At 45.3% G+C, this 144,179-nt stretch overlaps 1 protein-coding gene across 1 annotated transcript; it reads right to left on the reverse strand.

Moving 5' to 3' along the window:
• Positions 1-1,532: 1,532 nt before the first annotated feature.
• On the reverse strand, positions 1,533-70,172 carry LOC121859581 (netrin-1-like). Its single transcript, XM_042356518.1, has 7 exons — positions 70,124-70,172; positions 68,728-68,916; positions 24,266-24,415; positions 21,902-21,940; positions 7,982-8,062; positions 7,706-7,880; positions 1,533-7,483 (listed from the first exon to the last, which is right to left on the reverse strand). The coding sequence occupies exons 1-7, from the start codon at positions 70,170-70,172 to the stop codon at positions 7,327-7,329; spliced, it is 840 nt and encodes a 279-aa protein (XP_042212452.1). The 3' UTR covers positions 1,533-7,326.
• Positions 70,173-144,179: the final 74,007 nt, after the last annotated feature.

Consider the following 144,179-nt stretch of genomic DNA (forward strand, 5'->3'; position numbering starts at 1 on the left):
TGTGATAAATTTCCGTTTTCTATGTAATCTGCTTTTGGAAAATATGTTAATATCTCCCAAAAGTCGTTAATCTACTTCCACAAAAGTCAATCTGCTTTCGAAAAGTAGATATCTGCTTTCGGAAAGTAGATAATAACTTTCGGAAGTAGATATTTCCCATTTTCTATGATACAATTTCCGTTTTTCTATGATAAGTGAATAATAACTTTCAGAAAAGTATAAATATTTCTACATTTTCTGTGATACAAATTTCCGTTTTCTATGATAATCTGCTTTGGAAAATATGTTAATATCTCCCAAAAAGTCTGTTAATCTCTTTCCACAAAAGTCGAAAATCTACTTTCCCAAAAGTAGATAATCTACTTTCAGAAGTAGATAACCAACTTTCGGAAGTAGATAATTCCCATTTTCTATGATACAAATTTTCCGTTTTTCTGTAAATAAATAGATAACAAACTTTAGAAATATTATTTCACATTTTCTGTGATACCAAATTTCCCCCGTTTTTCTATGTGATAAGTAGATAACAACTTTCCAAAGTGTAATATTTCATTTTCTTAATGATACAAAATTTCCCGTTTTCTATGCTAATCTACTTTGGAAAATATGTTATCTCAAAGATGTTAATCTGCTTCCTACAAAAATTAGAAATCTACTTTTCCCGAAAATTAGTTATCCGCTTTCGATAGATAACCAACTTTCGGAAAGTAGATATTTCCCATTTTTTCTATGATACAAATTTCCCGTTTTCTATGATAAGTAGATAACCAACTTTCCCCAGAAAGATATAATATTTCATTTTCTGTGATACAAAATTCCCGTTTTCTATGATAATCTACTTTGGAGAAGAAAATATGGCTAATATCTCCCAAGTCGTTAATCTACTTTTACAAAAGTCGTTAACATTAAAAAGTCGAAAATTTATTTCGAGTAGATAATCTTTTCGGAAAGTGATAAACTCCCAGAAAGTAGATATATTTCACATTTTCTGTGATACAAATTTCCCGTTTTCTATGATAATCTACTTTGGAAAACATGTTAAACTTAACCGGCATTACATCCGTCTTTAATATTTTGTGACAGGCAATCATAAGCATACTCTTCTGCAGTTGATTTAGGCCGATTGTTTATTGGTTGGTTTATGTTATGTTACTCCAAGGCACATCTCGATAAATTTGCATTAGTTTCTGGCAACGTAAAACATAAATGATAAACGCCGGCCCTCACCAGCCAGTGAATAAAGTTAAAGGAAGCGTTTATATTTTCGAATGTGACTTCAGTATAAATAACTGCTGTAAACTTTTATACTTTTGTATATTGTTTAGTTTACCAAATTTAACTTTTTCATGTTAATTTAAAGATTAACTTAGTGTTTCATTTCAGAATGCATTATCCCTTTGATTCAGATTGCATTATCCCATTTTACTATGATCTATATAATTACTCATTGCAGTAAATCAGGTGAAACAAGATTATGGAGTTGAATGTTTTCATAATCTCTAATGTGTAGTGGTAAGAATAAAACACGACCATCCTATTACGAATACATTTATTTGATATAATGAATCATCTGTGGTACACGTGGCACATGTAAATATAAAATAGAAATAGACGTCAGCAAATATGTACAGAGCGCCGTGGCGACACCGACAACATGACTGGTGCTTCAGGGGGGCACAGCGGGCACCAGTACTCCCACACTCACTCCCACGCTACTCTTGTCTACACTTTATATATGGCATACAACTGCCAATGTCTAAGCTTAACTCCACGAGTAAGATAATATAGTACTTAGTCTATTCTCATCCCCTCATACCTTTGTGGAGCAGTAAGCCACCTCAAGCTTTTTCATTCAATACATAATTTAGCTTGTGTTTAGTCATTCGTATTTCCCTGTCAGCATTGTGTTACCCAGTTTATACATTTTACGTTCAAGATACTTCTAGAAACACTTCATTATTTCTTCACCTTATAATAAGAAAATACTTACAATGCAAAATGTTTTGATAATTTAATGGAAGTGTAGGCTTATAGTTGGTTCTAGCTGGGTGGAAGTGTGGGAGTAAGGCAGCAGCTGCGTCCCCCCGCTGATATGCAGGACTGTCACACGCGGCGCGGCAGCCCACCACGCACTACACCGCATGAACTTTTCATCTTGGCATAACAGATATCACTTACGGAGTCGGAGCATTTCAATGACGGTTTTTCAGGTTAAATAATGAATTTTACAGTGCTGCGATGTAATGCGTGAAATTCGCCGCCAAGTTTGCGTTGTGAACCAGGGCTGCTGTTCATCCACACATACAATAGCCTCAGTGCGGGAGAATAGAACACACAGTTTTCACAATAGCCTCCACTTAGAAATCTCATTTGGATTACATGCACGACCCAGGCCTGACGACAGCAATAAGAGGTTCAAATTTATTTTGGTATTCTTAGAAAATTAATTGAAGCGATACGTTTTCAATATAAGAGTGAAGAAACTTCTTGGGGTTGCTGCTGTCGTCTTCAGTTCACAACACAAACTGCTGGAAACATTTAAGTCCGTATTCAGACGATGCCCTCACAGTGCATGTCCCTCCTGCCCGCACTCTATGCAATCATGGCAATTTTGGTCATTCATTCGAATAATGACACATTACTGTACAGCGACTTGGAACAATACTTTTGTGGCACACCCTGTATACCAAAATCAATTTATAGTCAATATGTCAATATACATTCACTATACAATTAACCTGGCAACAAGATCTCACAACAGTCCTGCTCAAAGCCACCACAGTCTTTATGAAAGGCCTGTATAAGGTTAGTGAGGTGAGTGCGGGCTTGAGGTGTATGCCTCGCCAGTGTGGTGGAACTTGTCCAGAATACACCACTTAATCCCTAGTTTACTGTCGAGAGATTGTTTGGCACAACATAAAAACCATATTATGCAGGAGTGATTTTTACACATACAGAAATATGCAAATATACATCAGTCTTAAAAATAAACTGTACAGTGACAAAAATAAAGATATGCGTCTCATGGACAAAGAGTTTAAGAGCTACACGATTTTCAAGGTACGAGACTCGGGTGTTGGGCGGCTCACTGAACCACAGTGAGGGAGTTAAGTGGTTTGGCTGAAGGATTGTTACTAAACATAACTGGATCTGGTTGTGTTTACAACTTGTCAGCCAATCTCACCAAATTGAAATACTCGCCCCTTTGATTTACAGAGCATCTTTAAACATGGGGTTGGATAAGACTTAAGATTCTTATTTTTTCCATGCCAAAGTGTTAAGTGTGGGCGAGTGACGATCAAGTTACATCACTGTGTCAGAAGGCCTAACACTCGAGTCTCTAAGTGCCCACTGCGGTGAGAGGTCAGCATCAAAACCAATATATACGCCTGTCAACACCTTAAGTAATTGCTAATTTGAACATCAATTACATAAAATTTTAAATAAAAACGCGTTACAACATACTGAATTCATCTACAGTGGAAAAATCCATACACACTATTTGATTGCATTTCATCTGAGGTATAAATTAAATTATCGTAGTGAAGTTCACAACATTATCAAATTCTATCTCTTGAGGAGGATAACATGTACAGTTTACACGTCATCATAGTGAGTGTGATTATCTGCGTGCACAACTTCTAACACCGTAACTTGGTTTTTTTATACAATGAAGCTTAACTCTGCAAACTTCTCAAATTAATACTTTTTCTTCATTGGCCACGCCAAGATATATTGACACCTTCCTTTTGTTATTATCTACCCAAGTATACTGACAAAGTGATGTTTATGTAAAGTGAGGACGTGGCATTAAGAAATACAAAAAAAAAAAAGTGAGTATTGGTGGGTATAATGTGCTCTACAGTATTTGTTACTACTTGGCGCGGGAGAGCTTATATGGTACTGTTCCAAGCCTTCCAATCTCTCTACAGGACCACACCTGTAGACGCTCCTCTCAAGTTCTGAAGCGTACTAGGTAGGCAGAACTATTTGTGATTTAGTCTGTGAAGATGTTGTCAATTGAGGCGTCTAGCGTAGGAATGACGAACCCACCAAATCATAGTTTTGAGTAAACGCATATCAAAGTTTTAGAACTGTAAAATCACACAGCGCCATGGAATATTGATAGAATTGCTTCAGTTATGTTCTATATTGATAATTTTTGTGTGTAGGTGTGCATAATACAATGACAAGCCTGTTTACTCAAAACTATGATTTGGCGAGTTCGTCATTCCTACGCTTGACGCCTCAATTGAGACTGTACAGAACATAAGTTAACCTTTGCTTCCGTAAACTAGGTTTTTTATTTATCTGGATAGTAGTAACGTTCGCAATGGCATCAAAAACTATAGTACACATATGCTTCAAATGTAAAGTTCAGAAACTGTACTGGAGTGATCCCCCTGGCTATGAGGTTGCAGAGCGTTGTCTTGTCGTACCCGTGGCTGTAGTGGACTTTTACATCAGAATTACAGACCTGCGGAACTAAGAAACTTATGATCATTTTCATTATCCTCGTTCGGATGTTTACAAGGTTTAATCTGTTGGTATAATATGAAAGGAGAAGCACGGTTAAAAAATATGAAAGTATCAGTTGACAGCGCTGTGCCATTCGGTTCACTGCCTCGCCTCTATGAACTGTATACTATAGCCTCGACCACTCGCCCATCTTGTAAGTTACTAATCTATCACCTCTGTATGAGAAGTTTCACACTCGGCAACATAAGTAATCTTATATGACAAGACAGTAGAGGCACCCAGTTACCGTCCTTGTATGTTTCGAAGTGCTGGCCGAACACTGCCCGCTTTCCCCCTCACTCAAGCCACATTATCAAGTCTTTCAGGTAGAAATTTTATATTCGTTTGTTAACCTATTAAAATGAGTATTTTAATATTTACTGTAATTCTGTAAGTATGTCTTGTTCGGTGTTTATTTGCTGGAATTATTATTTTGACAATTTCTAGACGAGTGAAACATCCTTAACCGAGTAACTCACCTCGCTAAATTCTTGAACGTTTCAATAAATAATGCTACCGACAATGTAGCTCCTGTAGCTAGTTCTACCTCCAGCCTAATTTTAGCCAAGTCTTCTATATATATTTCTCTTGAGGCTAAACGTGAGAGGTAGGACGAATATGACGCCAAGATTTAGTAGAAGAGTGAGTGAGGTAAATGTATCTGGAACAAGTAAGTAATGAGAGCTGGTAAATGTAACTTGTTTTAGAATGCCTGTTGCTTGATCCTCCTCCATCACCGTTCTTTATGACATACACCATTCATATCTTGTCCTTCTTTTACTAATTGATGTGTAGATAGTTAATAATACGCGTGTTATCAAAATATTATAATCGTGCTGGACCAGTGGGAGTTGTCTTGCCGTCTCCACCAAGAAAATATGTTAAGATGAACTGCTGTGTTAATATTCACTTTAGGATCAAACGCAGCCTACATTCTTCCGCTCGGTTATTGCATGTGCAAGTGACACGTTAATATGCAGTATGTCTGACATTCAAACGAATTATCAGCATTCTTCCATGTTGAGCTTTTTTGCGTTCTACTGATTATAAGTGAGAGCAAAGGTGTGCTGAAGAACTAGACAGATAATTCCTAAAATATCACCATAATATTATTTGCCTCTAATGCTCTAAGTTCAACATAATTAGTCATTACCTCTTATAGTTATATACCATTGCCAGACACACACACATAGTGACTGAAACATTAGGCTATAAATGAGGAATTTTAATTACACAAATGAGTTTGTACATGAAATAAATTTGAAGGTGGTAATGAGGCGACGCACCACACAGTGACCTTGACGTACCACCACCACTTACACCTCTCATTACCACTGCTCTATTACCCCTGTGCTCAGCTAGAGACAACGAGAAAATACTTTGATTCCACAACAGTTCGTTCAGATAACCAGTACGATGTAAAACAAGGTATTCGTCGACGTGGTAATAGCCTTCAGAAGGTGTAAGATGCACATGGTGAGAGTGTTGGTGCTGTGTGTGAGGTGAGGTGCGTTTCCTCAGTACATGGCAAAATCCTTGTTGTATCCTTAAAGCAGGAGAGGTGTGTGTTAAGTACCCACACAGACGGCAACATGTACAGCGTTACTTCAACATTCTACAATATTCCGCTGTCAGTCCTGGACATAGCCGCCAACATCCTGGCTGGAAAACGTTTTCCCATTAAAACATTAATTAAGTTATGGTGCTGGACCCATTTTGTTTTTTTTATTCACAAGCAGAAAATCACTAACGACGGATATTTTACCACATAAACTTTCTTTAGAGAAAATAAAAAGAAACTTATGACTCACTCTCCCCTCCCTTCCCTTGTCCAGGGCTGACTCAACAGAACATAAGAGTGGTAGTGTTGCCGCTCGAAACACCAGATGAGAAGGATCGAAACATTTATTTCCTAAGAAATCGGTGTGCAGATCCCGCCCAAAATCGTTCACAAACGGCCCTAGTCAAATTAGGAACTTGTGTGACGGGTGAGGTGGCTCCCGTCAAGCTGTCAACCAAACACCCCCGCGTCCGGGGCGCCGTTGTCAACACACGCCCCACCAAACACTCAGTGCCACCAACTGGGCGCTTATTGGCTGGGTAAAGTCCGTCCGTACACTGAGAACCAATGAATGACATGTTCCTCCATTTACTCCAGCTGTGGCGCGTCTTGGTGCTTTCAGTCCGGGAGTGTGTTGACTTAACTAAATCTAACTGGATATATACTTTTCAGTTAATATGAACACGATTCATTTAATGAACACACATAAATGTGATCGTTATGTACACTATTGAAAACGTACACTGTAAGAGAGCATAAAGCAGTATAATTATAATGGCTAAATTGCCATTAAGAATTCGAACAAATATTAGTCTGACATTGGTGAACATTGATACAACGCATCAACTCGTCGGCAGCCCAGACGCTGCTCTATTCTACGTGTTAAGCTAAGAGAGTGATATGCTGCAGAGCCCATCTTAGTGCTAATATTCAGACTCCAGGGCTCGGCTTTACAGCTTTTAAACATTACAATTGATTTTCCATAAAGTACGGACATTTTACAACCCCGAAGACTATGGCTACACTGAGATGCTTCCCGCGTCCGTCCCCACACTCGTGTCGTACCCGCTTAACTTTACCACTTCATCCCACTTTCTCTTGTCAAACCATTGTACTTATTCGCATTTTTACTTTTGCATAATAAACAATGGGCCTGACTGCACATTTTCCCATTTTCCTCTTCCTTAGGAAAAGGAAGTTTGAGCCACGAGCCTCGTCTGTGCCGGGAGTGGCAAAGGGCGGCCCGCTCAGTACCTCGACGGCCGACACTTCTTGGAGGCCTTCTTGAGGAAGCGACGCATGCGCGCCTGCTTGTTGTTGCGCCAGCGGATGACGATGGACTGGCGATTGATGACTAAACCTGGACGCTGCTTCCTCTCCTTCCTTCCCAGAAGCAGGTACTCGCTAGAAAAGATGTATTTATGAGTTGTACTCATAAGTTAAGCTTGAAATCATATTGGCCATTACCTAACTCATTAACCAAACTCAGTAACACGGTAAATTATTAAATATTTTTATACTTTTTAAATCTTGGGTAGTGCATTATGTGGAAATTGTGTGGGTGTACGGGGCAACTAGCAAACGTAGCAGTAGCAGCCAACCTTCCTCACTCCCAGTAATACTCACTTGCCCATCCTTATGTCTGGACACTTGCAGGTGAGGTCCTCGTTCCTCACCCACAGCTGGTCCCCGCCTCGCCGCACTCGGTCTGCCCGGGTCCTCTTGAACACGTTCGTCACTTGTATGTCGAACCTGGTGTACTCGCCGAGCACCTCTTTGTTGATCACTCGCGCCACCAGTGCTGCAGACGTCACACAAGCATTATTATCTTGCAACATCTGAGATTCACTCTAATTATCACACAAACACCACTCCATTCCACCCCACTCTGATAACACTCACCATAATCTCTGCGGCAGTATTTCTTGATTTTGAGGCGTCGCTTATTGACTCTGCATTTCCCACACGATGGCTGAGCGTAACCTGCAGGGGAGGAGAGGAATACAATGTTAGTACTGTACCTCGTGTGTCACATCAACTCTAGTACGTCAGTCATCTCACTGCATACTCGTACATGAATACACAGATAAAATTATACAGAGTTATTAATAGTAATATTCAAACAGCACCATGAATATCTTATCGAACTTAACATTTGTATAATAGATTAGTTATGACAGTAAACGAAGTCCTCTATGAAACAGCAAATTCAACCATATATGAACTAATTTCTATAAGTTGTAGGAGAAAAAATTAGCCCTTATTTGGATAACACGGCAGTTGCGTATTGTTTTAACATCACTACCCATCATACATTTATTATTATCTTATTTGTGTAATGGAAGTACATCAGTCGAGTTGTATTATTATTACTGTGAATGAGAGATAGGGCCGGGTTGTGCTAGTAGCAATAAAACAATGAACGTATGTTTTAACAGACTCCTTAATATTATTCGCACATATAGTAATTATATACTAGAGCCTCGCACCTTAATGTATAGGCACAAGCACGCTCTCTGATTTTAATTAATATTGTTTGAATTATGGATCGTAGTATGGAAAAACTTAAAACTGGGAATGTAAGCGACGTGTCTTGGGTGAGTTGAACAGAGGTGTGAGTAGTGATCTTTCTCTCCCTCCCGCCCTGGTTCCCTCCACCACTATCTCTACTGTATTGTTGGTAGAAATTTATTCTAGTCTGAGATAGAAACAAGTTGAGATTCGAGCAGCGTGCAGGAGTGTGTGGTCTAGCCCTGGCCAGGCACAAGCCCCTGGGTGTATCTCATGCTCTCTCCTTAAAAACATTCCGGAGTGGTAATACTGTGGAGTCATTTAGGATTAATGGCAGCAGCAGTGTCCGTGAAGAAGTGCCCACGGCCAGCGACGAGTAATGAGGCGCGGCAGGGCTGTGTTCTTGACAAGTGGCCAGGATAGTGACACGCGAGCCTCAGCCTCACCATCATACCGGTATACACAATACTCCGGGTTGGGGACCTGGCACACCTACAACTAATTAACCGTGCATGGGTTTAGTACATTTATATTGGGTGTGAGTGTATGTGATGAACAAACGTACACATGCGTGTAACCAAACGTGTACTGGAAACACCATAGAGGATACAACAGCGACCAAGAATGGTAGTTGTTGCCAAAGGTGTATCCTACAGATCTTACAGACGGCCACCAGCCTGCCTCAGGCTCCCACGTCTTGTGGACATTTATCTCCCACGCTCAGCCTTTCTTCCCGCTACCACTACTACTTGTCTGCCAGCCGTTAATACTCGCTCTTATGGAGCGACGAGACCCTTCTCCTGCGATGTCGTGGATACTTGAATAAGCTCACTGTATTAACTTTCCCTTATGACTTGTTTTGAAGGTGGTGGTGAGGCAGGGGACGTGGTCACATGAAAAGGGTGGGGGCTTAGAGGACAGCTAGACCATCATGTGAACGTGCCTGCAGGAGGTTGCCAGAGCTGACCCACACCTGACGCCCGCTACACTATGGGGGTATGGACGGGAAAGCGCCTGTATCCGGTTGTCCGTCTGACTACTTCCCTCCACCAATCGCACAACTGGAACTAATACCCAGCCAAACAGATTTGGAAGTCTTCTTCCTCATACCATAGAAGTGTCAATGGAGGCTTATATAAGCGTGTCATTACCAAGTGACGATGGACGTTGGTGCTGTTGATTGTTTTTGTGCTGGTGGAGGTGATGGTGGTGATGATGGTGAGTCACAAACACTCTTGCCTCCACAAAGACTTTCTGGTTCACTGAGGATTTTACAGTTGAGAGCAAAATTCCTTCGATACTTGACAATATCTACATGTAAGTCATATGTGAGTGGTTTATTACCGAGTGGACGCTACTTTTCTTTACAGATTCATTAGATTAATACAAAAAAATCATACAGAAAAGTATGAGTAAAGATGCCAAATATTACCACAAGTGATTAGTGAAATTTTTTTTTTAGTTGGGTGGACCTTTTTATTGAGTGTACATTCTTATTTAATCAGGTGTACTTTCTTCTTTAAGTGTGTACTTTCATATCAAATGAGGTGTATTTTCTTATTTAGTCAGGTGTACTTATTAGCTATTGTAGGTGTAACTTCTTACTTAATTAGGTGTACTTTGTGTTACTTAATCAGATGTACTCCTATTTAATCAGTTGTACATTCTTGTTAATAGGAGTACTTACTTTATTATCTAATCAGAATTACTTTACAAAAAAACACATTTTCTTTTTTATAATCTTATCTAAATTGATTTGGTATAGTTACTTATTAAATTTTGTTTGTGTTTATTACTATTATTATTATATTCAATACGTTTTCCATATTTTTGGGTATAAACTCCCCAACCCAAACACAATACAGTATCTGTCCACACTGAGTGAAACATTATGGGACCACGGATGATAGATATTGGGACATGCATTTACTTTGGTATATAGTTTAACATAAGCGTACCAACCTTCTAGGGGCATCAAGAGCATTTCGTAAGTCATCAGGCCCATCCTAGCATATACGTACTTTTTTTAGATACTGTACACAAGCTCTGGTTTACAAACACAAGTACCTAAGCACACACACACCCTTCTTTCCTGTTCCCCTCACTGGCCACGCCCACTTATTAATTAACTGCCAATCATATGGGCGAGACACCTGTAGGCCACACCCCTCCCCCCGTAATATTGATGGCGTCCATGTCTGTGTGTTTCTTGAATGTGTGTGTGTGTGTGTGTGTGTTATGGGAGTGTACATGTGTTTTCTGGTGTATGTATGTGTGAATTATACTGTGGAACATAATTCTAACGCTCATTTTTCCCCTCTCCGGACCTACAAGAGAACACACTTAAGCAGAGATGGCGGTTAATGACACCGAAATCGTACAAAGGTTCTGCCCTAAATTGTTGCCTTCTCATAAGTTCAGTTAAGGGGAAAATAAATGAGTTTGGGGGGAATTATGATACAAGAGCAAAGGAGGCTAGCCGATACCACCACCTACCCTCCTCTTCCTTCTTCTGCTGCTCCTCCTCCGACTCCTTATTTTCACTCTTCCAGACATTTTATTCACTTATTCTCATTATCTGTCTCATAACTCCTGCCTCCCAGCACACTTCACTCGAGGCAGGCGTGATGTTGGGAAGAATTACGGCGATTACCGGCATAATTTTTCTCCTTCATTTAATCTTATATAAAATGTTGTAACACAAACTTATGCGGCAGGCTTCTTTAAAACTTATTTTAAATTAATTAACAAGAGTAATTCTAAGTCACAGAGAAAAGGAAAAATAAATATTTTGTGGTCTAAACATCTTATAGCACCGTGCCTGCTATCATTTTCCCGCGCAAACCATAATTTTTTCCAAAATATGAACTTAAGGGAGCAGGTAAACGACGCGGGGTCATCATTGTCGTGTTCATAAATAAACCGACTAGTATCACTGAAGCAGTTGGAGGTCCTGCAGGGTGTAACTAAAGCGACCACGTCTGTTGTTCACTGCACGGGGTAACAGTCCCCTCATATTTTATATCGACGTGTGGTATAATTCATGTGTGTGTGTGCACGGTTAAATGCACACACAATATATATATATATATATATATATATATATATATATATATATATATATATATATATATATATATATATATATATATATATATATATATATATAGTGTATGTGTGTGCGTGTAGGTGTAGACGTGGGTGCAGACATAATATATTAGCAATACTTGAAATATTTCCGCCGGTCTCAAAAAAAAAACACCATCTTGACGTTGCCTATCTACCCCCCTCACAATACACCCTCATAATCCATACCCCCCATCAACCACGCCGTCCACTGTCATCCTCTTAGCCAATGGTAGGACTCGGTTACTTCATTATTCCGCCCACACTAACCTGCAGAGATAATGCTCCACCCACCACAATCCTCATGGCCAATGACAGGTCAAGGCTGCGTTATTACCTCGCCCATATAAACTTTACCGACCAATTGTGGGTTTCTACGGTACGTCACCGTCATATTAACCCTAATTGTATTATCTACTTGCAGGGGGAGGAGAAGAAGGAAAGAAAGGGGGCAAGGTGAAGTAGAAGAAAAGGGAAGAATGAAAAAGTAAGAAGGAAGGAAAGAAAAGGAGAAATAGGAAGGTGTAAGGAAGAGGTGGAGTATGTTGTATCAGTTATCCGCCTCGCTGTTGTGTCTCCCTCCCTCACACAACATAGGGATCACGATGACACCCTCCTCACGGTGGAGATGGTGGCAAAGAAACTGATAAGTGATGACGGTGGTTATGGTGAAGGGTAGTGCTGGTGATGTGATGAGGAAGCTAATAAGAGATGATGATGGTGGTTGTGAAGGGTGGTGCTGGTGATGTGATGAGGAAGCTATTAAGAGATGATGATGGTGGTTGTGAAGGGTGGTGCTGGTGATGTGATGAGGAAGCTAATAAGAGATGATGATGGTGGTTGTGAAGGGTGGTGCTGGTGATGTGATGAGGAAGCTAATAAGAGATGATGATGGTGGTTGTGAAGGGTGGTGCTGGTGATGTGGTGAGGAAGCTATTAAGAGATGATGATGGTGGTTGTGAAGGGTGGTGCTGGTGATGTGATGAGGAAGCTAATAAGAGATGATGATGGTGGTTGTGAAGGGTGGTGCTGGTGATGTGGTGAGGAAGCTAATAAGAGATGATGATGGTGGTTGTGAAGGGTGGTGCTGGTGATGATGATGATGTGATGAGGAAGCTATTAAGAGATGATGATGGTGGTTGTGAAGGGTGGTGCTGGTGATGTGATGAGGAAGCTATTAGGAATGATGATGGTGGTTGTGAAGGGTGGTGCTGGTGATGTGGTGAGGAAGCTATTAAGAGATGATGATGGTGGTTGTGAAGGGTGGTGCTGGTGATGTGATGAGGAAGCTAATAAGAGATGATGATGGTGGTTGTGAAGGGTGGTGCTGGTGATACAGGTAGCGATATATATATATATATATATATATATATATATATATATATATATATATATATATATATATATATATAAATCACTGTAGGTGCGCGTGATCTAGGTATATGCAAACACAAGGAAAGAGAAACACGAAGTTCCCAAGCGCTTTCGTGTAATTCATCTTCAGGGTGAGATTCAGACTAGTCTTATCACCCTGAAAATTACAAAAGGCTACCATGTTTTTCATTATTATCGCTATATATATATATATATATATATATATATATATATATATATATATATATATATATATATAATATATATATATATATATATATATATATATATATATATATATATATATATATATATATATATATATATATATATATATATATATATGTGTGTGTGTGTGTGTGTGTGTTTGTTAAATGAAACCAAAGGATGAGATCAGTAATTTACATTAGAAAACTAATATGATATCACCATTTTGTTCCATATGTACTGCAGTCTGTTTTGCCAGTCAGTTTTTAATAAAATGGTTACATTTCACTTTTTTTCCATAAAAAGATTTACAAAAAATATACCAAGTCTTAGTCTACTTATTCTAATAAATCTTGTTTGTTTTTTTGTGTGTAGGAAAAATCTTCACTATTTGGAAGCATAAGTATACCAAGGTATACTTTTTAAGAAGACATAACAATTACTACTTGTACACTGAACTTGAAACATGAAGGAGTACCGTATATGATCCTCTTGTGATGAACTGATCAACTTGGATACACCCACATGATAACTTCTGTATAACTAATTTATGCTCATAATAGCCTATGTAATTGATGCCTGTATGAGAGTCTATGTATACTTACCATTAAATGACATCCAAGTGCCACCTCCTCTTCTTCCACCCCTCCCGTTCACCTGCAACTCTTTTTCATTCCTCCCTCTCCTTCCAACCCTCCCTCTCTCCATCCACCCCTCCCCTCAGCCCCACCCCTCCCTCTCCGTCCACTCCCTCCCTCCCTCCTTTCCACCCCCATCCCTCCCTCTCTCTTTTCACCTCCTTCATCTCTCTCCCTCCACCGTCACCTTCCATTCCCCGTCTCTCTTTCCACCTCCTTCCCTTCGCCTTCCAACCCTCTTCTCCGTCCACGTCCTCCCTCTTTTTCCACCCCTCCCTCCTTACATCCCTCCCTTCTCTCCTTCTACCCCTCCCTCTCTCCTACAAGTCCTTTCTCTCTCCATCCACCCCCTCTCCTCCCTCCTTCAACTTTTCTCCTTCCACCACCACCTCCTCTCTTTCGCTGTTACTTCTCTCCTTCCTGCTCTCCTTCCCTCCCCCCCCTCCTCCTCCTCCTCCTCTCCCTCCACCCTTCTCCTCCTTCCACCTTTCCCTCTCTCTCTCTCTTCCTCTTTCCTCCTCCTATAATAAAGATCCGTTTTATGATGAGTAATTTCCGTTTTCTTTGATGCAAGTAGTTTCCCGTTTTCTTTAATTCAAGTATTTTAGCACTTTCGTTGATGTAAGTAGTTTCCCATTTTCTTGGATGCGAGTAGTAGTTACTGTTTTCAATGATGCAAGTAGTTTCCCATTTGATGCAAGTAGCAGAGAAAATGGGGAACTACTTACATCAAAGAAAACGCTAAACTGCTTGCATCAAGAAATGGGAGTTCATAGTAAATGGAAAATGTTCACATAGAGAAAATGGGAATCTACTCGCATCATAGAAAATGAAACTATTAGCATCATAGAAAATGGGAAACTACTAGCATCATAGAAAATGGGAAACTACTATCATCATTGAAAATGGGAAACTACTAGCCATCATAGAAAATGGGAAACTACTTGCATCATAGAAAATGGGAAACTACTTGCATCATAGAAAATGAACTACTAGCATCATAGAAAATGGGAAATACTTATTATAGAAAATGCGACATTTTTATCAAAGAAAATGGTAGGAGTGTGTGGACATGGAGTGGAAGAAGGTGTGGAGAGTGAGAAGCTGGATGGCACGGAGGTTAAAGGTGTGGAGTGGAAGGTGGAGGAAGGAGGGTGTGGAGTTAGAGGGTGGATGGTGTGAGTGGAGGGTATGAAGATGGTGGGTGAGGAGGTGGAAGGTGTTGAGATGGTGGGATGAGTGTGTGGAGGTGGAGATGAAGGGTGTGGAGGTGGCATGTTTGGATGTTGAGGGTTATGGGTGTTGAGAACGAGGGTGGGCCGTGGAGGGCAGTGGGATGTGGAGGTGGGGTGCAGGGGTGGTGTGGAGGTGAGGTGGGGGTGTGAGATGCAGGCGAGGGTGGGATGTGGAGGGGTGGGGGTGTGGAGGTGGGGTGTGGTGGATGCAGTGGGGTGTGGAGGCGAGGTGGGGTGGTTGAGGGCAGGGGATGTGGAGGTGGGTGTGGAGAGTGCGGGGTGGGGTGTGGAGGTGCAGGGTGGGGGTGTGGAGGTGCGAGGTGGGGTGGAGGTGCGAGGGTGGGGTGTGGAAGAGTGCGAGGTGGGGTGTGGAGAGTGCGAGGGTGGGGTGTGGAGAGTGCGAGGGGTGGGTGTGGGGAGGTGTGGGGTGGGGTGTGGAGGTGTGGGGTGGGTGGAGAGGTGCGGGGTGGGGTGGTTGAGGTGGGGTGGTTGAGGGCAGGGTGGGGAGAGCCGTGGAGGTGCGGGTGGGGTGTGGGGGAGGTGCAGGGTGGGGTGGAGGTGCAGGGTGGGGTGTGGAGGAGTGCAGGGTGGGGTGTGGAGGGGGTGCAGGGGGTGGGGTGTGGAAGGGTGCAGGGTGGGGTGGAGAGGGGAGTGCGAGGGTGGGGTGGAGAGTGCAGGGTGGGGTGTGGAGGTGCAGGTGGGTGTGGAGAGTGCGAGGTGGGGTGTGGAGGTGTGGTGGGGTGTGGAGGAGTGTGAGGCGGGGTGTGTGGAGGTGTGGTGGGGTGTGTGGGGTGGGGTGGTTGAGGGCGGGTGCAATTATGACGGTGGATTGATGCATGCAGTGGTGGTTGTGGGGGATGCAGGTAGTGATGGTGGAGGTTGTGGGGTGATGCAGGTGGTGGTGGTGGTTGGGTGATGCAGGTAGTGGTTTTGGGGTGATGTAGATGTTGGTGGTTGTGGGGTGATGTAGGTAGCGGTGGTGGGGGTTGTGTGGGGATGTAGGTAGTGGTGGTGGTGGTAGTAGTCGTGAGCAGATGCAGGTAGTGCTGGTTCTGGGGTGATGCAGGTAGTGGTGATGTTTGGTTGTTGGGTGATACAGTAATGGTTGTGGTGGATAAGAGGATGCTGGTAGTTAGACAAACAGATGGTGGAGACCAGGAGGACACAGACAGACGGTAGAGACCAGGGAGGACACAGACAGACGGTAGAGACCAGGGAGGAAACAGATGGTGTAGGCCAGGGAGGTAGGGTGGGATGCCATAAAGACTGGAGGCGTGTATGGACCTCCACAAAGACCAATCTGGCGGGGCTGGTAACACCCCCTAAAGAAACGACGGACAAAAGCATTCCATTTGAAACTGCCTGAGTGTGAACACCCCTCCCTTCTTCTACCCCCCCCCTCCTCCCACCCCTGCCTTATCCCCGGGCGGATCTGTAATAGACACCAATGGCGATTTAGTGATGTTAAATGCATAGTTCCACGACACGCACACATTATTCCTATGTCACTATCGGCAGTAGCATTATGTGGGCGATGAGTTGTGTCTCCGTAAGTATATGCCAAGACCTCTAGCCAAATCATAAGTTAACATCTATAAACTTTTTTGTGTGTGTAATATGACTTAAGGTGATCCACCATGGTTCCTCTGCCACCGCCATACTTTGCCTTATATGGGTAAAGGCATCTCCTGCTGGTCTCTGCCTCCCACACACACATAATAATATCCTCCTCTTCTCCCAGGAACCCAATACACACCTACAAGGACTCTGACCTTCCTCTACCAGTTCTCCATCCTATGTCTGTTTCGACTTACACAAATCCTTACACGGTTACACCCCCCTCATATCTACCCATACACACCTTGCCTCTCCTCATCTGTTCCCATTATACATATACCGTCCTCTACATCCCGCCCAGTAATTCAGCTGCGTCTCCCTACTACCTTGTACACCTTTCCTACATATATACCTGAATCCTCACCACATGTCTTTCTCCTCCCTACACAGATATTTTATGCCCGGACCTACTACGCTCTATCTTACACGTACACTGCCACACAACTTGAAGTAAGAACTAAGTTCAGCTATTACTGGAAGCGTAAAGAATTTTAATTTACAGATTACTGACTTACCTATAAAGGAGCATTAGTGAACCTGGTAACTTACTCCCAAGTAGGCCCTAGGACTGCTATGCTTCCCTCAGTTATCCAAGGTAATGTCCTTCCCTCCTACCTTGGACGCACGCTACTATTCCTCCCACTCCCTCTCTCGCACACACAAACACTTTCCTCCTCCTATCATCACACACCTGTAGTTACACAAATATCCTCCCCCACCCACATAGCCTTCCACAAATCGCCCCTCTCTCTACTTTCATACACCCAACCTCTCTCTCTCTCTCTCTCTCTCTCTCTCTCAAGAAAATTTACAAGACCAGCTCCCCCAGTTATATATCTGTAGTTAATCTATGTGCTCATTCCATATTTCTTATATTTTTTGAACAGAAAGCTTTTACAATATTAACTTTCATCATCTTTTTTATATTCTCAGTCGTTTTGCTGCCATTTTATCTCAATAAACCGTTCATTATTATAATTATTATTACAGTATTATAATAAATTTTATCTTTCTCACACATACGCGGTTAACACCTTGTCTAACAACACAGCTGTCCTTCCTCTGATCAGAACTAGTTTTATGGCATATTGTATAAAGTGACGCGGAAGGTACTTTTTCACACCCCAAAATCTATTATAAGTGGAGTGTCCTCATAAGTGTTAAAAAGCGACCCAAATACGTCTATGGACAACCAAGCTCGTCTACACAGATGTTAAAGTGTCCCAAACAGGTCTACACATGCCGTATGTTGAGTCGTCCCAGCCTATGTTAACGAGTTGATCTAAGCCTCTAACCCAGCATGTGCATCCTAATGCGCAAAGACTATTATAACAAGTGCATGTATGTCCTAAGCATAAAGGCATTCCGCCAAGTATAAGGACGTCACCTCTGGTATAAACACGGTCCAGCAGGAGTAAGTGCGTTCTAGTAGGTGAAAGGATACCTTAACAGGTATAAGTGCATCCCAGCAGGTGTTTAAACATTCTAGAAAATGTTTAGGCTTCCCAAAAGGTGCATGTACGGAGTTATAGGGCGTCCCAGTCAATGTAAGGACGTTCTAATTTACGGAAAGAGTCCCGGACAACTTTGTGCCTAAATGCGTTCCAGCAGGAGCAGGTGTAAATGGCGTTGTGATGGGCGCATGCGTTAGTGTGTCCCTGGTGGTTGGGGTAATCCATGCCCCGTCAGGCCGCAGTGTTTAGCACCTGGAGAAGGTTGGGAGTGATATAAAGTAATTTATAGCCATAAAGTGTGGCGTGTTGCCATAGCCCCTCCCCCCCTTCTCTCCTATTCCTTAAACTTCCTCCCCTCCTACACCCACTTTTCTCCCACCCCTTACTTCCTTTCCCTCCTAAGCCCTTCCCCTTTCTCACACCTCCATCTCCCTCACGCTCCCTTCCACTACTTCCCTCTCGCCAATTTCTCCTCCTGAAACACCCATTCCCTCTTCTCCCCTAATTTGTCCACCTCCCCTTCCCTCCTATTTCCCTTCTTTGTCCTCCAAACACACATAAACACCAAAATCCTGTTGCTAATCTCTCTCTCTCTCTCTCAAACATTCGTATAAGCTCGTACATAACAACAAACCCACTTCCCGCCTGCCCCTCCCTCTCCCCCACTAATGTATACCAACAACACACTCCCTCTCATTTGTTCTCGCCACCTCCCTGACCCCACCAACTTCCCTCTTAACACGGATGCCGAAAACAAACATGTGACTCGTCTCTTTTACCAAGTTATGGGTACGAGGAGGGTATATGAGATACATGTTGTCAGGTGAAGGTGAGGACAGGTGCACGGTAGCGATCTTTAGTTCGTTCGTGGGGTCGCCAGTTAATGATCCTTGGTTCATGGGGTCATAAGTTAACGACCCTTAGTTCATGGCACCACAATTTAGTGGTTCTTACTTTTAAGGTTGGCAAATTACAGTAGTGTAGTCACATTTCAATGATAACTTAATTACAGATATAATCCACGAGGTTACAAGGCGGGGTGACCACATGTTCAGCACGTCTCAGGGTGGGATACTAGGAGGTCATGAGTTCAAGGGCTGGCATGATGCCGACACTCAGGGTGCTTGGCGGAGGCGGAGCTGGGAGTCGACGTCAGCGGGTGGGCATACATAAGCAGGAAACACCAGTCATGGCATAGTTATCCTTGTCTTCAGTATTCGTAAATTAACGAGGCTGTGGTCACCGCCAGATCCTGAGCTCCTAATACTGTTTTTCCCGGTACTGGCGACAAAGAGTCTACGTTGCTCATCTTACTTGAGTCCTCTGATACTACTAAACATGATTCACTTCACATTTCGAAATTTTTCTCTGACTAAATATACCCATGAATATTTCTTTGCCGTTTTCTTTAATAATCCTCATTTATTATAATTGTATTTTCTCTCTCGTATTATTTCATTTATCACCGCAGTTACGAAGTCCTCGTCAGGATATTGTTGAGATTAATGGGTGGATAATTTACATATCAGGGAGGATGATACAGCAGCTCACAGTGACGGTGTGGGTGACGACACCAGTTGTAAGTGGACGTCTCAACTTAGCTGACTGGCAAGGCTTCAGGGAGTCTGGTACAATGAGCCGGCTGGGAGGTCTGTCCTAGGAGATATTACAAATATTGCCTGACTTATCTATATATAAGTGAAACACACACACACACACACACACACACACACACACACACACACACACACACACACACACACACACACACACACACACACACACACACACACACACACACACACACACCTATCTTAGGCACGATAATGTGAACAGCTTATCCCTGTGTGTGTATCAGTAAAGCTAGGTGAGTGGGTGCAACTCGTAGGAAGGGTGGGTGTACTAATCGTAGGAAGGGTGGGTGCTAAGCTCGTAGGAAGGGTGGGTGCCCTAGCTCATAGGAAGGGAGGGTGTACTAGTTCGTAGGAAGGGTGGTGTCTAGCTCTGTAGGAAGGGTGGGTGTTCTAGCTTCAGTGAAGGGTGGGTGCCCTAGCTCATAGGAGGTGGGTGCCCTAGCTCATAGGAAGGGTGGTGCCCCAGCTCATGAAGGGTGGGTGTCCTAGCTCATAGGAAGAGTGGGAGACTTATCTTAAAAAGTGGGCTGGGTATCCTAGCCCTCAGATGAGTGGTGTCCTCGCCCCTAGCTCATGAAAAGTGGGTGTCCTAGCTCATAGGAAGGTGCCTAATGCCTAGCTCATAAGGGTGGGTGGGTGGGTGTCTTAGCCTAACCACCTAGCCTCAGTGGGTGTCGTAGCCAGGCAAGGTCGAGCACGGACCCAGCTGGCCCCTGGGACCGACCTGTACACACTTGAGGCTGACATCTCCACCATGTCCTGCATACATAAGTACTCTTCCATCTCTGCCTGCTCCTCCTCCCATCTCTCTCCCTTCCCTCTCATCCCCTCTTTCCATGTCTCATCTCTTTTTCATTCCTCCTTTTCCTTGTCTCACCTCTTTTCCCGTCCCTCTCACTCCCCTTTTGCTTTCGCCTCTTTTTCCCTCGCACTCGTTTCTCCCTTTCTTTGTCTCACCTCTTTTTCCTCCCTTTCCTTGTCTCAACTCTTTTCCTCCCTCTCATCCCTTTCCCTTATCTCGCTTCTTTCTCCGTCTATAACTTCTTTTTCTTCCCAATATTTTTATCACTTTTCCTCTCCCTCTCTTGTTTCCCCATTCTATCTCCACTTTCCCACCCTTCTCTCCTTCCTCGTATTCTGCCCTTCCTCTCTCTCTCTTCCTTCTCCTCCTTCCTTTTCCCTCTTCTTTCTGTTCATCCTCTGTCCCACCAATTTCATTTCCCCATCTTCTCCCTGTCACTATGCCACCGCTTCCTCTCCTTTCCGCCCTCGCCTGGCTAAATTTTTCGCAGACACCTCATTTACCTGAACATTACAGGGTGTGGGTGAAGGGTGGGTTGGGGGATTAGAATGGCGGAGAACTTGTTGGCTTGATGGCAGTAACTTTGTCCATTGTTGGTAGTGTATGGGGGTCAGGTATGCTAGCCAGGTAATAAAATAATAACAATATAAACACAATAAGTGATGAATCTACTTATAACACCTGTCTCAGCCTATGAATACCAATCCTTAATGACTGACTGATTGACTAACTTAAACGATGAGAGATTATTTCTTCTGGGCAGCAGCTCGTGATGTACTGACTGACCGTGTGTGTGCTGTTGCCTAGTACACTAATTACCTAATAGATATCCCTAGTTTTGGCTACTAACTTAATCCATCACAATACACAACAGTGATTTTCGTGTTATCGGTGAGTTTCATTCGTGTTATCACCAAAACTATGGATAATAAACAGCACTCATCTGCCACCCTTTCACCTTCAAGATAAGATACCTGAACTTAACCTTCGCATGTGAGGTTTTGTGTTGACGTGAGACCATAAACGGTGGAGTATACTGTATTATATACCCGCACTAACTTAACTTACCATTGTTCATATTCTTAAAAAATTATTGGTATTATTCTAGTTGAAAATCTAGTTTGTAGCGTAAAGTTGATCGAAGGATATTCATTATATACTAAAACTGGGATGAACGGAGTGAAGGTAAACAAGAAGGCAGGGCTGGGTGCAGTCTATACTTACTGTGGGCAGCTGGTCTAATAGTCGAAGGGTCAGGCACTTCTGGAAGCAGGAAACAATGACCAGGTTAATATTAAGGAGTTTTAATGTAATGTATCGAAACCCCGCCATACCTTAACTTCAACCCGAGTGTTCAATAATACAAGTTTCAGTCTATCTCACTGTTAACAACAAGCCTTATTTTAAGTGGATGTTAAATAACTGAATGTTAAACTTAACCCTCAGTCCATGTGAGTGTTAAACATCTCACCCATATGTCTAAAGTATTAAGATCAAAATTCCATGTACTGTGTAGCACCTTTTACTTGCCGATACAATTTCTCTGGGTGAAAACATCGTATTGTTTTACTCAGTCACCCTATTCAGATATTCGTTTTTTTATAAAAAAATCTGATGTTTTGCAGCGAAAATTGGAAAAGCCTGGGGTTTCATATTCTCAAAATCTCATGAATACCATTCCTTTTAATGTCCTGAATTCCTGATTCATATTCTGTGGCTGAAGACATTATCCTTTAACTTAATACAGCAGCACTTTTTACATACTGATACAATTTATTAGGGTAAATATATCATACTCATTGATTGTCACCCTAACCACAATTTTTTTACAAAATAATCCTATGTTTTACCAGGAAAATAAGAATCTTTCTGACGTTTTAGATTAAAAACAAAATTAAATTGAACTTTTTCATGTGCCCATTCACCTGGAAAAAAAAGAGTGTTAATTGAGTTAGTCTCTTAATCGCAGTTTACAACGAGTAAGTTAGGAAAGTTATTACGACGTTTTGCTTGGGAAAATCGCTAATATTTGCGGTTTTAGGCCACAGTATTTTGAAAATCTCACCAAAAGCTTACTTTTACACGCTGATTCACATTCTGTGGGTAAAAATATCCTCTTCCTTTATTTTAGTCCTCGTAATCACATTTTCTGTGAGAAAAATTCCGAGATTTTGCCAAGACAAATTACCATTTTCTTGAGTTTTGACATTAATCTCATAGACAACACTTTCTTACACGCCCATTTGATTTACCTAGCTGAAAATATATTACTTTTACATGGTCGCCCAAATCACAATTTATTATAGAGGAATTTTTTTTTATAAAAATTCTGACGAATAGCTAAGGAAGCTTTGCCAACTAAATTGAGGTTTCGTATTAAACAACTCAAACATTGATCTAAAAGTGTTGAATAAGCGAAGGCTCAGTCAAAGTAATTGTTAACTAACTCCAGTCATTCACACACTCTTGGCTCAGACAGTTAATTATCCTGTACCTCATTTAGCCAGACCGTCCAGGATTTGTAACATAATTTACAAGATATATTCACATCTAATTTTCATACTGTCCTGTGTATGAATAATCCCAGGGCCAATACCTTCCACTCACACTATCATGACTTGTCTTAACTATGATTACAGGACATTGAATAAATTGACAAAGCAAGTACCTCAACATTCTTGTGGGCTTCGTGATCACTAAACAGCACTGACTACACACTAACACACCACACACGCGATCATAACCTTGTTACATTTGCATAATGACATTCCTACTGCAAGTTGAACACGGCCAAGACCTGCCCCGCGACCCCTAATGGTCTGCCCGCCATAATGGAGTGTATACGAGTCAATGTGTTGATATAGTCGTAGAGAATCCCCCCCCCCCCCCGCTTCCTCCACTCTGGGTATGAATATGGAGTGGTATTTGTGGTCTCCTACCCGATCCTACTTGCTTTAGTCCCGCCTCACACCACAGTCCTGTCCTTGACCTTCCAGGCAGAAGTCATTACCAACCTCTCCTGTACCAGCCACCATCATGATTCTCCCTCAGCGGTGCTAATGCAGTCCCAACTAACTACATTCACCAGTGTTTTATTAAGTAATTATTATTTTAGCATATCTACTACTTCAAGGATTTTCCCGACTTAGTTTCTTCTTATAGTCTTAAGGCCTTCTAAACATATAAAAGAAAGTGGTATTATGGTGGCGATTATTTGTGGCTAAATTTCTTTACATACAGAAGAGGGACGATTGTCTGTAGACCAATAATACTGCGTGCACGATCCTCCAACTGTGGTAATAACAAGGCGAGCGAGTAAAGGATGGAGGGAGTAACTTCACCACAGTCTGACACGGGATGTGAACTCCTGCTAAATGAAGGTAGAGGAAAGGTGTGGTGGGTGGCATTCTACGGCCTCCACCACACAACATCCACACCTCACACCGGCAGAGGTAAATTAATGAAAGAAAAAGAAAGGTAATGAACAGGAGATTCTTCCCTTTTCTATACTCTTGTCTCTCCCTACCCCCTCTCCTCTACCCTCCCTTTCCCCACTCCGCCGTGGGCAACAAGCAATGGGTCACTTACTGATGCAGGGAGCGATGGGTGAGCGGCTCTGTTGATAACCCTTGTCACAACGGTTGCATATGGTGCCAGTGACGCCGTCCTTACATGGGCATTGACCCGTCGTCTGGTTGCACGTCTTCCCCGAGGCGCCCACCGGATGACAGTCACACGCTGTAAAGACAAACTGATTAGAAACCCTGTAACGAGAGATGTGGTGTAATGAATGCTAAACACTATTGAGGACAGTCATCATAGATCATCATAACCACATAACACTATCATCATCACACTACCATTAATATATAATCATCACCGCTGGTACCAACCACACTGACACCAGCTCCTACCTCCACCTACTGTATATTGAAATTTTGAAGAAAAAATGCAAATTTTTTGCGTCAGCTGTGTTTTCTTAAAAAACACGCATTTTCTTGGAATTGAAATTAACTTAGCTACTTTAGTACATCACATCCAGAATAACAGAAAAATCCTAAAATTCTCATTCGAAAAATGACAATGATTGTGAACAAATCACATTTCGACAGTTTCAAGTGAGAAAAGTTGATACAAGAGACTGTAGGAGAGCCACGCCCCTAAAATATATCACCATAATCATCCTTCCCTAACTTGTAATATATAGTCATAAGGAAGAGGTTTTGTTTCGTTCTATTAAGTGGAGGGGCGGGGGTTTTGGAGCATGGCGACTGCTTAGACTTGGTTATGTGAGAGCAGAACTGGTCCCACACTCCAGTCACCCAGAGGTAGACGTAATTGGTCTGCGTTACCTGCCGTAGTAAACAAAATGAACGATTTGTGTGGACACTGTCTTACACCCCCACTACCTTCCTGACCACCCTCCACCACTACTACTTTGCTGTCACTCGGAATCGAGTATGGCGATCATCCAGCTATGATACAATGATATGAGTTATTATGATGTCTTCTAGGTTGGTGAGTTCTGAGGTGACTAAAGAGGCCTATACGGGACTGACTACCCACCTACCTGACCACCCTCCTCTACTACACAGCTTGACCGACTCCCTACTGCCAGCTACACAGCTACACTCCCCCCATCAGCTCCGATACGTCGAAGTTGGCTGCTAGTGTCAAAAATTCAAATTTCACGAAACAACAGCTGGCTGACGTGATTATGGAAGTCCAACAGACTCTTATACAGGACATCATACAACAAATGAATAAGGAGACCATCGGGAACTAGAGGAAGCTGACCGGCGTCTCACTGGCCAGCTAAGTGATGTTAGAAGCAGCTTAGAATTCTCGCAAGAGGAAATAAGTGACTTAAAAGCAAAAATGTACGTTGACGCTAAAGAGAACCGAACACTCAGGACCCAAGTTCAACAGCTGAGTGAGGAGAATTCAAAGCTTAAAACAAAACTAATGACAACAGCAGACCGGGTGGATTATGTGGACGACATAGGGCGACGAAACAACCTCAGGTTTGCCGGAGACCCCGAAGATCTCCACGAGAACTGGGAGTCATCCCGGCGCAAAATATCACGCCTGCTGAATGAACATATTAAACTTCCTGAAATAAAGTTTTACCGTGTTCAACGCGTCGGGAACCAAACTCCTCCCGCCCCGCGATAAAAAAATTTTCATCCTCCTCTGACCGTGACAGTGTTTTATCAACGCAGTAAACTAAAAGGCACCACTATCTTCGTCAACGAGGACCTATGCCAGGTACGACTAAAGCCAGCCTACAGCAAATGGACCAGTTTAAAGAAGTCAGGAAACAGGTGACGGTCAGTCATAAAACCCTTGTTGTGGAGGACTCTTGGGCAAATGGAAACCCCCCCCCCCCGCTGTAGTACCAACCCCCAAAGCCCCTCGAGAACCCCCCCACAGAGGGGAACCAGCCGCTGCCATCCACATCCTGGCTATCACCTGTGAGCGCCCCCCCCCAGCCAACTCCCTATTACACGTCCACCCCTCTGCACTGGAAACCAGCGGCCCTCAAACCAAGAGACAGGCGCACCTCCCACTCAAAATAACCCACCCCAACAGTACTAGTCATCTCTTAATTCTGTTGGTTTTAGCACCGTGAGTATGCCATCCCCCCCCACTACTATAACTTTCGATCTTCACACCTGTGACTGAATTTTTGCTGTTCCTTAATCAGTACCATTTACACTCTACACTGACTATGCTAGTGTCGTTCCCTTAGATGTACTAGATCGTATGTGTTACACCCCCTTCACCCATGGTGTCGACACAATTCTTCCCCATATTGACCCTGATGCCTTTCTACAAAACTCACTGGGTTACACCAACCCCAATTGTACCTATTGCTTTCCTGACTCTCCCGAGTTTAGTTATTGTCTTCTTCCACTTCTATTCCCCTTCACTTAGATACCTTTCTAGATCAGTGTATATCTTCTATTGCCCACAAATTTGATGTACTTGGGTTCTGTGAGACCAAACTCACTATCGATACTGAACATTTGTATAACATTCCTAATTATAATAGAAACTGCGTCAATACGTTACGACACAGTGGTGGTGTCGCACGATATGTTGATATCAAGTATAACACTTCTGTAAGAGATGATTTAAAGGTTCAGGGAGCATCTGGCTCTTCAAAAACACAATCCCTGGTTACTGCGGACAATGACCTACGGAAAAACTGATCACAAAAACGAACATTTGTTAAATTGAAAACGTTAAAATTCGAGGATATTAACACCTACTGCTGTGCCCTATTTGTTTAGAAATCTGTCAATCACTTGCTTGACAACAATTATTTCCAGTTCCGGAATAATCAGAGATACAACTTAAGGCTCCCAGAGCTCCTCTCCCAGGCCTCCATAAAATATCACGGTGTGAAGGTGCCAAGCAACTTACCCCCATCCATCCGCGCAAAGACCACGCTCCCTTCCTTTAAATCGTCTCTTAAAAAGTATCAATTGTCTAATTATTAATATTTTTTGTAATACCTACCTTATATAGCTGCTTTTATTGTACCACCAAAACCGTATTATCAGAAATTATCATGTAGATGGATAGAAATTACCATTGCCATAAATATATTTGCCAACTAGACATAATCCTGACAGCTCTGTCCTCTTGTTCCACCTCAATACAACCGATGTTGTACTGCTTTCTCCCTTATCATCTTTATGTTTTTCAATTCCACTGTAAATTATGTATATACTTATAATATAAATGAAAAAACAAATAAATAAATAAAGAAAAAATAATAAATAAATATCTTGGAGATAACCATGGTAACATTATGAGATGTTCTTATTACCATCATGTTACTAAATGTTACATAATACTTCCTTGAGATAAAAGTATAGTATATATCAGGTGCCTACAAGAGAGCTCCAGCCATGTTAATATTATGATTTTTAAATCGACTCTGGATCTGTGTTCTGTCTAAATAAACTGTTTCAATATCAATACCACCTACCTGACCATCCACCACCACCTACCTGACCACCCCCTCTACCACCACCTACCTGACCATCCACCACCACCCACCTGACCACCCCCCCTACCACCAACACCTACCTGACCCCCCTCCACCATCCATCACCACCCACCACCCTCTCTCCACCACTCACCACCCACCTACCTGACCTCTACCACCCACCTACCTACCTGACCACCCTCCCTACGACCACCTACCTACCTGACCAACCTCCTCTACCACCACCTACCTACCTGACCCTCTACCACCTCACCACCCACCTGACCTCCTCAACAACCACCCACCTGGACCTCTCTCTACCACCACCCACCTGACCCTCTACCACCACCTCCTGACCACCTCCACCACCACCTACTGACCACCTCCACCTTCACCTACCTGACCCCCCTCTCTCACCACCTACCTGACCCCCCCTCCACCACCACCACCCACCTACCTGACCACCCTCTTCTACCACCACATACCTGACCCCCCTCCACCACCCACCTGACCACCTCCCTACCACCACCTGCCTGACCCCCCTTCACCACCACCACCCACCTACCTGACCCTCCACCATCCATCACCACCTACCTGACCATCCACCACTACCTACCTGACCACCCTCCTCTACCACCACCTACCTACCTGACCCTCCCTCCACCACCAACACCTACCTGACCACCCACCACCACGACCAGCCAACCTAACCACATCGGGTGCCCTGAAACGGACATTTATCATCACCTATAGATGGGAGAGGAGTAAATACCTGACCGTGAGTGAGATTTAAGACTGAAAACACAACACGAGGCAGACCCTTGAGGTGCGTGAGTTGCCTTCATATCATTACTTTCCATCCACTATACCTTCATTAATATAAACTAAAATGTTACGTAATGCAGATTCGTCCTCAGTGAAATCGAATGCTGGGCGAGTAAGGGATCGTGTATGTTGATGGTGAGCGTGTTTAGGTCTACAACACCTACAGAGACCAATGGGTGTGAGTCAATGGAGGGGCAGCTGAACCCTTTTCCTTTCGCGGTCACCTTTTTTTCTTTTTTATCCAGGTAGAACGAGGCAAGTCTTTGTTAGGATCCGTTATATTGGCCTCAGTCTCGTTTGGTATTACTCTCAATATAAGTTATACTAACGATACTTTATTTTTTTTTTTCCTAGTTTAACCTTAGGTACACTCCGATCAGATATGCTAAAGTGGTTGTTGAAATATTCGTCCAGTCATATAGATCGAGACGTCCTTAATACTGGGAAGTGAACTCGAGGTTGGGGGGAGGGTGTGTGTGTGTGTGTGCATCCATCAGCTGAGACATGTAAACAAACCATCCTCCACGGCACGACAAATTGGCGAACTCTTCTCTTATCTTAACCCTTTCTTCCGGGTTCCATTATCTTGTCTCCTCCCACAGCGGCCAGACATATGACTTTGTTTTGTTTCTTCCCAACACTTACTGTCATTCTCATCATGTTAGAACTCGGAAGTACCTTTATTTAGCACGTTTCCATACCTGGTGGACCCGATGGAAAAACCTCAAAGATATAAAGTATTGAAATATTTTTACTTGAACTTAATAACTTAATTATCAATAAATTATAATAAAAATAATAAGAACAAAGTTAACAAAAATATTAGATTTTCTTTATTGCTTAACTATGAATGTTGTATTTATAAATGATCCACCAATCTCAATAACTGTAAGTGTACAGTGGTGGTTGTCATATTTAGTTACAAATTTATACGACTATGGTGGCTATCTTGGGCTAGCCTTCGTCAAATCCACTTTGTACACCTGAACTCTGTACATTGTTTGTTTATCTGACTTGCCTATAAACATGATGAGCCAATGTGAACTTATATGACGATTGTACTTAATAGAGAATTCTATTTACTCCTCTTCATTCAAGTCCCTGTTTCAATTTTGGGAGGCCACTGAAGTGTTTACGAGGTTACCAATAAAGGTGGACAGATCAGCCGCCGGGACACAATAAGGGCCAAATACCTAGTGAAAATTTATGACAGAAAATGGCGATTAACAAGCTCGTGTGAGTTTTTGTTTGGTTGGAATCTATTGCTATTTGTTTGAGCTAGCTATTCACTCGTCCGGCTCCAGGAAGGCAATAATGGAATAAAGTGAAAAATATGAAACATTCATTCAATGTTTATTTCCACCAACAGTACATCAGCTATACCTGCTTGAGGGTATAGTACATCAGCTATACCTGCTTGAGGGTATAGTACATCAGCTATACCGTACCTGCACCACCTACAAACACCCTCCTAAACATGGCCTTATTTTTACAAGCCATACAAACAGAATAGTAATGCTAGCAACAGTACAATATATGAAGGATCGTAGCATCAGGCGTCAGTGTGGAGGTGCGTGTGTGAATGTGAGGCGTGACCAGGGGGCAGGGTTGGGCTGTGCCAGACGACATACCGTCCCACGGGTGGTACTGTCACAACACCGACGTCCAACACCTTTTCCCGCATTTCCATTACTCCCCAGATGCACCTTTCTAGGACCTCCACTACTCCAAGCCGTCACAAACCAAGTTTAACCACAAGATGGCCCCGAGACACCTTGAGATATAAGCAAGGCGAGCGGGTCATTATGTTATGTTAAGAGGCTACGTGAGCTTCGCCAACAAGAGGGATCTCAGCAGAGCGAGGAACTTAACAATAAAAGAAATGGTACGATATCCATCAGTGACGGTCACAGGTGATCGGCACATACGTTACCCGCTGATGAGGCGAATACAAAGAGAGCTTGGGTGGCGGTGGTAGCGACCTTGGCGGATAGTTAAGGCTAACACTAACCACAACAATGATAACTGATAGTTAAGGCCAGCAATAGCCACAACAAATACCCTAGATGTCAACTGTGTTGGGACTAGTAGTGACCCTTAGCCATCATATGATAACTAAGGGTCACTACTAGCCCCAACACAGATCACTTCTTGGGGAGGGGATAGTTAAAAGGCCAGCACTACCCACAGCAAATACCTCACTTAATCCACCAGCGTGCTGTCATCACCCACCGATACACCCTAACCCGACTCGACACACACACACTCACCAAGTGCTCCCACACCCAGCCCAGCCACACGTTTCAGTCACCACAACTCTCTAAGTAACTAAACCTATATTATATTAACTTTTCGTAATTGAATGTAAATAATGTTAAATGAACAAAATATGAAACTTGTAGCACAGATGCTAATAATACCACAGATGTTAATAATACCATTGATGACTGAGAGACGAAAAGAAGGTGAGGAACAGCACAGGGGTGAGGGTGTAACAGCACAGGGGTGAGGGTGTAACAGCACAGGGGTGAGGGTGTAACAGCACAGGGGTGAGGGTGTAACAGCACAGGGGTGAGGGTGTAACAGCACAGGGGTGAGGGTGTAAGAACACAGGGTGAGGTGTAACCTTTGCAGGGGTGAGAAGATTAACTAACAACACCACAGGGGTGAAGGTGTCTTAACCACAGCACAGGGGTGAAGGTGTAACAACACAGGGGGTGAGGTGTGGCTGCTTTACAGGAGTGAGGTGTAGAACACACACTGGAACAATGAGCAGACGGCCCCCACCTGGATATACCTAATAATGACGTCATACATTACGACCACTGTCTCTCACACTTCCCTACTACTACCTAACACTGCTGTACTACTACTACTACTACTACTACTACACCTTTATCTCTCACCTTCCCCACTACTGCTGCTGCTGCTATTAATTTTATTATTACCTGCCCTTTAAATCGTTGAGTCATACACCTGAAATGTAGTCATTATATGGTTTGTGTTTAGATGAGACAGTTATCTAAAAAGTGTTGGGATGTGTATGACTGGCAATTTACAAGGAGTTTTTACCCTCTTATAAGGTGTGCGGCGGCCAAGTGAATATAGCCCCTGCCGTTTCTCCCTATTAGGTCGCAGATTTTACCCTGGGTCCCTCCCAGTTTGCCGAGCCTTTAGTGTGTTACCTATCTTTACAGTTGGGGGGTGAAGACGGTCGAGTGCAGTGTTGGTTACGTTACCTCCTTGTGTACTAAAAGCTGCATCCACACTTTACCACTTTTTATTAAGAGTATTTTTTTTTTAAGATATTGTAAGTGAAAGTTGGATTCACTCCCACACGACACAGTACAGAGGAAGACTGTCTCTTTCTCTTGTGTCTTCCCGCTTCTGTTAGTCTTGCAACACTTAACATTTTACTTTACTTGGCTAATGAGACTACTGGTCGACTCTGTACGTAAAAATGTATTCTAAGAAACAAAACAAAATAAAATCCTTACCAAAGCAGTTAGTATAAATAATTGTACGAATTGCAACTTTTTGACACCAGAACCTGAATCAGCGACTTGAACAGTAACTTTGATGAAACTCTGAGCAAAGTAAAAAAAAATAAAATAACAAAAAGACTTTAGATTTTTCAAGGCTTAACTCTTTTTTTTCTAGGAAGGATGGGAAACTTTTTTTTTGTCTAGAATTGGTAATTAACGAGCTGAAATTTTTTAGGAGTTCAGTTCAAACTTGTGGGGGCAAAACGCAGGAATTTAAACTTCGAGAAAATGTGTAAATAAAAGCCGAGGTAAAGGAACTGTATAAATAACTTGGTAATTAATGTAGATGACATAACATGACAACATGTGTAGAAGGTAAGCTGAAGGGATAGTTTGTAGCTTAGTTGATTCTTTGTTCTGTAACTGATAATTACTTGAGACATTTCTGTTGTGTTGTTGGGACACTGCTCACTGGTGCACAGGACAGAGACGGTCTTGTCAGTGCCCACTGAGGACTGCCCCAGTGTGAGTGTAACGCCCTTACTAATATTTCATAATTAACCAACTCTAAGAAAGGTTCTCACCCCCCATTAGACCTCTAAAAGCTGACCCCCCTGGTCTCTCTCTCCATACCACCTCTGTTGTTTTCTCCGCCTACTCTCTCTCCTAAATAAAATTTTGAGGCATGTCAACTCCTCCTACTCTCAAACTGCAGGATAGTAATATATATATATATATATATATATATATATATAAGCAAGCCTCAAAGGTTCGACGTGAGCATCATCGGTGTCTTGGCAAATCTCAAATCTGTCACGGAACACTTCTCAAGCAACTCTCAAGTATTTTAGAAGCTGTCGCGATAATATGGTTCCACAGATCTTACAACTCTGTAATTAGTGTCTTGTAAACCTCAAGTTTTACAAAGTCGCACATAAGTCTAATGTTATTAACTGCAGTGATGGTGTTGCCCCGGTCTGCTGCCACCACTACATGTCCAATCTAGCGTTTTGGCGAGAGCTCATCAAGGTAAGCCCGAACGATGTTCGTAGCGTGACACGGATCATCATGTTGAAAGACGGCAGTGTTGAGGATATCATCTTTAGGAAGGTGAGGGTTTAGACACAAGCGGAAGCGTATTAAGATAAAGTGACCAAGTTACCTTACAGTAAGTTCTACCCCAAAACGCTTCAGACCTAATGACGTTTACGTCAAATCTTATACCTAAGCTCGATAATAAAAATATATCTTTAATTATAAAATCACATTTGCATCTCGAGACCATTCTTTAAATAATTAGTCACTTCTGAACCACCCTGTATGTCTTAAGAATAATGTTTTGTATTGTAACATTTTGTTTTAAAGTTACAAATAAACATCTGTGAAAAACTTACTGTTAAATTTAATATCTAATCATAACTTAACAAGGATTTTTACCCATTCTCCTATAGATAATGGGCATTTAATATTTTAATACGATCTGTCATTATCAATATTTACTACCACATGTATTTACCTAATTTCATATATCTTAAGTTATCTTTATAGAAAAAATACACACATGTTTTTAAATGATAATCCCCAGTGTTCCAGCCACCTTGACCACAGCACTAGATCACCTCCACACTTCACCTGTCAACACCTGCACCCACACATTATCAACACCCTGACCACTAATTAAGGTACGCGCCCGCCAGATTATCCCCTGGACGCTGTAATTACTATATTCTCACACTTGATTATGACACAGTCGCTTGAACATACACGACGGCTTCTGGTCATCCGCTCAAGTGTCACTATACGTCATTGTCTTGATCAGCCTGTCATAATTCCTGCAGTGTGTGTGTGTGTGTGTTCATTCGAGAATTTCTGACAATAATTATATCTTTATAATATTACGTTTCCTTCCCGTGTGGTTAATCAAGTCTCTCTCTCTCTCTCTCTCTCTCTCTCTCTCTCTCTCTCTCTCCTTTTTGTCACCTTAACCACGAAATTCCATCTCGAGAAGACGAAGAAAAATTACTGTTTTTGCTGCAACGTGAGACGGGAAAGAGCTCATCCGTCCCCTGGCAGGAGGAAAATTATTGTCCTGGGAGGCGCTGGAGGTTTGTTCTTCGTGGGAGAGGTGCTGGAAGTTTGTTCTTTTGTTCTTCTTGGAAGAGGTGCTGGGGGCTTGTTCTTCTTAAGTGCTGGAGGTTTGTTCTTGAGAGGTGCTGGAGGTTTGTTCTTCTTGGGAGAGGTGCTGGAGGTTTGTTCTTCTTGGGAGAGGCATGGGGCTTGTTCTTCTTAAGTGCTGGAGGTTTGTTCTCTTGGAGAGGTGCTGGGGTTTGTTCTTCTTGGGGAGAGGTGTTGATATTTGTCTCTTCTGTGGGAGAGGTGCTGAGGTTTGTCTTCCGGGGAGAGGTGCTGGAGGTTTGTTCTTCTTGGGAGAGGTGTTGAGGTTTGTTCTTTGGGAGAGGTGCTGGAGGTTTGTTCTTTCTTGGGAGAGGAAAAGGAGTGTCAATTTCTTGGAGAGGTGCTGGAGGTTTGTTCTTATGTGCTGGAGGTTTGTTCTTGAGTGAGGTGCCGGAGGTCTGTTCTTCTTGGGAGAGGTGCTGGAGGTTTGTTCTTCTTGGAGAGGTGCTGGAGGTTTGTTCTTATGTGCTGGAGGTTTGTTCTTGAGTGAGGTGCCGGAGGTCTGTTCTTCTTGGGAGAGGTGCTGGAGGTTTGTTCTTCTTGGAGAGGTGTTGGAGGTTTGTCTTTCTTTGGGGAGAGGTGCTGGAGGTCAGCCCTCTTGGAGAGGTATGTGCTGAGGTTTGTTCTTCTTGGAGAGGTGCTGGATAGTTTGTTCCTCTTGGGAGAGGGTGCTGGAGGCTTCTGTCTTTCTCTTGGGAGAGGTGTTGAGGTTTGTTCTCTTGGGAGAGGCAAAAGTTGAGGTTTGTCTTTCCTTGGGAGAGGTGCTGGAGGTTTGTTCTTTCTTTTGGAGAGGTGCTGGAGGTTTGTTCTTCTTGGGGAGTAAAAGGAAGTTTGTTCTTCTTGGAGAGGTGCTGGAGGTTTGTTCTTCTTGGAGAGGTGCTGAGGCTGAATTTTCACAGGTGCTGGAGGTTTGTTTTTCACAGAGTGTGCTGAGAGGCTTGTTCTTCTTCAGAGGTGCTGGAGGTTTGTTCTTTCTTCAGAGGTGCTGCTGGAGGTTTGTTCTTCTTGGGGAGGTAAAGGGAAGTTTGTTCTTCTGGAGAGGTGCCAGTTTGTTCTTGGAGAGGTGCTGAGTTTTGTTTTTCAGAGGTGCTGGAGGTTTGCTCTTTTGGGAGGTGCTGAAGTTTGTTCTTTCTTGGAGAAAGGAGGTTTGTTCTTCTTGGAGAGGTGCTGGAGGTTTGTTCTTCTTGGAGAGGTGCTGGAAGTTTGTTCTTCTTGGAGAGGTGCTGGAAGTTTGTTCTTCTTGGAGAGGTGCTGGAAGTTTGTTCTTCTTGGACAGGTGCTGGAAGTTTGTTCTTCTTGGAGAGGTGCTGGAAGTTTGTTCTTCTTGGACAGGTGCTGGAGGTTTGTTCTTCTTGGAGAGGTATTGGAGGTTTGTTAAGGACGCTGAGGGTCTTAGGGGGAGGTGCTACAGGTTGTTCTTCCAAGGGCGTTTTTCTTTTCTGGAGGAGTTGTTATATATCCCAGGGGGAGGTTCTGCGGATATTGGGAGGAGCTAGAGGCTGTCCAACAGGGGGGAAGGGTGTGTCATTCCTGCCGGTAATTAGCCCGTCAAAAGTTAGATGATACCATTACCTGCGCTGAGGGTGGATCAGATTAAACACTTTGAGGGGCGCTAACTCTGCTGTCCCCAAGACTCCTCCTCCTATGACCCTCCTAAACACCTCCCAAGACTCCTCCACGACCTCCTCTATACACCTCCCTAAGACTCCTCCCACGACCCTCCTATACACTCTCAAGACTCTCTCCCACGACCCCTCCTTTATATTACCTCCCCAAGACTTCTCTCCATGAATTTCCTATACACCTCCCCAAGACTTCTCCATGACCCTCCTCATGGGCTAATCTCCCCAAGACTCCTCCCCACGACCCCTTCCCTCTATACACCTCCCTACATCTTCCCTATACACCTCCAGACTCTCTCCTCCCACGACCCTCCTCTATACACTCCCAAGACTCCTTCCCATGACCCCTCCTCTATACACCTCCTGGAAGACTCCATCCCACGACCTCCTCTATAGACCTCCCCAAGACTCTTCCCATGACCCTCCTCTATAGCACCTCCCAAGACTCCCTCCTGTTAGACCCCTCTATACACTCCTGCCAAGACCTCCCACTATTCTCCTCTATACACACCTCCCAAGACCTCCTCCCTATGACCCTCCCCATACACCTCCCCCTGGGACCTCCCTCCCATGACCCCTCCCTATACACCTCTCCTCAAGACTCCCTCCCTATGACCCCCTCTATACACCTCCCCAAGACCTCTCTCCCCATGACCCCTCTACACCTCCCCAAGACTCCTCCTGCGACCCCTCTATACACTCTCAAGACTCCTCCCATGACCCCTCCTCATACACCTCCCCAAGACTCCCTCCCACGACCCCTCCCTTTCCATACACCTCTCAAGACTCCCTCCCACGACCCTCCTCTATACACCTCCCCAAAACTCCCTCCCACGACCCCTCCTCTGTACACCTCCCCAAGACTCCATCCCACGCACCCAAACTTTCTCTTCTCCGTGCTTATCTCCAGTCGCCCCTCTCCCCACACACGTCTCTCTAGCTCTTCCCTCTCTCCCCCACCAGTCCCTTCTCCCCACACGTCTCTCCATCTCCCTCCTCCCACACATATTCCAGTTACACTAAATACAAATTGGAATAATCAATCTCAATGTCATCCACCATACAGGTAAACCTATCAAAATATAATGATCAACTTTACTCTATGGCCAGGGAGGGAAGGAGGGTACAGTGTATATTCCTACCTGATACTATTGTGTGTTCAGGACGGCTGTGTCGAGGTATAAAAATTCGACCCTTTTACTTGTATATTCGTCTCTGGTTCTGTCAAGCTGAAGAATCGACTTTTAAGTAATAAAGAGAAATTGGAGTGGGTGTGTGTGTGTGTGTGTGTGTGTGTGTGTGTGTGTGTGTGTGTGTGTACTTGTGTAATCTTTAAAAGTGGAGGGAATGCTTTTTTCTCGCTCTGCATTCACCCCTCAATGTTAAGCTTGTTCATTCACACACACACACACACACACACACACACACACACACACACACACACACAAGATCCCTCAACCTATCTCTCGCATTAGACAAAAATATAAATTCCCACAAAATCCGGTTAGCCTCAGATTGGATTTTCCTCTTGACAATGGAAACGAACCTGCTTTAGTGGGGGAAAACTTCTTCAATAACAACGGCAAAAGATAACACGGTGCCATTTTTTTTACACGGTGAGTAGCTGTAGAGGAGGGGGAAGGAGGGGGACAGAGGTGAGATAGATACAGACAAGGGTAGGTTGAATAACAAGAGGAAATTAAGTTTAGGAGAGCGAGGGGAGAAGGAGGTGGAATGGAGGAGACGGAGAAGGTTGGGGTAACAGGAGATGGAGGAAGGGGGGAGATAGAAAGATAAGAAAACTAGTAGAAAGGGGTTTGAATGGGTTGATGTAGGGTGATTAGACAGACGGAGAGGAGGTGATGAGGAGGTGGGAAAGGGGGGGTGGGGGGAGGAGATGTGAAGAACTGAACAAAAAGACATTGGAGAAGTGCAGGTGGAGGAGTAGGTGAAGGAGGAAGGAGAGAAAAAAAAGAGGTGAGACAAAACTAGGAAGGCGGGCACGTTGGGATTAGTTCAAACAGCAGTAATAAAAGTCTTAATTGTCACTTACGAGGAGGTGGAGTATATCCTGGTGATTTCCTTTCTAAATGCAAATTGGCGCGCGATACAGCCAGGGGGCGCGGGCTAATACCTTTACTTAGCCCCGCCAGCCAACATTTTCTCCCCGCGGTCGCTTGTACTTCTTGCACGCACCCGGCAACATTTTTCACTCGCCGCGTAATATTCTGTTTACATTTCATCTATCTCTAATACTGTTCCGAGGCGAGATTTTCTGCTACAGCCACCCCATCGTGCATCTTCAGGCTAAGGGTAAAGCGCTCTTAGGTAGAGAGATCTTGGGTGTAAAATGTGTGGTGAGAACATCTTGTGCCTTCATTTGCACGACGGTGTAGGCGAGAAGGCTGTTGTAATCTCCGTTACTGCTGTTCCTCTTGCTGTTAATTCTGTTAAAACCGGTAGGGATGGTGATTCAGTACAAGGTGTTGACTTACATGTAGGTGTCATTATCGTAGCAACTGTAATGGTTCTCTACCTCATTGTAACTATAAAAACCCGACGCTCTACAGGATGTGGTAATGTATCCGCCAGCGGTGTTTGACGATAATGTACATTCAGCCGCCGGAGCAGCACCAGCAGCCCCGGGGCACACCAAAATACCCCACTGCCATCAACTATCATGCACTAACCTTATCATTTAGCGAGATGGAATGATCCTACAGACTCGACCCCACGCTCATCACCTCTCCCACACGGCACACGTTTTTACCTGCTGGATATCCACCAAACCACGTTGATACACCGAGCGTGTCTGTGCGTGTGTCTGCCTTTATTGGTGTTGTACTTGAGGGACGCCTTGAGCTATTGTCTTTAATCTCAAAGGTTTGTTTACGGCCTACAATTGAGGACTTCTTCTGGACGAATTATGATTGGATAGCCTTTCATCCTCTCACTGTTTCTTTTTTATATCTCTAATCTTAAGCTGCAGGATGATATACACCTGACGAGCAACACACCTGTCTACTTACCTTACACATTAAACGTAATAAGACTAACAATTCAATAAGACAGGTGTGAATAATGCTAGTTATAAAGTTACAGGTGAAAAAAAAAAAAAAACAATACTCATATGTTCAGGAAGGAATTAATGGTCCATGATAAGAATGTTGGTATGAGTGACGGTGAGGGCAGGTGGTGGAGCATCAGGCACGTCACGACTCAGATGTGGTCGAGTGTCATCAGTTCACTTATATCCTCGGTGATCACAATGTAATTAACGGACCCAAAACAAAGAACTACAGTACAGTTTGTCGCTGGTCAACCTCAGGAGCCTAAAGGTGAACTAATTATCAATGACGAAAATAATAGGTAAAAAAAAAAGCCCTGGTACCGTCATATAGGGCCTCGTCTATGTTGGTCACAAACCTCCAAAAGCTACATCAACACCTCGTAGAGAGAACACTTCAAATTATATTAAGGCTACAAGGAGAATCAACAGACAGACGGACGGACAGAAGGGGAAGGTGATTACTGTATAGTCTCACGTTTATGCAAGGCCTTAATGATACAAATTTGATCTCTTAGATCAGGGGTTCTCAAGCAGGGGGGAATTTCCCCCCTCAGGTTTTCAGGGGGAACTGATACTAATATGGGAAAAAATAAAGGATTTTCAGTATTATATGCATATTATTTGGAATGCACTTTTTGAGGCAGACAATCTTGGAAAGGAGGGGGGAATGACATTCTGACATATGGTGAAAGGGGTGCATGGGGCAAACAAGGTTGAGAACCACTGTCTTAGATAAATAAGTTAAGAAATTTGCATTTAACCTTCACTGTTATACTAAGTACAATCAAAAAAGCAGCAAATCGCTCATAGCTACAACAAATTCCTCTTCTTCAACCTTCATAGTCCCGCCGCCTCCACACTCACCTGGAGCTAAAGAGGTGTGTGAGGATTATATCAATGTAATTTTCTGTGAAGCTTCAGGACAAGCAACACTAGTGAGCCAACACCCGCCTGGGGACCGTCTGGCACCACTACCAGTCAACACCAATGTTTACCTCCACAAATACTCTCTCCGCTGTCACCAAACTTTCACTACATCAAATTATGTTTACGAAGTGAGATACTTATTTGACACCTAAGGTGATAAAATTCTTTTACCATCTAGATTCACGTGTTATTGAAGAAGAAAAAGGGGGGGGGGGATATCATATAATTTTTTAAGACCTCATGATTGCCTTCAGACGTACACAGGCGGACCACACCTCACTCATCTCGCCGTTCCTCAATTCCTCAAGCTATCAACGACAGAGTCATCAGGGCCGTCCCAGAAGCATAGCTCTCCGAAGATGATGAATCTGGCAGACGGGTAAATATGTCTAGACCATCCATCAGGGGAGAGGCGCGAGTGGCGGGAAAACACATGGCTGACACACGACCCGCCACTAACGTAGCCCAAGCTTCCTCTAAGTTGACACAACACAACCGATGTGATGGTCTCCCTTAGCGACGTCTGGGAGCCACACAAGTATTGCAACACACATGATGACTGATACTGAACAGATGATCATTACTTTTACGGCCTCTTACCCAAGATGATGTGACGCCAGCTTCTCCCCAACATGGCGACACAACTAATGCGATTATTGAAATTCCTAAGAGACGTCTGGGAGCCACTGAAGTAAATAAAAGTTTTATCTTGTGCCGCTGACAGTGTTATATAACTCCGGTAGTGAGACGCGGAAGTTTTCAGTCAGAAGAAGGAAGTGTGTCGGTGGTGATGCTAATACACATGTGACCGCTAGTCCCTCCTCCTGACCTCTACCCCTTTTGAAGTCAAGGAAGGCGTGTTTATTTGTCTTACCTTTTAAGGCTCGTGTGTGTGTGTGTGTGTGTGTGTGTGTGTGTGTGTGTGTGTGTGTGTCGGCGGCGTCCGTGTTTATGACACCAGACCCAGACGTGGTGTGTTTGACGTACAACTAATCACCTGCCTTTACAGACATATAGCTCGATAGATACTATGCGTCTCTGATTCTGTTTTACATCTAGTGTCTTAAAAGTCACTGGAATGTTTTAATTAGACTCACTTAACTTAACAACAAGATGTACACAAACACATGAGTAAAACAACAACTCTAAGAAAAGAATTAAACATCATTTCCCAAGGTTCACTCTCACCACAACTCAAAAATACACTAATGATGGGCGACTGAATCCCTCAGATTTTCCGGGTCTCGGGAGCACTGAGGCAAGACCATCTTTTTTTTCTTCTTTTTTTATTCCAGGAGTAACAAACAACCTGCCAGATACCACCGGCTGGAGCGCGGGTTATGCTTAATTCTGTTTTTTAGTTCCTACTTTCCACTCCTTCCTAAAAACTGTTAATGGCCTAACAAAAAACATACCGAAATTTGGCATAGATTCAGAATAGGATTTAGTTTATTGTATGGATATCATGGGGCCAAATTACCGTGAATTTCCCCCCATAACATGATAAAAGCAACACATCTCGTTACAGTAAAGTCTCCTTGTGATATAGACGCCATTTTCATCTAACCCTATAGCACTTTGGAGGTAATCGAGTCGGTTTACAGTATTTTTACATCAAGGAAGAAACATTAAACTTGGTTAAATTTGAGAATCCGGGTCATGTGATAAGGTAAATTACTCTTTTCATTCTCTTCTGTCCGGTTGAGGAATTTCGGGTCCAATTTGTCCATTAGTTCATCACAGTCTTTGAAGTCTGTGTAGTTGACGGACAAATACACAAACATAAGGGAAGAACAGCGTGGATGACTGACATATACATATTCCTGTACTCTTTAAAACACACACACACACACACACGCACACACGCACACACGCACGCACGCACACACACACACACACACACACACACACACGCACACACACACACACACACACACACACGCACGCGCACGCACGCACGCACGCACACGCACACTCTCTCTCTCTATCACACACATACACGAGGGGGGGAGGGGGGGAGGTGATAGAGGCAGACACAAGTATCATGGAGTAATTCTTATCATGCCATCAGGGCTCCATGGACTCCTATAAGCCCCAGCCACCTCCAGTAATATAGTGGCCACGAGGGAGGGCCCCAATAAGGTCCAGATAAGCAGCTCAGTGTGGCCGGGTGATGGCCGGATAGTACGTCCGGCCACTAGGAGGTCCCACACATACACCCACATCCGTGTTATGTGTAAGTGATCATATATTAGTGTACGTGTCGTGTGTACCACTTGTACACACACGTATATGTTGTGTACCACTCAAACATTTACGTACAGTCCCCTTCACTTGTGCGTTTACAGGGTCTCATCAGGTTGTGTTTGTTTACATTCGGCAGATGGAAACTCTCAATAGTAAACATCGTAAACATGCAACAATAAAACAAATATCTCAATGTAATGATTTATGGAATGTTTATATGATGGTCCCTGTAAACGCACTAGTGAAGGGGACTATACATACTGTATACAATCACGCACATGTGTACAGTATATTATTCACACAATCTCCACTAACATACACCCTCTGACGCTGCCAAAACTGTCACACACACACACACACACACACACACACACACACACACACACTCAAATAGTGCGTAAAATTAATTTGTTGTCTCCCCATCTTTAATCCCCATACTACCACATGTTCACTTGGGGAAATCTGTTCTTTCTCCCCACTGTGTTCTACGTTTACTTGGAGGGGAGGAACGAGGTGTTTTCCTCCCCATAACTCTCCAAGGTTAAACAATGAGGGCGGCATTTCTATCTCCCCAAACTTCTATACGATTAAATTTAATGGGGGAGATACGATCCTTCGCCCCCTCGGTTAAAATAATGGGGTGATGAATTCTATCTCCCCTCCTTCTATTATTCCCTCGATTTAATTAATGGGGAAGAGCGTTCTTTCTTCATCCTCCTCCTCCTCCTCCTCTCCCCCCTCACACACACACACTTTCCCCCCCGGGTTAAATAGTGGGGTGATGTATTCTGTCTCCCCAGCGGTACTCCCCTCAGGTCTTCTCCCCGGCTCACAATGGCAGGTCTTGGGTGAAGGGTCGGGCTGAAGTGTCCCGCGGGTCATTCTCGATTCGACGCCATCTTCACCCGTTTCCCTTGATTAAGCAAACACAGAAAACGGAGCCTCGTGTTCGAATCCCTTTTATGGCTCGAGTTTTAAAAAATAATAATTCCATAACAAACTCTTCTAAACACATTCCATGACATCAGTGTGTACAAAACCGTAAACTAAAAAATAAATTAAATGTAATATAAGTAAATATAGAGCTTCGTATGCTTAATAAACTAAATAATATCTCTTATAAGCACACTTAAGTCGTAGTCGCATCAGGGGATTATAACCCAGAGCGGCCGTCCTCGACTTTCTTCGGGTATTCAGAGCGGCCTCTCGACTCCACTCGGCTGTCGTCGGGGCGTGATGGATAACTGGCGCCAAATTTGAAAATAATGAAAAGAAAATATCAAGGTGGACAAACGTAAACACAGAGATATATATACACGGGTTGCGTAGTGGGCCTCGGGCTGCCAGACTGTGGATTAGGCTTATATTTTCCTCCCTACCTCAACGTAAGACTAATCCCGGGTTATGTTTTGTTAATTATTAGTATTTTTCAGTTTTATTTAGGTTATCTATCTTATCTCTATAAATAAACTGTTAAATAAACTTATAAATTGATATACATAAACTTGGGTAAAAATAAATTACAAAAGACTTAAATAATGACAATAATATCTCCCATTGTTATTTGTGGCGACTTATCCACCCGACACACCCACTATCCACCCGACACACCCACTATCCACCCGAAACACCCACTTATCCACCCGACACACCCACTATCCACCCGACACACCCACTATCCACCCGACACACCCACTATCCACCCGACACACCCACTATCCACCCGACACACCCACTATCCACCCGACACACCCACTATCCACCCGACACCCCCACTATCCACCCAACACACCCACTATCTACCATTCGCAATTGAAACATCGATCACATGAAGATTACCCCTCCCCCAGTAACATCGGGGTGGTTAAACTTCAGGTGGGATACACTGGAGGGGCTAATCTTCAGGTGACTACTGAGGTCCACCGTCACCTCTTCTTGGACCAACACTAGGTGAGTTATTACATAGAGACTGGCTTTCTTATTATCCAGGTAACAATAGACCATAACGTGTAACACCTGCCAGACTGTTGTGTTTACCTGTGCTGTGTGTGGGGGGGGGGGGATGTAATCGGCTTACAACATGGACTTGTAAACTGTGAAATAAATGGTTAAAGTTGCCATAATCAGAGGAACTGGACGAAACACTCAAAAGTATGGACGGTTTTGTATGGGACTGTCAGCTTCAATAAGGAGTAAATGGGTTTACTTGTAGTCCCAATGTGTCACTTGAGGAGTGGGTCCATGAGATGTATCTGTAGAGTGAACACATCAGTAAAAGCAGCCACGAGGAAATACTAGTTTCTGTCAAGGAGTGTATACAAGGTTATTATCAAGTACATCACAAACTATTATGCTTTTCTCATAGACTGAAGCATCTCTCTCTCTCCTCTGCAAGGGTCTTCAGTATCGTCGACACAAGCACCAAACCAACAATTTGCTACACGGAAATAGTCCAGGGTTTGGCTGGGATCCATCATTCACAGTAAGGACTAGTAAGTGCAGCCTTTAGTACTTTAATATCCTCATTGTGCATAGTTTTGTGTATGTTTTTGTTTTATAAATATAATTTTCGCCACTTATCAGCTTAATGTGGTTAAACTGGTCTAAGGCAGCGTTGAGACGGCCTGGTCGACATAAAGACGGCAAACAAAATCTCTTCAGTCAGTGAGTTAAGATTGGTATTCATTGAGTTGACTTGAAGCACCTAGAAAGCTGTTAACACCAGCAATATAATTCACTAGTTAACCAGCCCCTCAAACACCCAGACCACCACTTACCACCGTCACTAGGTACTTTATACGTCCTTCTAGACGCTGCAAAATCAATTAGTTGACGACGGTATAATTTAAGGGCGATCAGAGGCAAGTTACGACCTAAGTGTGATAATGATATGGAGTTGTGGGGTCTGGGTAGTGTTAGGGGCGGCCTGGTGGTGACGGCTGTTACCCTCCTCCTCTCTCTCTCTCTCTCTCTCTCTCTCTCTCTCTCTCTCTCGCCTTCATCTCATTCATACCTGGTGAAACGTGCTATGCGTCGCCCTCAGCGTGACCCCCACGACCAGCTGACCTCTTAGTGCGAGGGCTGACTGTCAGGTGGGGCTCCACAGCAACACCCTTGCTCGTATCTCCGTCCACACTTTGTTAAGGTCGACTACTAACACATCCATCAGTGGCCAGAGTCCCACTCCTGACCCAACTCTCTTCGGATAAACGAGGCATTAACAGGTCGTCCTTCAAGAGATAAGGCAATACTTTGTCCTTAAAGAAGCAAAGTCAGACTATGTACTCATGACGTGACTCATTTAACAGTACAAAGGTCAACTTCCATAATACAAAGAGCCATTATCATCCCTCAGAGAAAACCAGGACATCACTTGGGAATTACTGCATGCATTGGGTACACGGCGGTCACAGGTGGTGGAGGCAGGAGGTCTGTACCCTCATCAACAGGACCTAGCAGATGCTTGTGTGATGCTAAAATCTCTCAGAATTGGAACGGGACTCACCAGGTGTTGCCGCTACACAGGTAAGGACAACAACACTATGACTTCACTCGTCGTCAACAACCACAACAAACTCCTCCTTCCATCTCTCACCAACAACGTTTCTTTAACAGGTCCCTCTCTATTCTCAATACACCTCCCCTTTCCCTCATTCACCACAATTCACAGACAATCTTCTCTCTGCTCGCCAACACACCTCTCCCTCCCCCTCCAACAACACCCCTTTCACCAAATTCACCAACAGCGCGTGAGAATCAGTGTTGGGGGAGGCGGGATAAGGGGCTAGCCACCTGCTTCACGTCTCAACCTAGCAAGCGTCTCTCCCTCCATCACACACCTCCATCTCTCCCTCCTTCACGCATATCCCTCTACCCCTCCCTCACGCATATCCCTCTCCCCCTCACCTCACGCATCCCCCCTCTCCATCCCTCACGCATCCTCCCTCTCCCTACCTCACCCATCTCCTCTCCCTCCCGCCGCACCTCTCCATCCTTCCCTATCTCTCCCTCCCTCCCACACCCCCTCCTCTCCGTCCTTCCCTCCCTCTCTCTTTCTCTCCCTTCCCTCCCTCTCCTTGTAAGATAACAACACCCACATATATAAGAACACTGGGAATACACTCAGAAAACTAAAAAAAAATAAAAAAAATACCAAGTTTGGAGCAGACACACAGACCCTTGATTATGACACTCAGTCGTAGCCCTTGTCATGTTTTCTGAAGGAACAAGTATTACTGCGAGGGGATATTATTACTAAATATCTTCATACTCAACCTTTACTCAGCATTTTGGCTTCAAGACGTTGATGGCCCAGACGTAAGGTTATGTGGACGTCTCCGCCACCAACGTGTTGAAGGCTTGGGGGAAGGGACGAGAGTGGAGAGGAAAGGTAGAGGAAAGGAAAGGTAGGGGAGAGGAAAGGAAAGGTAGGGGAAAGGAAAGGAAAGGTAGGGGAGAGGAAAGGAAAGGTAGGGGAAAGGAAAGGAAAGGTAGGGGAGAGGAAAGGAAAGGTAGGGGAAAGGAAAGGAAAGGTAGAGGAAAGGAAAGGAAAGGTAGGGGAGAGGAAAGGAAAGGTAGGGGAAAGGAAAGGAAAGGTAGGGGAGAGGAAAGGAAAGGTAGGGGAGAGGAAAGGTAGGAGAATGGGAGGGAAGGAAGGAGAGTAGGAGGAAAGGTGGGAGAGTGGGTGGAAAAGAAGGGAGGCGTGAAAGAAAGGAAATCTAACTCACCAGGCGTTTGACAAAGTCTGGCATGATGGCCTAAAATATAAGCTCCTCCAACTCGGACTTCCCACTAACATCGAAAAGCTGCTTTGCAACTTCCTTGATGGCAGAAATGCCAGACTGAGGGTGAGACAACACACAGGAGAGGCCTTCCCACTCATGAGCGGAGTCCCTCAGGGCAGCGTCCTCTCTCTCACCCTATATATCATCTACACAAGTGACACCCCGCCTCCTACCAGAATAGGCAACGAAGATATTATGTATGCAGATGACATCACTCAAATAACAAAACACCGAGGAAAATCAAGAGTCCTACAGGTCGACAACACCAGACGAAAAATAGAAAGGGTAAATAATTTATGAAAAAAAAAGGAAAATTCAAACCAGTCTCCCGAAATTCACAGTTATACCCTAATGCAGAAGGAACATCCATCCATCAGTACACAACAATGCCCAGATAGAATACAAAAACAGAGGCACCCTCTTGGGCCTGCATATGTCCATGACAGGTTACTCCCACCATGTCTACACCAGGAAGGAAAAGGCAAGAAGAGAGCTGAGAAAAAACTATGCCGCTTTAACGCACTTCCCGAGAATATAAAACTCCGCCTGGTGACATCACTTTTACCGATATTAACTTACCCAGCAGTACCTCTTCATACTATGAGCACCACCGAATTATTAAAATTACACGTGGTCCAAAACGAAGCCCTAAGCTTCGTCACAGGTGAAAGATACCCCTTTACCAGAACCACAGCCGAGATACATAGAGACCTGAGAATAAAACTCATCAACCAGCAGCTACACACCCTGGCCAGCAGTCTGGCAAAAGATACAACACTCAGAGCAAGAACTCCTTCAAAGACTCCCGCCAGACAAAGAAAACAACCATACATGGTTGCCAAAGAGTTACCAAATCTCAAAAAGTCCCTTCCCACCCCCGATCTATACGGCCAAGCAATAGTCAACCTCCCTAGATCAGCATCCGCCAGTAGGGCCGGCGGAATATGAAATAAGGCCCTCTAAACACCCATATATGGGATAGGGTAGGATGTCTAGTGCCTGTACCGACAGACAATAACTAACCCATGACACAACCCTAACACACTATTAGCTTAGCTAACTTACAGCAAGGCGGTCACAGCCCGCCCTCTCCTACCTCCTCCTAAATTTCTTTAATTTCCAAACTATAAACTTCCTTCCCCCGCCTCTGATCTTATTTCACCCTCTCTTTCTCTACAAAAAAAAGGAAAGGGGGACAAGATATTGATAATTGAAACAGTTTATTCAGCCAGAAGAACACAGATACAGAGCAGATTAAAAAATCATAATATTAACATGGCTGAGGGTGAGGGAAGGAAGGAGGGGAATGAAAGAGGGTGAGGAAGGAAGGAAGCAGAGTGGAAAGGAAGAAAGTGGTAGGGACGGTAAGAGAGCGAGAGGAAAGGAAAGAGAGTTGAGTAGCAGGGCAGGAAGGAGGCTGGGAAAACGGAGGAATGGAGGTTAGTTGTGAGCAGTACAGGAGTGAGACCAGCCATGACACTAAACAACACAGCCATGCCACTAGAGAGACACTGTGCCAAGACAATAACAGCCGACACTTGTAATACACCCCCTACACCCTCCCCCCCATGATACACCAAGCTGGCTCAAGGGACCATCTGGAGTGTAGGTGTATGCAAATATTTCTCTGTATTTTTCTTCTCTGTCTTATTCTCTTTGCGTCATAAACGGTGAGAACCTCATGTTGGGTTGACGTGAACCGCACCAGCACACTGTAGAACATTCCCATGGTGAGCTAGATGGTGGTTCACATGTCTTTGGTGGGGTGTGGGGTGGGGTGTGTGGTGGGTGTGGTGTGGTGTGGTGTGTGGTGGTGTGGGGGTGTGGGTGTGTGTGGTGGGTGGGATGGTGTGGTGGGATGTGTGTGGGGTGGGATGGGGTGTGGGGTGATGTGGGATGTGTGTGTGGTGGGTGTGGTGTGTGGTGGGTGTGGTGTGTGTGGGTGTGTGGTGTGGTGGGATGTGGTGTGGTGGGATGATGGTGTGGGATGTGGATGTGTGTGTGGGGTGGGGTGTAGTGTTGTGTGGGTGAAGTAGTGCCAACATACTTCTCTCTGCCTCAATATGAGTGTCGACATGTGCACGGTGTTTATACAGATTAAAAGAAACTCCTTCAAACACAGCCGAGCAACTATAGCCCGGGGAGGACAACAAGGGTGAGCGAGGCAACTGCTGTAGTATCAACCACGACCCAGCGGTGGTAGTGCAGCTGCTGTACCCACTGCCCTTACATGTTACAGTAGTAGGTAGTGGTGGTACAGCTGCTGAAATTATTAGCGAGTTCAGGGATATACACCAGTCTCAATGCTGTTTCATTATGAGAGAACAGCTGCTGTACAACGAGAAAAGGCAACTGTAACACCGCGAGGAACAGCAACAGCGGTAAAGGAATGGAGACACTGGCACTGCTGCACAACGAGAGGGAACAGCTGCAGCACCGCCCGAGCCAGAAGGTGACAGCAACATGGGAGTCAACACGGCCAAGACGAATGGTAGTGGTGGTGGCGGCCGGTGAAAATAATGACAAGCGTGGCAGGGTAAAAAACTGAGCCCGACCGCCCCACACACACGGCCCCCTCCCGTTAAGTCCGCCATCCATCACATGTAAATTGTTAGATTGGGTGGGATTGTTTTAAGATAGGTAAGGTTGGGTGGGGATTGTTTTAAGACAGGTAAAGTTGGGTGGGATTAAGACAGGTAAGGTTGGGTGGGATTGTTTTAAGATAGGTAAGGTTGGGTGGGGATTGTTTTAAGACAGTTAAAGTTGGGTGGGATTAAGACAGGTAAGGTTGGGTGGGGTTATTTTAGGTTAGGTTAGATCAAATTAGGATACGATTTTAAAGATTCAATTATTTATCCATAGAATTATCATTCGTGTTATTTCTAAGCATATACATTACTGGCAGCCTTGCAATATGACCTTTCAATGCAGGTCAATTCATCTTGTACTTTAACATGTTCTTGTACTTATTAAAATGACGTTTGTATATACTGTACAGTACACTTCCATACTGTTCAGTGTTACATAGAGGCACTGAGGCACTGTCTGGTTGTGGGAGTGTCATCCTATCCTGTCTGACATGTGGTTGATCATCAGTTTAGTTGAGTTATTGGTTCAAAGATGCGCTTTATCTCATTGACTGACTGACTGACTGACTGAATCACTCAAACACCTTTTTCTCCTTTTCCGCTTTTATTTACCATTACTATCATTTCATTTACTTCATTTACACCCACTTCTTTTACACTCCCTTCATTTACACCCATTTTTACACTTACTTCCTTTTGTCCCTTTTTTACACACTTCATTTACACCCACTTCTTTTACACTCCCTTCATTTACACCCATTTTTACACTCGCTTCATTTTGTCCCTTCATTCACACTCACCTCATTTACACCCACATTTACACTCCCTTTGGTCCCTTCACTTCCTCACTTCATCACTTATCATGTTATGTCGTTTTCACCTCCTCTCTATAAACAGTCTTTCCGCCGGCTGCCTCACTCCCCTACACGTAAGGTGGTAAGCCCCCCCCCATCCCTCACCTCACTGTAGGCCCGAGTTGATCACATTAATATTAACCTGACTGAAATGTTAACTACTGTTACTACTCTCTCTCTCTCTCTCTCTCTCTCTCTCTCTCTCTCTCTCTCTCTCTCCTTTGATCTGTGTTTCTCAATCTGTGTTCTGTCTCTTTTATCCTGCTCTCTCTCTCTCTCTCTCTCTCTCTCTCTCTCTCTCTCTCTCTCACTAATTCTCCTTTCCTCCTCCCTCCCTCCCTACATCAACCCTCCTTCTCTTTACGAAAATTCTTCCCTCCACACACCACCCACAATCTTAATCTACCATGCCCTCCTCCCTCCCTCCCTCCCTCCATCCATTCCCATACCTCTCCCTCCCTCCCTCTTTTTTCAAGCTCTTCTCCATACCTCTCCTTCATCCCCAAGCTAACACTCAATCCCTCCTTCTTTCTCACACTTCCCTACCTCCCTTCCCCCCTCCACCAGTACTCCTCGTAACTCGCCCTTGAGTAAATAATCTTCTCGAGGATCAACGAGTTTGACCTCTAATGACACTCGCAGATATACAAACACACACACACAGGCGACACATCACTACAAGCAGAGTGTACGCTTGTTTAATCCCTACCATAACAGTCCCTATTATAGCAGTCACCTCCTCTTCCCTCATCCTTTCATCCATAATTCTCTCCCTCCTTCCTTCATTCCCTCTCCTCCTTCCTTCCTTCCTCACTCCCCGACAGCCAGTTGTTGCGTTGCTGTCCTTTGTAGCATGACACTGTACTGTATATTGTAACATAAACACTGTTGCACACACACACACACACACACACACACACACACACACACACACACACACACACACACACACGGTAATACGACCAACACTACCAACGCCTTCATACACACACACACACGCTTGTTTTACCGAAGCTTATACACACGACTACAGCCACAACACGCCACTGCAACACACACACACACACACACACACACACACACACACACACACACACACACACACACACACACACACACACTCCTGTACCACCTCGACTTCATCACAACATATCATCACATCGCTACAAGAACAACGCCTTCACAACCACCATCACAACAGCGACCACCATCACAACAACAACAAACAACACGCTATCACCATCACAACAACAACACGCTATCACCATCACAACAACAACACACTATCACCATCACAACAACAAACACACCATCACAACAACAATACACCATCACCACCACACACCCAAAAATCCCTTAAACGAACAATACATCTCAAGGCAGTTCAGCTTGTCATGTCCAAGGTATTAATCATTCAATAATTTTTAGTATAGAGTTCCGCCATCTCATCCTCTGCTCCTCTCTCTACCCGGGATCATCACCTCCCGCTCCTATCCTTTATTATTGGTTATTATTATCTTCTTAGTCATCATATTTTGGTACTGATCATATTTATTTAATTATTCATTATATTTAATTATTGAATATAATTATTTAATTATTAATTATATGTATTTATTTATTATAATTAGTAATTAAATTTATCTAATTATTGATTATATTTATTTTCCTACTCATTTTATACTTTATTCCTTATTCATTTTTTATTAATTACATTATTATTATTTCTGATTATACACACTCGCACACTGCTTTAATTAGGGTAATCATTTATGGACACCCTGTATTTTCAAATTTATTCTAATTCTCTCGAAGACCAGATCACGATTTTTTTTAAATACATCGTTAAAAATAAATTATCCTCAAAACACAATAAAATAATTATCGAATTGCCATACAGTATACTATAGTCTATCCTCTTATATGTAATTATAAAAAGAAAATGGGAAGAAAATAAATTGATCGAATCTGAAAACGTATCATCATCCAACACCTGACCTCTGACCTCTGACCTTCATGATATAATAATGGGACCACCAAATAATTTCTTGTAAGTAACGTGCTCAAGGGTCATGTTGTGGGTTCAGAACTGGCGTGTGTGTGTGTGTGTGTGTGTGTGTGTGTAAAAAAGAGATGCTTATAGTGTGTCTGTGGGCCTAAAATTGATTTCCATGTTAACTTTGAATCCATAAACTGAGAGAAAGAATGAAAAAAAAAGAGAAAAAAGTACAAATTAAAAGGTAAAGCAAGGAGAGAGAGAGAGAGAGAGAGAGAGAGAGAGAGAGAGAGAGAGAGAGAGAGCAGAACAATATCGCGTCACCTCTGAACCCTGATATAACACCATCAAAGAGGCAGCGGACACAGTTAACACCTCGTAAGTCGTACCACCATTTCCTCCACTTACAAACGACAAGTTATATCTCACTATAGTTGACCACAAAACACTATAATGACCTATTTTTTTCACTATATAACACCATAAAATTGGACAGGAAATAGTTATACATTTATATGGTTCGTTAATGTTGTTTTTATTATTATTATTATTATTATTATTATTATTATTATCGTCTCGTCTTTCTTGTATTTTATTCTGAACCCACTTTCCATTTTTTCATTATTCTTCTTCTGTTATATTCTGTCTGTGCGTTTTCTTCTATCGGTCTGTCTGCATCTCTGTTCTTTCTCCGTCTGTCTGTTTGAACGTTACCTGTCTGACTGTCGGCATAGTAGGTCAAAGGTCAAGGTCCGTCAGAGAATCGTAAGGTCAAACACTGAAGATTATTCCAATTTTCTCTCATATCTACGTTTTATTCTCTCTTACTCCTCTTCCCTCTTTCTATCTTATTTCTCTATCGATATTATAGTCTACCTCAATTTACTGTGTCTACCCCATTCCCCTTTTTACTTCCCTATTTCTCTTTCTACAACAGGTAGGTAGGTAGTAGTATTAACAGGTAGGCAGGTAGGTGGTAGTATTAACAGGTAGGTAGGGCCAGTAGTATGTAGGTAGGGTGCGGGTAGGTGGGTGGCCAGGTGTGGCAATGTGGTAGTATTAACAGGTAGGCGTGGTCATATCAGTAGTAGGGCAGTATTAACAGGAAGGTAGGTGGTACTAGTAGCATTAATATAAGAAAGGGGCAGGTAGTATTAACAGGTAGTATTAATGGGTATGGTAGTAGTATTAATATAGTAGGTGGGTACAACAGTAGGTAGGTAAAGAAGTATTAACATAGCAGGCAGTAGTAGGTAGTAGTATTAATAAGGCAGCAGGTAGTAGTACACAGGTAGGCAGTAGGTAGTATTAACAGGCAGGCAGGTAGGTGGTAGTAGTATTAACAGGTAGGCGGGGTAGTATTAATATAGCAGGTGTGTAGGTAGCATCAACAGGTAGGCACGTAGGTGGTGCATTAATGGTAGCAGGTAGGTAGTATTAACAGGCAAGGTAAGTAGGGGTGGGTAGTATTGGGTTGTAGGCGGCAGGTAGTGGTATTGGGGTATGGTAAGCAGGTGGAAGCAGTACAGGTAGGCAGGTAGGTGGTAGTATTAACAGGTAGGCAGGTAGGTGGTAGTATTAACAGGTAGGCAGGTAGGTGGTAGTATTAACAGGTAGGCAGGTAGGTAGTAGTATTAACAGGTAGGCAGGTAGGTGGTAGTAGTATTAACAGGTAGGCAGGTAGGTAGTAGTATTAACAGGTAGGCAGGCAGGTAGTAGTATTAACAGGTAGGCAGGCAGGTAGGGCGGTGTGCTAAGCCGATTATATTCTCTTGCATCACTCCACACACACTGGCCCACGCTGCAAGTACGCACACACACACACACACACACGCGCACACACCCTCGCATGTACACGGCCGCTCATGCTTCCACCGGCGAGCGGTATCCATACACGTGTACTATCACTTGCACGCACCTGGTAAACACGCCGTATGTACACGCCCACTCGTTCTTACGCTGCTATGACGGACTAAGTACACGCCTCATTTCATATAATTATACTGGCTAACGTCACACACACACACACACACACACTAAAAACAATTTATATATCCAGCCAAGTTCAAAAGGCTTACCGGAAAGTTACCAATATCAACACCATTTGTCGTTAATGTTTTTACTGTTAGCTGTTACGAAATATAATGTAAGTATTGAACTAATCCTTAACCCTGCTGAGTCAGCGAACATGTTCCTAGAGTCATTGAACATGTTCCTAGAGTCAGTGAACATGTTCCTAGACTCTCAGTGACGAGGTGCTATGGTGAACTGAGAACCTCCCCACCCACCCCTTGTGGCACTGTACTCCTGCCAACTGGTAACACTATGTGGCACTATACTCTACCTAATAACATCATTCATACGGGTAACTCACACCACTCATACAGGTTACTCACACAGGTAACTCACACCACCTATACAGGTTACTCACACAGGTAACTCACACCACCCATACAGGTAACTCTCACAAGTAACTCAACACTCATACAGGTAACTCACACCACCCAAACAGGTTACTTACACAGGTAACTCACACCACCCATACAGGTAACTCTCACAAGTAACTCAACACTCATACAGGTAACTCACATCACCCAAACAGGTTACTTACACAGGTAACTCACACCACCCATACAGGAAACTCTGCCAAGATACAGTATTAACTCCAACCATAACTTAACAACCTGATACATAACAACCATTTCACAATAAACTGTAACAACTTTAGTCATTTTTCTTCCTTGTTATCATGAGAACATTTAATTGATGTGATTTCAGCGTTTTTATAACAATGGTCTTGACTGGTAATATATTTTGAAGTGTTCTTATGTAATGATAGACCTCTAACTGTAACGCCTACTGTAGTGTATCTTATATTGTCTTGGTTTACTGTAATTTGTTATGTAATGATTTATGTATTCAGTTCTTAGTGATAACCCTTGTTTTTATTATTATTATTATTATTATTATTATTATTATTATTATTATTATTATCATTATTATTATTATTATCATCATCATCATTACTAGCATAAACATAGTCCTAATTATACTAATGCTCCTTCCTAGAAATGTAGAGAGATTAACACACAACTGCTATATTAATTTTCCATCACACACAAACACACTCCCAGATCAGATGAAATGTAACTATACTCCAGACTTAATTAATAGATAAATATACTTCCAGACCAGATAAAAAGATATACTTGAAGATGGGATGAGAATATACCGTATATTTTCGTGTTTGGTATAATCGGTGCCCATGAATTGAGTTTAAACTATAATCTGAACGTAATTTATCATATTGTAATTACTGACATGTGAGGTTAAGTTATATAGACGAAGGTAATTGAGTTAATGAGTGTACTATTATGAAGTATTAAGTGTGTTCGTAAGTGTAAGTGTTGTACGTGAGGGAGATACAGTGTTGGAGGGAGGGAGGGAGGGAGGTGGTGAGTCCTGATGTGAGGGAGGGAGGTGGTGAGTCCTGATGTGAGGGAGGGAGGAGTGAGGGTGCTGGGGTCCCAGTAGGGAGGGGAGGGGTGGCTGGTCCGGTGTGAGGGAGGGAGGGAGGGGTGGAACTTGATGGAGGGAGGGAGGGAGGGAGGGAGGAGGTAGTGAGTCCCTGATGGTGGAGGGAGGAGGGGAGGGCAGAGAGGTGGTCCCAGTGGGAGGAGGGAGAAGGAGCAAGTGCTGGGTCCTGGGGTGTAGGTGGAGTGGGAGTGGGAGGTGGTGTCCTGATGGAGGAGAAGGAGGCGCTGGGTCCTGGTGTGATGGGGGAGGCGCTGGGTCCCGGTGATGGGGAGGTGCCATCCTGGTGTGATGGGGGAGGCGCTGGGTTCTGACGGGTCTTACTGCCGACTTCGCCTGTCTGTTTCACCACCGTTTACCTTGACTTTACCTCAGGTTTACTTTAGCACACGCACACAGCTTGAGAACACGTTCCCCCCAAAATAGGCAAAATTTCTAAAAACAAAAAAATTATAATTATATGCATTACGCCACAACTTAACTCAAATATTTTCATACCCAGGACGGTCTCGACCCCACAGTGGCACCCAAAGATAACAGTATTCAACTTGGGCTCCCACATGTTGACGCTTTATGCTGGATGAGTATGTCTGCTGTCAACAAGGAGGTCTGGCTGACAGCTCCACTCGACTTTGCCAGCCAAGTCACGTAAAGACAGGTAGAGTGGCTGGGAGGGTTTTTGTGGCGGTGTTTTCATTCATTTTATCTGTGGAATTTTCTTGGTATATCAGGAGTCAATATTTTGTCTAATGCCTCGTGCTCTGTGAAGTTTTTTTTTTTTTTTAAGTATGTTGGGTAAGATGATTGAAGGAAGTTATGTATGCTAAATGGTTCTAGTTCAATCGTAGGAGTTACTAACACACACACACACGTGAGTGTTATCAGGAGGAGGTAACAACTAGAGTCACCTGATGCACCTGATTGGTATGGATGAATCGTCCTGAGTGTAATATCAGATACAGCCCAGCAGGTATCATCCCACCATTAAACCATCTACTCCACCAACCACTAACAACCACCTCCCACGCCTCCCATTCCCACCACACGCCACCTCCACCACATACCCCTTAAACTTGGCGGGTGGACACGTTATTACTCCGGGAAACTACGACGCTACGTCCCCACACGAGGGAATTCGATTAAGCGGGGCCAGGCAGGGCCACACACCAGGTGAGGAACACGTTCGCTAATTAGATCACGCCTAATGAAATGTTCGCTACCTGAGAACGGGTTATGGTGTGCACCCCCACCCCCACAGCAGCCAGCGTCATCACCACGACTACCACTATCTTCACCACGACTACCACTATCTTCACAACGACTACTACTATCTTCACCACTTAACCCTTTAAAGGGTTAAAGGGCAACGTATCCCTTAGGTATTTTATTCTGGCTAACACCAGCCGATTTTATTCAGCTGAGGGGAGCCCACTACCCCGTGCATTACCACCACCATCACTACCACCATCGTCGTCACAACCGCCACTTGCCATCAGCCTACGTAAATTACAAAAGACATCTACAAAACTTACTGGGAAAAGGAAAATATCAAATATACAACAACAAAATAAACAAACCGAAAAAGAAAACAATGAAAAAACAACAACAATAACAAGAATCAATAAGTATGGTAAGTAATGAAAAGGTGAAGGGTCAGAGGTGAGCTTAATTACAGGTAAGGTTCACACACCTCAAAGCCACCCGGATTTAACCTTCACTTGTACCCTTGACCCCCAAAAACTTATTGCAACAGTAAAAAAAACCCCGATACATTTGCTGTATTTCAGGTTGGGATTTCGGGACTCTTAAGAACGAACGAACGAACGCACGAACGAACGCACGAACGCACGCACGCACACACACACACACACACACACACACACACACACACACACAAAAGTAAATGAGTAGCGAAGGAGGAGGAGAAAAAGGAAGAGAAGAGGAAGAGGAAAAAGAAGGAGGAGGAGGAGGAAGAAGAGGTAGGCGGTAGGACCACGGCCCCTCCAACACACACAGTAGCTCGGTTATAATGCCAGGTGGTGGATCATAATTACACACCATGGAGGAGGGTGAGGGGTGGTAGTAGTGGTAGTGATTAGGTGATGGAAGGCTCAGATACACCGCCCATTATGCCACCCTTTTTACCCACCCATTGCTGACCATTATGTTATCCTTTTACCCACCCGTTGCCGCCCATTAATCCACCTGACCCTTTTATCCACCTATTGCCGCCCATTATATCATCCTTTTATCCACCCATCGCCCCATGCCCATTATGCCACCCTTTCACCCACCCACCACCACCCATTATGCCACCCTCTCGCCCACCCACGAGCTATTAATGGCACACGTCGTCTTTTACGGGTGAGGAGTTGGGAGACCCTTTCCTCAGGTTGTGTCAATGGAGTGTATCACCTTAATGATCACCAGGTGAGAGAGGTAGGTAGGTAGGTAGGGCCCCTCCTTACCTGCCCGTCCGTCTGTCAGTCTCTCGCTTCCTGTCTATTCACTCTCACACCGTTCATGAATTCAGTTTGGTTATTCTGTTCACCTTAATTACTAATCTCTTGGTGCTTAATTACATAGCCTCAACACTTAACGCTAATTACATGTTGTGAAAAATTGACTTCCTGAAAAATTATCCCTCGCTCGTGTTCACTTCTGGCCCCGTGTACGACTGTGGCGAGAGAGAGAGAGAGAGAGAGATGTGATTTCTGTGGATCTCTGGTGAGGTAAATTCAGCAATTTACCAGTGCCATGATTACGTGCAGTACGTCAGGAGCACGTTCGTCCAGTTCCTTCAGCAGTGGTGCTCATTCATAGTAAAACAAAAATCTCTTTGAACCTTCTTCAGTCAGTGTGTGTGTGTGTGTGTGTGTGTGTGTGTGTATTGTGTGTGGAGCATGTCGTGTATCTGTGGCGTCTCAGGTGTAGAACATACCAGGGTGTCTGGTATGAAAAGCGTTTGAGGAGTATCAGGTGTGCTAGGGAGGGAAGGAGGGAGGGAGGAAGAAGGAGAGGAGGGAGGAAGTAGGGAGGGAGGGAGTAGGGAGGGTGAGAGAGAGGAGTAGGGAGGGAAGAGTGCCAGCTGAAAGATAAGAGCAGAGGTTCAAGTGGATCATGAGGACAGTCCCCCCCAGTCTGCACTATCTCCAATCGGCAGGGAGGGGGGAGGAGGGTGGTTTGACGGGTCTGGGGCGTGGGCCCTCACCCACTCACTACACCCCTCCACCACACTCACACTCACACCCTACACCCACACTACACCACTCACCCTCTCACTCACTCTACCCCTCTACCATCACTACACACACTCCCCCACACACACTCCCTCTCTCCTACACCCACCCTCCCACCTCTACACCCACACTCCTATCCTCTCTCTACCCTCACTCACTACCCCCTCCTCCCACCCCCACACTCCCCCTCTCTCACCCCACACTCACTCACTCCTCCTCACTACACCCCACACTCCTCCTACTGCCCACACTCACTACCCCTCCTCCACTACTCACCCTCCCACTACACCCCACTCTCCTCCACTACCCCTCCACACTCCTCTTCACCCCTCCTCACCCCTCACTACCCTCCACTACCTCCCCTCCCTCCACTCCCCACCTCACACTCACTACACCACTCACTACCCTCCCCCTCTCACTCACACCCCACATTCTACCCCTCCCCACCCTCACTACACCCTCCCCACACACCCCTCTATACCCACTCACCCCACTCACACTCCCCTCACACTCCCCACCCCTCCCTACACCCCACTCCTACACACTCCACACCCCCTCACACCCCTCCCTACACCCCACACAATCTCTCCCAACCCCTTTTATTTATTTATCAAATCTGCGTCGAGACAAAGATATAGTGCTGCAAGGTCTTAGAGTACAGTGGTACTGATGTGGTCCTTAAAATACAGTGTGGTCTTAAAACAAGTGTGGTCCATAAATATGATGCCAGAATACAGTGGTCTGATGTGGTCCTGAAATACAGTGTGGTCCTTAAGAAGTACAGTGTGGTCCTTAGAAGTACAGTGTGGTCCTTAAATACAGTGTGGTCTTTAAATACAGTGTGGTCCTTAAATACAGTGTGGTCCTAGAGTACAGTGGTGTAGAAACAGTGTGGTCGCCAAGTGTCATTCATAGAAGTACATGTGTGGTGTAAGAAGTACAGTGTGGTCCTAGAGTACAGTGTAGTCCTAGAGTACAGTGTGATCCAAAAAAGTACAGTGTGGTCCTTAAGAGTACAGTGTGGTCATAAAATCCAATGTGGTCCTTAAGAGTACAGTGTAGTCCTTGAGAGCACATTAACAGATCCTTAAAAGTACAGTGTTAATAGTAGTGAGCAGTGATGATGTTAACAATTGTAAGGAGTACTAGGGAAAAGCAATTAACACCAATATACTGAATCAAAGAGGTGGACTAATTAAAACCTGTTCGAGGCCTCAGGTGACAGTGATGTGCCACCTTAATGATGAGAGTAACACAGTAAGAGTTTTTATGAAGATTGAGTTGTTGCTGTTGTTGTTGTAGTGATGATAGGGCGAGTTGTTGTTGTAGTGATGATAAGTGAGTTGTTGTTGTAGTGATGATGTTGAGTAGGTTGTTGTAGTGATGATGATAAGTGAGTTGTTGTTGTAGTGATGATGATAGAATGAGTTGTTGTTGTAGTGATGATGATAGGGTGAGTTGTTGTTGTTGTAGTGATGATGATAGAGTGAGTTGTTGTTGTAGTGATGATGATAGGGTGAGTTGTTGTAGTGATAATGATAGGGCGAGTTGTTGTTGTAGTGATGATGATAGAGTGAGTGTGTTGTTGTAGTGATGATGATAGGGTGAGTTGTTGTTGTTGTAGTGATGATGATAGAGTGAGTTGTTGTTGTAGTAGTGATGATGATAGGGTGAGTTGTTGTTGTAGTAGTGATGATAATTAAAGGTTGTGTTAAACGAGAAGAATAATAATTGTTGTAAGTATTTTCCATCCAGGTTGATAATGTTGTTTTGTGTTCACTCCAGTAGTAGTGACGGCAGAAGAGGGACACTGGATGAAGAGAGTTTTAGAAGCATAACCTATAAAAATAAGTATTGTTCTCCCCGTCTGCCATAGAACTGAGATGAGGGTTGAAGGGTAACACAGGATTATCAGAATACTTAATGTAATCAGGTATTGAAGAATTGTAAGGCATTTTAGTACAATATACCCACTATTGCCAAGCCTTTCCGGAGTGTCATATCAGGTAAAATGCTCAATATGACGAAGCATTCCAGAAATTTAATTATATAGTAAACCCTTTAGGCGGCCAGGTGTTTTATAGTTAACATTCGTACTCCGTGGACCCTTGACACAACAAGACAGGCTACAGCACCCACCCACACGAGGCAGGGGTTGGCGGGTGTGGGTGCGGGGTCGGGTCAAGCTATCATCACCAACGCGTCATCCATCCAATACACCTTAGCGTGAGGAACAACCACAGTGTGACCAATCTACTTCACTCATTATGTAGCACCGCTGTATATCGGTACCTCACCCCTCCCCCCCCCACCCCACCCATACCAGTGAAAAATCTACCACTACTGACCACCATTACTACCCTCCATCACCATCTACCACTACTTGCTACTATATTTACTACTACTACTACTACTACTACCACCACCACCAGTACCAATACCCATCATCATCATCTACCACCACTACCCTCCATCACCATGACCACTACTACTATCCACTACTACCCGTCTATCGCCATTACCTATCACTATTCATCATCTTTAATATTTAACAACTATTCTTGACTACTAGCCATCACCATCTTCACTATTGGTGAGGTACTATTATCATCCATCACTATTATACGTCGTCTACGAACCACTTACTCACTATTTTCACACTGTCAATATCACTATCCAAACCCCACTACCACTATCCAAACTCCACTACCACAATCCAAACTCCTACCACTATCCAACTCCACTACCACTATCCAAACTCCACTACCATTATACAAACTCCCTACTATCAAACTCACTACCACTATCCAAACTCCCACTACCACTATCAAACTCCCTACACTATCAACTCCCTACCTATCCAAACTCCCTACCACTATCCAAACTCCATACCACTATCAAACTCCCTACCACTATCCAAACTCCCATTACCACTATCCAAACTCCCATTACCTATCAAACTCCCACTACCACTATCCAAACTCCCACTACCACTATCCAAACTCCCACTACCACTATCAAACTCCCCTACCACTATCAACCCTCCTACCACTATCCAACCCCACTACCCTGCAAACTCCACTACCACTATCAACCCCTACCACAATCCAAACTTTACTACCACGACTACCACTATCCAACCTCCACTAACATCTTAACAATACCTACCATTACCCAAAAGCCATAAGTACCACCATCAACCACCACCACCACCCACCATCAACCACCACCACCACCCACCACGATCACCAACACTGGGTGGCTGGTGAGGACGGGCCACCCAAGGGATTACCCCATCTTCTACCAATGAACCCCACACACACACACACACACACACACACACACACACACACACATTGAGTACGATAACGTAATCTCTCGAGTACAATGATTTAATCCTTTGAATACGATGACATAACCCCTTGAGTACGAGGACTTAAGTACGATGACTTAACCGCTTAAGTAAGATGACTTAAACCCCTTGAGTACGATTAAAACACCTTGAGCACGATAACTTAACCCCTTCAATACGATGACTTAACAACTAGAATAAAAAGGCTTAACCCCTTGAGTACTATAACTTAACCCCTTGAATACGATGACTTAATCCCATGAGAGGTTAAGTCATCGTACTTCAGGGGTTAGTCATCATGATGAATACGATAAATTTACCCCTCGAGGACGATGAATTAACGCCTCGAGTACGATAACCTAATCCCTTGAGGGGTTAAGTCATCGTACTCAAGGGGTTAAAAAACGACTCTGGCCACTAAGAACTTGAGCTGTGTCCTGTGTACGGGTCCAGCGTCGCTCACTTCTCCTAAATCTCCCCAAATTGACCTAAACACGATAAAAGGAACAGCTGGGAACAAGTATCTACAAGCATGGTGTGTGTGTGTGTGTGTGTGTGTGTGTGTGTGTGAGAGAGGGTGTGGTGTGTTTGTGTACATGTGAGAGGGAGAAAGAGAGCATGAGAACTGGGAGTGTGAGAAGAGGTTATGAGATGGTGTGAAAGGATGTGTGAGAGGTGTGTGAGGTGTGTGTGAGAGAGAGGGTGTGAGAGAGGGTGTGTGTGTGTGAGAGAGGGTGTGTGAGAGAGAGAGGTGTGTGTGAGAGGTGTGTGTGAGAGGGTGTGTGAGAGGGGGTGTGTGAGAGGGTGTGAGAGGGGGGGTGTGAGAGGGGGTGTGAGAGAGGGGGGGTGGAGAGAGGGGGTGGGAGAGAGGGTGTGTGAGAGGTGTGTGAGAGGGGTGGGAGAGAGGGGGTGTGTGGGAGAGGGAGGGTGTGTGGAGAGAGGGTGTGAGAGAGGGTGTGAGAGAGGGTGTGTGAGAGAGGGTGTGTGTAGAGAGAGGTGTGTGAGAGACGGTGTGTGTGTGAGAGGGGGTGTGAGAGAGGGTGTGTGAGAGAGGGTGTGTGAGAGGGTGTGTGGGAGAGAGGCTGTGGAGAGAGGGTGTGTGGGAGAGACGGTGTGAGAGAGGGTGTGTGAGAGATCGTGTGAGAGACGGTGTGAGAGACGGTGTGGTGGAGAGACGGTGTGTGAGAGACTTGTGTGAGAGACGGTGTGTGAGAGAGGGTGTGTGAGAGGTGTGTGTGAGAGACTTGTGTGAGAGAGGGTGTGTGTGAGAGGTGTGTGCAGAGACGGTGTGAGAGAGGGTGTGTGAGAGACGGTGTGTGAGAGACGGTGTGTGAGAGACGGTGTATGAGAGACGGTGTGTGAGAGAGGGTGTGAGAGGGTGTGTGAGAGGTGTGTGTGAGAGACGGTGTGTGAGAGGATGTGTGAGAGAGGGTGTGTGTGAGAGAGGAGGTGAGAGGGTGTGATAGCAAGGAAGTAATAGCGTTGGCAAAGGAACACGGCCATAAGATGACGGGTGTGAGAGGGTGCGTGTGTGAGAGAGGGTGTGTGTCTGAGAGAGGGTATGAGACAGGGTGAGAGAGAGAGGTATGTGTGTAAAAGGGTGTAACAGGATGTGAGAGAGGGTGTGACAGGGTGTGAGAGAGGTCGGGGCTCACATCCACGTGTTATATAATTAACATTAATGGTATTATGGTATTACCACTGGAGCTGGCCGCAGTATCTGTCCTTGTAAACTGTGTTCCCTCCCCTCTCCCTGCCTCCCCTCTCCCTCCCTCCCCTCTCCTCGCCTCCCCTCCCCCCACCTTTGCTATATTGGAAGGATAGAATGAGAGTGAGAGAGTAACCAGTGAGAGAAAGGGAGTGAGGGAAGGAAGGAGGAAATAAGAGTGAGTGGATAAAGAGCGGGTGAACGAGAGGCGAGAAAGAAGGAAATGGAAAACTAATTAGTGAGAGAGAGAGAGAGAGAGACTACAGGGATTAGAATAAACAAGGGCAGTAGGAAGAAGAGGAGAGGAGGAAGAGTGAGAGTGAGGAGGGTGGGGGTTTGATAGGTGTGCACACACACACACACACACACACACACACACACACACACTGGCCTCCTGCTCCTCCAATCCTCACTTACGCCCCTACACCTTCCTTGTCTCACATATACTCATTCTTCTCTGCCCGTACGTGTGTGTGTGTGTGTGTGGACGGGGTTAGTGTACATGTAGGTATATTGTGAGAGGGCGTACGTATGTTTTTGGTGAGGGGTCGTGTACAGACAGTCCGTCATGTTTACGTAATGAGGCGTAAAAATAATAGCCTCAGCCCCACGGTACACACCCACCTACTAACGTCATAATTTTCATACTATTTCCACACTGGTTATCTTATATATCCAGTATACATTAAGGAAGCTTTATACACATACGAGAGAGGAGTCTTTGGGTGTGTTTCTTTACCAATGGTTTCGTCACAACACACCGCCGCTGTCTTGTGTTTCATTGATGTGGTTGTCGCTGTATGACTATCTCGCGTACACACACACACACACAGGTTGAAGGGTGTCGGGTTCCTCAGCCAACTTGAATAAAAACTACACAACAAGACAGACTTTAAGTATTATAAATAAAAACAAATCGAAATAATAATGCACAGTATAAATTCACAATTGTTATGCTTCTCAAAAACGTGGGATGATACAGTCGGCTCTTTTTTCGTCTGTCTGTCCATTAGATTGACCCACACTTTTGAGTCAATAAAGGAATTCAACTGAAATTCTAAGTATGTATCTGACTAAAAACGTTCAGAGTAGAGACCGTGGTCGCCGACCCTCAGACATAACGAGGGTAAGTTGATTATTTATGTCAAATATTGACCTCAAGATGATGTACCAGAGGTCAAGGTCACACACAAGGTTCAAAGGTCAAGGAAGGAATAGGTGGAGGTGGTCGTGTGTGGTCAACTCGGCTCCATCCACCTCGTGTACCTCTCCAGTGAGCACCACGCTGGGTGTAAGTGAAGGTTCCCTGCCTTAACATGGTGTTTTGTGAAAAATATAAATATAAAAGACAGTTCGCAACTCCTGGTGGATAATGGTCATTTTCTGGGCGTTAACCACAACACACCCGGGGGAGTGGCCACCTGCAGGAGCACAGCAGCTCACCTGTAACACTGACGATGTTGTGTTGTGTCTGGGCACACTCCTCTCCGGCTAGCTGATTTTTCCTGAATCTTTTACAAAGCTGTGTGTGTGTGTGTGTGTGTGTGTGTGTGTGTGTGTGTGTGTGTGTGTGTGTGTAAGAACTTTTAAAGAAAAAGATAGAGGGGAGTAAAAAAAATGGTAATATTTCCCCTGAGTCTCCTCGGACTTGGAGAGGGAGGAGGAGGGGTGTGGGGCTGTTGGGGTTATAACTCAACAAAACCTCGCCTTAATTTTATAGAAAACGTTTACTGTCATGTCACTCTTTTATTTATATCCATTTACACATAATTTTTCCTTCCTCAAAGGTACAGAAAAAGAGAAGAGGGGAAGATTGTGTCCTGTGTAGAGCAGTGAGGCACCCCGGGTGACCTGGCACTGAGGCACCTCTGAGTGACCAAGACCTGGCATTGAGGCTGGGGAGAATTGTTATTTGTTTCACTCACTCATCTGTCTCCCTGACCTCTCCCTTCTTATTGTCCCTCCCCCATCCTCTCCCTGCCTCTCCACTCCTTTCTTCCCTGCTCATTTTGCTACCCTCTCCGTTCTTTCTCTTTCTACTGTCTCACTTTCCTTGCTCAATTCTCCCTCACCTCCATTTCTTTCTCTCTCTACTCCCCCATCACCTGCCCTTTTAGCCTCTCCCCTCCCCAGCCCTCTTTAACTTCTCCCCTTCTCTTAACTCCTCCCTGCCCTCTGTATCATCTCCCCCACGCCGTCTCTACCCTCCCCCCATCCCTCTCTACTTCTTCCCTCTGCTGGTCCATTGTCAGACGAGAGCTCGCCAGGAGTCGGGAGAAAGAACAGCTCATGAATGTATCCAGAGTGGAGTGTTAGATCCACAACCCCGGCCCCACACCGCCTCTCTCCTCCTCCTTCTGCTCCTTTTGCTACTTTTTGTTCTTCCTCCTGTTGTTTCTTGTTCCTGCTTATGATGCTGCTGCTGCTTCTTATTCTTGCTTCTGCTGCTGCTTATTGTTCCCGCATGTTCCACCTCCTTCTTCTTCTTCTTCTGCTGCTCCTTCTTCCTGTTCCTGAATCTTGTTGTTCCTGTTGTAAATTCACGTTCCTGGTACTGCTCCCTGCCGCTGATTCTCGTTTTTACTTTAACTGTCGCCGTTTAATGAAAATCTTCTACTATAGATCCTATCCCTATACACCACACCTCATCACACCACACACCACCACACCATACCACACCACATCACACCACACCACATACACCCAATCCATCCTCAAACACCCCGACTGAGCTCTACCCCCTCCCCTTCTACACCTACACCCGGGGCCTTACCTCCCCTTGGCGTTTAATATACACCCAACGTCCCCACCCATCACTCCCTGACACCCATAACACCTCTATGACACGACCCGGCTACTGTTTTGACCCCCTACACGACCCTGCTGCTATATGGACCCCCTACACGACCCTGCTGCTATATGGACCCCCTACACGACCCTACTGATATATGGACCCCCTACACGACCTGCTGCTATATATGGACCCTTACACGACCCCTGCTATATGTAACTCTACACGACCCTGCTGATATATGGACCCCCTACACGACCCTACTGATATATGGACCCCCTACACGACCCTACTGATATATGGACCCTCTCCCCCTAGTATGGACCACGTATGTAAATGAACAAGGCTTAAACACTACACCCCTATAGGTATATTGACTCATCTCATCGTCCCACTGTAAGACACACACTCGTCACTACCCTCCATGTGTTACAAAGTGATGAACCATAAACAATGTACATTAATATGGAAGAATGTTTATGTCTTATTAACATCCAGCAATCCCTTTATTATATATATATGTGCAAATGAGGTGATTCAACCCCCCTTTCCATTACTATGCTATGGGTTAATCTATGAGGCGAGGTGTTCGTGTTAATGTGAATCTGTTTCTAATGGGGTTGAGAAAATGGGGTCAGTTTAGACATGGTACATATAAAACGGTGATTATGTGATTGAAGGAAATGTGGCACGTTTCCCAAGCTATGAAGTACTGTAAGAGGCCACGTTTGCCAAGCTATGAGGTACTGTAAGAGGCCACGTTTCCCAAACTATGAGGTACTGTAAGAGACCACGTTTCCCAAGCTATGAGGTACTGTAAGAGGCCACGTTTCCCAAGCTATGAGGTACTGTAAGAGACCACGTTTTCCAAGCTATGAGGTACTGTAAGAGACCACGTTTCCCAAGCTATGAGGTACTGTAAGAGGCCACGTTTCCCAAGCTATGAGGTACTGTAAGAGACCACATTTCCCAAGCTATGAGGTACAGGGCCACGGTTCCATCTCCACGTTTCCCAAGCTAAAATATTTATGGGGAGGATTCACTTACCTTGGAACTGAGATAAACATTACCAATAAATTACAAGACAAAGATACGTATGGTCACTAATATAGCACAATGTTGTGAGTTATAGGAAAGTCTATATATATATCAACATCTAAACTATACCTTACAGAGACGTAACACATATATAATTGGTTTAAAGAGACGTAACACATATATAATTGGTTTAAAGAGACGTAACACATATATAATTGGTTTAAAGAGACGTAACACATATATTATTGGTTTAAAGAGACGTAACACACATATATAACTGGTTTAAAGAGACGTAACACATATATAATTGGTTTAAAGATACGCCATATATATAATTGGTTTAAAGAGACGTAACACATATATAATTGGTTTAAAGAGACGTAATACACATATATAATTGGTTTAAAGAGACGTCACCTTGTTTTTTACCAGATCCTGTACAGTAGATAGTGTCGACCGTAAGAGTAACATTAATGTGTAGACACTTCCCTAAAATGAACTCTCTCTCTCTCTCTCTCTCTCTCTCTCTCTGCCACATAGTTATATATCTAAGAGAGAGAGAGAGAGAGAGAGAGAGAGAGAGAGAGAGTTTCAGTCGTTATAAACAGAAGGTCTTCAACTTTGCCATATAAATTAAACTGATGTTGAAGTGAGGGAGGTGTACAGGTGGTGAGGCAATGTGTACAGGTGGTGGTGTAGTACAGATGGTGGTGTAGTACAGGTGGTGGTGCAGGTGTACAGGTGGTGGTGTAGTAGAACAAGCAACAATAAAATACCTGAAGGAGGAGGAACCACCGTCAGTAGTTAGGACATACCTTTACAAGCCTTCCGATGTATAATGGGTCTGGAGCCGTCACGATAGAAGCCCTCCTTACAGTAGTGACAGTGTCTGCCGGCAGTGTTGTGGCGGCACCGGTGACACACGCCGCCACTCACCCGCCCCGACAACTTGTACAGCTCCATGTTGAACCGACATCGACGCGCGTGGAGGTTACAGTTGCACGCTGTAAAGACATGACTGTATTAATATGGTGAGGTTTAATGTAATGAGAGAGAGAGAGAGAGAGAGAGAGAGAGAGAGAGAGAGAGAGAGAGAGAGAGAGAGAGAGAGAGACCCGTTTTTGTTACTTAATCTTTGAGAGGAAGGTTTACAGTTGTATTCGTCAACGTTTAATATGCGACGTAACATTTGTCGCTGTATGACGTCACCATCAGGCTGTGGGACTGTGTAAACTGATCACTTAAGAATATCCGGTGATGTTTGTTTAGGAGTACATGGTGTGTCAGGTGATGTGCACAACACACCTGACCACAACCACGGCTTAATATTAACCACCCTACCTCTAACCTCATCTCCGTACATCAGGGTGTCTACTGACAAGCCAAAAATAATTCCCTGGGTTTTCCAGTTATATATTAAAAAATTCCAAGTACATTAATATGGTATTAATTTCGTCGGAATAAAAAAATTAGAGGTTTTCAATATGTTTATACTATTGGGAAATTTAAAGACATATATGATAGTAATCAAGAAATTGAAGACCAGCTATGATCAGAATGATCAATAGGCCTAGTGATGAACATCGGCAAAGACCTTGACCCTCCATATTTTTCTCCTCGGATTTGTCCGATTCTCGTGGGCCGACCTGGATGTTCCAAAACTGCAGGAAATTCGACAAAAACCGAAAATCACACTACATGACTCATGATAAATATGTGGAATAATCCACTTAAATAAAGTCACTTAATTATAAGAACAATTCATGTTCGACAATACCCATTGCAGAATTAGTAGATATAACCTGTAATTTGGTTATTTGATCGCTAACACGAAATATGAGAGGCACACAAACAATTCAGTTATTGGAGTGGACTGTTTACTGGAATTTGTACATAATTAATTTATGGTAAGATTGCTGTCAAAATAAAAATATATTGAAGTTGAACTGAATTCACATAAAATTCCAGGTTTACTTGAAAAAATTCCCTGCCTTTTCCCGGTTTTCCAGACCAGTAGACACCCTGCATATAGTGTTAGGGTGATTAATCTTCAGGTGAAATAAGCTGGGGTGGATATTCTTCAGATGAACCGAAGTTCTTATAATGGGTCCCATCAGCGGAATACTCAATTACATTTGTTTAAAGATAAATTTATACAAAGTTATGAATATTCAAATACATTTTAAAAAGAACTCATCTGACGTCACCCACTTAAGAGCACTTCCCCTAACTCCTGTACCCCGGGGATGGCTTCTGACATCACGAGTAATAGTGGGAACATCATCATCTGGATCCTATCATTCAGTAACTATTTAGTGTCATGGTTGTACAGTGTTGTTGGCGTGATGTAGCCAGGACACACCCCAGGAGTATCAACAGGACTAAAGTAGTTACCAGAGTTTATACACGTTAGGCAGAATGGTAAAGCTGTTTTAATTAACATGTAAAACTCAACATTGTGTGTGTGTGTGTGTGTGTGTGTGTGTGTGTGTGTGTGTGTGTGTGTGTCCTAACTAACTAGACACAGCAGTTTATTCGGTACATCGGAATTTACTCAACATAATTCCTTTGTTTGAGCTGAAGAAAAATGTTTTACCATCATTAACAAAACATCGGAATAAGAGATAAATATTTCGTCTTGTTACAGTCGGTCAGGTCGAGAGAGGAGAGCCAGGGGGTGTGTGTGGGTGACGTCACATCACATGACCGCTGATGTTGAAGGGTGAGAAATGTAATTGAAGTATTGATGTATAAACAGAATTAAACCCATAAAGAAGCGTTTAAAACTCCTGAAAGATTTGATTTTTTAAACCGGAAAAGGTACTTGACGATAATTATACAGTAGATAGTTACACACACACACACACACACACACACACACACACACACACACACACACACACACACACACACACACACACACACTATAAATTCCTTGACATAATCTTTTACACAGCTCCAACATAAACATTGGTTTGACAAAGTGTAGTGGAGTAACACCACGCAGGCAGGCAAGCACCGTGGCTGGTGGTTACTGAGGGAGTGGCAGTAAAGGTGTAGGGAGTAATTACCTGTGTATTCAATAATGGTGTACAATTAAAGGTTCCATATAAAGGTATATAATGCGTGTTAAGTGTGGAGTGAACCCACGCGCTGGCTGGCTAGGAGGGTCACGCCCAGCACCTGCCACACGCCTCGGGCCACCACACCGCTAGTACCACCACCACCACTGCTGCCACCACTACTGCCACCTACCACAACCCTCAGGATACCATAACAACCACAATCACTTTCCTTTCTCATTTCTTACTTTTTAAGTCACAATATTTAGGAGAAGGCGAGCCCACACCTGTAGCCTCGTGTAGTGGCGTGACAACCCGGTGGCGAGGGTCAACACTGGTGGTGGTGGTGGCGAGGGTCAACACTGGTGGTGGTGGAGGCGAGGGTCAACACTGGTGGTGGTGGCGAGGGTCAACACTGGTGGTGGTGGAGGCGAGGGTCACCACCGGTGGTGGTGGTGGCGAAGAAACACTGGTGGTGGTGGTGGCGAGGGTCAACACTGGTGGTGGTGGTGGCGAGGGTCAACACTGGTGGTGGTGGCGAGGGTCAACACTGGTGGTGGTGGCGAGGGTCACCACTGGTGGTGGTGGCGAGGGTCAACACTGGTGGTGGTGGCGAGGGTCAACACTGGTGGTGGTGGCGAGGTCAACACTGGTGGTGGTGGTGGCGAGGGTCAACACTGGTGGTGGTGGCGAGGTCAACACTGGTGGTGGTGGCGAGGGTCAACACTGGTGGTGGTGGCGAGGGTCAACACTGGTGGTGGTGGCGAGGGTCAACACTGGTGGTGGTGGCGAGGGTCAACAAGGTCAACACTGGTGGTGGTGGCGAGGGTCAACACTGGTGGTGGTGGCGAGGGTCAACACTGATGGTGGTGGCGAGGGTCAACACTGGTGGTGGTGGCGAGGTCAACACTGGTGGTGGTGGCGAGGGTCAACACTGGTGGTGGTGGCGAGGTCAACACTGGTGGTGGTGGCGAGGGTCAACACTGGTGGTGGTGGTGGTCAGGTGGTGGTGGCGAGGTCAACACTGGTGGTGGTGGCGAGGGTCAACACTGGTGGTGGTGGCGAGGGTCAACACTGGTGGTGGTGGCGAGGGTCAACACTGGTGGTGGTGGCGAGGGTCAACACTGGTGGTGGTGGTGAGGGTCAACACTGATGGTGGTGGCGAGGGTCAACACTGCTGGTGGTGGTAGTGTCCGGGTGTACCTATGTCGCCCACGCCAACACTCCACCGTATATTCACTAGCTGGGCGTCGTCACCACCACGCCCTCCCTCCCTCCCTCCCTACCTGTCAACGCGAGTAAACAATAACACATGAAGGGTACTTGGTGTTGTGTGGTGTTGTGTCGCTACCACACACACACACACCATGTAGGTAGAGGGAGTGTTGTATCACTTCACACAGTGTTCTTCCACTAATGCGTTGCTAAGGTGCAAACTCGTAAGTCCTTATACAGCAGAAGGCAGATCAACCCTCAGGAGTCCTGGTGTGTGTGAACAGAATCCTCGACAGAAATCAAACAGCGTGAAGAATGGACGGAGCACCGGAATCTTTGACGGAAGAATAACATGAAAGACGGACAGTGAGACGGATGGACAGCAAGACGGTTGTTCCTGCAAGGCGCTGACATACATCCGTTTGTCCATGGAAGCGTGACAGAAGGGAGAAGAGGGGCGAGACGGGGAAAAGACAGAAGAGAGAAAGGGGCGAGACGGGGAAAAGACAGAAGAGACGGGGCGAGACGGAAGAGGGACGGGGGCGAGAAGGGGAAGGGACAGAAGAGACAGAAAGAGCCAGAAGAGAGATAGAGCCCGGAGAAGAGACAGAACAGAGACTATGTTACAAAATGAACTGCATCAGTCTTGGTACCAATTGAGGTGTAGCTCGGTGGAGTCAGGATGTTGTATCATCAGTCAAGTGTCACCTCAAGTACGACTCTCACTTGTCTCTGGAAACACTGCTTCTCCGAGGATAACTTTTAATTGGTAACATCAATTTTTCAGGTTTCACATCTATCTGGTAACAGTTTTTTTCAGGTACATTTTACATCTGGTATAATTTTTTTCAAGTAAGTTTCACATCTATCTGGTAATAGTGTTTTACAGGTAAGTTTCACATCTATCTGGTAACAATGTCTTTCAGGATACCTCTCATGTATCTGGTAACACTTACTCTCAAGACGAAAATATTACGGTAAAGGGGATTTAAATTAAACTTTTTGCCGTTTAATAATTTTTTTTTCAGGTGAGAAATTAAACACCAAGTTCCAAGTATAATTAATAATTAAGGTGAGTCTTTGCCTTTGTCTCTGGGGCAATAACGTGAGGAAAAGTTGGGTCCATTTTTTTTATTATTATTCTATTTCCAAGCGACGTAAAGTGAGACGATTTTAAGAGCATGTGATTGGTTCTCTTACTGTGACGTCACTCGTTTTTTGTGTGTGTGTGTGTTGCGTAATATATTCTTGGTGAGCTGATTAGTCTTAGGTTAGGTTAGGTGAGGAAAGATGGGTTAGGTTAGATTAAGAAAGGATAGGAAAGGTTAGGTTAGATTAAGAAAGAAAAGAATCTTGTTTAGTTTGGGTTGGTTAGATTAGGTTACGTTAGGATTAGGAGAGGAAAGGATAATGTTAGGTTAATGAAGATGAATAAACATTATTTTTTGACTACAGCAATACAAAATTAATACATTAATGAGCAGCCCATTCAAACATGTCTCTAAAAATGCTGAGAAAAAAAAATACGAAGAAATAGAAGACAATTTTGTGGGTCGTAGGCGAGTGTTGACAATGATCTGTAACTTGTCGACATCACTGGTAAATACGCTCGCCTCTCACAATTGCGACCCGGGTTCGAGCCCATCAGTGAGGATGTGACACTACCAAACACGGAAGGTTTTCTCGGGGGTCCTTCGGTTACTTCCTGTAGATCTCATAGTAACACTGACACCGAGATTATGACATGATGGCACACATGCACGCACAGAGTAGGGGCATAAACAAATGAAGTACAAGCAACAGCACAAGGTGTCAATTGTCTGATATTAGCGGTAGGAGGGGGAGAGGAGGGTGGGATGAGGGACAGAGAGGGGTGTGAAGTGAGGAAGGAAGAGGAACTGGGGGAGGGAGGGAGGAAAGGGAAGGAAAGGAGAGAGAAGGAAGGGAGAGAGAAGGAAGGGAGAGAGAAGGAAGGGAGAGGGAAGGAAGGGTGAGGGCGGATGTGTGGCCCACACCTAGTATGGGTGAGGCAGAACCAATCACTTGGTGACGCTATATTATACTCTTAACAAGACATCACGCGACGTACACACATCCTTAACTCATGTGGCCACAGCACGTGTCCTTAACACATCTGGCCACAGCACGTGTCCTTAACACACCTGGCCACAACACACCTTCACTTAACACACCTGACCACAACAACGAGTTGCCACCCTCAGTATACAGTGTATGTGGGTGTCATGACCACAAGGAAACACAGCGGGTACGTGGGAGTGCCAAGTCTTAAAGGTCACGTAGTGGCTCTTGGCACTCTGGCCTGTGTTGACCACCGGAAGCTGACCCAAAGTGCCCCAGGACGGTGATGGAGACCTCCCACTGTGTCATGATAGTTTAACACACACACACACACACACACACACACACACACACACAGTCATATACTATTATTATTATTATTATTAAGGTTCAGAACGTCGCAATAAAACCAAAGACCTTCGTGAGCGTCTCTTTATGGCTGCTGACCGAGACGGAAAAACTTGACCGAATACCGACGAAGATGACGACGACTCCAACGACCAGTAAGACGACTCCTGGGTGCTTACAATGGCTCCTCATATTTCTCGATAACAAGACAACGTGAAAATACTTAGCGTTGATATAATGAGGATGAAAAATAACATATTATGACACTTACGGTTTTGTGTTTGAAGGAAATTTGTGGAAAGTTTTTGACGATTTCCAAAATGCGCGAATCACGAAGTCGTCCGAGAATAATTTGTGAATGGACGAACAGACGCGCGTGTATGTGTGGGCGTGGTGAAGGATGTGTTTGTGTGGGCCTGGTGATGGAGATGTTTGTGTGGGCGTGGTGATGATGGTGTATGTGTGGGCGTGGTGAGAGAGGTGTATGTGTGGACGTGGTGAGGGTGGTGTATGTGTGGGCGTGGTGAAGGTGGTTTTTATGTGGGCGTGGTGATGGTGGTGTATGTGTGGGCGTGGTGATGGTGGTGTATGTGTGGACGTGGTGATGGTGGTGTGTGTGGGCCTGGTGATGGAGGGGTTTGTGGGCGTGGTGATGGTGTGTATGTGTGGGCGTGGTGACGGAGGGTGTGTGTGGGTGAAACTTAGGGTGGGGGGGAGTCAGCGCACCCATAAAGACCATGATGGGGAAGCACAGGTGAAGGGAGAGAGGGAAGGAAGGATGCTAAGGAGGAGGGCGAGAGAGAAGGAAGGGGAGTAGAATGGAGGGAGGGAGGGAGGGAGGGAGGGAAGAGAGGGAAGCAGCCTTATGACTCTCGCCCATTTGCTGATGAGCCGTGGTCACTGTTTATGACGCACGACGCACGCAAGTCTCACACCTAACCACTACATCTACCACAGACAGACGCACGCACGCACGCACTCACGCACATCTCAATCATACCTCCTCATCACCACTCACCTACCTATCCAGCCACCAACCCACTCAACCACCGCAGCTATCCACCCAAATATCTACCCAGCTCTCCACCCATTTACCTAACCTAACCTAACCTAACCTAACCTAACCTAACCGACCCGCTACAACAACATGGTTAAACTCCTCCACGAGATGAGTGTTGTGCCGGGATAAGTCGAGGACTCTGCCTGACTCCGTGTTACGCAATCCCTCCCGAGAAAATTTTAGACCACTTGAATACACGGCGTACTTTGAGGTACATAGGCGTAATTTGTTAGGAATATTTGCGTTCTTTGAGGGATAATGTGAGTGTTCTGACATGTGCGTATTTTTAGCAACATGTGCGTATTTTTTAGCAACATGTGCGTATTTTTTAGCAATATGTGCGTATTTTTAGGGTTGTGTGAGTATTTTGAGAATTAATGTGCGTATTTTACAAGGAATATGATCTTAGTTTATTAGGTATATATGCGTATCTTATTAGTAATATGTACAGGTAAACAGAAAGACAAAATAAAAGCAGGTAAATTAACAGCATTAAGTGTACAAGCAGGTGAGCAGTCACAGGCAAGCAGGAGGAGTACAGAAGACACAATTAGGTGGGGGGGGGAGAGGGGAGAGTGACGCAGGCAAGAAGCACAAGCAGAACAGTGTGTTGGTTACTGAGCCTCACGTAACACAGGAGTGCAGACGATGGCCAGGTGGAGGGCGACAGATCTTCATATCTTGGATTCAACACGTGCAGTAGCATCACTAAATAGTGTATCTTGACAATCTATCATAAAAAAATCAAAACATACCACTATCACCCCCACCATCCCTACTACCACCAACCCCTACCACTATCACCCACCATCTACTACACACCAACACAACCCACACTACCCATCCCACTACTACCACCAACCCACACTAATAAAACACCATTACTACCACCAACCTCCCACACCATTACTATATCCCATCACTAACACCGCCTACCACTAACACCATTTACCACCACCAAAGTGGAGGCAGACAGTACAGTGGCAAGCCAGACATGTTGCACAAGACACGCAGCAAGCATGAAGGCAGAAGAGAGGTGCGTATCCTGGGTAACCAGCCAAACACAGGCGTCACACACACACACACTGCACCATTTGCATGAGAACCTCGGAACACACAGCGAGTGCTCCTTGGTATAACAGGGCTGAGTCACCGCCTGCACTCCCCGCCCATCATCAGGGCGTGGGAACTGCTAACTGGAAAACACCAGCCCACAGTTTTGGTGCATTGAGAGGTGGTGGCCGAAGTTTGGGGGAGGTGGAGTGGTGTTTTTCTTCAATGTTTTTAAATCTATTTATTTTGTTTTACATTCTCTATAAGCTTTGCGTTTTCTTTATTACATTTTCCGTATTATTTACGTTTTCTATATTACTTAAAGAATTCCTCGTGAAGATGCACTTACTTAGCTAACTTTCTGGGTATTATTTTGAGATTATTTTGTTCTCTGAGAAGTCATTTTCGAGAGTCGTTTAATGTATGTAAATTATCGTCTACTAAACCTTGTAACTTATAACCCACTTTCTAATTAATGTGTTATCACGAGTCATAGAAATATATTTTGGTTATCTTGGTTTGGTTTCTAACTGTGCTATCATTCTTATTGTTGTTTCCATCTATATATGGCGATGGAATAGGTGCACCAAGTTTAATAATAATAATAATAATAATAATAATAATAATAATAATACATACATAATAATTCCTCAGCGGTGAATATGCCCAAATGGAGGGGTCAATAATGAGGGTGTAGAGGGTTAGGGGGTGGTAGAGGTTAGAGGTGGTAAGTAGGGGGTGGTAGAGGTTAAGGACTAGTAGGGGTTAAGGGGTGGTAGAGGTTAAGGGTGGTAGGGTTAGAGGACTGATTGAGGTTAAGGGGGTGGTAGAGGTTAAGGGGGTGGTAGAGGTTAAGGGGGTGGTAGAGGTTAGGGGTGGTAGAGGTTAGGGGTGGTAGAGGTTAAGGAGGACTGGTAGAGGTTAGAGTGGTAGGGGTTTAAGGGGTGATAGGGGTTTAGAGTGGTAGAGGTTTAAGGGGTGGTAGAGGTTAAGGGGACTGGTAGAGGTTAAGGGGTGGTAGGGGTTAAGGGGGTGGTAGAGGTTAAGGTGGGTGGTGAGGGTTAAGGTGGGTGGTAGAGGTTTAAGGGGTGATAGGGTTAAGGGGGTGATAGGGTTTTAAGGGAGGTGGTAAGGAGGTTTGGGGGTGGTAGAGGTTAAGGGGACTGGTAGAGGTTAGGGGACTGTTAAGGGTTAAGGGGGAGTAGAGGCTAGGGGGACTGGTAGAGGGTTAGGGGACTGGTAGAGGGTTAAGGACAGTGAAAGGGTTAAGGGGAGTAGAGGGGTTAAGGGGACAGGTAGGGGTTAAGGGGGTGTAATGACAATTCGTTACTAATACAAACAATAAATTATAGTATTATTCAGTCACTTTGCCTAAATATTGAAACTATAAGAATATTTGAGCACTGTGGTAGAGTAGAGGGTGGGGTGGATGGAGGGGGATAGGAGGGTGGATGGGGTGGCTGGAGGGAGGGTGGATGTGAAGGGGATATGGGGAGGATGGGAGGGTGGATGGGGTAGTTGGAGGATGGATGGGAGGAGATAGGAGGGTGGATGGTGGCTGGAGGGAGGGGTGGATGTGAAGGATATGGGAGGATAGGGAGGTGGATGGGGTGTGGCAGGGGGAGGGTGGATGTGAAGGAGGATATGGGAGGATGGAGGGGTGGATGGGGTGGCTGGAGGGAGGGGTGGATGTGAGAGGGATATAAGGGAGGTGGATGGGAGTATAAATGCATTGTGTGTGTGTGTGTGTGTGTGTGTGTGTGTGTGTGTGTACGTGAAGGTTTGCCTGTGTATGTGTCCATATATGTATTGTACATTTGGAGAATCTTTTTGCAGAATTAAATTATTGAAAAAAAAAAATAATGTGAGCTTCAGATTTTCATGTCTTTGTCCTCAACTGTTTTCGGACATAAAATTTTAGTAACTGGGATATTTAACCCAACATCAAACAATCATTAAGACAATACAAAAATAAAATCATTGAAGTTTATTTTGGATTTAGAAATTAATTTGTTCTATCATTAATAAAACTTACAAATGTGGGAAAAAAATTGTAATTTATAAAACCAAACAAAGAATATATATACTTGTACCCGATATATATAAACCTGTATGATCAAAATTGCTGGTGGTAAGATTTTTATGAGAGAAGTAATATATTTCTATAATCAACAACAATCTTTAAGTCCACAAATTTAATATATTTAAGTGTTCAGTTTAAATTTGATTATAATAAGGGCGTAACCAGTCTAAAAAACGAGTGGAGATATCAAACAAATAAACGAAAATATACTATATATGGTTTTAAGCAATTATTAAGATTATTTACAAGAACTGGCAATTTTACCTCCAGAACATATCAGCGTGTATGACAATTCAGAAACCTAATGGCCATCCAAACTACAGTAGGACACACACACACACACACACACACACACACACACACACACACACACACACAATAGTAATTTTGGTAAAGATGTGAGAATATAACATCAGCAGGTGTGGGGTTAGGACGGCCGGTCAGGTCTGTAATCCGTCTGTCCACTACACGTAACAACAGCGGGGCGGGTGAGGACCTCCCGTGCAGGTGAGAGACCACCTTATACCTGCCCAGCTCTCACCACCTCCTCAGTACAGTTTAAAGTAATCTATCCATTCACTTATCACATCAGGATGAGAATCAACATGTTCTATAATATAGTATCACTGTCAGCTCTTAAATTATAAGATCTTGAGATTTTTGTTAGTCACACAAACTATAAACAACACCTTGTTGGAAACCTCACCTCCCGGTACAGCTATACTCACGCAATAATGTTGAAGGAACACACCAATTTGTCATTAACAAATGGTTATGTTGCATCGAGTCAATACAAAACACCCGTTTGTTAACAGGGCTCACACACACATGTCCCAATATCTTACATACTAATTTTATTATCTGAGATAGCATCCGTACCAGGAAAGACTTTGGCCAATTAGTTTTTTAATGCAAACTTACAGACATGTGGATGTAAATTGCAGATGTATAAGAAAACTGAGAATGAATATCAGACAGTGAAACACACACACATTGTGCAGTGTGTATGCATGCATACATGTATATGTATGTATATGTGTATGTATATGTATATATATATATATATATATATATATATATATACATGCATACATATGCATGTGTGTGTGCATATGTATGTATACATGCATGTGTGTGTGCATGCGTGTGTGTGTGTGTGTGTGTGTGTGTGTGTGTGTGTGTGTGTGTGTGTGTGCGTGTGTGTGTACCAATGCATGCATGCATGTGCATGTGTGTGTGTGTGTGTGTGTGTGTGTGATACATATATGTGTGTGTGTGTATATAGGAAAGTTCTGGCCTTTCGTGTAATTCACATCTTCAGGGTGAGTACAGACTAGAGAAATGTGTGCAAATCAAGGTGAATTGCACGAAAGCAGCACCATTTCACAATGAACGTGGATAAGATAAATCTTGATAAAATCACACAGGAAGAAAATGAAACAACAGGTGCCTTGACTTTCGTCTTTATTCAAGACATCTTCAAGTCTGAAAGATGTGTGAACAAACAAATAGTGTGAATGTATGTATACAGTATATATATATATATATATATATATATATATATATATATATATAACAGTCTCTGCTCCGACACAACACGACAAGAGGTGATCATAACCAGACAGGTGAGGACACATGCTGCTCGCTCTGCCCTGCACCATGAGTCTGAGAGAGGAGTCATGTATCACTATGGTCTGTGTCTCAACACAATGACCCAGACAGGTAAAGATCTTCTCTGAACCATCAGTCAAGTTTACACATTTTACCAAACCTCTCCCAGTGACGTCGCGTATAGTATACAGGAGGGGTGTGGAGTGTAACACAGGAAGGAATTAACAGGCGAACTGACGGACAAAGTGATTACTGTACTATATAACACCACCAGAACGAGGCCATACTAAAGAGATATAAATAATGTGTTACATAGGGAAGGTTTACAATATTTCATTTAAGGCCTACGCATTTTGATTTGTACATTTTTTTTGGGAGGTAACCACGCGACCTACATGGTGAGATGAGGGGAGGCAACACACGTAAAGCAGTGAGCCCTGGGTGAAAGCCGCGAACCTGCAAAAACCGTCCAGCCCAGGAATGATGCCCAGCTAGGTAATTACAGAACATTTAAAACAACCAAAATACGTTCCACAAAAAAAATGCACTTTTCATCAGCAGTACACCAGACAGCTGAGGAAGGGGGGTGGAAGGCAGAAGCAACATACACTTTTGTTCGACAGTAACAAAACGCAGACGTTCCCCATAAACTTTCGGGCTGAACTTAGTGTTAATTTAAAATCATTCCATCACAGACACCAGCAATTGCATGTACACTCGAAAGCCAACCTTTTATCATGGTAAAACATAGCTCTCTGAACTCCCTTGCAAATAAAACTGCCTTGCAAGCCAGAAGACAGGAAAGTATACTTCTCCAACCCAAGAGAGACTCAAAACAGCAATCTAACTGTAATTCTCCATTTGCACACACGACCATTAAAGAGTGAGCCGAAATCAAACGCGTAAGCACAAGGCAACATGTGAACATGGCACACGAGACGGGAGAAAAGGAAGGAGGGAGAGAAGAAACGAAGGATGTTAGAGAGAAGAGGAGGGAGGAAATGATGAAAGCAAAAAAAAAAACCAAAAAAAAAAAAAAAAAAAAAAAAAAAAAAAAAAAAAAAAAAAAAACAAAAAAAAAAAAAAAAAAAAAACCCCAAAACCACCCCACACACCCCATAACACACACAAAATCCCCCTATACTCAGCCCATAACGACTAATAGAAAATGACGGGACACCATAAGGAGAATACGCGGCGTGACCTCACCCTAAAAAAACAATGACAAAGCGAGACCCAAGGAGCAGACCCATGAGCGATACCCAATGAGAGAGAAAACCAACGAGCGAGACCCAAGGAAAGAGAACCAACGAGCGAGACCCAATGAGAGAGACACAAGGAGCAGACCCAAAGCGAGACCCAAACTGAGACCCAAGGAGAGAGAACCAAGGAAAGAGAACAAAGGGAGGAGACCAAGGAAAGAGACCCAAGGAGAGACACCCAACGAGCGAGACCCAAGCAGAGAGAGAAGTTCACAAAAAAGCTTTACTTTTAAAATCTCAAACCCTGAAGATGCAGATGAAGCAAAACGCTCCCCTTATTAGCCTGCTTAAGACAAAAAAGGCGGCAGATGAAAATGCACGAATATTCACCTTGAAAGACGTAACGTAACTCAATGGGAATGAGAGAGGAGTGAGGAAGCAGAGGGATGAGGGAAGCAGAGGGGGAGAGGAAGCAGAGGGCGAATGGGAAGTAAGAGGTGAGGGTGGGAAGCAGAGAGGTGAGTGGGGGAAGAAGAGAGGAGGGGGAAGCAGAGGGGTGAGGGAAGCAGAGGAAGAGGGGGAAGCACAGGGTGAGTGGGGAGCAGAAAGGAAGAGAGAGGTGAGGGAAGCAGAGGCAGAGTGAGGGAAGAGAGGATGCAGAGGGGGAAGAGAGGTGAGGGGAAGCAGAGGGAAGAATGGGGAAGCAGAGGGGGAAGGAACAGAGGGTGAGGAAGCAGAGGTGAATGAAGCACAGGGGTGATTAAGCAGAGGTGAGTGGAAGCAGAGGTGAATGGGAAGCAGAGGGGAAGGAAGCAGAGGGCAGGGAAAAGGAGAATGGGAAGCAGAGGGAGTGGAAGCAGAGGGGTCAATGGAACAGAGAGGTAAAGAGAGAGAGAGGAGGAAGCAGAGAGTGAAAGCAGAGGGTGAGTGGAAGCAGAGGGTGAGGGGTAAGAGGGGTGAGGAAGTAGAGGACGAGGAAGAGAGAGGAGAGAAAAGCAGAGAGGTGAGGAAGCAAGAGGTGAATGGGGAAGCAGAGGGAAGAACAGGCAAGAGAGGGATGAGGGGGAAGCAGAGGGGTGAGAGGGGGGAAGCAGAGGTGAATGGGGAAGCAGAGGTGAATGGGAAGCAGAGGTGAATGGGGAAGCAGAGGGGTGAATGGGGAAGCAGAGGGGTGAATGGGGAAGCAGAGGGGTGAATGGGGGAAGCAGAGGTGAGGGGAAGAAGAGGGTGAATGGGGATTCAGAGGGGTGAATGGGGAAGCAGAGGGGTGAATGGGAAGCAGAGGGGTGAGGAAGGTAAAAGAGAGGTGCTGGGGTAGGTAGAAGGAGGCACTGGGTAGGTAGAGGTGAGGTGCTGGGGTAGGTAGAAGTGAGGCACTGGGGCAGGTAGAGGTGAGGCACTGGGGCAGGTAGAGGTGAGGTGCTGGGGGTAGGAGAGGTGAGGTGCGGGGAGGTAGAGGTGAGGTGCTGGGGAGGTAGAGGAGGCACTGGGGCAGGTAGAGGTGAGGTGCTGGGGAGGTAGTGAGGTGCCAGGGGAGGTAGAGGTGAGGTGCTGGGGTAGGTAGAGGTGAGGTGCTGGGGTAGGTAGAGGTGAGGTGCTGGGGAGGCAGAGGTGAGGTAATGGGGAGGTAGGAGGTGAGGTGCTGGGAAGGTAGAGGTGAGGTGCTGGGGAGGTAGAGGTGAGGCACTGGGGCAGGTAGAGGTGAGGTGCTGGGGAGGTAGAGGTGAGGTGCTTGGGTAGGTAGAGGTGGAGGTGCTGGGGAGGTAGAGGTGAGGTGCTGGGGTAGGAGAGGTGAGGTGCTGGGGAGGTAGAGGTGAGGTGCTGCAGTAGGTAGAGGGTGAGGCGCTGGGTAGGTAGAGGTGAGGCGCTGGGGTAGGTAGAAGTGAGGCGCTGGGGGCAGGTAGGGGAGGTGCTGGGGTAGGTAGAAGTGAGGTACTGGGCAGGTAGAAGTGAGGTGCTAGGGTAGGTAGAGGTGAGGTGCTAGGGCAGGTAGAGGGTGAGGTGCTGGGGTAGGTAGAGGTGAGCTCGGGGTAGGTAGAGGTGAGGTGCTGGGGTAGGTAGAGGTGAGGTGGGGTAGAGGTGAGGTACTGGGGTAGGTAGAGGTGAGGTGCTGGGGTAGGTAGAGGTGAGGTGCTGGGGCAGGTAGAGGTAGGAGTACTGAGTAGGTAGAGGTGAGGTGCTGGGGTAGGTAGAGGTGAGGTACTGGGTAGATAGGTGAGGCACTGGGGTAGGTAGAGGTGAGGTGCTGGGGCAGGTAGAGGTGAGGTGCTGGGGTAGGTAGAGGTGAGGTGCTGGGGTAGGTAGAGGTGAGGTGCTGGGGTAGGAGAGGTGAGGTGCTGGGGTAGGTAGAGGTGAGGTGCTGGGGCAGGTAGAGGTGAGGTGCTAGGGGTAGGTAGAGGTGAGGTGCTGGGGTAGGTAGGAGGTGAGGTGCTGGGGTAGGTAGAGGGAGGTGCGTGGGCAGGTAGAGGGAGGTGCTGGGGTAGGTAGAGGTGGGGAGGTACTGGGTAGGTAGAGGTGAGGTGCTGAAGGGAGAGGAGGCAGAGGAGGATTAGGTAGAGGTGAGGCGCTGGGGTAGGTAGAGGAGGCGCTGAGGTAGAGGTGAGGTGCTGGGGTAGGTAGAGGTGAGGTGCTGGGGTAGAGGTGGGAGGCACTGGGGCAGGTAGAGGAGGTACTGGGGTAGGTAGAGGTGAGGCACTGGGGCAGGTAGAGGTGAGGTGCTGGGGTAGGTAAAGGAGGCACTGGGGTAGGTAGAAGTGAGGTGCTGGGGTAGGTAGAGGAGGTACTGGGGTAGGTAGAGGTGAGGCGCTGGGGTAGGTGAGGTGAGGTACTGGGGCAGGTAGAGGTGAGGTGCTGGGGTAGGTAGGAGTGAGGTACTGGGGTAGTGAGGTGAGGTACTGGGGTAGGTAGAGGTGAGGTGCTGGGGTAGAGGTGGGAGGTGCTGGGGTAGGAGGTGAGGTGCTGGGGTAGGTAGGAGGAGTGAGGTGCTGGGGGCAGGTAGAAGTGAGGTACTGGGGCAGAGGTGAGGTACTGGGGTAGGTGAGGCACTGGGGTAGGTAGGTGAGGCATGGGTAGGCAGGGGAGGCACTGGGTAGTAGAGGTGAGGTGCTGGGTAGTAGAGGAGGTGCTGGGTTGGGTAGGAGGTGAGGTGCTGGGGTAGGCAGGAGAGGTGCTGGGGTAGGTAGAGGAGGCGCAACAACACGGGGTATGCTCACATTTAACTACCCTCATGCAGGCAACACACCTCTCCCTCTCTTGCTATAAGACCCACACGCATTCATAGCGTGTAGTCCACCTTAACACAGGCTCACAGGACCCCGCCGCCCACCTCGGTAGACCCCGCCCACATCCAACCCCTATCCCTCTTCCTTATTATCCACCCACATCCACCATCCATCCATCCTTCCTTACTATCCACCCACATCCACCATCTACCCATGCTTTTCCTTACTATCCACCCACATCCACCATCTATCCATCCTTCCTTACCAACCACCCACATCCACCATCCATCCATCCTCTCTACTATCCACCCACATCCACCATCTACCCATGCTTTCCTACTATCCACCCACATCCACCATCTACCCATCGTTATCTTTACTATCCACCTACACCCATAATCCATTCTCCTCATCCACTTCTCACCTACACCCTACACCCATCCATCACCTTATTCATCACCCCTCACCCATCCATTATCCCCTTACTACACCCATTATCCACCCATTATTTTCCTGGTCATTATCTACCTGCACCCATCACCCACCCATTCCCCCCTTCTCCTCCTCACCACTCAATCAAACCCATCCTCAGCCTCCTCATTATTCATTTCATCCTCCTTTTCCACCTCATCACCCACCCATCCTCTTCCTCACCACTCACCCACCTCACCTCACCACCTACACACATCCATCAGTCACAATCAACATCAACACTATTGTGCGTTATTCTTCAACTTTGGTACTAAAAATATGTTACAGACATTTCCTTGTGTGCTCTCTCTCTCCTTCATTCATCCAGTCTTTATTCTCTTCTTCTTTGACCTCTCATACACCACCTTTCATCTTCCAACCTATTTCTCATCATCCTCTTTTCTTTTTTCACTCACCAATCACGCTTTTATTTTACAATCTTTCCTCACCCCTTCTCTTTCACTCACTCAATCTCTTCTCATTTACCCAATATCACAATGGTCAAATTTAACCGTTAAATTTCAGAATCTGCATTTATTTATTTTAAGGTTTTAATCATAAACAACAACACAAATAACAGTAAACCGTAAACAATAACAAATAAATAATAAAACTGTAAACAACACAAATAACTAAATTGCAATGATTAATATAACACACACACACACACACACACACACACACACACACACACACACACACACACACACACACACACACACACACTGTATATATAACATGAAAACCTAGAATACAGTATATATCCTGCTCAGTACAGCCTCCCTCCTGCTTTATGCTCCTGTATGAAGTAAACTTGGCCTCCGGGGACATATTTTTCCCATAAAAGATGAGAACACAGAGGAGAGAAATGCACAAAATTACCACCATCACCACTACTACCACCACCACCCACTACCACCACCCACCACTACTACCACCATCACCACTACCACCACCACACCACTACCACCACCACCACACCACCACCACCACCACCACCACCACCACCACCACCACCACCACCACCACTACTACCACCACCACCACCACTACCACCACCACCAACTACCACCACCACCACCACCACTACCACCATCACCACTACCACCACCACCACCACTACTACCACCACCACCACTACTACCACCACATCACCACCACCACCACCACCACACCACCACCATCACCACTACTCCACCACCACCAAATACCACCACCACACCACCAGGTAGCAGATCATGCCATCTGGTTACCACACACACACACACACACACACACACACACACACACACACACACACACACACACACACACACACACACACACACACACACACACACACACACACACACACACACACACACACACACACACACACACACACCTCTAGGAAAATACACCTAAAAAAAAAAAGTGCACCTTATACCTGTGTAACTGCAAATGATGTAGGTTATAGAGGGTGTGGCGAGGGCATACCGAGTGGGCTACCTACTTAACTTAGGTAATACAGCGTGAGGGAAAAAATATATGGAATGAAGCGTCTAACCTATGTCCCAGGATGTACACTTCAGGGCTGCTTGGGAAGCCAATAACTAATAATACCACATACACACGCCTTTATTGGCAAAAGTGTGTGTGTGTGTGACAATGATGGATTCAGCGTTTACAGCGCTACTTGACAGCACATCATCCTGTGAGCGGTAGCAAAAAAGGATTACACAGAGTAGAGTTTACAACAACGCCTGCAACAACAACCCCTGCCGTCAGGATATTATAACACCAATGTTACACAGCATTTCAATTATAATTATCTGTTTAGTTCACACAAAAGTGTAACTTATTCACAAAATGCGTGAGTACAGGAGTGTGAGGCAGTATGTCTGGCCCCACACTTTGTTATTCACATTTACGTGAGAGGTATCTGCCATTACTGTATTTGGTTCTGTACATATAACCCATATTTCATCAAACGCCAACTAAACATCAGGATGTTTTTTCCACCAGGTGTCCGTAAACAATATGGAAGCAAGGATAAGGCTCTCCTGCCCCGTGAGGGAGGACTGAGGACTGAAAGAAAAAAAGAGTGAGGAAGTGAGAGACTGAGTGAGTGAGGAAGTGAGACATGACTGAGTGAGTGAGGAAGTGAGACATTGACTGAGTGAGTGAGTGAGTGAGTCAAAAATTTAAGAACCATGTAAATATTTTCCCACCTTAAGTCCCTCGACACCAATTCACACTCAACATACACCCTCACACACCATTCAGCCTTACTCAATACGCCATCAACCAAAGTAAATGCATCACCAGGCATTGAAACCTTCCACATACAACTCACCAAAAATTACGATAGGAAAAAAAAATATATCGCGACAGCAAGAAGTTTCCATTCTTTAAGACATATTCAGATGTGGTTCCATAACGCTGTGCTCAGTAATGGTTTCTTAATGTGTGTTCATGGGACCATTATGCTAACAATCTTGGTGGTGTATAATGTTAAAGAATTGTGGCGCCGAGGTAGTTGTTGTAGTACTATTGGTGGTAAGGGGTAGTGGTGGTGATGGTTGTGGTATGAGGGGTGGTTGTTGGGTGTGGTGTTGGTGAGGGGAGATGGGGTGGTTGTGGTGAGGGGAGATGGGGTGGTTGTGGTGTAGGTGATGGGGTGGTTATGGTGATGGTTGTTGGTGGTAATGATGGTGATGGATGATGGTGGTGATAATGGTTGTTTGGTGGTAATCGTTGTTGTTGTTGTTGTTTTTATAAAAGAAATTGTCTTTTAACACGAAGTCAACCTCTTCTCTCACCCATCACCGCCACCACCTCAGCCGCCGCCCCGGACTTAACCTTCATCACAGTAATGGACACTGGCGGTAGGGGAAGCAACACAACTCTCTCCTGGTCGCTGTGTTAAACTAAAACAATGATATTTTGAGTACAAGTCCACACGTGTGATGAAAACACCCGGCTGGTCCAACTCACTCCAGGTTTTATGTTACTACAAACTGTGATCGTTGGCATTTGTACATGATAGTGGTAGTAGTAATATGGTCGCTAGACGTTCGCATATAATTCAAGATTGTACTGGAGGTTCCTTATACATATGTACAGTCGCCTGCACTGATACCTGGTACAGTAGATGGTGCATCTTGTGAGATGCGGCAACTCTGTGGAATGATTATCTAGCATTCTTAGTCTGGCTACTATTGCGAGATTCCTTTGGGACATTCCGGGAGTTTTAATACGATATAAACAAACACAGAGGTGCCACATATTGCAAAACACGCCGACCACTGTACCAAGTATCAGTGCAGGTGACTGTAAGACAGTTGAGTGCTACGGGTAAAATAGTCGACCATAAAATTATCTTGACGGTTCTTGTACACGATGATCTGAAACGACTGAAGTTCATGAGAAGTTCAGGGAAGCAGCTACGCGTTGTCATACTGACAAACATTCAGGGTGTTACCCTCCACACTTACCCTACTCCAACGAGTGTTGGCTGTGTAGAAACAAGTGTTTAAGATAACTTAAAAAATGTGTGTGTGTGTGTGTGTGTGTGTGTGTGTGTGTGTGTGTGTGTGTGTGTGTGTGTGTGTGTGTGTCCTCAACCAGCTCACTGTGAGTCACAAACCTGATGGTGTCTGAATTTTCTCAAGAGCTATCACACCATTTCAACAGACAAAACCAACCAATTGCGGAAGGTGTTGTCTCATGTGAGGAGATCCGGTTCATCCCACACCAAGATCAAAGTTAAGCTGTTAAGGAGAGGAAACACCCGGAGACCCACGAGGCCATGAGAGGTTTCATCTGTTAGGAGGGTCATGAGTAACGTGTCCTGGATCACAGCGGGACTTCATGTGTAATACTGTCAACACACTATACCATTATGTCCTACACGATGTACACAGAGCCATCAGGAGGGATAACCTCGGGCCTCTCCTGCAACAACGTGCTTATACTTCAGGATAATGTCGGCCATCATCACTACCTATAATAGCATTGTTAAGTTGTAGAATTCATGCTGGGACACCCTGTAATTTGGGCTAGTGAAAGGGCACTTAGATGGGGAGCGATTATAGTCTAATGACGAGGCGAAGACCCATGTCATGTAGTGGCTCCAGCAGGGGAGACGCGCCTCACACCCTGCAGGTATTCAAGGGTTTGTTTGTACAGTACATGGACGGCAGAACTGTTGTATACGGAAGCTATTTATGTATGTATGTATGTATGTATGTATGTATGTATGTAAGTTTGACGTTCCTGTATTTATGACTTTCTATGAGCAAAGGTCAGAGAGAGATTTCGACAGCCAGGTAGTACAGAAGATCATAGTGATACTGGTCAAGGTAGTAGGTATAGAGTGAAAGAGTGAGGAAGGACAGGTGTGAAGGACAGGGCCCAGACAGGTGAGCTGGACACTTCAGTCTGGTTTGGATGGGGAGTGGCGGTTACGGGGCAGGGACGGTAAGAGGCGGAGCTGGGAGGTGATGGGATGAGGCGGAGCTGGGAGGTGATGGGATGAGGCGGAGCTGGGAGGTGATGGGACGAGGCGGAGATGGGAGGTGAGAGATGCGAACTGTTTTTTACTTGACCATAAATTTTCTACTTGGGAAAATGCATTGTCACACGCTAATAAACCTGTCATAACATAATTTACCCTGGGTTAAGTATTATTATTATTATTATTATTATTATTATTATTAATTAGGTTCTTCACATGGATGGGGTATTTTCACCATTGTTAGTTTTCACCATTATGTTTTTTTTATGGATTACGTTAAATAGACTAAGATTTGATTAGATCAGGGTTAGGTTTGGCTAAGTTATAATATGGTTAGGTTAGGTTGCAATAATGCGATCTTCTTCACGGTAGAATTTGATTAAAAAAAAAATTACAATATCGCGGGCGTTGTTGTAGTGTTATAACCATATGGCCGTGCGTGCTACTGGTGGGTACTAGAACCTCCTAACCCACGCCCACCAAACACGACCCATGCCCACACATCAGAACCTACGCCACTAAACAATGCCCACGTCAACAAATCAAGACCCATACCTACCAAGCATAACCCAGCAAATATGGCCCACGCCCACAAATCCTAAGCCACGCCCATTACAACACGAACCACGCCCACTACAACACAAGCCACGCCCACTACAACACAAGCCATGCCCATTACAACATAAACCACGCCCAAAAATCAAGACCCTCACCCCTTAAAACCCACACCCAGTAAACGGGAACCCGGGTCAGGTGCTTCCAAAACAACCTGAAGGCGCCCTGGTCCAACCCGCCCATTATTTACCCAGAAATCCTCTTTAAGGGCGGGTAATTGGGGGTTAAACGCCCACTAAAACTATACAATACATGGTGGGCGTGATATATACCCAAGTCGGAGCCTGTCATTACTGCCACCACCTCGTAACTCTGACGGCCTCTCACTGCCACCCTCCCGACTTCACACACACACCTCCCCTCGCCCACACAACCTTGCCTCCTCCCCACGCTCATACTTTTTTTTCTTGTAATGGGAAATATTCGACAGTTACTATCGAATCGTCTCACTGGGGGAATTTTATATTGTTTTTGCCTAATTGGGGATTCGTTTTTTTTATAATGGGAAAAATATTTGTGCGTTAATAAGTTTATTCACACAGCTAAAGAAAATATTCGTGGGATTTTTCATTTGTTATTTTTTGCAGAAAGTTAACGATAAATTATTTATAAATTAATCTTTCCTGGAGATTGTTATAACGTATCCAACTCCTTAACGTGTCTAAATGGCTCAGTCTATCTATAAAATACCAACCAATCGCTCGGAGGCTCTTCTCGGCTGGCAGCACAGTGGCCGTCATCTCGGAAAGTGAGAGTGGGTCCCATAGGCATGACTGCCAGTTAGGGACAGTGTGGATACAGCACACTGTATACTAAGCCTTCGGTGCACAAGGAGGCAGCAGGGCCGGTACTACTATTGACTACCTTCAGTATCCAAAGTTGTAAACTTAGGTACCCATTTACAGCTGGGTCAAGTGGGAGTGCCCGTGATTGGAACTACAGACCACCGCGCTTCGTCTTAAAAAAAATCGTTTTGATACTGTATATGGTTTTCCAGAATAACTAGTACTAATATCATTACTCTAGACTACTACAGCTACCACCGGACAACCTCTCAGTGAGACGTCAGCAGAGTAGAGATCGCCAGTTCATACTGACACCCACAATATTTAAACAAGGTGGGTAAACTTGTTTCAGTAGAGTTAAAAACTTACAATCATTTCAAACAACGTAATTTTTTATACAGACATTAAGCAACTTATTATTACTTAAAAGAAATTTAAAAAAAATTATGGTAACTTTAAGCATGATGACTGGAGACATGTCCCTCAGCCACTGACCAGCAGCTCACCCCCAGTCACCCGTCACCTGCTGTACTCCCAGGCTGGCCGTCCACATACTAGTAGTTGCCAAGGCGTATCTTATTCAAACCATATTTAAATGGAAAATATTGAGTTAATTAAAATAATTCAATAACAGTTTTTAAGTAACAGGCGTTTTCTTTACGGAAGTTGAGTTTGAAATGATAAAATATGATTTATTTGTGCGATGTGTTGCAGCAGGGAAGCATGTTTCCCAGGTTACGTCATGTACTGTTTCAAGCAAGTGACCAGCCAATATCGTTGGAACTTTATAAATCAAGTGTAGGGAAATTTTTAAAGGCGTTTCATTATTATTTTTGATGTGAAGATCCATTATTATCACCAAGCTTGAGTATTGTGGTGGAATTACACTGGATATTACTGTAATAATTAAGCGCGTTCTCCTATCCCCAGTTAGAGTAAAAACATAGTTACAAATGCTTGAGAACCCAGTTGGCAGGTATGTGAGGCAGGCAGGTGACCAGGTAACATCTTACTACTGGCTTCCAACCATACCCAGGATTCTCAAAGACGTGTAAATTTTTTTTTTCTCGTAATTGGGGGTGAGTGACCGCTACTGTTTACCCTAATTTCACACCATATTTTGACGACAACTCAGGAATTATATTTGTGTCTTATACGAACCACTTCAGACACGTTCTCACTTTTCCAGTTTAGAGAAAATATTTAACGAATGTACCGGCATTATGAGAATCTAGCTTCAGCTGGTTGCTTGAGTAAACTGGTCAGATGTGTTACTTATTAATACAATTGAAGTGGAAATAAAACGTTCGAATTTTTTGGAGTCTTCACCCAGACCCGGGAGGTGGTGGTCACTAGGGCAGGTCGGGGTGGTGATGGTGGTGTAGTTGGATGTGGTGATGATGATGTTGTTATACTTTGACAGACACACACACACACAGTAAGGTAAGAGTCACGAGCCAGGTGTTAATCAGGACAATTAATAAATGAACTGATGGTGTTACTCTATCTACCGCCTCCCTTGGTAGCTCACACCCTATATCAACCACCCTCTTAAACAACGAGTATTTTGCCTTAGTAGTTATAAAATGATACAATGTGTCTTCTGGTGAAAAAATAATTGACAATATAATACACAGAGGTTATGTTTATATATATGTTTATAATAGAAGGGTAATATATATATAGGAGAATGTATATGATTACACTAATGAATATATACTGCACACCGTATAATTCTATGGGATTGTTATGTCACATTTCATATATCAGTGACAACTAAACGTGGATGTTACCTACTGAGTGTTTACCTGTACTGTACTGACTCATGTATGCTGTGGTAGGAGATAATGTTGTGTCCTGTCACACCAGCAAAACAACTACCACAATCACTAGTGCCATTCAGCTACCATGATACACCACAACCAACCACACCATACAGCTACCATGATACACCACAACCAACCACACCATACAGCTACCATGATACACCACAACCAACCACACCATACAGCTACCAAGACACACCACAACCAACCACACCACACAGCTACCAAGACACACCACAACCAACCACACCATACAGCTACCATGATACACCACAACCAACCACACCATACAGCTACCATGATACACCACAACCAACCACACCATTCAGCTACCATGATACACCACAACCAACCACACCATACAGCTACCATGATACACCACAACCAACCACACCATACAGCTACCATGATACACCACAACCAACCACACCATACAGCTACCAAGACACACCACAACCAACCACACCACACAGCTACCAAGACACACCACAACCAACCACACCATACAGCCACCATGATACACCACAACCAACCACACCATACAGCTACCATGACACACTGTACAACCAACCACCATTAACAACAAGACTTTACTTTAATCATCTCAATATTACCTGTTAAAACACTTGATGGGGTTCAGCAGGTGGGCCAAGGCTAATCAACTCTGACTAAGATAACCTCCTTGTATTAGTTAAGTTTCATAAGCGAGTTAAAACAATATCCTCCACTTTTTACCAGGGTCTAAAAATCTCCTTGTTGATAAAGTAACCGTAGAGGAAACTTAACGCGACAGTGATGATGAGATTATGAATTTTAAGATACAAGGATTAAGACACGAACACAATAACGAGATAATTTTGTAGATTATTTTAGAGTAATATATTTCCAGGACGCTGTAGAGTTTAACAGTGTATAGACTTAACCAACCAAGTAGAGAATTTAAATGGTGGGGTAGGTATAGGACTTAAAAACGCCATTTTAAGCACGAGAAACAGACACAGACCAGAGAGTGGAGGTGACGGCAATAAATCAATAAACACTCCACCAGCATGAGGAAGTATAAACATTAAACAGGAAAAACAAAAGAACAGAGGCCAAAAAAAAATCATTATATAGTAAAAACAAAATCAAATCTAAGAGGAGCTTTTAGAATACACTAAGAGGAAAAAAAAAGTGACGAAAAATACAAGATTGTTAAAACGAGGAGGTAAAACGAGTGAGGGGATGAGTGAGAACCCTAAAACATCATCTGGTATTCAGTTCCCTCACCTTAGCTGACACACGTTAAGACAGACCAACTCACCACCACCTATTGTTTACACTGGGAAGATGACTCAGCAGTTAAAATAAAAGGTATACCAGACCCATGCAACTGACTGACAAAATGAGTAATATAAACAAAGATAAAATTATAAATATACCAGCCGAGAAGATTAAGAACAAAAATAAAATGGTAGACACACACACACACACACACACACACACACACACACACACACACACACACACACACACACACACACACACTTATGTCACTTATATTTACTTGTATATTATTTGTAATTCGTAACCCATTCCCCAAATATGTAACTGTATATTTTCAGCCTTCTGGCTGCAAGCTCTTTCAATAAACCGTTAATTATTATTATTATTATTATTACACATGAAAACTTCCTCCACCACTCACTGTCTTGTCAGCTTTCTCGATTACATATACCGCCATCTCGAGAAGCGAAAAACGTCTGTAGCTGTCGCCTCCATTGACTTCACTAAAGCATTCGACCTAGTCGACCACAATATAATCATCAACAAAGCTATTGACCTCGGGCTTCGGAGAAGTCTTATACCATGGCTTACAGACTTCCTCAGTGACCGACGCCAAGCTGTACGCTTCCGAGGGGCTGTCTCCACCTTCCAGTCACTCACCTGTGGCGTCCCCCCAAAAGGCACCAAGATGGGACCACTCTGCTTCCTTATGCTCATCAATGATGCCCTAAGAGAAACCCCTGCTCGCTGGAAATATGTCGACGACTCACCATTGGGATCAGCGTCAACAATTCTGCTCCCAACTATACCGCCCTTCAGGATTTATTGAACAGTCTCAAAAACTGGGCCTGTAACAACCATGTCACCATCAACCATACCAAGACCATGGTTATGCACATCAACCTCTCCTCCAGCATTGTCCCACCTCCTTCCATTACTCTCTAGGTCGAACACACTCCAGGTTGTAGATTCCACAAGCTCTCAGCGTCTGCTAGACAACAAACTAAATTGGAAACCAGACGTCAGTGAAGTTATCAAATCCTCCAGTTTTCGTCTCCACCTCCTACGCCGACTCAAGTCCCTCGGAGTTCCTGCACACGAGCTCCTCAGTGTTTACACAACATTCATACTTCCCAAGCTCACCTATGCCTCCCTCACCTGGTCTTCCTCCCTAAATGCCACACAACGTAAACACCTAGAAAAAGTGCAAAAGAGGGCATGCAAGATTATTCTCTCTCCTTCCTACTCCACATATCAAGAAGCGCTCAACACACTGACCCTTTCGACTCTCACTGACCATCACCACGACCTCATCTGTAAATTTGGTAGAAGCTTCTACACCATCCTCGACACCGGCTCCCTACTACCACCTGAGATCCTAGTCCGAGAATTGCTTGCTGTTCGACACCACAACCGCATCCAGCCCATACGTGCACAGATGATCGCTATAAGAACAGCCAGTCCCAACCATTGTAAAATTATCCAATAACTTGTAATAAACCAGTGTATTCATTCCCAGTAAACATTACTCCTTGCACTGTCACTATGTTGAAATGAACTGTAGTTTGAGCTTTTCCCCATCTGGTTATTATATATCTTGTTGTGTCACTTATGTTACTTGGCATATTATTTGTAATTCGTAACCTTACATTCCCCAAATATGTAACTGTATATTTTCAGCCTTCTGGCTGCCAAGCTCTTTCAATAAACCGTTAATTATTATTATTATTACACACACACACACACACACACACACACACACACACACACCAGAAGATTAGACAATAATCTCAAATCTAGGAAAAATTTCAGAGAAACAGATAAAAACAAACCCACAATTACGAATGACATCAGGAGATTTTTAGCCACAGAATCAGAGGCAAAAATCACCTGAGAACAATACTCTCTAATAACACCTCCAGGTATAAAGTATTTGTGGTCACCTTACTCAGGAGGAAGGACAGAGTGAGATACAGGTAAAGTTATCCCAAGTTTGAAGAATAAATCACATGAAGACAGACAGACAGGGAGCTGAATTAAACATGTGTCTCCTTAGAGTAGTGAAGAAGAGTGACAGGAGACGAGAGTGAAGTGTGGGAAAATTGTAAATGTGATTGAAAATAAAATGAAAAAACTATCCTAAATTAAATGTTTACTAAATGACAAAAGAAAAAAATGGCGTTTCTACATAGATGTAAGTAACATTATAGTTTACACAAAGGTTATAAAAGGGTGGAATAATGTATAGTGGAGATGACACACAGCGCTAGATATATTTACAAGAAATATAACTACTAATGTGTCAAGGTTATAGATATGAATGACATGTTGTAAAAGAGAAGTGTGTAAGTTATAAAGTCCGGCCACTGTTAAGACTGTCGAGTGCGTATGTGTAAGTGTAGAGTGCGTATGTGTAAGTCCATCCACTCTTAAGACTGTAGAGTGCATGTGTGTAAGTGTAGAGTGCGTGTGTGTAAGTGCCTTAACTCATAAGGCCGTAAAATGCGTGTGTGTAAGTCCTTCCACTGTTAAGACTGTAGGGTGCGTTAAAGACACGCTGTGGATGTCTTGTTGTGACGATGAGGTGTCGAGACGATGAAAAACCTGAGTTACATTCTACAACCACGGAGTTACAACCTACCACCACCATCACATTACAACCTACAACAACCACCACGTTACAACCTACAACCATCATCACTACAACCGGGGCTGAGCAGAGCGAGAGAATAAGGGGTGGAGCGAGGCAGGACAAAGCAAGTTCCAACCAGGTGGGAGGGAACGGGGCAGGACAAAGCGAGATGGAACGGCATGGGACGGGGCAGAGGAGGTCAGGAAAGAAGCGTGAGGTGGGGCGGGGCGGGGTGGGATGGGGCGGGACGGGGCGGGGTTTGGGGAGAAATACCACTCATTACAGCCTCAACCACAAATAAAACAAAAACAATTACGTCTCATATATTATTACAGTCCGCCATTACTTCACCTCCACCTCTGACACTAGAACTAATTAACTCTCCTGCACCTCCCCCTCACCTCATTTCTCCTCCCATTCCTTCCTCACCTCGACTCCTCTTCCCTCCACAACTCTCCTCCTCTTCCCTTCTCACCTCTCTCTCCCTGCTTCCTCCTCCCCTTCCATCCCCACCTCTCCTCTCATCACTTCTCTCCTCCAGATGTGTTGCAAAGATGATCAACACGTTATGAATAAATATTACATTAACGTTGCATCGTCGATAATAATAGAGAGATGAAATAATGTCATAAGAATGTTGCAAGTTCGGTGGCCAGGAAAAACCTCTACAAGTATGTGGAAAATAAGGAGAGAGAGCAACTTTCAATAAATCGTGGTGTATTGTGGGAGGCCTCGTGTTTATCTTAACAGGTATCTGGCAGGTGGTACCGTGACCACGCCCCCCTCACTCCTGCCTGCTTAGGGGGGACGCGCCCTTCACACCAGAGGCTGAAGGAGGAGGAAGATGATGAGGTGGAGGAGGAAGATGATGAGGTGGAGGAGGAAGTGGAAAAAGCAAAGAGGAAGATGAAGAGAAGGAGGAGGAAAATTAAAGACGGTGAAGAGAAGCGAAGGAAGAGAGATGAGGAAAAGAGGAAGAAGCGGTAAAGACAAAGAGGAGGAGGAGAAGGAAGGGATAAGAACGGAAAGGAAAAGAAGGAAGAAGTGGTAAAAACGGAGAGGAAGAGGAGGGAAAAGTAACAAATACAGAGAGGAAGAAGAGATGGAAGCGGTAAAGACGGAGAAGAGTAAGACAGAGTGGACAACACCCTACAGTCAAATGAAATACCTTTTGTCCACCAGGTAAGAGTGTAGGACGGCTACCTGTGTCGTGGTTAATTAATTAGCAGCCAGGTGAGGACGGGTGTTACTTACGCTAAGGTGTACACGACTCCTCACTCCCCACGGGATATCAACAACAACAACAAAAACATCTACTTGTCAGCCCCCTCAACAAAAAAGGTTTCAAAAATTCGTAAAACCAAAAAACCAATAGATAAATTAACCGGTATTGGACATTTAGTATTCCCCGCCTTTAAAATAATTACCTAAAACTTAAATAACATCAACTACCCAACCCGGAATATTTCACCATTATGTAAAGTGTATTTAATAACATTCTCTCGTGACACTAGGTGAAGGAGGTGAGGGAAACGGGGTATCATATCTCGCCCCCTCCCCCTCTCTCTCATCTCCTCCGGGAAACGGGTCATCTATCACAGGAAAAGAGCGCCTTCTCCCGCCAATAGAGAGAACCAATGGCTGCAACACTATTATAAATTCAGAGAAGATAGTCCCTTCCTTGTTACCAGAGCCAAACGAACCCGGGGGAGCCAGCCATCCAACACGGTCACGCCTCCCTCACATATGTTTATACGATGACTTTACCTTGTGTTTATGTGATGACTTTACCTTGTGTTTATGTGATGACTTTACCTTGTGTTTATGTGATGACTTTACCTTGTGTTTATGTGATGACTTTACCTCGTGTTCACATGACAACTTTACCTCGTGTTTACATTATGACTTTACCTTGTGTTTATGTGATGACTTTACCTTGTGTTTATGTGATGACTTTACCTTGTGTTTATGTGATGACTTTACCTTGTGTTTATGTGATGACTTTACCTCGTGTTTATGTGATGACTTTACCTAGTGTTCACATGACAACTTTACCTCGTGTTTACATTATGACTTTACCTCGTGTTTACAAGCAGAAACATTTTTATTCCACTGTAAAAACAAAGGTAATTATGTAAGCAATGGATAAAACGATGACAATGATAGTGTAAATCCTTGCACCTTCAGGAGTATGAGGTAAGGTAAGGTCAGGTCTGGAGGGCGGTGAGCTCAAGCGCCTTCACATTGGTATTCCGGCGGTGTGAGGCGCGGCAGGGGGGCGGGCGGGGAGGTGTGAGCCGCCCAAGACCCCTCTACCACCACCCAGCACCTCCACTACCACCACCTGTACCTCCACCACTACCACCACTATCACGGTCCCCACCTGCAGTTGCTTCACCTCACCTCACCTTTACAATCACCTTCTCCCCTTCAATGCCATTTTCTCTCCCTCTCTCACCTTCTTTCCCTAACCTTCACTTTCTCTCCCTCTCTCACATTCTTTCCTTAACCTTCACTTTCTCTCCCTCTCTCACCTTCTTTCCCAAACCTTCACCTTCTCTTCCTCTCTCACCTTCTTTCCCTAACCTTCACTTTCTCTCCCTCTCTCACACTTTCCCTAACCTTCACTTTCTCTCCCTCTCTCACCTTCTTTCCCTAACCTTCACTTTCTCTCCCTCTCTCACATTCTTTCCCTAACCTTCACTTTCTCTCCCTCTCTCACATTCTTTCCCTCACCTTCACTTTCTCTCCCTCTCTCACATTCTTTCCCTAACCTTCACTTTCTCTCCTTCTCTCACCTTCTTTCCCTAACCTTCACTTTCTCTCCCTCTCTCACATTCTTTCCCTAACCTTCACTTTCTCTCCCTCTCTCACCTTCTATAAGACCCGCCTCTTATTTAAATACATCTCACAAGTATTCATACCTGTCCCTAACTCTCCCACCTACGCCATCATAATCAAGACTCTCAAAGACTCCTAAATCAAAATATTCCCCCCATCATCAGGAAACAAGTAAGGGCATCTAGTTACAGTCGAGTCCTGAGGCAATAACGGAGCCATTTTTAACGCCATATATATATTTGGAGTCGTTACTTGAAAGAGGTGATTAAATCTCGTGCTCATACTTGCCTTTAAAGGAGAAAAAATTTTGACTTACGAACCTTTGTGAGTCGGAGTGTTCGTTATTACAAGACCTGCCAGGCCAGATATTTACAACTCACCAGTCTCTGCTCTTTATATTCCTTCATTATCTCCTGCGTCTGAGGCCTCCTTCCTATCCCTCCTCTCTCCCTTCATCTCTCTTCCTCTCCTTCATTCCCCTCTCTCATTCTCTTCATTCCCTTCTCTTCATCCCCTTCCCGTCATACCTCCTCCCTATTTCCTTCCTTTCCTACCCACCCCTTCATACCCCTACCGCTCTACCTTCTTCCCTCCCCCCTCTTTCCCCCGTCCCTCCCACCCGCCCCCACTCACCCGCCAACCAGACACCCAATTCTCTAGAAGTCATAAATGAAAATCTTCCCTTTAACCGCAGAAGTGAAAAATACATCTCAATAATTCACCTAAACAACCGGCATAAAGTTCAAGATCAAAATGGCGTCTAAATCACACCAAGACTCTTACCGCAGTTACTCTCGTCTCCAGGTGAGGAAAAATAACTTAAGGTACGAGTCTGTGAGGGATTAATTAGTTATTATGGGGTAAGCGACAAGTTCCTCCACTGTACATCGCTGCCAATCTAATCTATAATTAAGTAAGGACTAATTACCAATCTAGAGTAATTTATGATAGAGGTCGATTAAATTACATCACCATGATATCATTACGATTTAGAAATCTATAAAGCAGGGTTGGCAAGACAGGCAATTATATCTAGGAGGTTCAATTACAATAACTCAGGTGGAGGCTGGTCTGGTGGGTGATGCTCCCGACAAACCTGTACATCATGGGCCTGCATCACCCTTACCCTCCCTCACCCTTACCCTCCTTCACCCTTACCCCCCTTCATCCTCACCTCCATCACCCTTGCCTTTCCTCACCATCACCCTCATTATCATCCACACACTCACCATCAACCACACCCTCCCTCACCCTCATCCACACCTTTACCATCACCTTATACCCACACCTTGACACAATGCAAGTCAGACGGGCCACACTCCTACTCAGACATAACCTACCTCACCTAATCATCAGGTGTAGGGACTATTAAGACTGGGACCCAGGTAACCAATGCCCCCCAGCCCACGTGTCTATGGCGCCAGTTCATCAACACAAGAGATCCATAACCTGTGTAAAAGAGGCATATGTGTTCTCCAGCGCGGGCAGACACTAACGCCAGTACACCTTCCCATATGTTGGTCAGGTGGCAACACAACACCCAGATGAGGAATATTCAATCAGTCCTGGAGATATACATGACTAACAGGTATACACAGAAGTATACATACCCATAAAGAGACATATACACAGACAGCAATGAGGGGGTGGCGGTTCTACACACCTGGCAGGCACCGGATCGAACACGCGTCACCTGGTTTAAGTGTTTAAAAGGTTACTAGCCGAGCCAAGTGATGAAGGAGTCAATTATTTCCAATGGAGTTATAATCTGCATTATTCACCACTTGACGTATACACACTCTATCTCACTCAACCTGCCTGCCTGCCTGTAAAGTTTGTTGACATGTTGATATATACAATGAATTTATCGTATAATGTGTTAGGCACCGTTATCAACCACACGCAGCTATTGTTTGTATATTTAAGTGATAATATATCCTCGGTACGTGGCGTGGTTTATATAATGTAGACTGTGTATTGTATTATTGTTTGCAGTGGATAATATGGCAATGGTTTAGACGTAACGAAAGAGTTCAACAACAACAACTTCTCTCGTAATTCAGGGACTCGTAACACTTCACTAAAACATTATCTCCTCCATCTCCACCGTCTCATTATCTCTTCTTACTACTGTCTCTCACTGTTGTCTGACCGCCGCTGTTTCTCACTGCTTTTCTCATTTTTTTTCCGCACTACTTCCTTTAAATGCTTTATCTCGTTGTTTTCTCTCACTGCTGTCTCTCACCGTTGTCTCGCTTTCTCATACCGTTGTCTCACTGCTCTATCTCACCGCTGTCTCACTACTTTCTCTCATCACTGTCTCTCACTGTCTCACACTGCTTTCTCTCACCTGTGGATGACCCCTGACTGAACACGTCACTAATTATTGTAAAGAAGACAAGGCGTTGAGTGTCTCCACCGACTCCCACGCCAGCAGGAGGGGGCAGGGGATGACGACGTGCCCTGCCTGCCAACACCACGCCCACACGCCCCCCTCCACATGCCTGTACATACCTCCACAAAAGGCCTTTCACACTTCTACACACTTCTTGCACACGCCCACACACTTAACTCTATGCACGCACACACACTTCTGCACACGTTTAACACATACTCTTCTGCATACGTTCACACACTCTAGCACACGACCAACCAACTCTCCACACGCACACGCACACGCACACACACACACACACACACACACTGAAAAATAAGCTTAATCACCCCTCCCTTTCACCCCTCAAAGGATTGCTGGCCAAGATACAGAGTGGCTAAGTCACCCCAATCCAAGCCAGTTCTTATTCCAGTCCAAGCCAGTTCTTATTCCAATCCCAGTCAGTTTAACCCAGATCAAGTCGATTCAGTCCAAGCCAGTTCTTATTCCAGTCTAAGTCAGTACAACTCAGTCCAAACCAAACATGTTAGCATACAGGAAACAGCAGACCATGACACTGGCAGCGGATGACAGCTAGGGTTGACAGGCGGCAGCTGAAGGTGACATGTGACAGTTGTGGGCACCAGGAGACAGTGAGAGGCAACAGGAGACAGTGAGAGGCAACAGGAGACAGTGAGAGGCAACAGGAGACAGTGAGAAGCAACAGGAGACAGTGAGAGGCAACAGGAGACAGTGAGAGGCAACAGGAGACAGTGAGAGGCAACAGGAGACAGTGAGAGGCAACAGGAGACAGTGAGAGGCAACAGGAGACAGTGAGAGGCAACAGGAGAAGGAAGAGCCGGTAGATAACGTCAAGAAGTCATAACCTATGATAGAGGTACTCCTTCTGCCAGACCAATCCAGTGTGTGTGTGTGTGTGTGTGTGTGTGTGTGTGTGTGTGTGTGTGTGTGTGTGTGTGTGTGTGTGTGTGTGTGTGTGTGTGTGTGTGTGTGTGTGTGTGTGTTGTAGTACATTCCCCTTCCTTGGTGTCTGTAGAAGGAGGAAGAGGAACTGGAAGAGGAGGAGGAGGAGATAGAGAAAAAGGGGGGGAAGGGAGATGGCAGCGATAATGAGGTAACTTAGGGTAGTCCTCACAACACGGTAAATAGCCCCTCCCTCTCTTACTGCTGTCACGGGAGTTATTTACGAGGGCTGTCACCTTCAGGCACGATATGTGTGTTGTCTGACCAGTGTGTCTGTCTGGGGGGAGAGGGGGTGGAGGTGGGCGAAGAGTAGGGATAGAGGGAGGGTAAGGGATGGAGAGGTGGGGGTGTGGGAGGTGGGGGAGAAAAAATTGGGGTGTGGGGGGGAAAATGTGGGGTGTGGAGGTGGGGGAAAATGTGGAATGTGGGAGGTGGAAAAAAAGGGTGGGGTGTGGGAGGTGGGGAAAATGTGGGTGTGGGAGGTGGGGAGAAAGGGTGGGGTGTGGAGAGGTGAAAGGGTGGGGTGTGGGGAGGTGGAAAAGGGTGGGGAGCCAATGGGGAGGAGGTGGGGAAAAGGGTGGGGTGTGTGGAGATGGAAAAGGTGGGTGTGGGAGGTGGGGAAAATGTGGGGTGTGGGAGGTGGGGAAAATGTGGGGTGTGGGGAGGGTGGAAAGGGTGGGGTGTGGGAGGGTGGGGGAAAGGGGTGGGGTGTGGGAGGTGGGGAAGGGGGTGGGGTGTGGAGTGGGGAAAGGGTGGGGTGTGGGAGGGTGGGGGGAAAGGGGTGGGGTGTGGGGGGGTGGGGGTGGGGTGTGGGAGGTGGGGGGGTGGGGAATGTGGGAGGTGGGGGAAAAGGGTGGGTGTGGGAGGTGGGGGGAAGGTGAGGTGGGGAAAGGTGGGGTGTGGGAGGTGGGGGAGATGGTGAGTGAGAGGTGGAGGAAAGGGATTGGGATGGAGGGGGAGTGGGATGGGAGGGGAGGAGGGATGAAGAAGAGGGGATAGAGGGTGATTAGGGAAGAACTAAGACTAGTGTGAGAGAGAGTGAGGATAGAGTGTGTGTCGACCCCCCAACAAAGGATAGTCTGGTATCTAAATTCTCCCGGGTTCCTGCAATTACAACTTGGCCTCTCTTCCTGCAATTCAATTCACTCACCACCGTCGACGTCCAGGTGGGTCCTCTTATGCTCCTCCTCCTGCTGCTGTTGTCTGCCCGCGTGTGGCCCAGGACCAGGGGGTAGGAGGAGGGCGTCAAGCACCCCCCCACGAATACCTATAATAATAGTCCCCTACCTGGCTATAAGATTAGGGGTCATATCACAGATGGGCTCCAGTCTAAATGGGTCTCAGTGCTAATGGGGCTCAGTTCTAATGGGTTCTAGATCCAATGGGAGCCCCCCCAAGCCAAAATGGTTAGATTGAATTAGAGCCAATTAGAAACGGAGTCCATTTGACCTTTAAACGACCCGGGTATTGTAGGTTAGTAAATAGACATTGTTTTAAATGCACTATAAATGTAATAACAAACTCATAATCTTTATAGCGTTCGTGTAAGATATCCGGTTGGAGGCGCTATGACGTCACGCTAGTTAGTGGAGGGAATTCATTTTACGCGCGCTTGTAGAATCCGGACACACACTGCCTGGGCGGGTCTAATGCTGATGCCGAAGGAGGAATAGATTAATAAGTAGATAATATAAAGGTTGGTCTCGAGGTAGATTTACAAGTATATATTTTAGGGTGATAAGCATTTACAAAGGTGTTGATAGGAAAGGTTTTTTTTTTAGTGGTCCAGGTAGATTTACAAAGGTATTACTGATAAATAATTAGTATGGGGAATACAGGTTTATTTACAAAATGTATTATACAACGGGGGACATTTACACAGAAGCCAGAAAGGTTGATTTATTTACACCATTTACATTTACGGAGGAGCTGAGTAAATTTATACACATGCAGTATTTATTTTAGGTTAATTTACAAAAGAGGTAAAAATATCTTCTAAAATAATAGTAAATTATATAAAGGAGCAAGACAGACAGAGAGAGAGAGAGAGAGAGAGAGATTAATCGCTTAATATATAACTTAATTAACAAAGCTGAAAAAAATATATATAAAAATTTAAATCGACATTGAGTCAAACAAAATTAAATAATATGAAATACAAATAAACTAAATAAATAAAACTACAAAATTTAATTAACTTTCGGTACAACAAAAAATGAAATAAATTGAAAATACAAAAAAAAAAACGTCTAAAACTCAGCATCATTTTGTACCAGAAACAAAAATAAAAACAAATAATTTAATTGTATTTAGAAACGAACAAAAAAAACTCAATACTGCACTAATAAAACAAATTCAATTACAAATTAATCACAAATAAAATAAATATTATCTCACTACAATCAAAAAATTCAAAAAGGATTTATAATATACCCAAACAGCATGACAGGTGGGGGCGGGGCGGGGCAGGGCAGGGGAGGGCGAGACAGGTGGGGCAGGGGCTGGACAAGAAAGAGCAGGGAGAGATGGTGCGAGGCGGGGTTGGACTGAACGGCAGGGTGGGGCAATGAAACAGACGGGGCAGGACAGAGGAGCGAGAGACAGGGCAGGGCAGAGGAGCGAGACAGGGGCGGGGCAGAGAGGGGCAGGGGTGACCTTAACATAATTAAAAGTTAGAAGGTAAAGTTTTGAGGAATAAATAAGACATGATGCTGTGATGGTCGTGATGTTTATATTCCAGGGATCAAGTACACGATCTGGTTATCTCCTGTGACCTATCTCTCCCTATCATGCCTCTGTCTCTCTGCAACAATACTTCACTACAATATTAACTACTTCACTACAACACTATCTACAACACAACTTTACTACAGTACTACAATATTAACTACTTCACTACAACACTATCTACAACACAACTTTACTACAAGACTCACCTACAACACTACCTCACCACAACACTACCTCACCACAACACTACCTCACCACAACACCTCTACAACACTACCTCACCACAACACTACCTCATACAACACAACACTACCTCACCACAACACTACCTCTACAACACTACCTCAATACAACACTACCTCACCACAACACTACCTCTACAACACTACCTCCCACAACACTACCTCCCACCACAACACTACTCCACAACACTACCTCTCCACACACTACCTCACCACAACACTACCTCACCACAACACTACCTCTAAATACAACACTACCTACCCACAACACTACCTCTACCACACACACTACCTCCCAACACTACCTCACACACACTACCTCACCAACAACAGCACCTAATGAACTGGACCCTCACCACAACACTACCTCTCAACACTACCTCACCACAACACTACCTCAATACAACACTACCTCTCACAACACTACCTCACCACAACACTACCTCACCACAACACCTACACCACAACACTACCTCTCCACAACACTACCTCGCCACAACACTACCTCACCACAACACTACCTCACCACAACCCACCACAACACTTACCACAACTACTTCTACAACACTACCTCACCACACCTCCTACAACACTACCACAACACTACACCACACACTACCTCACCACAACACTACCTCTCCCAACACTACCTTCTACAACACTACACTACCACAACACAACCCACTACACACACACCACCTCTACCACACACAACACTACCTCACCACAACACTACCTCACCACTACCTCACACAACACTACCTCACCACAACACTACCTCACCACAACACTACCTCACACTACCCCACATCTTATCTCATCTTAAAGTACGAGAATAAAGACACTGGTATCCTAAGTCGAGTCTCAGGTTATAGCCGACGCCATATTGAAGAATCCAGTTCTCTATCGTATCTTAAGTGAGTCCGGTAATTAATGTTCCTCTTATTATGAGTTCAGGTAAATTGTTATTATTTTATTTTACGAGTTTTTGAGAATTTGGGGGTTTAATGTGGTCTTAAGTTCCTTGTTTATCGGTATGTGTATGTGTGTGTGTTGTGTGTGTGTTTGTGTGTGTCTGTGTGTCTGTGTGTGTGTGTGTGTGTGTGTCAAACAAAAAAATTATAAGAAACGAACACAAGACACGAAACGGTACAGAAGTCTTAACACGATCATTAACAAAACAAATAAAACACTAAGTTAATTTGTAAATGAATACACATAACAATACAGGTATACATAAAGTAAATTAATCACATCTGAAGAATCTCCACCACAGCTTATTTCACCTGAAGATTAACTACCCAAATGCTTACCTAACCTAACCTTACCCCCCCCCTTGCGTTAGGGTGGTTAATCTTCAGGTGGATTAAGCTGTGGGTGGAGAGCCTTCGTGTGATCCTCCCTTAAAAGGTATAAAGTATAATTCCTTCAGAGGACTGGTCCAATTTCTTCATTAAACACCTGTCATTAATTAGCTTTCTAACCACCTCTACCTTGATTTACCACACCTTCGCCTTGCCTTCCATAATGTGTAACAGTAAAAGGAAAAAACAAGTGTGAATTGACACGTAGCCACTTTCTTACCACGAGGGAAATTTTAATTATCGTGTTTTTTATTAATGTCCATAGCGTTTAAACTTCATATGTAAGGCTCTGTTGTCAATATAAACTTTATAAAAATATTCTAACAAAAACAGATATTCTAATATCACAAACTTCTATATCAACATCAAAAACTTCTATACCAACATCAAAAACTTCTATATCAACATCAAAAACTTATATACCAACATCAAAAACTTATATTCCAACATCAAAAACTTCTATACCAACATCAAAAACTTCTACACCAACATCATAAACTTCTACACCAACATCAAAAACTTCTATATCAACATCAAAAACTTATATACCAACATCAAAATCCTATATTCCAATATCAAAAACTTATAAACAAATACCAACAACCAGCATCTCAATAAAACTAAATTATATATGTAAAAAAGTTCTCCTAAACCACAACATCTTAAACCACCACTATCTTGGCATCTAAAAATCTCTCTTTATCTCGACCAATCAGACTTCACTATCATCATTTTTTTCCCGTCATCTTTATCACGTCATCGATGCTGAGCTGTGCGTGGCCAGGTCCAGCAGCAGCAGCCGAGCGTGTAATGGCGACGATAATGATGTGTCAACCACTTCTCCCGCGTCCGTAATTGGGACTCTTAACTACCGCATTTCAAGACCACTAAAACTAGGAGGGAGGGACCTTGATCTAGGACGGAATTTTAAGCGATTAATTAAGTGAGGTAATAAGCTATTGGAGGAGACTTTGTGTAGTGGAGTGAGCGCCTGGTGGCCTGATCTCCTGCATACTGAACACTGCCTGACAGACTCCCGCTGGGGTATATGCTGTACTGTAAATCCCCCCTCTCCACCCTGCCAGGCCATCAGCTGACCAATGTTTACTCTACCTCAGCTGATCAATGTTTACTCTCCCTCAGCTGATCAATGTTTACTCTCCGTCAGCTGATCTCCATTTACTCTTCATCAGCTACTCACTGTTTACTCTTCATCAATTGATCAGTATTTACACTCCGTCAGCTGATCACTGTTTACATTGTCAGCTGATCACCGTTTACTCTCCATTAACTGAGCACTGTTTACTCTCCGATAGCTGATCACTGTTTACTCTCCGACAGCTGATCACTGTTTACTCTTTGTCAGTTGATCACTGTTTACATTGTCAGCTGATCACCGTTTACTCTCCGTCAGTTGATCGCCGTTTACTCTCCGACAGCTGATCACCGTTTACTCTCCGACAGCTGATCGCCGTTTACTCTCCGACAGCTGATCGCCGTTTACTCTCCGACAGCTGATCACCGTTTACTCTCCGACAGCTGATCGCCGTTTACTCTCCAACAGCTGATCGCCGTTTACTCTCCGACAGCTGATCGCCGTTTACTCTCCGACAGCTGATCACCGTTTACTCCCAATAACCGACTCTACTCTTGTACTTAATATAGTTGTAGTTTACAATGGCTGTATTACCTGGTTCTCTTGTATCAATGATTAATACAGTACCTGGTTTCTGTATTCTACCTGTACCTGAGCTGCTGCTTCTGAATAACTAATTTGAAGGTGAATTACCCTAAGGACGATGATGAAGAGGAACAGAACAATGTAGTTATGAATACATGGAAAAGGAGACAATGATAATGAGATGTAAACGAAGATAAAGGCAGAGCAACCAACGAGTAAATATTGCGAATAATACACCAGATGATGATGATCCTAGTGAACAAAGCAATAAGGATAAGATAAATGGAACTAAAAACAAAATGAAGAGGAGGAGAAAAAGAGGAGGAGGAAGAACAAGTAAATGACACTAAAAACAAAAGAAGAGGAGAAAAAGAGGAGGAGGAAGAACAAGAGGTGAAAAAGGAGGAGAAAGAGAAGTAGTAAGAGGAATATGGCCCGGGACCGGAGACGGAGGAGGACAGTGAGAGGACAAAAGCAGGTGGAGGGTGACGTGTGAGAGGTGCCGCCCTGGCCTCCAACACACGCCATCATTTGTTCACTCCGCCCACCCGTAACCTGACCCACCTCACCCACACACCTGTTCCTGACCCTCCACGCCCACATCCCTGATCCTGACCCACTCCGTCCACATACCTGATCCTCACCCATCCTGTCCATACACCTACCCCACTCACAATGATACCACCTGACCCAACACCCCACTCACACCCCTGATCCTGACCCACCCACCCCACTCACACCCCTGATCCTGACCCACCTCACCCACACCCTGATCCTGACTCAATCCACCCACACCCACCTGGTCCTGGACCCACCCTACTCACTGATACCACCTGACCCACCACCCCACTCACACCCCTGATCCTGACCCACCCCTCACACCCTGATCCTGACCCACCTCACCACACCCCTGATCCTGACCCATCCCAACCACCCACACCACTGACCCTCTTCTTCTTCTACAGTCCTCCTCATCCATCTCCTCTTCCACAGTCCTCTTCATCCGCATCTTCCACATTCATATTACTCCTCATCTTCCACATTCTATATTCTTCCTCTCCCACATTCCTCTTCCTCCTCCTCTCCCACATTCATCGTCCTCCTCCTCTTCCACATTCCTCCTCCTCTCCCACATTCATCTTCCACAGTCCTCTTATCTCCCACATTCCTCCTCCCCCTCCTCTTCCACATTCCTCTTCCTCCTCCACCTCCTGAGCCATCACAGCAGGACCAACACGGCCACTTACCCCTCCCAAGCATCCTCACAGTTGCCAATATAACTAACTGATCCTCTCCCTCTCTAGGCCAATCACTCGGTCTCCTCTCCTCACTCGGTCTCCTCTCCTCACTCGGTCTCCTCTCCTCACTCGGTCTCCTCCCTCACTCGGTCTCCCTCCTCACTCGGTCTCCTCTCCTCACTCGTCTCCTCTCGTCTCACTCGGTCTCCTCTCCTTACTCGGTCTCCTCTCCTTACTCGGTCTCCTCTCCTCACTCGGTCTCCTCTCCTCACTCGGTCTCCTCTCCTCACTCGGTCTCCTCTCCTCACTCGGTCTCCTCTCCTCACTCGGTCTCCTCTTACCACCACGTCCACCTTCCTTTCCTTCACATTATCGACTGTTCCTCCTTTCTCTCCCGTTTATCAGATAACATCATTCTCCCTCTTTAGTGCTGTTAGTCAAAAGATGTAATGTTACCGTAATTATTCTCTAATAAACTGAACATCAGATTAGTGTAATTTAAATAATAAATACGTGAAGATTAATTGATTAGAGAAGGGTATTATTATTGTTGTTATTACCGTATTATTATTATTATTATTATTATTATTATTATTATTATTATTATTATTATTATTGTTGTTGTCATCACCGTATTGTTATTATTATTATTATTATTATTATTTTGTTATCACCGTATTGTTATTATTATTATTATTATCATTGTTATTATTACCGTATTATTATTATTATTGTTGTTGTTATCACCGTATTATTATTAATATTATTATTATTATTTTGTTATCACCGTATTGTTATTATTATTATTATTATCATTGTTATTATTACCGTATTATTATTATTATTATTATTATTATTATTATTATTATTATTATTAGTGTTTAAGGGTTTCAAAGTCTTGGTGTGTTGATGGTTACGTCTGTGTTCATTTTTGTCAAGACTGAGAGGTCGAGACAGTCAGCTACCAGCCTGTCTAGTCATCCAACAGTCAGCCAGACAAATTACACTCTACTCATCCAACAGAGACAACAGACATCCGCACTCATCCATCAGTTACCAAATTGTTATCCAAGTCATCTCCAACTCATCTAACAATCATCCACTCACCCAACAGTCATCCCCCAAGTCATCCCTCGCCCATCCACCAGTCATCGAGGCACAAGATCAACTAATTATGAAATTAGTTGAGAAAACATGAAGAACTTTTCCCAACCTTCCCTGTGACGTCATTCACATCAAAGGCATTCACGAAATTTAATAAGAGCCTCTGGCGAAGTTCCCCCCCCCCCTCCCTCCTCTGTTGATAATGACAGTCAAGACGGGTGGTGGTGGCAGCGAGGTCACTGGGTGGTGGTGGTGGTGGCAGGGAGATCACATTGGTGGTGGTGGCTGGGGAGGACACACTGGTGGTGGTGGCAGGGAAGGTCAAATTGGTGGTGGTGGCTGGGGAGGTCACATTGGTGGTGGTGGCAGGGGAAGGTCACATTGGTGGTGGCTGGGGATATCACATTGGTAGGTGGCAGGGGGGTCACATTGGTGGTGGTGGCTGGGAGGTCAAGCATTGTGGTAGGCTGGGGAGGTCACATTGGTGGTGGTGGGCTGGGGAGGTCACATTGGTGGTGGTGGCAGGGGAGGCCGGGGCATTGGTGGTGGTGGCAGGGGAGGCCACATTGGTGGTGGTGGGCAGGGGAAGCTCACATTGGTGGTGGTGGGGCTGGGGAGGCTGGGCATTGGGTGGTGGTGGCAGGGGTTACATTGGTGGTGGCAGGGAGGTCAGCATTGGTGGTGGTAAGAAGTCACATTGGTGGTGGTGGTAGGAGGTCACATTGGTGGTGGTGGTGCAGGGTCACATTGCAGGGTGGGCAGGGAGGTCACATGGTGGTGGTGGCTGGGAGGTCACATTGCGGTGGTGGCAGGAGGTCACATTGGTGGTGTAGGCAGGGGAGGTCACATTGGTGGTGGTGGTGGCAGGAGGTCACATTGGTGGTGGCAGGTGGCAGAGGTGAGGTCACACGTGGTGGTGGTGGCAGGGAGTCACATTGGTGGTGGTGGCTGGGAGGTCACATTGGTGGTGGTGGCAGGGGAGGTCACATTGGTGGTGGTGGCTGGGGAGGTCACATTGGTGGTGGTGGCAGGGGAGGTCACATTGGTGGTGGTGGCAGGGGGCAGGAAACGACTCACTCTACACAGAGATAAGTATGTCGAGAGAGGAGCGGGCCAGCTGAGGGACGCCCCAAAACTTGTAACAAACTTGGCCTCCTGAACCTCCTTAATTCATGTAACAATTTTCAAGAAAGTTTACAGCTGTTGTGTAACTTCTAGACTTACGCCGTAGCTTCAAAAGGAACTTTTGCAATTTTGAGGAGAATGAAATAAATTAAATAGATATTTAAGTGAGAAAAATACAAGTTGAAAGGTCACAGAGTTTTGCAAACAAATGTCACGTGATCATGACGTCACGCCATGATCACACGTTATCCATGAATGCACGAGATACACAACATGGTTTACACGTCTCTCTCTCTCTCTCTCTCTCTCTCTCTCTCTCCTGGACGGTGGGAGATACTCGTACGTTTTACTTACATAAAACCCAGAATTAATCACACTAACCTGAGCCTTGATGACCGCAGTAGCCACACCCTGGGTAAGGCTGACCAGACCTTGTGTGATACCTGCCCTGAAATGTCTAGACGCGAGTGAGGGAGCGAGAACGGCCCTGACCACCTCAATATCCTAGCGTGGATAAGTAGGGTGTGAGGCGTGGATAAGGAGGGTGAGGCTTGGATAAGGAGGATGTGAGGCGTGGTCAGGAGAGGCTGTCAGTAGCAGGGTAAGATAGAGCGGCTGTTATCTGCTGACAGCTCAATCATCGCACCAATAGCCCTCAGCGACGGAGTTTTTGTGGCGGTCAGAATTATTTTAGTGGGTGTGCAGTATATTTTGGTGCATACGTTACTGTACCTGTATAATGTATTCCTCTGGCCGGAGCTGTTCATCACGCCATCGACACACACACACACACACACTGCGGGCTGACTCACACCTCCTGGCTCTCATGACCACTCGTGTTCTTCAGTCATGTTTGTAAATAAATGACACATGACGTCACTAGTCATGTGCGGTTACCGTCATCCCAGGTGTGCCCAGATGCCCTCCCTCCTCACCCAGGACACTAACACCTAACACGTGTCTCACCGCTGGCACATGTTAGTTTATAGTATATGTACGTATATGCCTGTGTACGTATATGCTTGTGTACGCATGTGCCTGTGTACGTATATGCTTTTGTACGTAAATGCTTGTGTATGCATTTGCCTGCGTGTGAGTTCGCATGTGCACCTAGGTCACTAATGTTGATATTTCTCTATAGTTTATACGTGTGTACACTCGCTCCAAAAAGGATCTTTACGGAGGGATCAGATGAATTTCAAAATGAACACTGCGACTCCTGTTGTCTCGGTAGGGTTGTCAAAATCCTTCGTCCGTTGTGTCGTATTATTAAACACAAAATAGTAAAGATACTTTTTGGAGCAAGTGTACGTATATGACTAGGTATATGTGTACTAATCACTTTATAAACAAGCAATTTACTCCCTGCACACATCTACACGTGCACCAACTGACGTAGACGACTCTCCCTAGTGACCTGGTAGCATTGTGCCCCCCCCCCCCCTTGACTATCTCACCAACATGGTATTTATACAGCAAGTTTCACTGTTAAAAGAACATGACCAAAATTATCAAACTAACTAATATGTTATAATCCAAACTATACTAAATATTATACAAGGTGTCTACATTCAAATGAAACGGCTTTGATGCCTTATAATTTTGTTGAATAATAATGCAAGCAGAGGAATATTCACACAGCGAATAGTCAGTATACATGAGTTTAATTTGGATTATTGGTACAAATAATTGTGGTACGTTAGGGTAGACATTCAATATGTGCAGTATTCGTAGCACGTACTAAGTCACAACGGTACTCAATTTCCCTCAACGCGTTTTCAAACATCTCGGGGGTTACGGAGGCCACCGCCGCTGTGACGCTGAACAATATCCTGCACCTTTGTGGAGTACACTTTGGACTTAACATAACCCCAAAGAAGAAAATCGAGCGGGATAAGGTCAGGCGATCTCGGTGGCCAGGAAACGGGTCCGTCTATACCCAGCTAGCGATGTGGCACCCAGGCATCAAAGGTGTAGGACATTATTCAGCTGAAAGAGAGCAGGAAAGGGTGGGAGAAGGGGGTCGAGGTGGAGAGAGAAGGGAGGAAATATGAGGAAGGGGATGAGAAGGGGGTAAGGACGAGAAGGGGGAGGAGAGGAACGGAGAAGAGGAAGGGAGAAGGAAGGTGAGGTTAAGGTGGCGAGCCATCCCTTGTACCTCAGGTAGACGTGGTGTGAGAGTGGACAGGTGGGTGGTGGTGCCGTGGGATACCGGAGGCGGGTCAGCTTCCCTCACGGACGATCATCCCAGGATAATACCTGGAGATGGCTGCTGATGCCACACTACACCAGCTCTCACTGGTACGTCAGCTGGTTCTTGTCGACGGAGGCAGTTACTGTCACACCACCACTACTGACGCCCATGCTGACACGCCACTACTGACGGACTGCCGCTCGTGCTGACACGCCACTACTGACGGACTGCCGCTCGTGCTGACACACCACTACTGACGGACTGCCGCTCGTACTGACACGCCACTACTGACGGACTGCCGCTCGTGCTGACACGCCACTACTGACGGACTGCCGCTCGTGCTGACACACCAGCACCACCGACTTACTGACGCTTGTGCTAACATACCACCACTTCTGACGGACTGACAGTCGTGCTGACACCCCACCATTGCTGACTGACAGTATCTGATGCCTGTAATGTCACCGCCAATTAAGATGACTTGGGGGAATTTCGATGCGTACACCTGATTGGTCGCCATAAGCCAATCAAAACTCTATTATTATCATTATTATAAATTATCCGTATTATTATTATTATTATTATTATTATTATTATTATTATTATTATTATTATTATTATTATTAAGGACTACCGTATAGTTTGTTCACTGAAACCTTGCAAGTGCGGCCTAGGGTCAGTGTGTAGCCAGGAAGGTGATTGGCTGGCAGACGGATGTGGGAAAAGTAACTACGGTTTATTAATAGTTGATTTATCGCATTTATATTATTATATTTTAAGGTGATAATAACTAGTCTGTGTTGATCTCTGATAATTTCTGACTCTTGGTGAAGCAAAAAATAGTTTGTGAAGCGCTCTGGTAACATAAATACACAACCCATGTTGTATTACTCCACTTCACTATCAGATTACTGTATACGAGTATCAACTGTACTGTCAAAATGTGTGTGTGTTTATTTATAATATTAATGTAAAAAAAAATAAAGTGATAATCATGGTAAGATTCTAACATGTATTTAACACCTCACCAAGACACACACCTTACTGAGAAACTTGTTAAAACACAATCACTGACATACACCGCGACACACTGAGACACCTCCTCCTCCCAATCGTGGTGTACAGGCCGGGAACCAACACAACCCAATAGTTTAAGCCTCCTAAATCTTATGACCTTGACTTCACGTGGATATAACAAACAAACAAATACACAACAGGTGTGGAGGGTTGACCGACAGAATCCTATTGTGAGAGAGAGTTTGAAGGTGATAGCTCTGAGCGTTTAGCTATTTGGCGCCGTCAGGCACTGTCAGGCACTGTCAGGCTTCAGCAGGAACCATCAGACATCATCACGCTGCCTGAGAAAGTAGAGAAGACAGGCAGCCATGGTAAAGGTAAGTCATCTGGCCAGCCATGTTAAGCTAATCGGTCAAGAAAGCTACCCAAAGCCTTCCCATCTCCCAATTAGCCATTCAATTTATCAGTTCATTGTGCCAAGCCAGCTAGTCTCTCTGTTTCTCACTATCTGTCTGTCTGTCTGTCTGTCTGTCTGTCTGTCTGCATGTCTGTCTGTCTGTCTGGCTGTAGATTTATCAGTCTCTCACTACAATCAGGTAGAAGACACTGCTTGGCATAAGTCACTAGTCTGTCTGTCTTCACCCTTTCTTCCCTCACTCTCCCTCTTCTTCCCTCTCTCTCTCTTACCCTATCCCCTCCTTCCTTCCCTCTCTCTCACCCTACCTCCCTCCATTCCCCACTCACCATCTCTCCTTCCCACCCACTGGCAGACCCACCACCAATGTTTACAACTAGGAAGGTAAACACTCCCCATGAACATCAAGACTCACTTAAACATCTCCCGCATGTGTTTAACCTCCGACGCTTTCATCATAACTCAGCTCCGGTGAATATAAATGAGGCACGGGTCTATACTCACCGCCACTCACTCACTCCTCGCTCTCTTTCTTACTTACTCAATCGTGGTCATAACTCACTCGTTCACTCACCCACGGCATAGGTTACACACTCACTCGGTCGGTCGGTCGCTTACTCACCCGTGGCATAACTCACTCACTCACTGACCCGCGACACAACTCATCAAATTCACTCAAAATTCCACCAATATCATCGTACGAGAGAGAGAGAGAGAGAGAGAGAGAGAGAGAGAGAGAGAGAGAGAGAGAGAGACCTCACCATCTATCATTCAGGAACTTTTAAATTCACATAAAAACTGCATACCATAACAGAGAGAGAGAGAACAATCCCCACCATCCATCATTACGGAGCTTTGTAAATCGACATTAAAATCTAAATACCATGAGGGAGGCAATGATGGCAGTCACTGGGAGAGGTTGCCATGGTAACCGTTGTAAACATTAAGCAGGCCTAAGGGATGAAATATGCTAAGTGCCGAACTAAGTAATTATTGCGGGATAATGACGCTTAACAGTAAGTATATAAATGTATGTTTTAAATTGTATGTAAAATCGTATATATGTTTTTTCATAATTTATTTTTGAATGGTCAGTTTTTATTATTATTGAGTACCTGGACAACTGTAAGTATTTCATTCTTTTTTTTAATTAATAATAAATAAATCTCAATAAACTACTTTTGATGATGTATAAAAAAATAATAGTAAACAGAGAAAAAAAATACATCTTCCTTTGGACACACACACACACACACACACACACACACACACACACACACACACACACACACACACACACACACACACACGTCATTAACACCGCCCATTTACATAATCCTTCACGAGCTGAACTTATTCACTTCCGGCCCCGGCGTTGACGAGTTGGCACTTATTTCCATACTGGCGTGGATGACTGTCCTCGCCACCACGCCACGCCCAGTTATACTAAGTCTTTCCTCGCCTCGCCTCGTCACACCGCCCCTCCCCTTCACCCTCACGCTATGTTTTTGTTCGCCTCGCCACGTGACGCCCAGTCAAATTACGTCTCTCCTCGCCATTTTATTTATTACCTCGCCATTTCATTGGTCACCACAGCTTGACTCGTTTTGCTAAGCCGTTCATTACGCCACGCCATTCCGTCTTGTTATAATAAACCACGCCTCACCACGCTACGGCAGGCCCTTCCACATATCACCACGACTTGCCACGCCACGTCCTCTTAAGCATCACCACGCCACGTCTTACCACGCCTTGATAAGCCTTCCTGGTATGCCTAACCACGGCACGTCTTTCTACACTCCTTGACAGAATTTCCTGCTTTGTCTAACCACCCCACGGCCAATCACGCCTCACCACACCTTGTATTTCTTTCCACCCCTTACCGCACCGCAAGCCCTTTTGTTATGCCTATCCACGCCACGTTCTTCCACGCGGCGCCAAGCCAAGCCAAACCATCCCTTTCCACGTCTTGACAACATTCCTTGCATTCACCACGTCATACTGTGCCAATGCCTCACCACGGTCTTCCACGCTTCGCTATACACTACGCCACGTCTCGCCACGCCAATGGAGGTCAGTCTGGCACTTGGTCTGAAGGTTTATTTGTCCCAGGGATATTGTTGTCTTATTTGTATCTCTTACAACGGAGATGTCCAAGACGGCCATTGTGTCTGGTTTATGGCGAGTTATATCTCCATAACTCTCTCTCTCTCTCTCTCTCTCTCACACGGCGGTAGTAACTGGTCGTTTACGAGGGGAATAACGTTGACTCATCTGGCAGTCCGTTGAGAGTACTGTTGTCCTGTTGACGGCGGATAACGGCGAGTTGCAGCCGTAAACAGGAGAGTTACACCGCCCCTCTGAACACCTGAGGGAGGGAGGTTAGGAGGAGGAACCCTTTCAAAGCGTCTCATATAATCCTCATTCTGGTGGAGGTCACACTTCATCCATCCCGACTGTGACCTGACTTGACCTCTACCAATGGAAGTTCATTTGTGAAAGACCTCTAGTTGTCACGTACTAGACCTTTAGGGATAGGTTGTGACCTACCCCGACCTACACTATAAGATGCACTGTGACCTACCCTGACCCACCGCCCTTCCTCACCCACGCCCTCCCCACCCATGACTCCCTGGTACTCTTACCTGTAATTACCAGAAAAATTCCCACAACAACCAACAGGTGTAAAAAAATCGGATAAAACAACAACAAAAACACGACAGAAATACATTTGGGTTGAAATCCGATTACCTCTTTCCATACCTTAATTAAATAACAGACCGGAGCATCCCTGGGCTCAGCTGGGAGTCACATTTCGCGCGTAATTTTAAACTTTAGACGGGAAGCATTACACGGGCTGGCTGGTGGCGAGGATGGTTCATAAAACCCCCTAGGAAAAAAATGATATATTAACAAGTAGCAACACGGGGATCCAATTATCGGGTGTTGTGTTAACAGTGTGCGGCGGCTGAGGGACACGGGAAATATACACAAGGGGAAGAGGGGGAATGGGGAAGGGGAATGGGAAGGTGAGGGGGAGAAAGGGGATGGGGGAAGGAAAAGGGGATGGGAGGGTACCAGAGGGACAATATAGTACACGGGGAGGTGGAGTGTGTGGCCAGAAGAGCTAAGCGTCACACCATAAACACCCCCATCCATCCATCCATCACCTCCTCCCCCCAACCCACGTCCCCCTTATCCATGCTTCTCAGAACCTGTACCCAAGTCGCAACAATTACGAACGAACGAACGGCAGAGAACGATCGAGTTGCAGTGGGCGCCGTTCGTTTACACCACACCCGGCAGTGTCAATATAAGATTTCATTAAGTAAAAATATACGCGCAGAAGGAGGGAGGATGGTCATCGTTTGCCTATGAATACGTAGTGAGACAGAGCAATGGCAGGAGTGTTTGGATTAGTGAGGGTTTTTTTTCCTACCTGTGTGGTGTATTGGTGAAGCCTTATATCTACCTGGACAAAATCCCACCAGGAGGAATGGAAATAATAATGTGGATGAGGGTTAGGTTAGGTTTATAAACTGTCCTAGGCTGTCCTGCACTCCCCAACACGAGAGGGTGGACGTGTTCAGTAATAATACACATTCTCACATCAACAGCTCAGCAACACGTGATATACAATACTCCCGTTATTACCATGTACGAACACTCAGAGGCGGCAAACCCTTAAGAGCGAACATTTAACGCCAAGCACTTAACAGCGAAAAACTTAACAGCGAACACTTACCAACGAATACATGACGTCAAATATTTAGCAACAAACACTTGACGTCAATAACATGAGAGCGAACACTTGGCATCAAACAATTAGCAGCGAACTCAAATCAAACACTTAAAGAGATGAACACTTGGTCAAACATATAACAGCAAACAAAGTCAAACACTTAACAGCGAACACTTAAAGTCAGACAGGTTAAAAACATATACCACTTAACATTTAACACTTACAAGCGAATAATTAAGATTAAACATTAAAGCAACTCTACCACTTGACACCAAACACACACTGGCGAACGCATGACCTTCCCTATTATTTGGACAACCTCAGTATACCGTGAAGCGACTATTACCACAAATATGGCGGCTGCTCAGTCATCTATTCCGGTTATTAGGAGGAGTAATATTTGGCTTCCATCATAACATTGAGTTTCTGGGAAGAATAACTGCGTGACTCATCTCAACCATATGACGACAGATGAACCATAAAGACGAGAGACTTAAAACTGGCGCCAGGGGAGGTAGGAAGGAAGGAAGGAAGGAAGGAAGGAAGGAAGGAAGGAAGGAAGGAAGGAAGGAAGGAAGGAAGGAAGGAAGGAAGGTAGGAGTGAAGGAAGGTAGAAGTAAGGAAAGGAAGATAAGAGGGTAAGAGTAAGGGAGGTAGGGAAGGAAGGATGGGCGGGTCACTCCACGTACACAGACTTATGATTTCGGGTACTTAGCAAGTTTATGGAGGAGGAGAAGGAGGAAGACGATGGAGAGGATGAGAGAAGGAGAAAAAGGTAGAAGAAGCAGGACGACGATGAAGGGCAGAAAAAGACGGAAGAGGATGCAGAGGAGACGGACGAAGGGGGAGGAGGACGAGAGAGGAACCAAAGGAGAAAGGGGAAGTCCGATGGAGGAGAAGGAGGAGGTAGAGAAGACGAGAAGGCCCAGGTAGGAAGAGGAGGTCGAGGCGGTAATAACAAGACAGCACGAGACAGAGACCATTAAGGTAATAAAGCAGTATTGGTGTAGCGAGCCGTGACACGCCCACTGGTCGCTACAGGCAGGTGGTCTCTCGTCTGAAGAAATTTTCGTAGTGATCAGATGTCGATGGTTTCTCGGTGACCTTTAACGTTGACCTTTGTGAGATGTTGACCATGAGAAGTTATTTGTCTGATCCTGACCCAGGCCGACCACCTGGGAATATTTCATGATGACCCAACCTAACCTAACTTAACCCAACCTAATCACTAACCCAACCTAATCTAACCTAATCCAACCCAAACTAATCCAATCTAACCCAACTTAATCTAACCTGATCTGACCTAACCTATCCTACCCAACTTAACCTAACCAAACCAAACTACCCACAATAAAGTCACCAAGCAGGTTCTCAAACACACAACACAACAATTACAACTTGATACACTACATCATCTCTTATAGTATTAATCTACGATCTACAACATCAATACAACCACAGATTATAACTCTACTAAAGCAAGAATCATGTGTTGTGACCAGTTAACCAGAGGTGCTGGGTCTCTCTCGGCTACCTGGAGTGACAACTTGGTGAAATCTCAGTATGATTGACGCGGTGAAAATTTACTATAAATTAGTTGGTAGTTAAGGATGGTTCGTATGATTCCTAGTGATAGGTGACCTCTCTCGATGACCTGTGGTTCCTTGTGCAGGAGCAATCTTCTATGATATGACCTTGACTTTTATATGATGATAAATTGTGCTGTTTTGGAGCATTGCTGAGTCAATCAAAGTAATATTTTTTTTTAGTAATAATTGAATCAAACCTGTAGACGTTACCTTGCGGACAAACAAGCAAGCAAATAGGCGGTCAGGTAAGTCTTCCACCTCGCCAAGTAACGAGCCAAAATATGGAGATACAATACTGATTATATCAATTCCTTCTGAAAGCTTGTTAAGTCCACACCCGAAGTGTCAGCGATATCTGCTTCTATTTATTAAAACATCACGTTCACAAGATAGCCACACACACACACACACACACACACACACGCGTGCATACATACAGACGCATATATACATACACAGGTACCCCTACACCCCTCACCAGAATGCTGCGAGACAAAAACTGAGAGGATGAGGACACTGTCACACGCGGCTGTAACTCTTAACTAGCCATCACCACTGTCACCCCACCTCCTCCCTGATCTTATCCACACAACTCCAGGTGACAAATTTGGTCAAAATCTGATTATGCTTACCCCGGCTATCACACAAGTTGAGACAAAGACAGACAAACTGACAGACAGACTGGAGACTTGAACAGGAGGTGGAGACCATATCTATGCTAATCACCAACGGGCAGGGGAGAGGGGGAGACTCCTGATATCAATAATGGTGTGAGATAACGAGGCCAATAACACGCTGCAGAGGCATCTCGTTCAAGTCTATTTACATATTGTTTATGAGAGGCTGAGGAAAAACGACCACTAGACGTCTTGACAATAAGTGACCACCATACTTAATCTTTTACTCAGTCTGCAGTTCTGGTCAGCTGCTGTGTTGATTCACGAGTTCTTGGTGATGCGTTGCGAGATTATCTTAAGGTCGCTTGTCCATACCTAACCTAATCTAACCTAACTTAACATAACTCAACCCAGCCTAACCCAACCCAACCCACCCTAACCTATAATATTACCCCCAAGGTAACGCTAAGGTGCTTAATCAAGTTAAATAAGCTGTGGTGTCTAATCTTCAGGTAACCATCAATTTGTTATAAGCCAATAATGAGTAAGACCGACCTTATCCTCAGTGTCAAGACCAAAGTGAACTAATCAGGTTAAATAAAATAGTCCGTGTGAGAGAGAGAGAGAATTATTATTATTATAATCATCATCATCACTTCAAACAGGTATATGAATATCCCCCGCCACCCTCACCTCCCTTCTCCCTCCCCTCCACCCTATCTACCGGGTACCCCACACATCTTGGCTACTTTGTCACTCCGTGTTGACTGTGAGAGCCGCCGACAAGCTTGATAATGACGTATTAGGGACCTGCAGTGACTAATGGCGGGGCCTCAGCTGAATGCAAAACACACACACACACACACACACACACACACACACACACACACACACACACGTACAGGTTCACTAGACAGAAACCAAGGCAATTTACGTGTGCACGGCAGGGTGATTACAATGCCCAATGTGTGCACATAAGAGAGGTCACAATGCCTAGAAGTATACGCAAAAGGAAGTTGTAATCGTTAAGGAGTGCACTAAAGGCGGGTCGCACGAGTAAGGGCATCATAGTAGTCTGAACACCGCAGTAGCGAGGCACCGCAGGACTCATCTCACGCTGGAGTAATCGCTGATAGACGGTGAGGAGTAGTGAGGGAGGGAGGCGGTCTAACACAGCCGCCATAATTAGCGGTCCATCAACTAGCGCCTGGAGGGGACCCCAAGGAGGGAAGAAAGGCCGAGGGGCCCAAAGAGGAAGAGGGGCCCAAAGGGAGGGGAGGGGCCCAAAGGGAGGGGAGGGGCCCAAAGGGAGGGAAGGAGGGACCAAAAGGGAGGGAAAGAGGGAACTAAAAGTAGGGAAGGGAGGAAAGGAAACCAAAGGGAGGGGAGGGAGGAAAAGGAACCAAATGAAGGGAAAAAGGGGGCCAAGAGGGGAGGGAGAATGGGGCCAAAAGGGGGGAGGAGGCAAAGGGAGTGGAGCGGTATGGCAGGTCTTTATTCAAGCATAAGGGGGTGTCTTTCCCTACCTCCGTCAACTCTACTTCGCCTTCACCTGCTGCTGTCATGTTTAATTTCCTCCTCCAGCTCCTGACAGTGTGGTACTTTTCCATCTCCCCCCCTACCCGGACCACTATGAGGGAAAGACATATTGATTGTGCTATCATTCTATCATTCATTCTTTCTTTCATCTTTCCAACCATTAAACTCACATTATCCCTCAGCTTTTTGGGACCATCCGCCTTGAGTTGATGTATTTGTAGTGTGTATGTGTGTGTGTGTGGGGGGTTAAGTTGTAGTTATAGGTGTTCTTTTGACATTTTACGGGTGGTCAAAGTTCAGACACTAAAAATGGCTTCAGTTTGGACCTACAATATTTTCCTTTCTTCAAGATAAGTGACTTTAAAGAGGCAAAACTATTGATTATGACATATTAAAGTCACTGAAATAAAGTCCATTTTTATTGCCTCGACAAGGACCAAACGTCAACCAAAAAAGACTCGTTCTTCTGCCATTCCTTTCTACTGAAGCCCCTGTAAACAACCTCTCCTCAACGATACTCTCTGATAATAACACAAACACATGAAGACGGATTTAGACGGATTTACACGGATTAAGATGGATTTATTGACGCTCTAGGGATTAAGTTTTAAGCAACAACAAGAGACACATTACACTCACTCTCTGTCTGTTCATGTTTATCTCTTCTTGGTCTCTTCTTTAATCCTCTCTCTCTCTCTCTCTCTCTCTCTCTGTTTTCACTATCATTTACTTTTGTGTTTATACTACTACTCATTCTGGTTCCTCTCTCTTATCACATTACTCTCTAATCCTTCTCTTCGCAACTCTTCTCTTCTCCTCTTACATATTCCTCCCTATTCTCTCGTTTCCTCTCCCCTTCCCTCTCACATATTCCTCTCCATTCCTTCTTTTCCTTCCCTCTCTTATCCTTTTTTTCACCCAATGTCATCAGCCTCTCCCTCTTCCACCAGTACAGGGAGGAGGAGGAGGATGGCTGCAGGGCAGGAGGGAAGGACGAGGAGGAGGAGGGAGGAGGGAGGGAGGAGGGAGGAGGGTTCATGTCCTAGTGTTTACATCCATAAGCCCGGCCCTCACCCCTACACGCCTGTGGGTCTAAACCTATTAATGATTTTCCTCGGTTGAAGCTGCCCATGACAACTCATTAAGTACTTCCCTCTCTGCTGACACCTGCCCAAGGCTCTCTCTCTCTCTCTCTCTCTCTCTCTCTCAGCTACCATTGTCATCATTGTCACCGGATGTTATCTTCACCATCATCACTTTCAATATCACAATCAATTATTAATATCATCATTATCATCTCACTTGCAACGTCACCATTAATTGCCGCCATAGGTCATCACTTGCCATCTTCCTATACACCACTACCAGAAAGCAGCACCATACCCATCAATAGCACCTTATCAACACCAGTAACACCATCATCATCATCAGTAGCACCATCACCATCAGTAGCACCATCATCATCAGGGCACCATCACCACCAGTAACACCATCAGTAACACCATCATCATCAGTAACACCATCATCATCAGTAGCACCATCATCATCAGTAGCACCATCACCACCAGTAACACCATCACCACCAGTAACACCATCACCATCAGTAACACCATCACCACCAGTAACACCATCAGTAACACCATCAGTAGCACCATCATCATCAGTAGCACCATCACCACCAGTAACACCATCACCATCAGTAACACCATCACCACCAGTAACACCATCACCATCAGTAACACCATCAGTCACCATCACCATCAGTAGCACCATCACCACCAGTAACACCATCACCATCAGTAGCACCATCACCACCAGTAACACCATCACCACCAGTAGCACCATCACCATCAGTAACACCATCACCATCAGTAACACCATCAGTAGCACCATCACCATCAGTAGCACCATCACCACCAACACCTCCACCAGTAACACCATCACCATCAGTAGCACCATCACCACCAGTAACACCATCACCACCAGTAACACCATCACCACCAGTAACACCATCACCATCAGTAACACCATCAGTAGCACCATCACCATCAGTAGCACCATCACCACCAGTAACACCATCACCATCAGTAGCACCATCACCACCAGTAACACCATCACCACCAGTAGCACCATCACCATCAGTAGCACTATCAGTAGCACCATCAGTAGCACCATCACCATCAGTAGCACCATCATCATCATCAGTAGCACCATCACCACCAGTAACACCATCAGTAGCACCATCACCATCAGTAGCACCATCAGTAGCACCATCATCAACATCCTCTAAGCAGCAGAAGGAAGAAGGGTGGAGGAAGAAGAGGAGGAGGTAGTGGTGTTTGTTGGCTGGGCGGCTACGACTGTCGAGTGTACCGCACTGTTTGTCCTGCCACCCACCAGTCCGCCCGTCCGAATCCTGCCGCCCACAAGCCAGTCCGAATCCTGCCGCCCACGCCATCCGGATCCTGTCGCCCACAAGCCAGTCCGAATCCTGTCGCCCACCAATCCACTAGTCCGAACCCTGCCTACAAACTAGTCCGAACCCTGCCGCCCACCAATCCACTCGTCCGAACCCTGCCGCCCACCAATCCTCGTCCGAACCCTGCCGCCCACCAATCCACTCGTCCGAACCCTGCCGCCCACCAATCCAGTCCGAATCCTCCCGCCACCCACACGCCCAGGACGACCCGCCCCAACTGATGAACCAAACTGGCCACAAATATTTGACATGTGATTCAGGTTCCCATTATATTTATTGGGAGCTCTTGCCTGAATAACAGAGTGGAGGCTCCCTGTTGTCGAGCTGCTTCTCCTGTCAAACGGCTCCTGTTGTCGAGCTGCTTCTCCTGTCAAACGGCTCCTGTTGTCGAGCTGCTTCTCCTGTCAAACGGCTCCTGTTGTAGAACTGCTTCTGTCAGCTAACAGCTCTTATTGTTAAGCAGTTCCTATCGTCGTACAGATCGTCTTGTTGGACTGCTCCTGTTGTCGTACAGCTCGTCTTGTGTCTTGTTGGACTGCGGCTCCTTTGGCGAATAATCCCTGTGTGTGTGTTGTGTGTGTGTGGGGGAGGTGGTGCGTCGTACATGTAAGTATATGTATCGCCGTAAATGTCCATTTGTGTGCTTTCATATTTGTAACCGTGTACCTGTGTATTGTGTGTGTGGTCAGTCAACAAGCCGGGTCTTTCTCGCTGTCGATACATTCATAAATTCACCAGTGGCATCGATCCCCCCCCCTCTCCTCCCCTCTACACAAACATACGTGTGTGTGTCTATGTTAATTCACTGTTTACTGATCAATGTACTTCACGAGTCCTGTTTTGTGTTGTAAAAGCAATAATCCTGGTTTTACGAGCCGCGCTTTTGTTTGTGTGTGTGTGTGTGTGTGTGTGTGTGTGTGTGTGAAGAGAGAGAGAGAGAGAGAGAGAGAATTCACGGTTCACTCACACCTTATAGGCCTATGGAGGGACTAATTTAAAAATCCAAACACGCCATAGTATAATCCACCATCATATTTGGGGTAAAAGTGAACCGCCAACTTGTGAACCGTTAAAGTGGCTGGGGTTTAGCTGGTCTAACCGCAAAAGAGAACCAACCAACCGAACCGCCTCACCTAGCGGTTCACTCACGCGCGGATATGGAGAACCAACTTTTGACTTTGCTTTCATTTTCCTCTTTCTTTTTCCCTCAATATCTCCTCTCCACTTTCCGCTCGACTCGGGCAGACCGGCCCCTCTCCCTCTTTTCCGCCCCGCTAGGTTTGAAGCCGCCAAACCCTCTCCCCACCTGGCGGCAAAATGTCGAACAAACTTGGCAGGAGAGAGAGAGAGAGAGACGAATGGCGATGACATACAACCGAAGTAAAAAAAAAATACATACATATTATAAATTACTGGAATTCTGTTTATATTTCTAAATAAAAAGTAAGACACGTGGCTGCCATAAAATCATTACCACATATCCTGGTTTCACGAGTCGGTAAGTCATGATCACATTATCGGAACTCCATGTATTAATAATTTTCATTTACACGGTTGTTTTAACAAGATTAACTGGTAATCACACAGGAGGAGGGTGGAGGTGGAGACGGGAGTGGAGGACACGGGCGGGAGGTGGAAGGAGGAAAAGGAGGTAGGGGCGAGGATGGTGGGAGGGAAGGAGGAAGAAAAGGATGGAGAGGATGGAGAAGGGATGGAGAAGGGAGGGAGGAGGAGAGAGGGGGCAGGGATGGGTAAGGGAGGGAGGGAGAGGGGGAGAGGGGGCGAGGGATGGGTAAGGAGGGAAGGGAGGAAGAGAGGTGGAGAAGGGAGGAGGGAGGGAGGGGGAGGGGGTAAACATGAAAGCCGTCCAGCAATACCAGCATAAATCCAGAACTCTGCTCCTCTTCCCCACTAGCTTCCTGGGTGTTGGGGATGAGGCGTGGGGGGAGGGGGCGGAGGACACACCCGGGTGTGGGGAGGAGGACGACACACCTGGGCGTGGGGGGAGGACACACCTGGGTGTATGAGGAGGAGGACGACACACCTGGGCGTATGGGGGCAGGAGGACACACCGGGTGTAAGGGGAGACGACACACCTGGGCGTATGGGGGCAGGACGACACATCTGTGCGTGGGGGGGACGACACACCTGGGTGGTGGGGGGGGCAGGAGGACGACACACCCAGGCGTGGGGGGAGCGGCAGGACGACACACCCGGGCGTGGGGAGGCGGCAGGACGACACACCCGGGCGTGGGGAGCAGGAGGACACACCGGGCGTGGGGAGCAGGGCAGACACACCCGGGCGTGGGTGGGCGGCAGGAGGACACACATCCGGGCTTGGTGGAGGGGAGGGGACGCATATGTCGGGAGGGAGACGGACGACACACGCCCAAGAGGAAGGAAGGGGGGAGGGGGAGGCACACTCAACAGTGGGCAATTTTCCGCCTGAGTTACACACAGAGACCAACAAGAGCGACCACCAGGCAGCCTCTTCCTGACCATCTTCCTCACTCAACACCCCTCACCCGCACCCTGGGCCCTCCACGCCTTCACCTCGTGCATGGGGCCCTCCACGCCTTCACCTCGTGCAGGGCCCTCCACGCCTTCACCTCGTGGGGGCCCTCCACCCCTTCTCATGCACGGGGCCCTCCCGCTTCAGTGCATGGGGCCCTCCGCGCCTTCACCTGTGCATGGGGCCCTCCACCCTTCATCTCTGGGCCTCCGCGCCTTCATCTCGTGCATGGGGCCCTCACCTTACCTCGTGCATGGGGCTCCACCCCTTACCTGTCTGGGGGCCTCACCTCGTGCACGGGGCCTCCACCTTCACCTCGTATGGGGCCCTCCACGCCTTCATCTCGTGCACGGGGCCCTCCACGCCTTCATCTCGTGTGGGCCCTCCACCCTTCTCTCGTGCTTGGGGGCCTCCACTTTCACTCATGCCTCCACCTTCATCTCTCGTGCATGGGGCCCTCCACGCCTTCATCTCGTGCATGGGGCCCTCCACGCCTTCATCTCGTGCATGGGGCCCTCCACGCCTTCATCTCGTGCATGGGGCCCTCCATACCCTCACCTCAAGCCTAAGGTCTCTTTGCCTACCCATTATATCGCATACAGCCCCACATCTGACACACACACACACACACACACACACACACACACACACAGGTGCAGGCATCAATAAGGTACAAATGTGTCCATGAGACGTCATAAAGACTTGGTGCCTTAACCTGTAGTGATGACTAGCTGTACTGACACACCTGTACACCCTCGAATACAGATGTGCTGCACCACGTAGTACAGCTCACGAGAGGGCGCCAGAATACTGTACGTGCACTCCCCTCTAAATTCTGTTTATGAGATAAATCAAGAATGCTTGTTTACTTGCATTATCCATGCACATTAGGTATATTACCTGCACTGTCTACATACATGCTAAATCAATGTGAGCTTGCAAGACGATCTAGTGGATAAACATCTACTTATCCAAATAAGCCAGTTACAACTTAGGGCGCTGCTGTAGTAATATGGAGTAAAGATCCTGCCCGATCCTCGAGGAACTGAAAAACAACAACTGTGGACGATGTTACTGTCAAATATTTTCAACTGTATAAAGACCCTATTGAGGCGTCTTCACAGTGATTCGCTGCAGTGACGTCGTGTTGTTTCCTCTAGTGAAGTGGGTATAATTGCCGGGGGTCCTGAGCCAACATGGTCCGCCAGCTGGTGCCTTTTGTGTGTGGAAACTGTGGGGTCGCGTCCCTCTCTGCCGCTACCAGTGATCCTATTCCTGATTCCACGCCTAATTTACAGTTTGATCCTACTTAGGGACACATTCTACCCCAATATTTTCAAACTTCTCTCTCTCTAAATTACCGAAATAAGTTCAACCATAAACGCAATTTTGTGAAATATCGACCAATAATACGAGAACTGGTAACTGGTTGGTATTAATAAAAGAATAAAAAAGTCTTTCACGCATCATTTCCCGCCAGTGACTGAGATGTGCAAGTCACTGTGGAGGGCAGGTCGAGGGAGGAGCTGATCTGGCAGCGGAACCCACGCGCATTGGGGCTTGACGTGCACTGATTGGTTCTCCTCCACCATAAACCTCACCAACTAACTACCAAGCTAGACTAAGTTAGTTTTAATCTCCGGGTCTTGAATATATTTGCTGGGGTCTCTTTTAACTCACAAATCGGACGTCGTTGAGGGTAATGACCAATCACTGCACATCTTGCCCGTAAACGCGTGGATTTTGGTATAATCCTGCGCGGGGCCACTCCTCCCCTCCACCACTTTATCAACAATTTGTCTCGCCTCCGGGGGTGGTGGTAGGGAGGGAGGGAGAGGGTGAAAGGAGGGGTAGAGGGAGAGGGTGGAAGGAGAGAGTGAGGGAGGAATGGAGATGGAGGGAGGCAGTGAAGGAGGGATGACGATGGCGGCAGGGAGGAAGGGTGGTGGAGCAAGGGAAAGAACTTGGAGGATGGTGCAGGAAGGGTGATAGAGGGAGGGCGTTGGAGTAAGGGTGGAGGGGGAAGGAACGAGGAGGGAGGGATGGAGATGGTGGATGGAGGTGCAGGGATGAAGGATGGTGGCCGGAGATGGAGGGAAGGAGTGAGGAAAAAATAGCGGACAGGCCATCAGGATGAGGATGGTAGTCTTAACACAGGACCCTGGCAGCAGCTCTGACAGGTAGTCCGATACTACTCTGCTAGGGAGAGTGTGTATGTATGTGTGTGTGTGTGTGTGTGTGTGTGTGTGTGTGTGTGTGTGTGTGTGTGTGTGTGTGTGTGTGTGTGTGTGTGTGTGTGTGTGTGTGTGTGTGTCAGCCAATCTATATGTGTAATAATGTTTGTGTGTGGGTATGTGAGTGAATGATTGGTGCATGTAAATAAGTAAGTAATTGAGTGAATGAGTGTGAGTAACTAAGTGAGTATGAGTGAGTGAGTGAGTGAGTGTGAGTAACTAAGTGAGTGAGTGTGTAAGTGAGTGAGTGTGTAAGTGAGTGAGTGTGTAAGTGTGTGAGTGAGTGAGTGAGTGAGTGTGTGAGTAACTGAGCGAGTGAGTAAATAAGTGAGTGGGTGAGTAACCCAACACAAGCACGGCTGCTTCCACAACTTAACATCAACAAACTGTACAATCAATATGTCTCGTCACGCTTCTTAACACACGAAGGATCGATCACCTAGCATCAACAGCTTACCCTATTACCCTGCCCTACTCTATACCCTGCCCTACTCTATACCCTGCCCTACTCTATACCCTACCTTACCCTATTACCCTGCCCTACTCTATACCCTGCCCTACTCTATACCCTGCCCTACTCTATACCCTACCTTACCCTATTACTATACCTGCCTACCTATACCCTGCCCTACCCCTATACCCTGCCCTACTCTATACCCTACCTTACCTAATGCCCTGCCCCTACTCTATACCCTGCCCCTACTCTATACCCTGCCCCTACTCCTGCCCTACCTTACCCCTATTACCCTGCCCCTACTCTATACCCTGCCCTACCCTATACCCTGCCCCTACCCTATGCCTGCCCTACTACCCTATGCCCCTGCCTACTCTATACCCTGCCTCTATACCTGCCCTACCCTGCCTGCCCCACCACCCTATACCCCTGCCCCTACTCTATACCCCTGCCCCTCTATACCCCTGCCCTACTCTATACCCCTACCTTACCCTGCCCCTGCCCTACTCTATACCTGCCCTACTCTGCTCCCTGCCCTGCTCTACCTACCTTACCCTATTACCCTGCCCTACTCTATACCCTGCCCTACCCCTGCCTATACCCTGCCCTACCTGCTGCCCTGCCCTACTCTATACCCTGCCCTACTCTATACCTACCCCTACCCTATACCTGCCCTACCTATATACCCACACCCACCCCTACTCCCTACCTGCCTACTCTATACCCCTGCCCTACTCTACCTACCTTACCCTATTACCCCTACCCTACTCTATACCCTACCTTGCCCCTACCCAATCCCAGACCTAGCAACCCTGAACCCCACCCATACCCTAACCCAACCTACCATACCCTAACTTACCCCATCCTATCCTAACATGCCCTCGCCTCGGTCACAACAGACCAGCTAGGTGAGGTTAGTGCTAACAGTCTATATTTACAGGGTCATGGCAGGGGTTAACACGATACTGTTTATAGAGTGTGTGAGTGTGTGTGTGTGTGTGTGTGTGTGTGTGTTAACTGTGAACGTTTAAGGTGACCGCCGAAGCAGCTGGCATGTGTATTTTCCTAATTCAATGGAAATTTCGTACCAGTGATCACCTGAATGATTCTCAGGTGATTTTACTCTCTACACACACACACACACACACACACACACACACACACCACCACTTTGTTCCATCTATATATCTATAAAGACTAAGACACCATCTCTATGTTCATAAGTAAACAAGTAAGACATCACCGTAACTGTCTTGTTGGTCTCGGAATATATTATTACTTGAGTGGAGATCTCGTCATGTTTAAACTAGTCCCCGCCATGATGCTGTCACCCGTTTTTTATGGTGCTTGTTTGTGTCTACTGCCGCCTCTTGCTGCCTGCCATGCTGGTGTTATAGTACCGGCAGCCGTGTGTGTGTGTGTGTGTGTGTGTGTGTGTTATGTCGATTCCTTTTCTAAGACAAACATCTTCAAGGCGCAAGATGAGAATGGAGGAAGATGTATTTAAACAAAGTTCTACTGACGGTGCTGTAGTGACCACCCTCACCCCGTCTCTCAACTACTGACGGTGCTGTAGTGACCACCCTCCTCACCCCGTCTCTCAACTACTGACGGTGCTGTAGTGACCACCCTCCTCACCCCGTCTCTCAACTACTGACGGTGCTGTAGTGACCACCCTCCTCACCCCGTCTCTCAACTACTGACGGTGCTGTAGTGACCACCCTCCTCATCCCGTCTCTCAACTACTGACGGTGCTGTAGTGACCACAATTCTCATACAGAATTTGTTGTTGCCTGCCTGTCCTACTGCCTGGGCGACAATGATTTACGGGTTCATAGTTGGCATGTGTGTGTGTGTGTGTGTGTGTGTGTGTTACGCCACTGTTCACATCATCCCCTGCCCTTTATTTTCAGTTCTTTGTGTTCGTCATCCACCCAACACAAACGTAGAAGTAAGAGAAGACAAAAACCCAGAACGATAACTCTCCAATAAATTACTTGAGAAACGTAGGAATAACAAGACAACGCACTAACATTCTAATTAACCGTTCAGGTATTAATGACGTTTTAAACACCAACATTTATCAACCTGACACAATGTATTAAATAATGTTCACTTTACATATTAATCTTTTGTGTAGTTAATGAAAAAAATGTTAATGAGGGGAAAAAATGTACATTACCGTTGTTGACTATGACAGATGTTGACATTTACCTGAAATGTAAACAAAATTATTTAATTAGTATATAGTAAATTACATTCTATTCATTAATCTGATTTGTGGTTAATAATAATAATAATAATAATAATAATAATAATAATAATAATAATAATAATAATAAATAATAATAATAATAACCATCCTCAATCTGATTTTGTGGTTAATAATAATAATAATAATAATAATAATACATGTGTGTGATGTCTCTAGGTAATGACCAAGGTTGTCCCAGTATGAGCACCGAGTCAAACATAACCTGTATACCGTCTCCTATCACCTCTCAGTACCTTCCACCTTAACAACCAATAACCCCTTCAGTTCTCTTGCCCAAATCAAAAAGGTCCAACTTCCTCCTTCCTTCCCTCCCTCCTTCCTATATTTCTTTCCTTCCTTCCCTAACTCCCTTTCTTTCTTTCTTTCATTCATTCATTCCTCCTTCCTTCCCTGCCTGCCTCCCACTCCCTACTTCGTTTCCTTCCCTCCCTCCTCAGCTCAGGGGTTTGGACACAGGAGTGACCACTGAAGGAGGCTCGTCTCAGCGGCAGGAGATAAGTGCAGTCAGCCTTCACAAGGAGCCGGCGAGTGGCAGGGGACGGCGATCGGTTGGGGGAGAAGGATGGCAAGGAAAGGCGAGTGGCAGGGGAAGGCGAGTGGTACGAGATGGCGAGGTGCAGTGGTGGCCAAGTGGCAGGGGATGGAAAAATGGCTGAGAACGGCAAGTTAGTGCCAGGGAACAGCAAGTAACAGGGTCGGCGGCAGAGAGGCGAGTGACCAGACCAGTTCCGGCCGAGCCAATATACAGCCTGACATTATCCTATTCTGGAAGGATCCAATTTTCTACTAAGCGAGTTAAAAACATTTTCTAAGTTACGGTAAGCCGGTGACCTGAGTGCTGAACAAAACTCAAGTAAAATTGAGCTTTATTGATGCTGATTTTGTTAAGTATTCTTCCATGAAACATTATGGTCGAGGAAACCCATTCAGTATTTAATAACAATAACCTAATGACAGACAATCCGTTATTATTATAAAAAATCTTTAAAATCCGTTACTAGAAATTCAAAATTCACACCTAACTGGAAACGGATTTAAACGAATCTTAATAAATAAAAAATAATAATGTCTAAAATTTAAGTAACAAAACACAAAAAAGACAACAACAGAAAAGAAAAAAATCTATACACACCAAGAAAATAAATTAGCACAAAATAAATTGGCCGAAGATGATATGTGGTGGAGGGAACCAGCTGACACCATCATCAAGAGACTCGTAATAACACAACAACAACATCAATGACTATGAGAGATATATGTTTATTTAACCCACATTAACAATACAATCAGTGACGAACATCTACACTCCCGTACACACAACTCGTAAACAAAACCCGGACAGACACAACTCAGACACATAACTCGTAGACACAAAACTCGTAGACACAAAACTCGTACAGACACAACTCTTAGACACACAACTCGTTAAGATATAATTCACACACACACACATAACGACACAACTCGTAGACAAACAACTCGTAAAGACACAACTCGTAAATATAACCCGTAAAACACAACCTTTTGACACACAACACGTACAGAAACAAGCCCCTCTACTTTTTCCTTGCGTCAATTTTCGAAGTTTTGATCACATTCACCTTCAGTAATAAACTTCCCTTCATGACATTTTAAGATACGCATAAAAGTCTGGTCTGAATCACTGGACTGACTACAAAAGGAGTAAAAATAACAAAAGTCTTCCTCATGACATTTACAAACACATAAAAGTGACGTTGGAATTAATATCTGGACTGGAAGCAACAAGGAGTTAAGTACCGAGTCTTTACTAACGACATCTTAACTACTTATAAAGTCTTGTTGGTATTAATGTCTCAACTGAAGACACGAGGAGTTAAGTAAGAAGTCTTTATTTATTGCGTCTTAAATACATGTAAAGTCTTGCTGCAATTAATTACTCGATATACAGCGAACACAACAAGTCTCGCTTTACGACTTATAAATGTACAGGAAACTCATAAACAAATCTTGCTTTACGATATTTTAAACACAAGTGACTCAAAATGTCTCGCTTTAGGGAATTTAAAGACATAAGGCACGCAGAGTAAACACAACAACAGGTCTCGCTTTACGGCATTTAGAAACACAATTTTCACCGGGGTCTGTGTGTGCACCTGAGAGGCAAACATTCATGTGCAATTGTTTTTGGTAACATCTTGATTGCTATCTACAATTGCCACTTAACGAGCGTAATAATCACCCCCGTCAAGGTATCAAAGAGAAAAACAAATTGTGGGTCTTTTATAGTATGTTATTCTGGAGGTTTTAATTTCCAGTATTAATGCCCCTCACAGTAATAAAAAGATAATGTGGCGTTGTTTTTCATCCCAGGACGATCCAGCCATTATCAAGTTTAGGGAGGTAACACACACACACACACAGTAAACGAGCTCCTCAGTGTTTACACAACATTCATACTTCCCAAGCTCACCTATGCCTCCCCCACCTGGTCTTCCTCCCTAAATGCCACACAACGTAAACACCTAGAAAAAGTGCAAAAGAGGGCATGCAAGATTATTCTCTCCCCTTCCTACTCCACATATCAAGAAGCGCCCAACACACTGACCCTTTCGACTCTCACTGACCATACACCTCTGACACCGGCTCCTACCACCTGAGATCCCTGTCCGGAGAATTGCTGTTCGACACCACAACCGCATCCAGCCCATACGTGCACGAACTGATCGCTATAAGAACAGCCCAGTCCCAACCATTGTAAAATTATCAATAACTTGTAATAAATCAGTGCATTCACTCCCAGTAAACACTGCTCCTTGCACTGTCACTATGTTGAAATGAACTGTAGTTTGAGCTTTTCCCCATCTAGTTATTATATGTCTTATTTGTGTCACTTATGTTACTTGTATATTATTTGTAATTCGTAACCCATTCCCCAAATATGTAACTGTATATTTTCAGCCTTCTGGCTGCCAAGCTCTTTCAATAAACCGTTATTATTATTATTATTATTATTATTATTATTAAACACTACCCTTGCACTGTCACTATGTTGAAATGAACTGTAGTTTGAGCTTTTCCCCATCTAGTTATTATATGTCTTATTTGTGTCACTTATGTTACTTGTATATTATTTGTAATTCGAAACCCATTCCCCAAATATGTAACTGTATATTTTCAGCCTTCTGGCTGCCAAGCTCTTTCAATAAACCGTTAATTATTATTATTATTACACACACACACACACACGTCTATTGCTAGTACTACTATTACTACTACCAACTTCCTGTAGTACGGCGGGTTAATAACAATAGTGTTTACTGAAGAAAAAATATACTATTATACTTTGCTACAAAAAAAGATGAACAAAGTTACGTTAACATTTTGCTTAATAAACATGAGATTCGATGAAAGTTTGTTTAAGAGAAATTTATTTAAAAAATACAACTGAAGTCAAGATTAAAGTTTGTTACAAAAATTGACTCAAGTTTGTGTAAAGAGAATATGATTAAATGGACGACATAACTCACGTTTGTTATAAGAAGATACGATTAAAACCAAGATTAAAGTTTGCTTAGAAAAATTAAAGTTTGCTCTGGGATCTGCGGTTAGCGGTTCGTTGTGTGTGTGTGGGTGTGTGTGTGTGTGTGGGGTGTGTGTGTGGGGGTGTGTGTGGGGGTGTGGGGTGGGGGGTGAAGGGGGTGTGTGGGGGTGTGTGGGGGGGTGTGTGTGGGGTGTGTGAGAGAGATATAACCTGACCTTCACTCAACCAACACTGTTGTAACACACACACACACACACACACGTCATTCATTCAACACATACACTTTTAATTAAGCACTGTGTAAATACTCTAACAGAGGTCAGAGGTCACCAGTCATTTCCGTCAAGAGGATGGAAATATGGGTGGGTGTGTGTGTGTGTGTGTGTGTGTGAAGATGGGGGGAGGGAGGTTTGGGGGTACGAGGTGAGAATGAGGGTGGTGAGAGAGTAGAAGAATGGCGATAGTGGTGAGGGGGTAGTGGGGTTAGGAGGTTGAGAGGGGGGGTAGGGGTTGGGAAGAGGTGGGGGAGCGTTGGAGGTGGGGAGTTGGAGATAAGTTAGTGGGGGGACGGGAGGAGGTAGGGAGGGAAGGAAGGAAAAGGCGCAGGTGGGAGGATTGGAGAGCATCATGGACACACGAGATATATAAGCAAATTCGGGTCATGAGGCGATACTGAGAGTCGCTTTCAAGTGGCCCACCCCTGCAAAACCACGTAACTCAACTACGCGCACTATCATTTCCGCTTCATGCGTGGTTGGCACAGACGGGTATGTAAAGTGAGGCGGGTGTTTCGTTCATCTGCCTGCTGGGTTACGTTCCCGTGTGTGAGTATAACATTGCGCGGACGTGACTGTTGATTCGCCGTTCATGTAACTGGAGGAGAATCATTACGTCACGATCTGTGCTGAAAACGCCAGTCACCAGCAGCAGTCAAGACAGTCACTCGCAAACAAGGAGAAGGTCGAGCTTCCGTATGGTGTAGCTATCATGTGTGTGTGTGTGTTGGTGTGTGTGTGTGTGTGTGTGTGTAGAGGCGCCTGATGACTGTTCGTGCGTCATGGATATACTATAGCACGTCAGTAAAACACACACACACACACACACACACACACACACACACACACACACACACACACACACACACACACACACACACACACCACACACACACACACACATCCTCGTCTCCCCTCTTTCTGGTTCCGACTAATTCCTTCCTTCGTCTTTTGTTTTATTAATTTTCCCCATCCTTCCGTGTTTCATTTTCTACTTCCTTCTTTCCCCTTTCTCTTCCTTCTCTCCATCTCCCCTCATTCTTTCCCTCTCGTCTTCAATCCTGTTGGCTGGACTTGACCGTGTTGCTTCCCGCAGTGTAAAGACGCGACCCCACTAACCACACAACCACCACCAGCTGCGGCTCCATCAACCACACAACCACCACCAACTGAGGCTCCATCAACCACACAACCACCACCAAGGGCTCCTTCAGCCACACAACCACCACCAGCTGCGGCCCCATCAACCACACAACCACCACTGCGGCTCCATCATCCACACAACCACCACCAACTGAGGCTCCATCAACCACACAACCACCACCAGCTGCGGCCCCATCAACCACACAACCACCACCAACTGAGGCTCCATCAACCACACAACCCACCAACTGAGGCTCCATCAACCACACAACACCACCAGCTGCGGCTCCATCAACCACACCACCACCAGCTGCGGCCCATCAACCCACCCACCTAAGTCTGCCTGTGATAAGTTCCCTGAAGTCAAAACCATTGACCGGTTTCCACCTCCCATCTCCCCTCACAGTCCTCCCCCCTTCCCCTCACAGACCTCCCTCTCCCCTCCACAGCCCTCCCTCTCCCCTCCCCCTTCCCTCACAGTCCTCACCTCCCTCTCCCCCTCACAGTCCTCCCTCTCCCCTCACGGTCCTCCCCCTTCCCCTCACAGTCCTCCCCTTCCCCCCTCACAGTCCTCTCCCTCCCCTCTCCCCCTACAGTCCTCCATCTCCCCCTCACAGCCCTCCCTCTCCCTCCCCTTCCCTCACAGCCCTCCCTCCCCTCCCAGCCCTCCCTCTCCCCTCCCCCTTCCCCTCTCCACAGCCCTCCCTCCTCCCCTTCCCCTCACAGTCCTCCCTCTCCCCCTCACAGCCCTCCCCTTCCCTCCAGTCCTCCCCCCTTCCCTCACAGTCCTCACCCTCCCCTCTCCCCTCACAGTCTCCATCTCCCCTCACAGCCCTCCCTCCCTCCCCCTTCCCCTCACAGCCCTCCATCTCCCCTCACAGCCCTCCCTCTCCCCTCCTCCCCTTCCCCTCACAGCCCTCCTCTCCCCTTCCCTCACAGTCCTCCCCCCTCCCCTCACAGTCCTCACCCTCCCTCTCCCCTCACAGTCCTCTCTCTCCCCTCACAGCCCTCCCTCTCCCCTCCCCTTCCCCTCCACAGTCCTCCCTCTCCCCCCTCCACAGCCCTCCCCCCCTCTTCCTCCTCTCCCCCTCACAGTCCTCCCCTCTCCCCCCTCCCTCAAGTCCTCCCTCTCTCCTCACAGCCCTCCCCCTTCCTTCTTTCCTTCCTCCTCACTTCCCTCCCTCTCTTCCTCTCCCCCCCCCTTACATCTTACCCCTCATACTTGTCTTATTTGTAGCTTTCCCTATTCTCCTCATATCCCCCCTCTCTCTCCCCTTCCTTCTTCTCCTTTCATATCTCCCTTCCCTATAGTCTTAATTACCTTTCACTTCCCCCCTCCTCTTCCTTCTACCCTTTACTTCTTTCTCTATCTTGGTACTTTTACTTTCTTTCTCTTCTTTGCTTTCCTTCCATCCCTCCTCCTCCTTCCTCCGTATTTTCTCTCCCTCTTCTTCGCCCTCCTCCCCTCCCTGCACAACCTAGTACAATGCTACACTACCCCTCCCCTCTCCTCCCTTTCCCCCCCTCCTCCTCGCCTCTCACTCTTCTCTCCGTTCCTTCCCTATTATTCTCCTTATTAGCTTCCTCCACCACTCTCACCTATTATGTTACCTCTTCCTCCTTCTCCTTCTTCCCTCGTACCTCCTACATTCCTTTCCCTTCCTTGCCCTTTCTTTTTCTTCCTCCATCTTCCCTTTTTCTCCCCTTCTCCTCACCCATTCTTCCCTCCTTCTCTCTAACCCACCTTCTTGTTTTTCCTCTCCTCTCCTTCTCCTCCGTCCCTTTCCCTTCTGTCTCCTTCTTTCTCTTTCCTCCCCATCTCTCCTCTCCTCCCACTTCCATACCTCTCCCCTTCTTATCCCTCCCATCCTCATCCTTCCTCTCCCTTTTCCTCCAACTTCCATGCCTTCCTCTCCGCCTTCCTCTTCTCTTCCCCGCCTCCCCTCCTGCTCGAGTGCCACCGTGAAGTAGGACCCACCAAGACACTGGGAGGATTAGACTCAAGGATCACCTGCTGACTCACCTTAACTGTGGGAGGGTGGTGCTATGTCCCTCCTGTTGCTGCTGTTATTACCTGTTGCCGTTACTAGTTCCTTGTTTTACTGTTAGTCCTGTTACTGTCACTGTTTGCTGCTAATGGTCAAATACATACACACACACACACACACACACACACACACACACACACACACACACACACACACACACACACACACACACACACACACACACACACACACACACACACACACACACACACACACACAGCCACACACACACACACAGCCACACACACACCACACACACACAGCCACACACACACACACCACACCACACACAGCCACACACACACACACACACACAGCCACCACACACACACACACACCCACACACACACACACACACACACACACACACACACACACACACACACACACACACACACACACACACACACACACACACACACACACACACACACACACACACACAGCCACACCCATCAGTTATCACAGCCCTGCACGCTACTTTAAGAAAATGAAGCCTCAACTTTTATGGGACGAGATACAGACGTTAAGTGTATGGGAGGGAGGTGTATGATGGGGTGTATGAAGTGTAGAGAAGGGTATGAGGAGGGTGTATGAAGGGTGTATGAGGAGGGTATGAGGAGATGTTGAGGAGGGTGTGTGGAGGAGGGTGTATGATGGGTGTGTGAAGGGTGTAGAGGAGGGGAGAGGAGGATGTGAGGAGATGTGAGGGAGGTGTAGAGGGAGGGTGTATGATGGGTGTATGAGGGAGGGTGTATGAGGGAGGGTGTATGAAGGGGTGTATGAGGGGGATGTGTGACAGTATGAGTGAGGTGTGTATTAGGAAGCTGTGTGTGTGTAGTGTAGGGAAGACCAGTAGCTTTATGATATGAGCTACGTATGATGTCCGTCTGCCTGTCAGCTAGAAAAAGAAATCCCTTAGTTGTTCAGGCCATGTTTGTTTATCCTTGGAACAAAAAAAATCCTGTCAACGCTCCGTATATATACATGTGTAATGTTTATCCCAGGGAAAAATCCCAAGCGAACACCCGGGTAACGTTTGTCTATCCTAGGAAAAAAAAATATCTTATGTACATTCCAAAGACATCTGTTCATCCTAGGAAAAAAAAAGGTAAACCAAGATATGACCTACGATATATTTCTTGGTCCTGAGGGGGAAAGATAATGACCAAAGTTGTGACTGGCCAATCAAAGCCTCGTATAGGAGCAGCTGTTAAGAGCCTGACAATTCACCACTAACTGGTGGAGGTGGTGGTGGTGGTCCCATGTCCCTAACTGGTTATTGATACGGTCTGGGATGCTGAAGGAGGGTGTTCTGCTGACCCCTAAGTCTTTATCATAGTGCGGGAAGGGGGAGGAAGGGGGGAAGGAAGGAGGGAGGAAGGAGGAATTACGCTGATCACGTTGTCACCCAGCTGCTGTACTACTTCTCTCTCTCTCACACACACACACACACACACACACACACACACACACACACACACAAACAGTTCTCACATCATCAAACTTCTCCCCCGAACCAAATTCATTAAATAAACCGAGGAATAAAATTTGAGAAAAAACAAAACTAATAAACAAGAACAGGCTTAAACAACACACCAAACGGCAAAAAAAATATTGTTGGTGTTGGACCTGATGAGGCTGAAAAAGGTCACGAAGATATGAAATACATTGATGAGTGTCTGGAAGGGCACTTTCTTCTGCCTTACCTGATACCAATATGAGGCACCGTTACCCGACACCAATATAAGGCACCGTTCACCGTCACCAATATAAGACACCGTTACCTGACACCAATATAAGGCACCGTTACCCGACACCAATATAAGGCACCGTTACCCGACACCAATATAGGCACCGTTCGACACCAATAAAGGCACCGTCACCCGTCACCAATATAACACCGTTACCCGACACCAATATAAGACACCGTTACCTGACACCAATATAAGACACCGTTACCTGACAATATAAGGCACCGTTACCTGACACCAATATAGCACCGTCACCCGTCACCAATATAGGCACCGTTACCCGACACCAATATAAGACACTACCTGACACTATATAGGCACCGTTACCGACACCAATATAAGACACCGTTACCGACACCATATAAGGCACCAGCATACATTTCCAGAGACAAAATACTTGATGTTCCAAAGATTTGCAAACGAGCTTACATAAGTAAGCCAACAAACTACAAGCCTACCGTGAATAAAGATTGGGAGGAAGGAGCTGGTGGTTTGTAGGTATTGGTGAGAGCAGGTGTGATAGTGGCAGGTGGTGGCGACAGGGCAGGTGGTTGTGATGGTAATGCTGCTGGTGGTGGTGATGATAACTGTGGTAGATGCAGGTACACGGGCTAGTTCATGACATTGGTGAAACTACGAGAAAAGGAGATGGTAGGTTTTTTTATTGGCACTACATCCTTGTGTAGAAGCGTTTACAGCGCCCAACAGGAACATGCTAAGTTCATGCTTGCCTTTATGTCTCATGAGTTAAGGGCGTGGCCAGTGAGTCGGGGCGTAGCCAAGACAATGGTTTATGTCCGCAAGTTATTGGAAGCTCCCAACAACTTGTCCCTGAATACGAATTCGCAACTTTAGATTTACAGCAGGTACCTACTTTGCTGCTAGGTGAACAGGGACCAAGGGAGGCTGGGAAGTGTGTCCGAACAACTTTCCACCGCCCGGAATCGAACCCGTGACTATCTCACTTGCGAGGTAAGAGCGGTACCGTTTACCCACCGGCGCCCAGATAGTAGTGTTTACAATTGATGATGGTGGTAGTAGCGATAGTGGTTCGAACAGCAGAGAACTTTCCCGCAGACGGTAATTATCACGACTCAGGTGTTTTGCAGTCAGTCAGTCTGTCAGTCAGCTAGCAAAACAGTCAATCAACTGGCCAAACACTCAGTCAGTCAGTCAGTCACCTACGTAAAATATTTTTTACTTGAACTTGCCACCCATGTAAAAAATAACCATTCTAGACACTAACCTCTTGAGTGCACAGGATTAAATCATTGGACTGAAGGGGTTAAGTAATCGTACTCAATAGGATAAGTCGCTGTAATCAAGGGATTGTCATCGAAGAAATGGTGTTAAACAATCTTCATATTAAAACACCCACAAACTCCCCACTCACACAACCCCACAACACACACACACCAACCCCCCACGCACAGTCATACAAACCCACCCATCCACATAGCCAAACCCACACACACAAACACTCCCACACACACACCTGCATCAACCCATGAAGATACATCAGCAAAATAAACAACAACAACAGGTGAGGAGAGTCAGGGTGAGAATTATGGCTCCTGATCAGGTGAAACACAGCGGCCTTAATCCTCACTCCAGGACCCGGAACAAACTTATGGAGATTTACTTAACATTTAACGCCATACAGAAGTAAAGGTAAGGTACACGCTCCGAGGTAATTAAGTTAATTATAAGGATCACCTGAAGAATCTCCATCCCAGTTTATTTCACC

This window comes from Homarus americanus, unplaced genomic scaffold (assembly GCF_018991925.1).
Source record: "Homarus americanus isolate GMGI-L3 unplaced genomic scaffold, GMGI_Hamer_2.0 scaffold7626, whole genome shotgun sequence".
In the NCBI taxonomy this organism is placed as follows: Eukaryota; Metazoa; Arthropoda; class Malacostraca; order Decapoda; family Nephropidae; genus Homarus; species Homarus americanus.

Bases quoted from the DNA above. Each gene is read 5' to 3' on its own strand.
- LOC121859581 (XM_042356518.1), bottom strand. From the start codon at position 70,172: ATGTCAGAAGCCATCCCCGGGGTACAGGAGTTAGGGGAAGTGCTCTTA. The intron at 8,063-21,901 runs GTAAGTATAGAC...CCTCCCCTGCAG, and splicing joins TATTAGACCAGCTGCCCACA to GTTACGCTCAGCCATCGTGT. The intron at 7,881-7,981 runs GTGAGTGTTATC...TGACGTCTGCAG, and splicing joins ATACTGCCGCAGAGATTATG to CACTGGTGGCGCGAGTGATC.